This window comes from Lepidochelys kempii, chromosome 1 (genome assembly GCF_965140265.1).
Source record: "Lepidochelys kempii isolate rLepKem1 chromosome 1, rLepKem1.hap2, whole genome shotgun sequence".
NCBI lineage: Eukaryota > Metazoa > Chordata > Testudines > Cheloniidae > Lepidochelys > Lepidochelys kempii.
In genome coordinates, this window is record NC_133256.1 from 19,356,312 (window position 1) to 19,500,490 (window position 144,179).

Below are 144,179 nucleotides of genomic sequence, written 5' to 3' on the forward strand. Positions count from 1 at the left end.
TCCTGGCCGTAGTGAGTCTGGGTGAGATAATAGGCATTAAAGCACTTTGTGGAGGAGAAAGGGTAGTTTCAAGGTGTGCTGAGTGCCAAGGCATTGTAAAATTTGCTAAAATGTCTTGTCTAAAGAAACAAGAAATGGTTGGGGACAAATTTTAACCACTGGTTCCTGGCTCAGTGTTTGTTTCCTTAACAAACCAGGTGCTGTACACCAGTTCTCTTCTGAGATCCTAGAAAAAGAATATCGTCATATCCATTAACAAGATAGTATCTATGTTTAAAAAGGGGAACAAAAAGGACCCTGGGACATACAGACTAGTCAAGCCTCACTTTGATACCTTGAAGGATACCGGAACAAATCATTAAACAATCAGTTTGTAAGCACCTAGGGTTATAAGGACTAGTAAGATGGATTTGTCAAGAAGAAATCATTCCAAAACAACCCTATTTCCCTCTTTGTCAGGGTAACTGGTCTACTGGATGCGGGGAAGCAATAGACATGATATAGCTTGATGTTAATAAGGGTTTTGACACAGTCCCACGTGGCAGTCTCATAAACAAATTGGGGAAATGTGACCTAGATGAAATTATTATAATGTGGGTGCAGAACTGGATGAAAGATCATACTCAAAGAGTACGTTTACCAATGTTTGGCTGTCAAAATGAAAGAGTGTATCTAGTGGGGTTCTGCAGCTGTCAGTCTGGGTCCAGCACTATTTGATATTTTCATTAATGATTTAGATGATGGAGTGGACAGTATGTTTATCACATTTGTAGATGACACCAAGCACTTTGGAGCACAGGATTAGAATTCAATGCCCTTGACAAATTGGAGAATTGCGGTGAAATCAACAAGATTCAGTGATCATAGAGCTTTAGAAGGGGATTATTGCACCCAGGACAATGCTTGTATCCTGCAGGTCACAACTTGTCATTGTCTCTCTGTGATGAGAGATTTTTGCTCTGAATGTTCTGAAATACCTTGCAGCACCTTAATAAAGGCTTACAGAAAAACCTCACAAGGGGTTTATATATTGCAAATATTCACTTTCCCCAATTGACATACTTAGGGTGGTGACAGTATCAGGACACTTTGGTTTGCATAAAATAGTAAGTAGTTTTAAGATTGGGGCTTTAATTAAGTAGAAATTAATGATAGTTTAAATTTAGAAAATCCAACATGGCTGACCAAAATGGTGGTGACGAGGATGATGAAGTCTAAATTTTGGTAGTAGAAAATTCTAGAATCCAAGATGGTGTCAGGGGTGGGGCTCTCTTACCTAAAAATAAGGATGATGACATGGGGGAGGAGCACTCCTAGGAGTGACATATGCTAATAAACTGGGAAAGATCCAGAAATATGCTAATTTCTGCAAGCTGATTGGCTGACCCTGAGAGAGCAACCAGTATATAAGGCCAACAGCCAGCAGGCTGAACTTGTAGGGGTTTGGGGTTTTGTGGAAAACAGAAGTTGGAAGATACCTGCAAGAAGCAGCAGCTACCTGGAAAAGCAGCAGCAGCAGCAGGGGCAGAATTCTAAGGTTGCCGTAGCAATGAGCAACTGCCTGCCAGCAAGCTACCTTAGTAGCAGCAATGAACAAGCAGCTAAACACCTCAGATCTGGCAGATAATGGCTGCAGAAGCCACAACCCTCTGAGACAACACTGACACCAGCTTTTCTGTGACAGAGCAGAAGTATCCCTTTCTATAGAGGAATCAGAGGGATTGCGAAGAGAGTGTAAGCCTAATTTTTCCATCTCTTATTAAGAAATGCTTGGGTGTGTCTGTCAATAAAACTGGATGCCTGCGTCTTGAGTGAAATCTCTCCTACCCATCCTGCGACTGGCCGATCATTCACAGGATGTTAAATGTTAAATATTAGTGTTAAGTAAATGTTTTATTTTTAATTTGTGAACACAGTGATGATTTCTTATATGTGTCTATGGAGGCCACGTATACTAACTACATTGCATTAAGTATGGGGTTAAATTCTAACATTAAGACTAAAAGCCTTTGTACGTACGGAACCTCTATGTGCTTGTTACATTGAAACCACTGTATTTCTCGTATGTGTTAAGATATCCTATGTAGTCTGTGTCTTATTTTGCTGCACCACTTTAATTTATATGATACTTTCAAATTATAATTCTATTGCATTTTACTCTGTTCCCATGGGTCCGACTCACGGCGCTGGTCCCATAGCCCCGACCCTCGGAGCTGTTCCCGCTCGAGGTGGTCTTTGGCATATAGGTAGTGGTCCCGTTCGAGCTCCAGGTCCCGCTCTGTGACCTCACAGCACCGGTCCCAGCACCGACTTCAGCCCACGCACTGCTCAGCTTCCAGGCATCGCACGGTTGACCGCACCGCTCCTCACCGCAGCACCACTCTCACTCTTGGCACCATCCTACATTGCGGCACCGCTCCACACCCTGGCATCATTCCCCAATGTGGCACCGCTCTACATCACGGCACCGCTACTGTTCATGGCAATCAGACAGCCGTCACTCCCCCCTCAGGAGGATGTACCTCCAGTGCAGTCTCATGCCGCTCCCCCTTGGCCGTCCCGTTCAAGGTTGCCCTACTTTCATTCAGGCAGGTCATTGGGGGCATCTGAGACACCCAGATCAGGGCCGGGGAGTTTAAGGCAGGACACTCAGCACCCCAATGGCCACCAGAATGGCAGTTTTGGACACCATGTGCATACCATCAGTCCCAGGGTGCCCCATCGGGAATCCCTCCACCACCCCGATCAGGATCTCGCCTCCCAGAGGCAACTCTCAGCTGCCCACCCCAGACTTTTCGCAAAACCCAGCTCCAGCACCACATTCACCGACCAAGGCTACACCTGGTACCCATGAGGACCCAACCCCTAAGGAACAAGTGGTTATTATATAACTGATGCTACCAGTAGCTTCCTCGTCGTCCCCTGATGAGGTAGTGGCAGTCACCTCAACATCTGGGCCCCCACCCATGGATTATAGGATGCTGCAGGACCTCCTCCGTTGAGTAGCCCTAAATATGAACCTTCAGGTGGAGGAAGTGGTTGAACAGGAGGACCCAATGGTGGACATCTTGGCACCAGAGGGCCCCTGTAGGGTAGCCTTAACCATCATAAAGACCATCCAGTCCAATGCGAAGACCATATGGCAATCGCCTGCCTCCATCCCCACTATGGCCAAGGGTGCTGAATGTAAACACTTTGTTCCCACCAAGGGATATGAGTACCTTTTCACCCATTTCCCCTCCCTCCCCCACTCTCTTGTAGTAGAGGCAGTGACTGAAAAGGAAAGGCAAGGTCAACAGGCTCCCGCACCCAAATGAAGGGATGCAAAATGCCTTGATTTGTTTGGCAGGAAGATTTATTCCACAGGGATCTTTCTCTCAGGATCACAAACCAGCTCACAATTCTGAGTAGGTACAATTATAATGCCTGGTCCTCAATCCTTAAATTCAAGGAGCTCCTTTCATCCGAGTTGTGATTGGAGTTTGGAGCCATTGCAGAAGAGGGTAAAGCAGTCATCTGGACTTCCCTCCAAGGCTCCCTTGATGCCGTGGACTCTGCACCATGTACTCTGGCGTCGGGGATAGTGATGAGATGCAATGCTTAGCTCCAGTTCCCTGGCCTTTCCCTAGAGGTCCAGGAGACAGACCTTACAGGACCTCCCCTTTGATGGGCAGGGTCTGTTTGCCGAACAGACAAATTATAGGCTGCATAGCCTAAAGGACTCCCGGAATACAGTGAAGTCCCTCAGCATGCACACTCCAGCGACTCAAAGAAAGCCCTTTAAACCGCAGACCACTCAGCAGTGGTCCTTCCTGCCTTAGCCCAGACAGGACTTCTCGCGTAGGAGAAGCAGATACAGCCTGCGCAAGCCATCTCGCCCTCCATCTGGGCAGAGCCAAGGGCAGCCCAAGCCCCCGTTGGGCCCCAAACACCCGTTTTGAAGGTGCACCCAAGGATGGAATACCAGTCGACTCCCTGGTTGCCTCTTCTCCGTTTTTGAATGGTCTATCCCACTTCTACCATGGTGGTCCCTTATTATGTCAGACCGATGGGTGCTCCACATGGTAGAGGCAGGATATTCTATCCAATTCTGTTCTTCCCCACCTTCCCACCCCCTTTCCTGTCTCTCTTCAGGGACCCCTCTCATGAGCAACTCCTCATCCAGAAGGTTCAGGTTCTTCTCGCCCTAGGAGCGGTGGAGACGGTCCCTCAGGTATCATAGAATATCAGGGTTGGAAGGGACCCCAGAAGGTCATCTAGTCCAACCCCCTGCTCGAAGCAGGACCAATTCCCAGTTAAATCATCCCAGCCAGGGCTTTGTCAAGCCTGACCTTAAAAACCTCTAAGGAAGGAGATTCAACCACCTCCCTAGGTAACGCATTCCAGTGTTTCACCACCCTCATAGTGAAAAAGTTTTTCCTAATATCCAATCTAAACCTCCCCCACTGCAACTTGAGACCATTACTCCTCGTTCTGTCATCTGTTACCATTGAGAACAGTCTAGAGCCATCCTCTTTGGAACCCCCTTTCAGGTAGTTGAAAGCAGCTATCAAATCCCCCCTCATTCTTCTCTTCTGCAGGCTAAACAATCCCAGCTCCCTCAGCCTCTCCTCATAACTCATGTGTTCCAGTCCCCTAATCATTTTTGTTGCCCTTCGCTGGACTCTCTCCAATTTATCCACATCCTTCTTGAAGTGTGGGGCCCAAAACTGGACACAGTACTCCAGATGAGGCCTCACCAATGTCGAATAGAGGGGAATGATCAAGTCCCTCGATCTGCTCGCTGTGCCCCTACTTATACATCCCAAAATGCCATTGGCCTTCTTGGCAACAAGGGCACACTGCTGACTCATATCCAGCTTCTCGTCCACTGTCACCCCTAGGTCCTTTTCCGCAGAACTGCTGCCTAGCCATTCGGTCCCTAGTCTGTAGCTGTGCATTGGTTCTTCCGTCCTAAGTGCAGGACCATGCACTTATCCTTATTGAACCTCATCAGATTTCTTTTGGCCCAATCCTCCAATTTGTCTAGGTCTTTCTGTATCCTATCCCTCCCCTCCAGCGTATCTACCACTCCTCCCAGTTTAGTATCATCCGCAAATTTGCTGAGAGTGCAATCCACACCATCCTCCAGATCATTTATGAAGATATTGAACAAAACTGGCCTCAGGACCGACCCTTGGGGTACTCCACTTGATACCGGCTGCCAACTAGATATGGAGCCATTGATCACTACCCGTTGAGCCCGACAATCTAGCCAGCTTTCTACCCACCTTGTAGTGCATTCATCCAGCCCATACTTCCTTAACTTGCTGACAAGAATACTGTGGGAGACCGTGTCAAAAGCTCTGCTAAAGTCAAGAAACAATACATCCACTGCTTTCCCTTCATCCACAGAACCAGTAATCTCATCATAAAAGGCGATTAGATTAGTCAGGCATGACCTTCCCTTGGTGAATCCATGCTGGCTGTTCCTGATCACTTTCCTCTCATGCAAGTGCTTCAGGATTGATTCTTTGAGGACCTGCTCCATGATTTTTCCAGGGACTGAAGTGAGTAGGCTTGCGTCTGTGTATCACCTGGGCTGTGACAGGATGGACACAGTGCTAACTATCCCTTGGCACATCCTCGATTCGCTACAGTGGTGGCTGATTCTTCACGCAGTAGGCACTGGAGTTCCTTTTCACCCACCCCAACCCGCCGAGACCTTAGTTACAGACACATCTGCGTTGGGCTAGGGAGCGCACCTCAGGAGACCAACAACTCAGGGCTTGTGGCAAGTAAAGGAACTGACCCTAGATACCTACATACCTGCTGGGCACTCAGAATGTGCTGGCGGACAGACTGAGCAGACGCTTCCTCACATACGAGTGGTCAATCCGCCCAGACATCAATCATTCCATCTTCCGCAGTTGGGGGTTTCCCCAAATCGACCTGTTCGCCAGGAGGACACCTTCAGGAGTCACAGTCCAGACTCAATTACAGACGCATTCATGATCCCATGGAACAGGCAGCTGCTATACGCCTTCCCGCCATTTCCACTGATCCACAAAGTGCTCCTCAAAATCCGCAGAGACAAGGCGGACATCAGTACTGGTTCCCTACCCTCATGGACTTATTGGTCCAGCTGCTGATACGGTACCTCTCCTTCCCAACCTCATTACGCAGGACCACGGTCACCTCCTTCACCCAGACCTTCAGTCTCTCCACCTCACGGCCTGGAGAATCCATGGCTAAATCAGGCAGAGCTTGCCTGCTCGGATCAGCTGAGGCAGATACTTCTGGAAAGCTGCAAATCATCTACTAGGGCCACATATGGGGCGAAATGGAAAAGATTCTCCAGCTGGTGCATCCAAAGGCAGGTGCTTCCATCCCAGGCCCCCATTCCTTGTATCCTGGACTACCTCCTGTATCTAAAGGACTAGCGTCTTGCGTTTGGTTCTCTCAAGGTCCACCTCGTGGCCATCTCGGCTTTTCATCCAGGCGATTCTGGTCATTCAGTGTTTGCTAATCCCATTGTGGGTCATTTCCTGAAAGGCCTGGAGAAGACACATCCCCCGATAAAGCACCCTATCCTGGCTTGGGACCTTAACCTAGTCCTCTTCTGCCTCATGGGCCCTCCCTTTGAGCCCATAGCTTCCTGTTAACTTCTTTACCTTTCTTGGAAAGTAGCTTTTCTGGTGGCTATTACCTTGGCACGACACGTGTCTGAGCTATGGGCCCTCACCTCAGAGCCCCCATACATGATTTTTCATAAAGACAAGGTGCACCTTAGACCTCATCCAGCCTTCGTTCCCAAGGTGGTGTCCCATTTTCATATTAGCCAGGACATCTTCCTGCCTGTCTTTTACCCAAAGCCACACAACAGCTCTTAAGAACAAAAGCTGCACTCGCTGGATTTCAGGAGAGCACTTGCTTTCTACATCGAGCGAACAAGGCCGTTCCAAAAGACAACTCAGTTGTTTGTTGCAATAGCAGGATGGATGAAGGGATTACCAGTCTCTTCCCAGTGGATCTCCTCCTGGATCACCGCTTGTATCTGCACCTGTTATGACCTGGTGAAAGTTCCTCTGCCTGCTATTACAGCTCACTCCACGAGGGCACAGGCCTCGTTGGCAGCCTTTCTAGCCCAAGGAAATCTGCAGGGCCATGACGTGGTCTTCTGTGCATACTTTCACGTCATACTACGCCATCATCCACCAATCCAGAAATGATGCGGCCTTTGGTAGAGTGGTACTATGCTCAGCAATACCTTGACTCCGACCCCACCTCCTAGGTAAGGCTTGGGAGTCACCTCACTGGAATTGATTATGAGCAAGCTCTCGAAGAAGAAAAGATGGTTACTCACCTTTTGTAACTGTTGTTCTTCGAGACGTGTTGCTCATGTCTATTCCATTCCCCCCACCTTCCCCTCTGTCAGAGTAGCTGGCAAGAAGGAACTGAAGGGGGGTTGGGCCGGCAGGGTCGTATATAGAGCACCATACCAGCGCCACTCCAGGGGCCTCCACAGCCAGCCCGACTGGTAGCTGCTAAGAAAAAAGCTTCCGACAGCCATGCATGCAGCACACACACACACCTAACTGGAATAGATATGAGCAGCACATCTCGAAGAACAACAGTTACAAAAGGTGAGTAACTGTTTTATTCAACCGAAGAAGAAAGGCTTGTTTTCAGAAGAACCAAGCAAAAAGAAGAAAAAGCAAGCTGCTTTGCAGGGGTTAGAGCTTGTGACTCTAGATTTTAGCCCTCCTTGTTATGAAGAGTGTCCTAAGTAGCCCTTCCCAGGATTTTATTGCTTACCAACGGAAGAACCATCTCCGATGGCCCCAATTATTACTTCCACAGTAACAAAAACTATTGCACAAGGAAACTGAGGAGGTATAGAAGAAATGGTAGAGGAAAGACCATATACCCCTGAACAGGTTAGGGCTCTAGGGAAATCTATGGTTCTTTAAATAGAAATACAGTAGTTGGATGACTGGCAAAAACATCAGGAATGCCTGGATTAACAGGAAGTGCTCTCTCAGCATTAATAAAAGAATGTGTGAATTCAGATTATTTTTCTGGACTCCCCTATAAAATACAGGATGGAGGAAAGAGATATAGATAGAATAGAGGAAGAAATTCTGAAGTTTTTCTTTCCTGGAGAAGATACAGTGGTATGGTTCCATAAGGAAAAGCAACAACAAAAGGAAAGGCCAGAACCAGACATAGCTAGGAAAAGATTATTATATAAACATTCAGGAATCCCTCAAGGAGGTAGAGTAATATTATATGATGTCTCGTAATTCAAAAAAGCATTATTGTTAGGATTTAATATCTTATCCAACAATAAGAAGGGCTACAATCTCTGATGATCCTATCCAGACTCCTCTGTGTGACATAGAAGAAAAGGGAAAAAGACTATATGAAATAGGAGGCAAACTTGTTTCCCTTTGTAAGGGGAAGAATGAAGGAGTATCAGTAATAACTTTCTCTAATAATGGTCCAGGAAGACAGGGAAATCAACAAAATAAAAGAGGACTGTAGCGGGGAAACTACCCTGCTCCTGCCCTGAAGGAGTTAAAGCAGCCCGGGAGAGGGCTGTGAATGGGAAAAGCAGGCTGATTGGGAAAGCAGCCACAGCTGTGGCCAGCTTAATCAGGGTCCAGCTGGCCCTTATAAGAGGGCTGTGGGCCAGAAGCAAAGAGACATACTCTCTCTAGCTTCTTAGAGAGAGAAGGACCTGGCTGCCTGGGAAGCTAAGGGCATCTAGGGTGGAGCAGTGCTGGGGAAGGGCAGAGGGAGCTGGGGAGCTCCAGCCGAGCAAACCCCTAGGCTGCAGGCCTAGTTAAGGACACACAAAAGGTACCAGCAGGGTACCTGAAGTGGAGCAGTACTGGGGAGGGGCAGAGGGAGCTGGGGAGCTCCAGCCTAGCAAAGCCCCAGGCTGTAGGCCTAGTGAAAGGCCTATGAAAGGATACTGGGGCTGCAGAAGGGCAGCCCAGAGATAGGCAGAGGAAGCTGGTCCAACCCTCCCTTGCCAACGATGAGTGGTTCATAGACTGCAGTCTGCCCCAGGGAGCGGGGGCTAGATGGTGACTGGCAGTAGCCACCGAGGCAAGGTAGGGGTAGAGGGTTGGGGGATCCCCTGGATGGGGAGACTTGGATTGTGGGTTACTGCTGGGGCCCAACCCTGATGAGGAGTGCACTGGGGTCTGGGAGGGACATGGGGGCCAGCGTCAGGCGAGACACCGGCCTGCAGAGGGCGCTCCTGGCCGGAAGAGCTAATTCCCAGGACGACTGACAGGAGGCGTTGCACCAGGGAGTCGTCGCCCCGTGACAAGGACTAAGAAAAGAGAAAGATAAAAATAAAAAGTTTGTTTCTTATGAACAAAGAATCAATGATCCAGGAAGAAATTGGCTATGGAAAAGATTGCTGCAGCACGAATTTAAAGAACAAATTAATGGGTACTTACAGAAGAACTGCTTCAAAGATTAGCAAATCATGAAAAAAAGCATACCTATGGTCCCAACCAGTAGAGATCAGGTATAGGGAAGCCAAGTGCCTCCTATCTCCCCAATATCAGCAAGAGATCATGCTGATTTAGTGGCACATTTACAAACAGACGATTGGGGGAGACCCACTGTTCATGTGGAGTTTAATAAGGGAGCGTTTGAACAAAATATGTTGATAGATACAGGTGTTACATCTTCTTTAGTAAATACAAGGAATAAGAATTTATTTGGATCTCCTGTAATAATCAAGAAGCTCCAGTGATTTAATGAAGCAATGTGTAAGGTACCGTTTAGTGTTCCAGTTTCTTTTCAATTAGGAACAAGACAAGGAAGAGAACAGTTTGGTTTAATGAATCTGGATGGCGATAGAATAATTGGGGTTGATGTATTAAGCAAGCTCGGAGTGACAGTAGATTTGGTAAATAAGGTATTATGGGAAATGCCTTCCAATAGGACCAGTATAGTAGATCAACCAATTGTTATTGAAGCAGGGTATAGATTAGTTACTATTAAGGCAACAGAAGAAATGAAATGGTCAAATTGGCCAATAGAAGTTTTAAAAATTGCACAAAAATATAAATCGGTCTGGACTACTAATAAGGCAGAGTCTGGAAAGATAGAAGCATAGGTACTAATTAATTGGACTGATCCCTCACCGCAAAGACAGTATAACTATCCCAAGGAAGCAGAACCTAGCTTGATGAAGACTATCCAAGGACTCTTGGAGCAGGGTGTCATAGTAGAACAACAAAGCATAAATAATGTTGCTATTTGGACAGTTTTAAAAGCAGATGGTAAAACCTGCAGGTTAACCATCGATCTAAGACCCCTTAATAAAGTAACCTCAATGACTGCCCCAGTAGTTGCAAAATATCCTGAAGTGATTGCTTCCATTATGGGAGGAGCATGGTCGTTCACCGTCTTGGATCTGGCAAATGCGTTCTTTGCCATACCGTTACATCCAGACTCCTGGTATAAATTTGCCTTTACATTCTTGGGAAAACAGTTCTGTTTTACCAGAACCCTCCCAGGATTTCATAATAGCCCCGCCATTTGCATGTAAAGAAAATATGGGATAAAATGCCTAATAAGGATAATATCATATCATATATGTAGATGATATCATTATTAGCACAAAAACAAAAGAGGAGAATTTGGAAATACTAGGTCAAGTATTACAAAAAATAAAAGAAACGGGGTTCAAGGTTAGTCCAGAGAAAGCTCAGATATGTCAGCAACAAGTTAATTATCTAGGAATAACGTTGGGACAAGAAGGGCGGACACCAGATAGGCAAAGGGTAGAATTTTTGCAAAAATTACCAGCTCAAACAGATATATCAATTTAAAGGTCATTCTTAGGGATGACTAATTTCTTGAGGGAGTTTATAGAAAACTATGCAGAAAAGGCCAGTCCGTTGTATCAATTGTTAAGAAAAGGTCACAAATGGAAAAGGGGTTTAGAACAACAGGAAGCATTTACTCATCTTAAAAGGGCATTAGCACAAGCCCCAGCTTTAGCATATCCAAAAGTAGGACAGCCTTTTGTATTGCAATTGGCTACTACAAATACTGGAATAAGTGCTATTTTAAGCCAAGACCATGGTACAGGCCTTCGACTGGTGGCATATGCATCTAAAATCTTAGATGGAGAAGAACAAGGATTTACTCCTTTTAAGAAGGAGGTATTGGCATTAGTTTGGGCTTTACAACACTGTGAATATCGATAAGACTATCCCCAATGCTTTTGAAAACATCCCATTCACCTGTGAAATATGTGCTGACAGGGAAAATTAATGATGGGCATATTTCCAGTCCCAGATTAGCAAAATGGACATTAGCCTTGTTAAATAAGAATATAGCCACAGAAAAGATTCCAAGTTTATCTCCTATTCCTTATGATCTTCTGATAGAAGGAGAACAGCATGAGTGTCCTTTGCCAGAAACTCCTCCTGAGGGACCTGCCATGTTCCAAGGTGGAGCAATCTCAAGTGTGGTCATAGATACCGTAAAAGTTACTTGGTTTGTGGATTGGTCTAGTTTTTATGAGAGAGGCAAGGCGTATATGGGCTATGCGGCCGTAAGGATATCAGATGAGAAGGTTTCTGAAGGACAACGTTTACCACGCTTGGCACAAGCTGCTGAAATTGTAGCAGTAATAAGGGCACTGGAGAATACACCAATAGATGTGACTGTGGCTATTTTCACAGACTGGGTATTAAGAGCTATAATAGGTTAGACGCCTCAATGGCAAAAGAGGGGTATGAAATCAGCAGATGGTAAACCTATAAGTCATGCTGAAAAATTGAAATTTATTTATGGGAATTGACACAAGAAAGAACACAACCTGTGTTAATGGGAAAAGTAAAGGCCCACAAGAAGAATGTTGAAGGGGCTCAGTGGAATAGGAAGGCAGATGAACAAACTAAGAAGGATGCCAATGAAGGGACGATATGGAAACCAAAGTTCCAGTTAGCACCTATAACAAAAATAGAATGAGAAAAGATAGAACAAACTAATCTAGTAGCCTTACAAAGGAAAGATTCTGAGATACAAAAATTGGTGTCAAAAGAGGAAACACCAAGGATGGAAAATTTGGCAGCATGAAACAGGATTAGTATTAACTACTAAAACAGATAATATGTCTGTATGGGTAGTCCCAATGAAATAATCTCCTTAGTACATAATAATGGGCATATGGGAATAGATAAAACCCTTGATAAACTGCAAATGGCAGGTTGGTAGCCAAGTATGAGGGCGGATGTAGAGCAATATGTGAACAATTGTTTACCCTGTTTAGCTAATAATGCAGATACCAAAGTAGTAAAAGGACCATTCCATCAGAGAACAGAAGGCCCATGGGCAAGGTACAAATCAATTTTATTACACCACTTGCAAAAACTGCAAGAGAAAATCAATATTGCCTTGTGATAATTGATCCTTTCACTAAATGGGTTCAAGCAATCCCTTCGAAAAATAATACAGCATTAACTACAGCTAGGGTTCTAGTGGATCAAGTTATTATAAGACGGGGGATCCCTATAGAAATAGTTTCTGATCAGGGACTTCATTTTATAGGAGAAATTACAAAGGGATTGTGTCAAGCTTTCAGTGTTAAACAGAGGCTACATATAGCTGGCCATCCTCAAAGCTCCAGGCAGGTAGAAAGAACGAACAGGACAATAAAAACTGCCCTAAGAAAAGTGGTAAACCAGCAAGGAAAAGATTGGGACCAAAAACTGCCTTTGATATTAATGGCTATGTGATAAAAGAAGTGGGCGGGGGGGGGGGGAGGAGGGAGAAGTTTCCTTTTATGGACAGCCAGTTAGCTACAAAATCCCTGTTAGTAGCTGTTCTCTACTTGCTTTACCTGTAAAGGGTTAAAAAAGCCCATAGATAAAAGGAAGGGAGTGGGCACCTGACCAAAAGAGCCAATGGGAGGGCTAGAACTTTTTAAAATTGGGAAAAACTTTCCCTTTGTCTGTCTGTCTGTCTGTTGTTAAGATAATGATAGCTAGATGGCTGGGTGTCCCTGCAGTGGCTGCATACTGGAGACTGGACAAGATCCTGCTACTTATTTTTAGCTCATAGACTTCCTTGTTCAGCCCAGTGGAAGAGGATGGCATTAAAGGTCCTGGGTTGGAGCATTGCTAATGGTAGTGGTTTCATGTGTTCCATGGATCCATTGCTACGTCGCATGAAAAGAATCCTGAGTGAGTTACTGCAAGATTGTGTCTTTGGGAATCCAGTTCCTGTCCCTGTCTCCCTGGCTGACACATGAGTTTCTGAGAGGGGAGCCACTGGGTTGGTGAGTGGGCAGGATACACCAAGCTATTGCCTGACCAGATCCTTGTTGGAATCCCAGAAAATGGATGGGGTTTGCCATCATAAGTCAGGAAGCAGAACACCCACCCACCCCCACCAGGGAACTATTGTCTTTGTGGTGAGGTCACATTGTCTTTGTCATGCTGCAGTTTAGATTCTCCTTGGAACAAACCCGTGCGCTTCAGTCGCCAGACCCAGTTACTAGAGAAATCATTAAGGGGAGGGGACTAGACCTTTGGTCTGTCAGCTCCAAAAGTCCCATGCCTCAAGCAACTACTTTCAGGAAGTTTCTCTGTTGGAGGCAGTCGAGGGGCCCCATTGTCACTGAGAGCTGCATTCCAGAGCATGCCTGCTCACCCACACAGATACATTCCCAGCACATCATGGCCCCTGCTGTGATTCCCCCTCCAGAAAGAGCCACTAGGCTTTTGATCCGTCAGTGCCTGCAACTGAGTCACCAGACAGAAATACCATTCCAGCCCAGGATTTGGAGCCTGGCTCTGGGCAGTCATCTAAAGACTCATGTTCTGTTGGTTTCAGGTCTTCGGAAATATCTTCTCGGAGGTACAGAGAAGATCATTCCTCAAAACAGCAACTCTGGCCATCTGCAACCCTCTGCTCCAGATCAGCCAGGCTGGGCTGGTCCTAGCCTACTCCATTCTGGGGGAAGCCGATCAGCTGATGGGTGATGAGGTAAGCAGCTGGGTTAGGCTCAGGAGTTTGGGGGTGGGACCCACTGCCTTTCACCTTTAGGCTATGGAAAATCATTCCCATCCTAATGCCATTCAGTGGCTGGGCAGCAACAAGCTTGGCGGGGAATGAGTCGGAGCTGGTGCCATTGGGATGGGAGATGAATTCACCTCCACAAGCAGGATGGAGACAGCTTGTCCCTGAGCAGTTCAGAACCAGCTCTTTAGCAAGTCTATTTAATTACAAGAGTTACACCACCAGGAGAAGCTGCCATTGCTCATGGTATGGGCAAGAGAATCCCCTAGAGATGTCTATGAGCCTTTCCTGCCCCATAGGGCCTCAGCCCAGTTCCCAGTGGTCTAGTGTCCATGTCACCAGATACGCCATTTAGAGTTGCCCCTATCACTGGCAGCTTTGGGGGGCCAGGATGGTGCAGAGCTGGTACATTACCTTGGCCATGGCAAACTGACCGGGCAGGGGTGAGGCATGTGAGCTGGGGGAAATTGCTTTGCTGTTGCCCAGGCTGGACCTGCTCTGGGGAGAATTGGATGATTCCATCCACAGGGACTGTTGATCAGCCTCATTCACTAGGGCTGCCAACCTGCAGCTTCACCATTAGTCACTGAGGGTCACTTGGGGAAAGAGCTCAGCCTCCCCCATCCCATATTACTGCTGCCAGAAACCCTCCCACCCACGCTGCTAGAGCCCCATCCCTGCCATGACTTGGCTGAGTGGATGGTGGAGGAGAGATTCTGATAACATGAGCTGAGTCCCCAGGTGGGTTTGGAGATGGAACACCTATCAGAGGGAGGCTGAGGAAATGGAAGCTGACGCTCACCCTACAATGAGGGGATGGGGGGAGGTTGTTTAGCACTGGAGGTCACTAGAGAGAAAGGCAAGAGTCCATCCCAGCAGTCAGGAGAGTATACCTGCCCCGGAGACCCGGGCAGATGATGGGTGGAAATGCTGCTGGTTTCTATTGCCATTAATCCCTCCTGATTCCTAAGGGCATCCAAGTCTCTGACAGGTTCTTGTTCTCTTGCAGCAGGAAGATGTCACGGACAAGGTAATGTGCCAACTCCACACCATCCATTCTTTTTGCCAGATGCCTGAGGCGCTGCAAGGGCTGTGCCTCTTAGGACGCCTATGATGGGGTGTATAAACCCCACACTGGGCCAGGAGGGTTAGATAGCAGTCCTGGGCCGCTGTGATCTCACCCCATTGAACTACAGAACCTCCTCTAGCTGGACGAGGAGTGTGGTGAAGCAGAGAAACCACCCGTTAGCACAGAAGGGGTTAAGGAGAGCCTTTGGGCCCAGCTAGCCCCCTCTGTGATACCTGCAGCTAATGCCAGGCCTGGAGGGGAGAGAAAAAAAGAGAACCTGACTCAGTTTGGGGCTGACTGGTGAAGAGAGAGGAGCTAGCCTGCCAGCCAAGGCATCCACCAGGAACCCAGCACTGTCTTCCAGGTCAAAGGACATGGAGAAAGAGACTTAGGAGCACCCATCCTTAGAGGAACCTGGGTGACAGAAGCGCAGAGACCTGGTGGGTGTTGCCCCACCTGGAGGAACCTGGAACCTCAGCAGGATGCTGCACAGGGTCTATGAGGGATCATTCTAGAGACAAGCCACCACAGGTACTTGGACTATAGGGGCCATGCCCCAAACCGAAGGAGCAACAGCAGGAAGTAGCCCAGGGCAGCAAATGTAGACTTCCCCTTGGAAGGTCCCCTATTCCGGGGTTAATTTACACAGGGCCCTGGGCTGGGACATGCTGGAGTGCAAGGGCCCGGGTCCCCCTACTGCTACCTGCCTTAAAGACTGATTATACACAGAAACAGGAGGTCAAGCAGGAAGCCAAATATTGCAACCACTGGGTCAACTGGCTTTCCAAGGTCCCTGTTTACAAGGAGTTTAGAAGGGAGCCAGACAACTCAGAAGGGAGCGAGACAGCAGAGAACGAGAGGCTTTACCTTGAGAGCTCCTGAATAAGGATGCAGCAGAAGTCCTGGCTACAAGAAAGATTCTGCAAGCAGCAGCTACCCCAGGCCTGAGAGAAGGGACTAGCCCTTCCCTAAGACTAGGGAGCCCTGGGCTCTAACTTCTGGAGGATCACTGATGAGGCATTTGACCATATGCCAATTGGAGAGGGAGGGCCTGGGCTCCCCTATGAACCACCCTTTTTCGTGGAGGGGGGATAAAACCCTTTCCCCTCCTTTGGAGAGGAAGTGAGGATAGAGATGTTGTAAGCCCTGAGTCTACGGTGTGCCACTCACAGGCAACATGTGGGTTGAAGACTCTTTGGTGGGGATGTTGGACTGTATACACTGTACTGGACTCTTAACTCAGAAGGGGGTGAACTTCAATTCGTGAAGTGGCCCTGTGGGTCAAGTCACTGCCTATCAAAAGGTGGACTGCCACTGGAGTGATGGCTAGCAAGGGAGGCCAGAGACAGGACAGTTGATACCCAGTGATGTACCTACTAGGTGGTACCACACATAAACCCGGCCCTCATCACAGTTGGCAAAGAAAGCAGGCAACATCCCAGACCTGCTGATAGGCCTAAAAAAGAGAAAAAGGCTAGATATGGTAAAAGTATTGAAGTGGCTGTTAGATAGTCAACAGTAACCTGCAGCCCAATTGCAGCAACAACAGTACCAGCTGCTCCAACAAATGGCCAACCAGGAGCAACAACAGGAGATATTACAGCAGCAGCTCATTCAGGAATTGGCAGAGCAGCAATAAGAACAGCAACAATGCCTCATGCAACAAATAGTCACCCTCTGTGATGGGGTGTACTCTCCCCACACTGAACAGGGAAGGGTTAACCCCTCACTGTGGGCTGAGGAAGCCATGCCCTCTCACCCCTGCTGCGCATGCTCCAGTTGGAGCACTAGTATAAAAGGGAGCAGCTCAGCTCAGTCAGGGCTGAACATCAAGGGGGGTGGACACACATCGTTGACTCCAGCCCAGGAGCTGCAGAAGCCCGATTGCAGAAGCCAGGCCTGCTGAGATCCAGGCAGATACCTGGCTACCTGAAGATGCCCAAGAGAGGACGGAGCTGCTGAGAGCTGCACAGGCGGAGGAACCCAGAGTCCCCGGAAACTCCCGGACTGCTGTATCGGAAGTAGACCAGAGGGACTATACATGGAAATGGTTATAGAACCAAAAGCTAAGTCAGCATGTTTTGGTAGGATCCCCGCTGACCCAGTGACGAGCTGCAGTGTGGAAGTAAGGCTGGCAATACCATACCCTGCCACCCTTACTTCTGTGCTGCTGCTGCTGGTGATGCTACCTTCAGAGCTGGGTGGCCAGCCAATGGCCACCGCGATCTGGCCACCAGCTCTAAGGCAACTCTGCCATCTGCAGCAGCCCGGAAGTAAAGATGGCAATACCATAGCATGCCACCTTTACTTCTGAGCACAGAAGTAATGGGAGTAATATCATACCCTGACACCCTTATGTCTGCGCTGTTACCAATGGCAGCGCTGTCTTCAGAGCTGGGTGACCTGGCAGCGGCCACCACTATCTGGCCACCCAGCATGGAAGGCAGTTCTGCCATGAGCAGCAGCATGGAAGTAAAGGTGGCAATATATACTATGCCACTCTTACTTCCATGTTGCTGGTGGCGGTGGCTCTGCCTTCAGAGCTGAGCAGCCATCCAGCTGTCACCACTCTCCAGTCATCCAGCTCTGAAGGCACCGCACAAGTAAGGGTGGCATGGCCCACCCTTACTTCTGTGCTGTTGCTGGCAGTGGTGCTGTCTTCAGAGCTAGGTGGCTGGAGAGCAGCAGCTGCTGGCTGGGACGTTTATGTCATTTGTCCATCTTACGAAGAGAGGGAAGAGCATCTTCGCAAGCAGGTTGGCTAACCTAGTGAGGAGGGCTTTAAACTAGGTTCACCGGGGGAAGGAGACCAAAGCCCTGAGGTAAGTGGGAAAGCGGGATACTGGGTGGAAGCACAGGCAGGAACGTCTGGGAGGGGAGGGCTCCTGCCTCATACTGAGAATGAGGGGCGATCAGCAGGTTATCTCAAGTGCTTATATACGAATGCACAAAGCCTTGGAAACAAGCAGGGAGAACTGGAGGTCCTGGTGATGTCAAGGAATTATGACGTGATTGGAATAACAGAGACTTGGTGGGATAACTCCCATGACTGGAGTACTGTCATGGATGGTTATAAACTGTTCAGGAAGGACAGGCAGGGCAGAAAAGGTGGGGGAGTAGCCCTGTATGTAAGGGAGCAGTATGACTGCTCAGAGCTCCGGTACGAAACTGCAGAAAAACCTGAGTATCTCTGGATTAAGTTTAGAAGTGTGAGCAATAAGAGTGATGTAGTGGTGGGAGTCTGCTATAGACCACCGGACCAGGGGGATGAGGTGGATGAGGCTTTCTTCCGGCAACTCGCAGAAGCTGCTAGATCGCACGCCCTGGTTCTCATGGGTGACTTTAATCTTCCGGATATCTGCTGGGAGAGCAATACAGCGGTGCATAGACAATCCAGGAAGTTTTTGGAAAGCATAGGAGACAATTTCCTGGTGCAAGTGCTAGAGGAGCCAACTGGGGGGGAGCTTTTCTTGACCTGCTGCTCACAAACAGGGAAGAATTAGTGGGGGAAGCAAAAGTGGACGGGAATCTGGGAGGCAGTGACCATGAGTTGGTTGAGTTCAGGATCCTAACACAGGGAAGAAAGGTAAGCAGCAGGATACGGACCCTGGACTTCAGGAAAGCAGACTTCGACTCCCTCAGGGAATGGATGGGTAGGATCCCCTGGGGGACTAACATGAAGGGGAAAGGAGTCCAGGAGAGCTGGCTGTATTTCAAGGAATCCCTGTTGAGGTTACAGGGACAAACCATCCCGATGAGTCGAAAGAATAGTAAATATGGCAGGCGACCAGCTTGGCTTAACGGTGAAATCCTAGCGGATCTTAAATATAAAAAAGAAGCTCACAAGAAGTGGAAGGTTGGACATATGACCAGGGAAGAGTATAAAAATATTGCTCGGGCATGTAGGAATGAAATCAGGAGGGCCAAATCGCACCTGGAGCTGCAGCTAGCAAGAGATGTCAAGAGTAACAAGAAGGGTTTCTTCAGGTATGTTGGCAACAAGAAGAAAGCCAAGGAAAGTGTGGGCCCCTTACTGAATGAGGGAGGCAACCTAGTGACAGAGGATGTGGAAAAAGCTAATGTGCTCAATGCTTTTTTTGCCTCTGTCTTCACTAACAAGGACAGCTCCCAGACTGCTGTGCTGGGCATCACAACATGGGGAGTAGATGGCCAGCCCTCTGTGGAGAAAGAGGTGGTTAGGGACTATTTAGAAAAGCTGGATGTGCACAAGTCCATGGGGCCGGACAAGTTGCATCTGAGAGTGCTAAAGGAATTGGTGGCTGTGATTGCAGAGCCATTGGCCATTATCTTTGAAAACTCGTGGCGAACGGGGGAAGTCCCAGATGACTGGAAAAAGGCTAATGTAGTGCCAATCTTTAAAAAAGGGAAGAAGGAGGATCCTGGGAAATACAGGCCAGTCAGCCTCACCTCAGTCCCCGGAAAAATCATGGAGCAGGTCCTCAAGGAATCAATCCTGAAGCACTTGCATGAGAGGAAAGTGATCAGGAACAGCCAGCATGGATTCACCAAGGGAAGGTCATGCCTGACTAATCTAATCACCTTCTATGATGAGATTACTGGTTCTGTGGATGAAGGGAAAGCAGTGGATGTATTGTTTCTTGACTTTAGCAAAGCTTTTGACACAGTCTCCCACAGTATTCTTGTCAGCAAGTTAAAGAAGTATGGGCTGGATGAATGCACTATAAGGTGGGTAGAAAGTTGGCTAGATTGTCGGGCTCAACGGGTAGTGATCAATGGCTCCATGTCTAGTTGGCAGCCGGTGTCAAGTGGAGTGCCCGAGGGGTCGGTCCTGGGGCTGGTTTTGTTCAATATCTTCATAAATGATCTGGAGGATGGTGTGGATTGCACTCTCAGCAAATTTGCGGATGATACTAAACTGGGAGGAGTGGTTGATACGCTGGAGGGCAGGAATAGGATACAGAGGGACCTAGACAAATTGGAGGATTGGGCCAAAAGAAATCTGATGAGGTTCAATAAGGATAAGTGCATGGTCCTGCACTTAGGACGGAAGAACCCAATGCACAGCTACAGACTAGGGACCGAATGGCTAGGCAGCAGTTCTGCGGAAAAGGACCTAGGGGTGACAGTGGACGAGAAGCTGGATATGAGTCAGCAGTGTGCCCTTGTTGCCAAGAAGGCCAATGGCATTTTGGGATGTATAAGTAGGGGCATAACGAGCAGATCGAGGGACGTGATCGTCCCCCTCTATTCGACATTGGTGAGGCCTCATCTGGAGTACTGTGTCAGTTTTGGGCCCCGCACTACAAAAAGGATGTGGATAAATTGGAGAGAGTCCAGCGAAGGGCAACAAAAATGATTAGGGGTCTGGAACACATGACTTATGAGGAGAGGCTGAGGGAACTGGGATTGTTTAGTCTGCAGAAGAGAAGAATGAGAGGGGATTTGATAGCTGCTTTCAACTACCTGAGAGGTAGTTCCAGAGAGGATGGTTCTAGACTATTCTCAGTGGTAGAAGAGGACAGGACAAGGAGTAATGGTCTCAAGTTGCAGTGGGGGAGGTTTAGGTTGGATATTAGGAAAAACTTCTTTACTAGGAGGGTGGTGAAACACTGGAATGCATTACCTAGGGAGGTGGTAGAATCTCCTTCCTTAGAAGTTTTTAAGGTCAGGCTTGACAAAGCCCTGGCTGGGATGATTTAATTGGGGATTGGTCCTGCTTTGAGCAGGGGGTTGGACTAGATGAGCTCCTGAGGTCCCTTCCAACCCTGATATTCTATGATTCTATGATTTGTGGGGTGGGAAGACTATTCTTTTAATTCCATTACGTTCCAATGGGGTGGCATGGTGGGATTAAATAAATAGTCCCAGGCAAGGCTCTAGTTGGGGAGCAAATATGCTTGCTTGTCCTGGGTGCTAAAATGTTTGGTTCCACACTGTTAGCACCCTCCCTGATGGGGCTGGCAAAAGCCCCATATCATGGTCTTGGTGCCATGGCCAGGCCTGACTATGCATCAGTCAAGGTGGCCATTTTAGACATCTTTGACATCACAGCCAAAACCCAAGAGTGCTTTCACTGTGAGAAAGATCCACTGAGGTTCTGATCTTGAGCAGTGGCCCAGACCCTTTAGAAATGTTGATGACTCTGACTCGAACCTGAAAGGTGATCTGAGTGGATAAACCTCTTTTCTCTCCCTTAGACAGGAGGAGAGGATAGAGACGTTGTAAACCCTGAGTGAAGGGTGTGGCACTCATAGGCGACATGTGGGTTGAAGACCCTTTCTTTTGTGGGGATGTTGGACTGTATACATTTCATTAACCCAGAAGTGGGCATACTTCAATTGGTGAAGTGGCCCTGTGGGTCAAGTCATTACCTACCAAAAGCTGAACCACCACAGCACTGGAATGATTGCTGGCGAGGAAGGCCAGAGATGGGGAGAGTTGATACCCAGTGATGTAACTACTAGGTGGCACTACACATAAGCCCAGCCCCCATCATAGTTTGGCAGAGAAAGCAGGCAACATCCTAGACCTGCTGTGAGACCTAAAAAGAGGTAAGGTTAAATTATTGAAGTGTCTATTGGGCAGCCAACAACACCAGGTAGCCCAACTGCAGCAACAACAGTACCAGGTGTTTCAAAAAATGGCCACCTAGGAGCAACAACAGGAGATACAACAACAGCAGCAACTCATTCAGGAGTTGGCAGTGCAGCAATAAGAACAGCAACAATGCCTTGTCCAACAAATAGTGACCCTCTTACAACTTCAAGAGTCAAATGCAAATCCTGCAGCAAGACCTTCAAACACTGCTCCAGCTCCAAGCATTCAAATAAAACTCACAAAGAAGAGGACTGAAGATGACCCAGAAGCCATCCTCATCACTAGGTTATCTTAACCATCCTCATCACTTTGACTAGGTTGCCATAGCAGCACTGTCCATGTAAATTGGCCAAACCGGACAATAACTAAATGGACACAAATCAGACATCAGGAATAGTAACATACAAAAGCCAGTAGGAGAACACTTCAATCTCCCTGGACATTCTATAACAGATTTAAAAGTAGCCATCCATCAACAAAAAAACTTCAAAAACAGACTTCAAAGAGAAACTGCAGAACTAAAATTCATTTGCAAATTTAACACCATTAATTTGGGCTTGTATAGGGACTGGGAGTGGCTGGCTGGACATTCCATAACAGATTTAAAAGTTTTATATTTGTCAGAGTGAAATAAACTGATCTCATTTACATGCACCTCTCTGAGGAACTCTGCACAGGAACCAACCTGACACTATGTCATGCTCCTGTACCAGACATGGGAGGGTCACAGAGCTTCTTTCAGAGCAAAATACTCACCAGGGCTGAGCTTAGTTTAAATAAGGTTTGTTACACACAGCACCACCCAGTGGTTCAACAGTATAATATAGTTTAGCATTCTATTACACAGCCCGCTCTACTCAAAATGGGAGACACACACAAACATCTCTCCACATAGGGACTTCCCTACAGAGATCCCATGCCATATTGCTTCCCTAGTCATCCACTTACATACACCTCACTCACTTTACAGAGATCCATCAGACAAACAGGTTTCAGAGTAGCAGCGGTGTTAGTCTGTATTCGCAAAAAGAAAAGGAGTACTTGTGGCACCTTAGAGACTAAGCAATTTATTTGAACATAAGCTTTCGTGAGCTACAGCTCACATCATGCCAGACAGGCATGGATGCATCCAATGAAGTGAGCTGTAACTCACGAAAGCTTATGCTCAAATAAATTGGTTAGTCTCTAAGGTGCCACAAGTACTCCTTTTCTTTTTATCAAACAGGTCACCTTTAAAGAGACCTCCAACCACCTTTTCCCTGAGACACACCTGATATGTCTCTTTAGAGAGACCCACATCCATCCCCACAGTTACGACCCCCCCCACTCAAAGACACCTGTTACACACACAACTGACACTTCCCTCCTCCCCCACTCCCAGACCTCTAAGACCTACACCCTTCACAGACACCCTGACACTGCCCTACTTCTCCCACAGACCCAATACCTAGACCCCCCCAGACACTACCCTCTATTCCCACTCACAGAGACCCCTGATAATTACACCCGTCATAGACACACTGACAATGCCCTTCTCCCCACTTACAGACTCCCCACAGACACCATAAAACTGTGTTCCTTCCCAACTCACAGACCTGAGATCTAGACACCCCAGACACCCTGACACTGCTCTCCTCCCCACACTCACAGATCCCCCCCTGAGATCTAGACACCCAGACACTGCCTTCATCCCCCACTCACAGACCCCTGGTACCTACAGCCTCACAAACACCCTGACACTGCCCTACTCCGTCCCTCACAACCCTCTGGTACCTACACCCCTCACAGACACCCTGACACTGCCCTCCTCCCCCGCTCACAGACCCCTGGTACCTACACCCCTCACAGACACCCTGACACTGCCCTCCTCCCCCGCTCACAGACCCCTGGTACCAACACCCCTCTACACACCCTGACACTGCCCTCCTCCCCCGCTCACAACCCCCTGGTACCTACACCCCTCAACACCCCCTGACACTGCCCTCCTCCCCTGCTCACAGACCCCTGGTACCAACACCCCTCAACACACCCTGACACTGCCCTCCTCCCCCGCTCACAACCCCCTGGTACCAACACCCCTCAACACCCCCTGACACTGCCCTCCTCCCCTGCTCACAGACCCCTGGTACCTACACCCCTCACACACCCCCTGACACTGCCTTCATCCCCCACTCACAGACCCCTGGTACCTACAACCCTCACAAACACCCTGACACTGCCCTACTCCGTCCCTCACAACCCACTGGTACCTACACCCCTCACAGACAACCTGACACTGCCCTCCTCCCCCGCTCACAGACCCCTGGTACCTACACCCCTCACACACCCCCTGACATTGCCCTCCTCCCCCGCTCACAGACCCCTGGTACCTACACCCCTCACACACCCCCTGACACTGCCTTCATCCCCCACTCACAGACCCCTGGTACCTACAGCCCTCACAAACACCCTGACACTGCCCTACTCCGTCCCTCACAACCCTCTGGTACCTACACCCCTCACACACCCCCTGACATTGCCCTCCTCCCCCGCTCACAACCCCCTGGTACCTACACCCCTCACAGACACCCTGACACTGCCCTCTTCTCCCGCTCACAGATTCCTAATACCCCCCCAGAAGACACTGTCTTCCTCCCACACTGACAGACCTTAGACCTGCCCCACACCACTACCCTCCTCTCCCAGCCATGCCCAGCCCAGCCCGACATTTCCCTTTCCCGTGTGACATTGGCCCTAGCCCCCCCCTCCCCAGCCATGCTGCAGGGACACCCAGCCAAGGGGAGGAAGTGATCAGCACAGGAAGTGTACACTGTTTCTATAGCAACCCCTCTGCAGCAGCCGCCAGGGCAGGCACAGAGAGGAGGAGGATGTGAGTGAGGAAGGCTCCCTCCTGGCTGAGTGACCAACATGCCTACGAACGCGGCTGCTGCTTCTGCCACTCCAGCTGGTGAGCCTGGCTCAGCTCCTGCCCCTTCCCAGCACCTATGAAGCTGCTTCCTCAAGGGCTGGAGCCACAGGGTTCATGACTTTGCGGGGAGGCATGCAGGGGGGAGGCATGCAGCTTATTCTGAATGCTCCTTCCTCCCCACCCTGATCTGTGTAGACTGGAAGCCCTACTCCAGCATCGGGTAATGGCATGTCACAGCACAGGGATGTGACTGCATTGCGTTTATCCTGCTTGACAAACTGTTAAAAAGATGAGGAGTACTTGTGGCACCTTAGAGACTAACCCATTTATTAGAGCATAAGCTTTCGTGAGCTACAGCTCACTTCATCAGATGCATATCGTGGAAACTGCAGCAGACTTTATATATACACAGAGAATATGAACCAATACCTCCTCCCACCGCACTGTCCTGTTCATACTGGTTCATATTCTCTGTGTATATATAGAGGAGGTATTGGTTCATATTCTCTGTGTATATATAAAGTCTGCTGCAGTTTCCACGATATGCATCTGATGAAGTGAGCTGTAGCTCACGAAAGCTTATGCTCAAATAAATTGGTTAGTCTCTAAGGTGCCACAAGTACTCCTTTTCTTTTTGCGAATACAGACTAACACGGCTGTTACTCTGAAACCTGTTAAAAAGATGGTTAAGCATGGCCCTGGGGCGTCAGGACACCTGGGTTTTATTCCTGGCTGTACCATTGATGACTCACTAATAAATGAGGCTCACTGAGGTTCCTGATTAAAGTCTGCAAGTGGCTCAGACAGAGAGGTTATGATTGCTATTATCATAACATCTTTCCTTCTGTGTGCACTGTGAAATACCCCCTTAGAGGTTCAGTGTGTAGCTGATTCATATTTATTTTACTAATTAACAACAACAAAAAATCAAAGTCTCAACGTTGTTTCTCCTTCACGGGGTTCAGAATGAAACTATTGTTCATATTTTGAAATTTTTTCCAGATTTTTTTACCTCAAAAATGGTATTGAAATTTTCACCAAATTGGTTATTGATGTTTTTGTTTGCTGAAAACTGGGCTTTCTGTTAATGAACAATCTCTATAACCACTTTGATAATAGTTTCAATAAAAAGTTCAATACAATGTGACAAATTGGGAGGTTAGCTGGGAAGTAGTACAGAGGTATTGGGCATCTGGATTACCTTTACCCTTTCAGGTTGCAGATCTCAGTATATCTGCAGTTTTAGGGGGCCACTGTCCATTCAATAGAAAATGGGGAGTGCAAACTTCTCCCTCTTTACCAATTAGGTGTTTCCAAGGACATGGCACAAGTCAAAATTCACCATGTTTGCCAGCCCTTCTGTGTGTTTGTGTTATGGAAAAGATTATTTAACCCAAACTCATTGCATTAACATTGTCAAAATGCCCACATGTTCTTCTCATTGAATACAGTAGGTCAGATTCTCAGCTGATGTAAATCAGTATAGTTCCACTGAGGGCTGTTGGGTTACTGTCCTAATGATACTGCTGACACTGTTTCTGAAAATAAACAAACAAAAACAAATAACTCCTCTCCAAAAGAAAACAAAAAAACCCCCAAAACCACCAGCCAAAAGTAAGCCCCCAAGATTGTTGAGGCCTGGACCATCTCTTTGTTCTGTGCTTATACAGCACCTAACACAGTGGAGCTCTGGGTTCACAACTGAGGCTTCTCAGTGCCATTGCAATACAAATAAATAAATAGCAATAATATGTGGAGATAGAGAGAGAACACTTGTTAGGGACATTCATGCACTTTTTACATAAATCGTGTGGTGATTTCCTAATAATACTTAGCATGTATATGCTTTAGCATCTAAAATTGTTCTACAGTGTTGAGTAACCATTATTATTCCTACTTTGCACAGGGAGAAATTGAGGCACAAATAGGTTAAGCCCCACATTCTGAAACTTGTATGATCTGTAGCATTGGATCCTGTATCTGTGAGGATCCTCATCACCTTGGCAAACCTAATGAAATAACACAATAGTGCACTCTGATACCACTGCTGTGGAAGGTGGTTCTTTGCTGACATCTTATTAGCCATTTTGGGTTACTTTTAAACTTAGCTGTCTGAAGTTAACTGTCTAGAACCATACATGGGCTCATACCAAGCCATTTATTTAGGTTTGCAAATTTTGGCCCTAAGTGACTTGCCCAAGGTCACACAACTAGTTTATGGAAAAGCCCAGAAGAGAACTGATGTCACCTGATTCCCACTCCAGTGCCAGATTCTCTGGATGATACTGTCTGTAAATTTACAGCCTGATCCTGCATCACCAAAGTCATTGAGACTGTTTGCCAGAAGTTGGGAATGGGCAACAGGGGATGGGTCACTTGATGATTACCTGTTCGGTTCATTTCCTATGAAGCACCTGGCACTGGCCACTGTCGGAAGACAGGATACTGGGCTAGTTGGACCTTTGGTATGACCCAGTATGGTCGTTCTTATGTTCTTGTCACAGACGTCAATGGGAGCAGGATTGCAGGCCATAATAACAAGCTGATGGCTACCGTAGAAATGCCATAGCTATTAGTAATACCAAGCAACACAGGATGATTAATAGAGTAAGTGTAGCCTAATGGATTGTGCACTGGACTGGGATCTATTCCTGGCTCCCCTGCTGGGTGACCTTGGGCTTGTCTCTCTGTGTCTCAGCTTCTGTAAAATTGGGATAATGATGCTTACCTCCTTTGCAATGTGCTTGGAGAGCTGCTAATGACAAACACTATGTAAGAGCTAAGCGTTTTTACTGGACAAAGAATCACTCTCTACAGTAGTTGTCATTCTGGTATCAAAATATGCTAAATGATAACTTGATGTTTCAGTAGGTTTGACCGTGTGATAAAGGTTCTCACAGACATAGCATCCAGTCCTACAGCCCTCATTCTGAAAAAGTTTATATTGGCTACTAGGGATGGGGAGTTTTGTCAGAGTAAAGATCAGGTTCATTATATTGCTGATGAGCATCTTCAAAACTAATAAACATTTCCATGTCATCATCTGCTGATTCATTCCATGTTTCATGTCCCCACAATGTCATCCAAGTGGTTAATGACCCTTTGTTATTCTTCAACAGCTGTCAAGAAGAAGCCAAATTATGCTAACCTACATGAGGCAGTGAAAGCCGGTGATGTAGAACAACTTGCATCAATGGTAAAAAGCGGAGCCAGTATTAATGAGGTGGATTTAGTCCATAAATTTACACCTTTGCACTGTGCAGCGCACTCTGGAAGCCTGGAGGTAAAACATTTTTTTAGATCTAGGACACAACAAGGTTCTTATGGATCAATGCTTTCCTTCTCAGGATAGGAGAGACTGAACACAGGCTTGCAAGCTCATGCTGATCTGGCTGAATCAATAATCTCTTTGTCTATTTATTGCTTAGTAAATCCATTCAGCACTAGTAAAGCAGGAACTTATGATGCATATACACTTTAAATATGATGCAAAAATTAATATATTATTTTTCAGTTTTCTAGACTTATTGTGCCTTTTCCATGCCCTAGGCATGTTATATGTATTCAGCGTCACAGGATTTCATAGTACATTACAGAAAAACCCAGAGGAGACTTTCCCAGTCCTAACATAGGCTCCATTTATAGTCTTCCTTACAGACTCATGCCTTCCTCCATCCCTCAAGCAACCTGTTCCGTCCTCCTCCCCTTCACTTCAGGGAAAGCCCAGGGAAATATGTAACATTTACAGAAAATCCTAAAAGTAACCAAATCTGGGCTCTGGCCAACTAGATGAAAAGCGAATTTAAGAGCCATTGATTTCAACTGAGAAGTGTGCCACCAGCCCAGTTCCCTCTTATACCAATGGAATCTTAGTTTGAGTACATCAGGTGACTGAAGAAGGACTTGACAGGACTGTAACCATTTAGAGTTTTACAGATCAAAATCAACACCGTGACTATTTACCCGTAAATCAGTTGACAACCGCTGCACAAGTGTTATGAGCTTCCAGAGATTAAAAACTGGGCTACCACATTCTGAACTAGCAGCTGTGTCATGTTGTAACCTCATGTGGAATGCACCGTAGCAATCTAACCTTGAAGCGACAAATGCATGTGTAACTCTGGTAAGATCCATATACCAAAGGAAACTGCTTGCTAAATGCAAGTAATAAGAAATACATTGCTGCTTTCCACATGTCCAGAAACCACCAGGGAGCTAACAAGACCCCCAGGTTTTTGGTCTTTAGAAACAAACTGTGCTCATATCCCATCAGTCTGGGCTGTTTCTATAGTTTCTGCCATTTTTCCAATGATTCCCCCACCCTGTAAGTCAAGTCGTGGTCTTGTTTGGGTTGAGTCTCATCTAGCCAACCTTCTCCAATGCCCCAGTTAGAGAGACAATAGAGGAACCAGTGATGGAGCCTGGCTTAAACTGCTGCTGGAGAAAATGTTGTACACCTAACAAATAAAGTTTTATTTCATGCTCTGGAGGGCACCTAGAGTTGCTGGAAGTGACCATTAGAGCACAAAATAATACCTCTGAAAGTGAGGCTTGGTCATGGGAAGATGGGAGGAGAGAAAGGGTACCACAAGTCCAGGAATTTAAACAGAAAAATGTAGGAAGGCAAAAGGTTGATATTTTTCTTTGTTTGCAATAAACATAATCAGAATTGTAGAGAGGTATGTTTGTGCCCATTTCTCGAATTTTTAAATGTATCCTTTCACTTTCATAGTGGAAAGAAACATTACACAAATAGCCCTATAGGTTACATCTTAAATCTTTTAAAATTGAAATGTAAAATTACATAAGCCATACTGTAAGATCAGTAAGGCATGCTTGGGTCCGCTTTAGTACGCGATTGGTACATTTCTTGGATGGATGAAGGAATGAAGCTGTAGCTTTCTAATGCAGCAACAACTTACTAATGCGTGCTCTGTTGTGATTTATTGTAATAATGGAGAATTCCGATAATGCTTTGAAACATAATATCAACTGATAATTTGCAGTGAATTCCCTATTAGAACTGTATACTGGATCCATGATAATAACCTATATTTAAAACAAATGAATGTCTTTGTCTTTGTTTTGATTGGTAGTGTCTTCACTGGCTGCTCTGGCATGGGGCTGATATAACAGCTTTAGCTATAAGAGACTGGACAGCAGCTCACCTCGCTGCTATCAGAGGTCATGATACTTGTATGCAGGTAAGTGTAAATATTGACATCAAAAGTAAATAGGGCCGATCCTCACTCGTTGTGGAACTGTGACAGTTCACACCAGCTGAGGATTTACTCCAGGGTTCTGAAAAGAAGTGGTAACAAGATTCATACTGTACACCATGGTGGGGTTTTCAAAGCTGCATAGGATATTTAGATGCCAACTGGACATCTGTATCCCTTAGATCAGTGGTTCTCAACCAGGGGTCCGGGGCATCCTGGGGGGGCCGTGAGCAGGTTTCAGGGCGTCCGCCAAACAGGGCCAGCATTAGACTTGCTGGGGCCCAGGTCAGAAAGCTAAAGCCCCGCCGCATGGGGCTGAAGCCTGAGGCCTTGAGCCCCACCACCTGGGACTGAAGCCAATGCCTGAGCAGCTTAGCTTCATGGGGGCTGCTGTGGCATAGGGCCCCAGGCAAATTGCCCTGCTTGCTACCCCCTAATGCAGGCCCTGGCTTTTATATGCAGAAAACCAGTTGTTGTGCCATAGTTGGGCCATGGCGTTTTTATAGCATGTTGGGGGGACCTCAGAAAGAAAAAAGTTGAGAACCCCTACCTTAGATAGCTTTGGAAACTTCAGCTAGATATTTTCAGAATTAGAAACATTTCTGATTATAAATAATACACAAGATAGATCTACCTATACATTATTATTATGTTCTTTATTGTTTGTACAGTGACAGTGCCTAGAAGCCCCAGTCAGGGACCAGGACCCCATTATATTAGCTGCTGTACAAACCCAGAATGCAAAGATGGTCTCTACCCCGAAGAGCTTATGATCTATGTGTAAGGCAAGAGACAACAGATGGATATAAGACAGAGAGATGGGACAGCACAATATACTGCATTCATTGCTATGAGAGAAGACAACATCCATGTACTTATTTAATACTCCTTCCTACTTCACCCAGAAGTTACCCTGCTGACAGTATAAAGTAATCCTCCCAGGCGACATTTGCTATTTAATTTTGTAAACTGAATTTCTGCTTTGTATTTATTTAGGCCCTTGTAATGAATGGAGTAAACTTAACAGCTCAAGATGACCGAGGATGCACTCCATCACACCTAGCTGCAGCCCATGGACAATCATACACTTTACAAACCATACTCCGGAGTGGAATGGTGAGGAAATTTTATCTTCTGCGGGGATTTTTTTTTCTTTTTTTGAGAAATGGTACACTTGCATTATACCATTACAACTCCCTACAGGAGGGCCAAATCATGGTATACTGTTGCAAACAAAAACGTCCATTGATTTGATGGGACTTAGGACTGTAGGATTTGACCTGTAGTTTAGTTATTGTGTGTGTGCTATTGGTGAGAGCATACTAGTTTAAATTAATGTTAGTTATTTATTATGAGGCACATAAGGAAAATGATCCAAGAATTTAGAGAGAATGAATACTTTGGAAAAGTAGAACATTTCATTAGCTGATAGTGACTTAGTTAAATAGAGATCAGAAGCTTTTATTATCATGATCTTTTTCAATCATAATATTTTTTAGCTTTAAAAAGCAAATTTATATCTAACATATAGTGAGCAGCAACATGGCCAGAGTATGTCAAAAATGTTATATATATAATGTGTGTGTATGTGTTTTAATTTTTTAAATAAAACCAAAAAACGTAGGGGAAAGTATGTATCTATATGCCTATAAATGGGAATCATTTGTTCATAGCATCTTTATTTAAAGTAACTTAAAAGTAATATAGGTTTTTATAACTGATTTGGTTACCTACTATAAATTCCTGATTTCTGTTTACAAATGTAATCTCTGATGTACATGTTGTTTCCAATGAAACATATAGGAACTAAATAAATGAACCTGCTGCTTTCATTCTAGGATGCAAATGTTTCAGATAAGAATGACTGGAAACCAGTTCATTATGCTGCTTTTCATGGCCGCTTGGGTTGTTTGCAGCTTCTTATTAGATGGGGAGCTACTATAAATGACGTGGATAACAATGGAAATCTTCCAGGTACCTTGGGGAAAAAGAAGTCTACAGCTCTAACTTTTGGCTTTTAGTTGCTCTGTTATGTGAATATTTAGCAAATGACAAGTCATATACACGGGCAATATTTGCTAACAGATTTCACAAAGTTGCCACAGTTATCTTCCAAGAATTGGGGGAATTTATGTTATCCATAACGCTGATGCATGGTAACTGTTAGCTAATGCTGACTTCTTTTTATGGCAATCAGTGATGAGTTTCATCAGATACATTCTATGGCACTTTCTCATTCCTGTATCCCAAGTTGCAACTATTGGGCCATATTCTGAACTTGGTGGCACTGGAATAAGTCTGGAGTACTCCAGTGTTTTATTTGGAGTTATTTCAGATTTACATTTGACTGAGATCAGATTCTGGATCATCTGATTTTGTCCTAATTCTGTCTCTTCCCCATCCCTGCCTCTTCATCCAAGTCCCATTCTCATCACATACAAAGTTTCAGTCTCCATTTCTCAGTTGTCTCATCCTAGTCCCAGTCTCCTTGCCCAGCAGGTCCTAGGACTTGTCCAGATGAACATTTAATGCACAGCATGCTGGGGTGTAAATCTGCATCGCACTAGCATGTTGCATACTAACTTCCCATATGGACTCTGCTGCTGCGCACTAAAAATTCCTGAGTGCACTATGAGCTACTCTGCTTTGAAACAGAAGTAGATCAAAGTGCACTAGGAACTTTTAGTGCATGGTGGCAGGGTCCACATGGACAGTTAGTGCATGGCAGGCAAGTGTGAGGTAGATTTACGCTCCATCTTGTCACGCACTATTTGTCTAAAAAAGCCCCTAGTCTCACTCCTCCAGAATACCTGTCCCAGTCTCCCCACAATGTCCAGTCCCCTTGTCCAGCTGGTCCCAGTCTTCCATCACCTGGTCTTCCCCTGATCTGTCTCTCTCTCCACCCAAACCTCCACTCACTACTCCACACACATTCCCACTGGCTCCTTGCTCCTAGCCCCAGTCTCCCTCCCCAGGCTTCTCATCAAATATCAGTGTCATCCCCTGCCAGCTCCTTTTCCCAGTCTCTTGGCCCAGCCAATCTTTGTCTCCCCTCCCAGGCTCCTTGTCCCAGTCTACTCCTCCTGCCTTTCTCCACATCTGGTTCTTGTCCCCTCTGCATTGAATCAGGCAGCTTCTTCCTGTATATTGCCTTGGCCCAATGATGGGGAGTCACTGAGACCACAGGAGAAACAGTCTTTCAGTTCTCAGTTCACGTATCTGGACCCAGAATCAGCATGACCTGCAGCAGATGCAGGGAAAGTCCTGCTCAGTCCTGGATTGGAGCATGCCCAGTACGGACAGAATCTTCAGGGAATTTAGCTTCTAAAATCTAAGAAGTCTCTACTGAGCATGTGCAAATTGCGATTTTTTTAAAGGCTTATAACTTGGCCAAATTCGGGGGGGGGGAGAAGGGGCTAGAACAAGGTAAGGATGGCAAAAGGCATATCCCTGACACAAAGGCCACGGGCCTGCCTAATTTCAAATCCCTGCTCCAAAGTGTGCGAGTTATAGACCTTTTCAAAGAAAACCTTAACAGACTTTTTTAAATGGGCAAAACAACATAATTTGGCTGAAATTAAATGACAACAACAAAAAGTCAGCCTGAGGCAGATGCCTGGCATGGAAAATTTCAGCCTAAATGGTTAAAGTTTGGCAAAGTTATAAGCAACTGAAAACAGGATCTTATAATAAGAAGTATCGGGCCACCTTGATAATAGGGAATCGGCAGTGCTACCAGCCCTACCTACAATATAATGGCTCCTTTGAATTCACCTCTTCCTGGGAAACTCTGCATCTGCTTGGGTGAAATCCTGACTCCACTGAAGCCAATGGCAAAATTCTCATTGACTTCAACGGAGCCATGATTTCACCCCTTGAATTCTGGCCTTATGCAGCAGGCTTTTTTACTGCAGAGCCTCATAGAATTTGCATGGAGTGGAAGGCTGTGCATAGTTTGTTAGATAGTTCCTTTAGTTTACACATGGCAAGAATTTACTTATATGAAATACATTAGTGGTGCTTGAACTGGATATAATGTTTTAGCTATTACAAGGGTAATAGAATTCTTAATTGAAGAGAAACCATTTTTCTTTACAATAATGGACTTTACAGTGAAATATTCCATCTTTCTGTCAGTAGCATATCAACCATATTATACAGAATGTTTTCATGCAGTGACATTAGGTAACTAGTAAGTTTTTATTTGACATTCAGTTCCTCCTTCCCCTTTCCCACTGATGGGAATGGAAAACATGACAGTTTATAATGCAATGAGCATATTTTTTGCACTTCCATAGCTCATTTCATTATGGCTGCCAGCGCTCTTTATAAACATTAAATATTTAAGCCGTACAGTACCCTGTAACATCAGCAAGGTAACATGTAACCCACCATTACAAAGGAGCCACCTTTGGGGTAGAATGTAGCAGCTGCTGTACACAGCAATACTATACAACAATCCAGGACAGAAAAGGAAGAGGAATTCTGTATAGAAATGAAATTATAGGGGAATTTATGATTTTGTATTTAAAAAAAAGATATGAAATTAGATTAATCTTCTGCTTGTTGTAAATAACTGCACTATGTATGTCAAATATAAATAAGGTGAATTAAGCTCACACTTTGGAGCAGGTTTGAAGCTGCTGAGAAGCTGCTTTCTGGACTGGTGAGATATTAATCCTCACATTTATGTATTGTGCTGTTTTGTCTTTGCCTAATAAAACCTGAATAACCCTTGGTTATCTGACATCTGATCAATAGTCTAAATCAGACTCTAACAGTGGGCTGAACAGTAACAACAATTTAGCTAAGTAGCTCTTCATTTGGCAGGTGGCTGTGCTCAGGTTTAATATTGCCATGTTCTTCCTTTGTGCAATAGCTCATCTGGCAGCAATGGAGGGCCACCTGCATTGTTTTAAGTTCTTGGTTAGTAAAATGGCCAGTGTGTCTCACACCTTGAAAGCCAGGAATGACCATGGGGAGACCCCAAAGGACTTGGCACAGAGATTCTATAAGGATAATATTGTACAGTACATCGACAGCGTGGAACATGAGAGAGATCATCCAGAAGAACAGGAAAGTGAGTAGGTGCCTGAAAAGCTTCTGAGATACTAGCTTGTAAAACAGAAAATGCCACAATGCAACAATAACTCTGTAGAAATGAGGGATACAAATGACCTGGGCAGCAGGTGATTCTAACTTTCAAGTGGAACTGTGTATAAGCAGTGTGAGAAACAGCTGAAGCTTCCGATAGTTGTTAACTTTATTTACATGTGTGTCATGTCTCCGATTTTCTCATAATGAAAACAAAACAGCAACACTATACTATGCAGTCCTTTTGCTTTAGTTATACAAAGCTGTTCATATTCCTTTTACAATCTGACACATATTCCAATGTCCACAAATTTCCAGGCAGTTACATATTTAGGACAAGATTTTGGTTCCCTTATTCATTTTGAGTTATACCTTACTCTGGCAATAGTCCCACTGAAATCAATAGGACTACTTGATAAGTAAGTATTATTCAAGAGAAAGGATAGCAGAAGCTTGCCCATTATGATTATTCTGAAGGGAAGACTTGCTCGATTTTTCAAGCACTCATTCCATATCTATTAGTCTTTTCTTAGTATTAATCATATCAACTAACAAGAAAAATCAAAGTGCCTCAATGGATAATTTTTCCACCAAGAAAAATTAATACATTGTATATCCTACCTAGGACCATTGACTTGAAAATAAGGAGACAGCTTCAGTTCCCAGCATTATTAGTCCATTAACTTTCAACCAAAGGTATATTTATTACTACAGAAATATGAAGTGAATCTCCTCTCTGTAAAATTATATAAGATGCCTGTAGCCAGTAGCCAAGACATGCTTAATGAAGCCTGTGATGATAATGCTATGTTCTGCAGCCGTGTTTCAACCAATTAAGGGTGCATTAACCTCACTAACAAGTATGACATTTCCATGTTTAAATTATTATTTAGAGAGAGAAACTATGAAAGGTGAGGTGAAAAAATAGCTTGTTTGCCTACTTATTGGAGTTACCGGCATTTACTTGGATTCATGTCTGTTCCATTTTTCAGATTTAGCATTTCCAGGTCATGTTGCTGCCTTCAAAGGGGACTTGGTGACACTTAGAAGATTAGCGGAAAGTGGAATCATCAATATTAATGAGCGGGATGATAAGGGATCCACTCTCATGCACAAAGGTCAGTAATTAGGAACTGTGTTGCAGCTCATTACTGTTTGTTATTGACTTTTCACTTACTTATTTAAGTGGCTGCTCATCAGGTAAGCTCATGAACTACAGCATCTCATTTTCCCAAGAGCTCCAAAGGGCAGCCAGCAGAGATTATGCAGACAAAAATACATATTTGGTGGTTGTCATCCTTTGTATGCATCACAAGTTGAAGTCTAGATTGTTACTGCTGCATCACCAAGGGTAGCAAGATGGTGCAGTGCACTCTCCAATTTCCTAATCATGCATTTCCCCACCATATTTGACCATCTTCATCACTGCCCTTCAGTCACCTTGTAAAGATTGAAGTAAGCCAAATTTCTGCATTGTGGCAGCCACTCTGGCCATTTCAGTCAGCAGCCTGTTAAGCCTAGTCCAGAATCTGCATCCCAGGTTGCAAACAGCTGGATGTAAGTGTGATATATCTGGGTACAATCTAAACTATATGAGCAGCTGTGCCACCCTTGCCCTGCAACCTGGGGTGCCTTACAACGCCTGGATGAAGAAGTTCCCACATGAGCTGCTCACAAAGCCTTCCAGCATGCAAGCCACACCTGAGTGTTCGTGTGTAACTGTGGCCTGCCAGCCACATATGGCTTTCACCAGCCTGGGTTATATTGCAGGGTGACCCCAACACGCTCCCAGTTTTGATTTCCACCCAGGAAATTTCCACCCTCTCCTGGGCAATACAAGTTTATATAAAGTCTGTTATTTCTTTAATATATATACAACTTGCCACTCCAAACGGAGTTTCCCAAAAACTTCAATTTAAACACACTGGATTAGATGAAACAACAGAACAAATGTATTAACTACAAAGAGAGAAATTTTAAGTGAGTACAAGTAATGAGGCATGAAAGTCAGAAATGATTACAAGAAACAAAGTTAAAATGCTGATGCCTAAATTAACAAACTATGTTAAATTCAAAGCACTGTTTTCTCACCACATGCTTTCATCAGTCTCACTGACCAAATTTCTTAGGTTAGGACCCCTTCTCCCTGTATCCAGTGAATGCTTCCTTTGTCGCTTCAGGTGCTGTCAATGAGACATGCAGGGAGAGAGAGTTGGGGTCCTTGAGATATTTGTCCCTCCTTTTTATAGTTTCTGTCCCCCTCTTAAAAAACATTTCCAGCTGAGTACCAGGAGACAAAAAGTCTATGGGAAAGGATGTTCCCTGCTGCTTTTTCCTCACCTGTTTGAGCTTCCTTTGTTTCCCTTCTGGCTTCAGGACTCTGTTTGCCGCTTCAATGCAAATTAAACAGAGCACACATTCCTTTGTTTGAGACAGACCTATTTGCCAACCTCAGTATGGAACTTGTTAACACCATATAGTGGAATCTTATAACTTCACATACAATGTGGACATACACATTTTATCAGGACAATAATGAGCAGCAAATTATGAGTTTTCAAATGATACCTCATAAGGCATACGTTGTACAAAGATTATTACAGTAGTGTGTAGGGTGTGAATATATGGGTACATTCTCCCACAGTAAGTTATATCCATTTTTGGTGGTGCATGCATGCATAGGTGGGAATTGCTAAAAAATGAGAATAATCAAGTTGAAGTCCAAAAAAAATTTAAAATTTTTAAAAAATTCAACAGCTCTAATCTGTTTAGATGTAACTTTTAGAAATATTGTGTATGTAGCTATGGAACTGTACTGTACTGTGAACTGCATCTTTACTTTCTAAGCACTTGAACACTATGGTGATGTGCAATGTACAAAACCACATGATAGACATACGGTAGTACACTGTGGAGGACTATGATGCTGTATGTACAGGGCTATCTAACACATTGCTTTGCAGCAGAGTGATGCAGAAGGTGTGAGCTATTTTTTGCAGTTTGCCTTTAAAGCTCATCCCTCCCCTGTGCAGGGCTGGCCCACGCTGTTTGCTGGAGCCCGGTCCTCCGTGCCCACGCGGGGCTGGCGTCGCTGCTCACTCAAGCCCTACCTGCCCCCCACTCGAGCCCTGCCTCTCCCAATGTGCGGGGCTGGCATCACCACTCCCCCCGCCCTGACATTTTTCTCCACACACCACTTTTTTGGCAAAAGTGGGCATTTGTCCCATTTGCTGCAAGTTGGCAGGAGCAAACGGGGAAAATGCCCACTTTTGCCAAAAAAGTCAGGGTAGCTGGGACAGGGCTTAAAAAAGGGACTGTCCTGGCCAAAACGGAACCCTGTGCTTAGGTCATAGCTGTCTAGGAGGAGCTGCCTATATACTTGTGGAGCTAGAGGGAGGCACAGAGTGGGTTCTGGCTCTAAAAGAGACAGACACCCCAACCAGTACAGTCTACACAAACAAACTTCCATTACACATTTTCCCTTGCAGACCCTGATTCAACAAAGCACTTGGTCTGTTGACTTCCAATGAGACTATTCATGTGCTTAAAGATAAACAAGTGTTTAAGTGGTTTGCTGAATCAGGGTCCTACTCTGTTTGTGTTTTCCTTTCTGTGTCCCCTAGGATTATATTATTGTAAATTGTTCTATATCAATCATAAAATCTGTCACTTTCTTTTAAAAACATATTTAATCTTTTCCAGGAATAATTCTCCAGTCCTACAATGTTTGTTTGTAACTCCTCAGATTGATGCTATCCCTAAGGCAAATGTTTTTCTTCTAATATATACTAAAAAATTACCACTTGCTTGATTCAGATCCATCCCTTTTGCAGCACTGTTAATTATGAGTCAGATGCCCTACTTCTGACATCATATGCTATGTGGGAAGCTAAAAGAGATGGATTTTCCCTTTGATAACTGTCAATGCTGTAGTTCTCAAAGGGAACCAAGCAAAGCTCTCCTCCCCGCACCCTGATGCCAACGTGTTACTTCATAAACAGGAGCAAGAGAAAGTTGTAAATGGTGTTAACATTTCAGGTCAAGTGTTTGTACCAGCTCTAGATGGGTGAAGGAAAGCCAGTATAAGGAGCAAACAGATGGTATCCCATGACATTGATGGCTAGAAAAACTGTGAAAAGAGAGAAATATTGTAGGGATACAAAGCTATGGTTGGGGAGGACCAAAAAGAATGGAACTGCTTGACATTTCACACTCTCTCTCCAAAAGCCTGCCACCCAGATAAAATAAACATGCACGTGGCAGCTATCATTTGGTGCTTTCTCAGAGGTTGTATTGACATTTGAGAAAAGCATTTGCCCAGATCCTGAAAACAATTTAGGTGCCTAACTTATTGAAATTAATGGGAGTTAGGCACCTAAATGCCTTTGAGGATCTGGGCCTAATCATAACCAGGAGGCATAGTAGATAAATAAGGAACCCGTAAGTAGCATAAAATACCGCACCATAGTTTTAGAACATATGGTAGATCTGCAGCTTCATATTATGCTGCATTGCAAGAGCCATGAGCCAGTAACAGAATTCTCTCCCAGGCAATCAAAGCTCTTGTCCATTCAACACTCATCCTTAGGATACTGTATGGAACCTTTAATGGATGCCCAGTGTTACAGAAGCCATAATACTTCACACAGCTGAGAACATACTTGGGGACACCAGATAATAAGGACCAAACTGACCAGCCTGTAGTGGATGAGCTTAGGTAGTGTACCTTCTGGAGTCATCCTAAGATCAAACTCCAGGCTGATAGCTATGGGGCCAGAACTTTCTCCTGACTTCAGTACCGTTGCACCACTTACAGAACTGAGGATCAGCCAATAACATTTACTTTACATAAAAGAGGAAATGAAAATAAAAACAGGCTTATACTCCGGGGTAGCATTTGGCCCATTATAAACTAATATTTCCATCATAGGTTGCTAGTGACATGTATAAACTATACATACTTTAGAGGGTGTCAAGTCATGTTAGGGAAAAGGCATTTTTGAATAAAAGTGTGTATAATTGACTTTAGTACAGTGCTAATAAACAATGGCCACATAAACACCACCCTATACCGTAAACCTACTGACCGCTATTCCTACCTGCATGCCTCCAGCTTTCACCCTGACCACACCACACGATCCATCGTCTACAGCCAAGCTCTGCGATACAACCGCATTTGCTCCAACCCCTCAGACAGAGACAAACACCTACAAGATCTCTGTCAAGCTTTCTTACAACTACAATACCCACCTGCAGAAGTAAAGAAACAGATTGATAGAGCCAGAAGAGTTCCCAGAAGTTACCTACTACAGGACAGGCCTAACAAAGAAAATAACAGAACGCCACTAGCCGTCACCTTCAGCCCCCAACTAAAACCCCTCCAACGCATTATTAAGGATCTACAACCTATCCTAAAGGATGACCCAACACTCTCACAAGTCTTGGGAGACAGGCCAGTCCTTGCCTACAGACAGCCCCGCAACCTGAAGCAAATACTCACCAACAACCACATACCACACAACAGAACCACTAACCCAGGAACTTATCCTTGCAACAAAGCCCGTTGCCAATTGTGCCCACATATCTATTCAGGGGACACCATCACAGGGCCTAATAACATCAGCCACACTATCAGAGGCTCGTTCACCTGCACATCCACCAATGTGATCTATGCCATCATGTGCCAGCAATGCCCCTCTGCCATGTACATTGGTCAAACTGGACAGTCTCTACGTAAAAGAATAAATGGACACAAATCAGATGTCAAGAATTATAACATTCATAAACCAGTCGGAGAACACTTCAATCTCTCTGGTCACGCAATCACAGACATGAAGGTCGCTATCTTAAAACAAAAAAACTTCAAATCCAGACTCCAGCGAGAAACTGCTGAATTGGAATTCATTTGCAAATTGGATACTATTAATTTAGGCTTAAATAGAGACTGGGAGTGGCTAAGTCATTATGCAAGGTAGCCTGTTTCCTCTTGTTTTTTCCTACCCCCCCCCCCCAGATGTTCTGGTTTAACTTGGATTTAAACCTGGAGAATGGTCAGTTTAGATGAGCTATTACCAGCAGGAGAGTGAGTTTGTGTGTGTATGGGGGTGGGGGGGATGTGAGAAAACCTTGATCTATGCAGGAAATAGCCCGACTTGATTATGTAAAGAGTTGTCACTTTGGATGGGCTAGCACCAGCAGGAGAGTGAATTTGTGTGGGGGGGTGGAGGGTGAGAAAACCTGGATTTGTGCTGGAAATGGCCCACCTGTTGATCACTTTAGATAAGCTATTACCAGCAGGACAGTGGGGTGGGAGGAGGTATTGTTTCATGATTTCTGTGTGTATATAAAGTCTGCTGCAGTTTCCACGGTAAACATCTGATGAAGTGAGCTGTAGCTCACGAAAGCTCATGCTCAAATAAATTGGTTAGTCTCTAAGGTGCCACAAGTACTCCTTTTCTTTTTGCGAATACAGACTAACACGGCTGTTCCTCTGAAACCATTCTTTTTCCTTAGCTGCTGGACAAGGACACATAAGCTGCTTGCAATGGTTGATTGATATAGGAGCTGATTGTGACATTACGAATGAAGCTGGAGAGACTCCAAAAGACGTAGCCAAAAGGTAGCAGTTCAGATCTCTGAGCTATAATTTATTTGTATAGGGGCTGATTCTGCACTCACTGCTTTTATACGACTGTAACTCTGTTGAGTTCAGGTAATGTTACTCCTGATATACATTGGTGTAGGTGAGAGCAGAATCAAGCCCATGAATTTCAACTTTGGGTTAACAGCCTTTTGGCTCTATTGGTGTTGCAAAGGGTTTTATTGAGGGTATTTATATTGTAACTAGAGATGGGTCAAATTCTGTATAAGGCGAGGTGAGACCTGTTTAGTTTAGAAAAGAGAAGATTGAGAGGAGACATGATAGAGGTATACAAAATAATGAACACTGCAGAAGACCAGCTGGCCACTCCTGTTTACCTTTAAATATAATACAGGTGCTTATTTGATTCAAATAAAAGGCAAAATAAATCTAAAATAACTAAAAGGAAATACATTTTTGCACAACTTATTAAACTGTGCAATTAACTGCCACCGGATATTACTGAGGCAGAAGTGTAGCCTCATCAAAATGGTGCAAAACCCATTTTAGCTGGCTGCAGCTTGTGCGCTAGAGGTATAGGCTCCCCTGTGTACCTTAAAGTCCCACATCAACTACCACTGAAGTAAATGGGAGTGTGAAGAATGCACGGGAGCTGCTGCTATTTGACATATATTCAAGTGCGTGTGTTCTAATCAGCAGTGGATCTTGGGCTGCTTTTTCAGAGGTGCGTGTGTTTTTCACTGGCTATGAACTATTGACTGTGTTGTGCAGATTCGCCCAGTTGGCAGCTGCGGAGCTTTTGAGACGGGCAATGGGAGACGATTCTGATGAAGAAATAGATGACAATGATGAAAGGTTTTTCGACAGACATGGTGTGGAAGGGAGCACAGACACCACGGAAGATTTCATTCCAGATGAAGCAAAAAAAAGAGACGCCCGCAGTAAGTTCTCTCTCTCTTTACTGATTCTTCTCTTGAATAGGTGGGAAGGAATGAGAATCCTAGAACAAAATACTTTTAGTTGCAGAGTTTCTCCCTACTGCTGCAGAATCTTTTGTCAGTACCAATGAGCTTTAAAATAAATTGTGGAAATCAAGAAAAATATTTTAATCATGGAAGGATCTGGTCCAAGAGGTAACTATAACAGGACCGCTTGGAAATAGTGACCATAATATGATAACATTTAACATTCCTGTGGTGGGAAGAACACCTCAGCAGTCCAACACTGTGGCATTTAATTTCAGAACGGGGAACTATGCAAAAATGAGGAGGTTAGAAATTAAAAGGTACAGTGACTAGAGTGAAATCCCTGCAAGCTGCGTGGACACTTTTCAAAGACACCATAATAGAGGCTCAACTTAAATGTATACCCCACATTAAAAAACACAGTAAAAGAGCTAAAAAAGAGCAACCATGGCTTAACAGTGAGAGATAAAAAGGCATCTTTTTAAAAAGTGGAAGTCAAATCCTAGTGAGGTAAATAGAAAGGAGCATAAACACTGCCAAATTACATGTAAAAATGTAATAAGAAAAGCCAAAAAGGAGTTTGAAGAACAGATAGCCAAAACCTCAGAAGGTAATAACAAAATGTTTTTTAAGTACATCAGAAGCAGGAAGCCTGCTAAATAACCAGTGGGGCCCCTGGACGATTGAGGTACAGAAGGAGCACTTAAAGATGATAAAGTCATTGTGGAGAAACTAAAAGAATTCTTTGCTTCAGTCTTCACAGCTGAGGATGTTAGGGAGATTCCCAAACCTGAGCTGTCTTTTGTAGGTGACAAATCTGAGGAATTGTCACAAATTGAAGTGTCACTTGAGGACGTTTTGGAATTAATTGAGAAACTTAACAATAACAAGACACTGGGACCAGATGGCATTCACCCAAGAGTTCTGAAAGAATTCAAACGTGAAATTGCGGAACTATTAACTATGGTTTGTAACCTGTCCTTTAAATCAGCTTCTGTACCCAGTGACTGGAAGATAGTTAATGTAGCGCCAATATTTAAAAAGGTCTCTAGAGGTGATCCTGGCAATTACAGATCGGTAAGTCTAACGTCAGTACCGGGCAAATTAGTTGAAACAATAGTAAAGAATAAAATTGTCAGACACATAGAAGAACATAAATTGTTGGGCAAAAGTCAACATGGTTTATGTAAAGGGAAATCATGTCTTACTAATCTATTAGAGTTCCTTGAGGGGGTCAACAAACATGTGGACAAGGGAGATCCAGTGGACATAGTGTACTTAGATTTCCAGAAAGCCTTTGACAAGGTCCCTCACCAAAGGCTCTTACTTAAATTAAGTTGTCATGGGATAAGAGGGAAGATCCTTTCATGGACTGAGAACTGGTTAAAAGACAGGGAGCAAAGGGTAGGAATAAATGGTACATTTTCAGAATGGAGAGGGGTAACTAGTGGTGTTCCCCAAGGGTCAGTCCTAGGACCAATCCTATTCAACTTATTCATAAATGATCTGTAGACAGGGATAAACAGTGAGGTGGCAAAGTTTGCAGCTGATACTAAACTGCTCAAGATAGTTGAGAACAAAGCAGACTGTGAGGAACTTCAAAAAGATCTCCCAAAACTAAGTGATTGGGCAACAAAATGGCAAATGAAATTTAATGTGGATAAATGTAAAGTAATGCACACTGGAAAAAAATAACCCCAACTATATATACAATATGATGGGGGCTAATTTAGCTGCAACTAATCAGGAGAAAGATCTTGGAGTCGTCATTGATAGTTCTCTGAAGACGTCCATGCAGTGTGCAGTGGCAGTCGAAAAAGCAAATGGGATGTTAGGAATCATTAAAAAAGGGATAGAGAATAAGGTGGAGAATATCTTATTGCCCTTATATATATCCATGGTAGGCCCACATCTTGAATATTGTGTACAGATGTGGTCCCCTCATCTCAAAAAAGATATACTGGCATTAGAAAAGGTTCAGAAAAGGGCAACTAAAATGATTAGGGGTTTGGAATGAGTCCCATATGAGGAGAGATTAAAGAGGCTAGGACTTTTCGGCTCGGAAAGGAGGAGACTAAGGGGGGGATATGATAGAGGTATATAAAATCATGAGTGATGTGGAGAAAGTGAATAAGGAAAAGTTATTTACTTTTGTTCCCATAATATAAGAACTAGGGGCCACCAAATGAAATTAATGGGCAGCAGGTTTAAAACAAATAAAAGGAAGTTCTTCTTCACACAGTGCACAGTCAACCTGTGGAACTCCTTGCCTGAGGAGGTTGTGAAGGCTAGGACTATAACAGGGTTTAAAAGAGAATTGGATAAATTCATGGAGGTTAAGTCCATTAATGGCTATTAGCCAGGATGGGTAAGGAATGGTGTCCCTAGCCTCTGTTTGTCAGAGGGTGGAGATGGATGGCAGGAGAGAGATCACTAGATCATTACCTGTTAGGTTCACTCCCTCTGGGGCACCTGGCATTGGCCACTGTCGGCTGACAGGATACTGGGCTGGATGGACCTCTGGTCTGACCCAGTATGGCCATTCTTATGTTCTTAAGTTAGAACAGAAGATAATTTAGGTCAATCTAGTCCATCTCTGGAAAGCCAGCACAGGATTGTTCCTTACAGTATTTTTTTGAGTGATGTGTCTGATGTAGTTTTAAATCTATTCAGTAATGGTGATTCTGCTACTTTCTTTGGGAGATTGTTCCACAGTCTAATAGAGCCCACTGCGAAAAAACATCTCCCAACCTTCAGAAAACCCAGCTTCTTCACGCACATCCTCATGTTAGCTACCCAGTCTGCTACCCAGTTAGCTGTCTGTCTTGCAGTCAGAGCCTACCAAAAGATTGAAAAACTTCGGCAACTTCTAGAAATTGCCTACAGCAACTACAAACAGCTGGGAGGAATAACTGTAGAGGAGAGGAAGAAGAAGAAAGAAGAAAGGGAGGCTGAAAAGTAAGATTCAATTAACTCTGTAATGTTTGTAAAATCTGTGGGGATCCATGGATGCAAGGAGCTAGATGAATGCAATGTATTAGTGTTACTTAATATTGTATTTATTTATTATGTTTCAAATGCAGAACCTATGGTTAAGAACTTAGATGGCTACTAGGTCTAAAAAACCTCAGCAAAGGCATACTTGGGCTTCTAGCCACTTCCATAATGTTTACCTGATTCCCCGGTGTCTCATTACTATACAGAAGTGTTCCGTTAAATGGTTTAAAGGAAGTGCAATATTGTCTTGCTATGATTTTGGAATATTAAATGGCGGTGTCACTTTTTGTAGGTTATTTCAACTTCCTCCTGGACACCTGGCTACTTACCGTTGTCCAAGGCCCAGAGTCTTAAAGGTAGTTACGTATGGCTCCACTCAGTGTCATTGTCAAAAGTGATGTGGGCACTTAGGATCCTATGTCCCAGGTGAAAAGCAGTACCTAAATACCTTTAAAATCTGGGCCTGAATCCCTGCAGATCCACTGTCCCACTCTCTCTCTCTCTGTTACAGTCTGTTGGCATCCCCGAACCAATGCCTCTTGTTAGTCACTGATAAAAGGTGCGTGTTTGGGAAAGAACTGACTTACAGCGGGATAGCAGATGGACAGCAGGGCTGGCAGAGACTCTGTTGCTTTGGGGGGAGCAAAAGATGTCACCAGTGGGATTAAAAGTATTAACTTAAAACTTTAAAGGATATGACTCAACGGACTGCTAACAGGGTCCCTTTCAGCTCTAAGTCAGTGTTCAAATCCATCCATCCCAGATTGGTAGTGAGCGAAAAGGCATGACTATCTTGTTTGGCTTGTGAAAAATGAATTTGTATTTTCAGTCCAGTTGCATCCACATCACAAAAGCCGCCATTACAACTGGCACTGATTGGCTCCTTTACTGACAATATCTGCAGAGTAACCAAGGACTGAATGGGCATATGGAGACTATACTGTCTCCATACAAAGGATTCCTCCATGGATATTTCAAGACATGCTGGCCGAGCAGTGCGGTGAAAGCTTGCCCTTGCTATTGCCTCCATGGCCAGTGACCTTTATTCTCGAGGGCTGTTAATTCCTGGCTTTTCTAAATTCACTCCAATGGCTTTTCAGTGCCCACTCGCACATTTTAAAATGTTTTGTTTTATAAATAGTTGGGGTGAAATAGACAAGCAAAGGAGCCACTCAGGACATATTTCAGGACATAGTTCCCCCTTGTCAGCATATAGACTTGGCAACAATCTGGCTCCTTCTGTTCAACACTTGTCAGCAAGGCACTTGGCATCAGGATACCTGCCCCAAGTTCCCAGCCCCAAATATCATAGTGGCAGAGCAAGTCACTTATGGCCTGATTTTCAGACATGCTGAGTATCTGCACTTCACTTGATTTCAGTGGGAACTGTGGATGCTCAGCATACCTGACAGGCAGGCAAACTCTCAGTGCTTTCTTCTGTAAAATGGGGATAATACTTACTATATTTCTTCCCTGTTTAAATTTACAGAGCCTGTGTGTTTCTAACGTACACCAGTGTGATTGTGTTGATTCATGGTTGCGTGAGGGAGAACAGACTCAGACCGGATGTTTCAGTTTGACATTAGACAGCTGGTCACAGTAAGAATGACAGGATATGAAATGTGAATGTCTAAACTGAAAAAGGGATTGCTTAGTAGCTCTTGCTGCAGCTTCACCCATAGTAAACCACATGCACATTTTGGTTCATCTTTGAATCTCTTCCTTCATTTGGGATTTAGCTTTAGACTTGGAAACAGTTTAAGGGAACCATCTACTGCCATGCAAGGTCTGCCACCTGAGCGCCCATTGTTTAAGGAACCTGTTTGGAAGAACCTTCACCATTTTGTATGAACCTTTTGGTTCTGCAGTTATTTTTCTTGTCCTGTTAGTTGTGGCCAGGAGCTGAGCATGTAGCCTGGCAGGTACTTCTAAGGCTCCCAAACTTTTTACTAAGACAACCCATCAACGGCATTTTGTCCCTTTTGGGGACCCATCATTACCCGTTTCTCTCCCACCACAGCCTAGCCTCCAAGGCCTCTGCTCGACTTCCCCCAGGCCCACCTGTTTCTGCAGTCCCCCTCTCCCTGCAGCTGGGCTGTGATTGCTACCAGGCTGCTGACTATCCACTCGCTTCCTCCCTGCTGTTGCTGCTCAGGGGAAGTGAGAGCAGTGGGATGCGGGCAGCTGTGCAGAGGAAGTGGCCAAAGCCAATGATAGGACAGTCAACAGCCTATCCCTGCCTGTGCGTGCCTTGGAGGCACTTCCTCCACGCTCCTGCTGCCCAGTCCCACTCCCCACGCAAAATGAGAGCACACGGGGAGAGCAACACCTAGACCAGGGGTGGCCAAACTGTGGCTCTTTTACTGTTAAAGTGTGGCTCACAGAGCCACCCCATGCACCCCCAATTCTCCACCTACCAGACCTGGGGGGCGGGGGGAGCTTGGGACCTTTGCCTTGCAGTGGGGTGGTGGGGTAGGGGCTTCTGCTGAGTGGAGAGGTGGGGCTCGGGCTTCTGCCCCATGGGGTGCACGTGCTGGGGCTTGGTACTTCAGCTGCTGCGGGGCTGAGGTCCCAAACCCCGGCAGGCACACCCCAGCTCTCGAACTTCTGAAGATTTGTTGTATGCAGCTCCGAGGGTCAGGAAGTTTGGCCACTCCTGACCTAGACCCTTCCTGCAACCTACTGTTTGGGTAACACTGCTTTACAGGCTGTCAGGTCTGCTCCAGTGTGTGGGATGATGTTGCCCTCTAGTGGTTGGTCTATGTTGAGTATAAACTTTAGTACTAGTCTGCTGCCAACGAAGGGTTATTGTCCTTCTGCTCGGGCCTGTGATGACAGCCGATGGTTCTGAGTGACTTATCACCCATGAACGTGATTTAGTCTTTACGTATGTAACCCTTCTGTCAGGTGGTGTTGATAGCAACAAGGGCCAGGTTCAATGCCAAGGCATTTCTCCTAACAACAGAAAATAGAACCGGCTTGAGCCCCCACCCAGCAATCTGGAAAACCAACCAGAACCCCCAGCTGCCTCTAAGCGTCAGTACTTCCCCTCTCACAAGCACTGAGTCTGTGTATCGCAAAGAAAATTTTTAATAAAAAGGGAAAAGGAACCCAGCATTACTTTGAGAAAACCCCACAGCCACGATTCAAAACCCCAGGACCATGGGCAAACACCCACCCCAGACTACGTTGGGCAGTGTCCTTTGCTTCAGTCTCTCACCTTGTGGTGTGAAAGTCTGACATCCAAATGTTCCTCTAACATGCCACTGTCCTCTCCCTCCACTGCACCCCACTCACAGTTGCTGTCCTTGGTCAGCAAAGATCCAGAGTTCAGGGGTGTGTTCATGTGAGTTCACCTCCCATCCCGAGATGGGGCGAGGGGAAGATATGGAGCGATGTCTCTGTGCTGACATCGCCGCGGTTCACTCTGCTGTCATTGCTGGCTGCTGTTGGCTGCTCTCTGACCCCACTGTCAATCTCTGCCTCTGCTGGCCGCTGTTCTTCTGCCTCTTCACGTTCTGAAGTTCCACCACTTAACCCAGCTCTCCATGATGTCAGCAGGTAGCGGGGAATCTCACTGCTAGAGCAGGCTGTCCAGTCTCTTTCACCACACCATTGTCCCACACCAGATCTAAGGCTATGTCTAGACTATCACTTGTATTGGCAAAACTTATGTCGCTCAAGGGTGTGGAAAAAACATCCCTTGAGCAACATAAGTTTCGCCAGCATAAGTGGTACTATACACAGCGCTGTGTTGGTAGGAGAGCTTCTCCTGCTGACGTAGCTACCATGGGGGTGGTTTTATTATGTCAACAGGAGAGCTCTTTCTCGTTGGCACAGAGCAGCTACAGGAGAGATCTGACAGCGGTGCACCTGCATCAGCACAGCTGTGATGCTGTAGGCTCTCTAGCATAGACATAGCCTAAGTGATTTCAGCTCCAGTGATTACAGAACAAAACAAGGTTCTCAACTGAGTCTAATCAGTTCTGTCTTTAAACAGTGGAGAGATGAGAGGAGGGTCAACTGGTGTCTAAAACTCCTGAGGCAGAGCCAACACCGCCAGGTAGAAACACCTCTCCCTACTCTCTCTCCACTTCACTGGGGTTTATCCCTACCCCCTGCTTAACGAGTGAGGTTCAATTTAGGGTGACCCCCTCAATCAGGGGCAGGTTAAGTACAGTTCTGATGCCCTTTACTCGTACAATAAGAATAACAACATTTCATTACTCCTGGTTTCAATACGTCAATGCTTTAACAGAGGCAATATCGTATTGCCTCTATGTAAATCCATGGTACGCTCACATCTTGAATACTGCGTGCAGATGTGGTCATCCCACCTCAAAAAAGATATATTGGAATTGGAAAAGGTTCAGGAAAGGGCAACAAAAATGATTAGGGGTATGGAATAGCTTTCATCTGAGAGATTAATAAGACTGGGACTTCTTAGCTTGCAAAAGAGACAACTAAGGGGGGATATGATACAGGTCTATAAAATCATGACTGGTGTGGAGAAAGTAAATAAGGAAGTGTTATTTACTCCATCTCATAACACAAGAACCAGGGGTCACCAAATGAAATTAAGAGGCAGGAGGTTTAAAACAAACAAAAGGAAGTATTTTTTCACACAATGCACAGTCAACCTGTGGAACTCTTTGCCAGAGGCTGTTGTGAAGGCCAAGACTATAACAGGATTCAAAAAACCAACAAACCAGCCAACCTAGATAAGTTCCTAGAGGATAGGTCCATCAATGGCTATTAGCCAGGATGGGTAGAGATGCAAAACCATGCTCTGAAATGTCCCTAGTCTCTGTTTGCCAGAAGCTGGGAATTGGAACAGGGGATGGATCACTTGATGACTACCTGTTCTGTTCATACCCTCAGAAGCACCTGGAATTGGCCACCGTCAGAAGACAGGAAACTGGGCTAGATGGACCGCTGGTCTGACCCAGTATGGCCGATCTTATGTAAAGTGATTTGTAACTCATCACCAGTTAAAATTGATCACTTTGGCAAAGCAGCTCCATCGGCTGCATTCCTAGTTGGAATAGGTGTGTTTACGTAAATACGGTCCGTTCCTCAAGTCTTCTCCCCACAGCTCATCACTAGATGTCAGGGAAGAGTTCATTCAGACCCTGCTTACATCTATGTAGACCGGGCTTGTTACAGCAGCAAAGAGCTTCTCTCTCTTCTCCCCACCTAGTGCAGTAGCTGAGCAGGATTCCAATTTAGAGTTCTCCAGGGTGCGAGGTCATGCACTGGCTAATTGTGTAGTTTTTCCTCCATAGTCCCAAAGAGATTTCACACTCATTGGAGCAGGGAGCATGTCTCCATTAAACTCTTTTACAACACAGAACACACTATTAGTGCTTAAATAATCATCTTAGCTGATAAAAGGCCACCAAAGTTTGGAATATGGCCTTCCTGTACTTATGCTAGTGTTAGCAGCAGGTGCTGGGGACCCAGTACTCCTTTCTGGAGCAGCAGGAAGGGCAGTTCCAGGTGTATCACCCCCAGGCCTCCATAAGCTATCTTGCCTTGTAGCATCAGGATAGTGCCTGGACCCTCCTTTTGGGCCACCACAGAGTAACAGAGACAGGAGCTGACATGGTTAACAGCATTTCATCAGAGTTGGCTTGCCTGATTTTTGCGTTTGGCAGGATGGTTAGAGAACTGGAGGCCCAGCTGGAATACGAGCGAGTCCGTCGAGAGAAGCTGGAGCGTCAGCTAGATGAATACCGAGCAGAGACAAGCCACCTTAAAGAGTGTCTGGAGAAACTGCAGCTCACACCCACCATCTCAGGGATGAGTGTCTGCCCTCAGGTGACTGCTTTGGGGAACGTGTGAAAAACAACATGAAAAGGTATAAGGTTCATTAGCAACATATAGCTCCGTTGCTGCAAAGACACCAGCAGCATCTGTTGTGTCCACCTGGGTCAGCATCTCCGAAGAGCAAAGAGGATGCTCAGACAGAAAGGATTGCTCTTCCTTACAGCCACCACTTGTAGCCGGACAAGTGCACAGCTGACTTCCTTGATGTTAGTATTGGCCATAGGCCTGGACCCAACCCCCTAGATATGAACAACATTGAACTCTGGTACATGATAATTGCCCCACAGGCTGCTTCAGAAAATGCGGGGAAAAAAGCCAACTCCCCTCGTCCCCAACAACAACAGACAATTATGTAGGAGCCCTGGCATATAGCACAGAATCCACCCCTTGCGACAGAACTCTTGTCCACAGTCCTTGCTTTCTGCCCCCTTTCCCCCATAGTTTCTAGCCCTGCAGGCAAAGAAAACCTTTCCCACAAAAACAGAGTTATAAATCTTTGTGGTTTTGTATTCTGGAGCACATAGACAGCCTGCCACACCAGCTAAGTCAGGTGTGAACTGCTTCAATGTCTTAACTCTGAAGCCAGTGGTGGCAATTTAAATTTCAACATTAACTATTTCAGTAGTGGTTAGTGTAACAGAAAAACAAAGATAATGTGTTTACTGCATAATCCCAAATCTGTCTTCTCAGGTAGCCAAAGCCCCAGCACTCCCCATTCAGGCAGCTTAAAGCTCCAGCTTCCTCCCACCAACTATAGAGGAGTTCGCAAAAAGAAAAGGAGTACTTGTGGCACCTTAGAGACTAACCAATTTATCTGAGCATAAGCTTTCGTGAGCTACAGCTCACTTCATCGGATGCATACTGTGGAAAGTGTAGAAGATCTTTTTATACACACAAAGCATGAAAAAATACCTCCCCTCACCCAACTCTCCTGCTGGTAATAGGAGAGTGGGGTGGGAGGAGATATTTTTTCATGCTTTGTGTGTATATAAAAAGATCTTCTAAACTTTCCACAGTATGCATCCGATGAAGTGAGCTGTAGCTCACAAAAGCTTATGCTCAAATAAATTGGTTAGTCTCTAAGGTGCCACAAGTACTCCTTTTCTTTTTGCGAATACAGACTAACACGGCTGTTACTCTAAAACCTGTCATTATAGAGGAGTTATGCATTTTCAATACAACATTCTGCAAAGCAATGAGAACTGAAGGGTCAGGAATAGGGTAAACTAAATAGACTACAGCCACATTCCCAGCTGCCACCTCTCCTGTTTGCCTGCTAAGGAGGAATAAAGTACTCTCATCCCCAGGGACCGAAGGGCTAAGTACTACCCCTCTGTAGCTTCACTACTGTTTTGTGTGCACATATCCTTGCCTGAAACTTGCCAGCAGAGTTCCACATATATAAATGAACCCCTAGTTTAAATCTTCCACTGCCATCTGCTGGCCAGAGACTAATATTACATCACAATTGCAGTTAGGAATATTCAGTTATTTTCTGTAAATCACATTTAATTCATTGGTGTCAGAGTAGCAGCCGTGTTAGTCTGTATTCGCAAAAAGAAAAGGAGTACTTGGCACCTTAGAGACTAACCAATTTATTTGACCATGAGCTTTCACTTCTATAATATTATTGGTATATTATAGCACCTAGGATTCTGAGGCATGGATCAGGACCCCATGGTGCTAGGCGCTGCACAGACACAGAACAAAAGACAGTCCCTGCCCCAAAGAGCCTATAATCTATCTATAAGAAAGAGACAACAACAGGGGGATACAGACAGATGGGGGAATCACACGGAAACAATGAGACAGTTTTTCTCCGCATGATAGCTAGTGGTCTCAACTCACCAGCACCCCAATCTTTGTCAAGCGTCAATACGCAATTTCATGCTGGTGCCTGATTAACAGCATCAGAGACAGAGTTCTTCATTTACCCACAAGGCAGCTATTGCACAGACTGCAGCAGCAGAAACTTTCCCACAGTGCTCTGTCCCAGCCTCAGCCCTAACTTGGAGCTGCCCACTGTTTCTTGTGGTGAGACGTTAGCTCAGTCTCCATGGGTCTCTGTCTATGGCCTCTGGTGAGACTGGCAGCAAGACTGGGCAATTAAAAAGGAGTGGGTTTTATGTGGAAATGCCACTCATGTCATAGCCACTGAGGGCTATAAAATTGCTCCATGTCTGTGCCCAACCCTAATCTCTGTCTCCTTCAATCTCACGATGCCACAGGCCCCATTCATAACTGCATTCAGCCAACTGCATAACCTGCAATCATAACTGTCCCATTTCTCACTAACCCCCAGGCTTTCTATCTCATAGCTAATCCCACATCTATTCAACTAGCTTCTCTCAACACTACTCTCTTTATGAGTGCTTCTACTCCCCTCACGCCCTCCCCCCGTCTCCTGCTTCATGGCTGCTTCCCCCCTTCTCTCCCTCACCCATGGCTGCTCCCACACAACTGCCCCTGACCTTTGCATCCCATCTAAGCTCCTCTCCTTGCCTGCTGCCCCCTCCCCCCAGTGCTGCTGAAAAGCCATCACTTTCTGCTTCCATGACCCAACCCCGGGGCATTGGCTAGGACATCAGCTCACCAGGGAGTTTTGGAAAACCTGGGGCTACTCTAGCAGCTGCATCAGTCCATTTCACTCAGTACAGCTACATGAGGGGTATATTTTACTCCCTTATATCAGTTCTCTGAAAGGGCACAATTGGGCTGCAGTTTAACAGTGGTAGCCACTTCAATAGCTTCTCAGACAGGGGAGCGGAAACTTCTTTCACTGAGGCAGATTCATTTTCAAATCCACCTCTGCATCAGGCAGAGGGGTCCTTTCTGGTTTCACACTGCTATGCTCCACAAGAGGACTCTGCCACCTCTAACCCACATCAGAGGTGAGCGATTGAGCTTTCATCTTTGGAATTTCCCATCTCCTCCTGCTTGGTTTCAGAATTAAAACCAATGTAGATGGCAATGGAGACAATCCCAAGTACTGCAGTAAACCAGGGCAGCATTGCTAGCATCTTGTCCGACCCCGTAAATGTCGGCATGCTGTACCTTGACTAAAGTACCACATTTGTATTCTTTGTATTATCCATAGCCTCATGAATCAAAATGTCACAATGCTACCTGTGAAATCGATATTCTTGCTATTATTTCCTTTTGATATACACCTGACTCAACTTTCAGGGGTATTTCCGGCTCCACTAACATTGAGGGATTGGGTGCTTGCGCTGGTTTAATAGAGACTGCTTAAGGCCCCAGTTCTCTTTCAGTCTCTGGGATACGCAGAGTTAATGCAATCTCTGAGTGCCACACAAACCTCCCTGTTGTCCCCACTCAGCAATTGACCTTCTCACTTAAAAGATGCACAAAAAAAAAGAAAGCAGGTAATTTTTCAGAAAGTTCCCAAATGTCTACAGTATTTTAAGTGCATCTAATGAAAAGAACAAGCTTGGGTTTGAAATTGAGACTTGGTTGTTAACAACAAACACCAACGTATTAATGACTGTTCAGAAAAAAGTGTTATATCTGTGGCACTTACAGAATACTCTGCAAGCTTCTTGGTGCCCTGCAGCCAGCACTGAACCACACCACAGCTGAAATAAAAGTTCTGTTCAGTTTGCACCACTACACTTTTTCAAGTCTTCACCCCTCTCTTAAAACAAATGACAGGAGCATGAAGCTGAACATCTGTGAGCTGTAGATGTATCTATCCCAGAAAGGGAGTGTTGTCTAATAGGGAGGTGGCACCTCCATCTGCTTCATGCCTCACCTTAGGCAAATAGTGGGGGGGCAGGCAGATCAGATCAGCTAGTTAGGGGTGAAGACATTGCTGGCAGGGGTGGTAAGGGTGGCTGGAGGGGAAGAAGGAAAGAAAAGTGAGATATAAGAAAACGGTCATTCCAGTGGCTTGTTTTCCAAACTACAGGCTCAATAACTGAGTGTTAGAATAAGCCATGATCCTGGCTATTACTATATATCTTATCCTGTAAGACAGCATTTTGTGACTGTTCAAAGGAGTTTATGTGGTTTAAAATCCTCCCTTGCTAAGGAAGCAGGTGTAGGTGAGTGACTGAAGTTTAATGGCTTTTATATTCTCTTTTTAGGAAGGCGAGGCTGCCTCTAATTTAGGCAAAGAGAAAAAGAAAATGAAGAAAAAGCCACCAGGCAGCCCCGGCGGAGTGTTTGTAAGACGATACTGAGGTGCGAATTGAGAGTTGCTGTTTTGTATCCATCTTGTCAGACTGACAGAGTTAGAGAAGGGTGTTCACACAGGAAATGCAACGCTAAGAGTGACAGGACAGGGCCACATCAGACAATATTGCCATGAGCTAAACTCATGCCAAACAAGGGTTAACTTTCAGAGAGGTATCTGTGTAAGTCACATTTTGATATTTCACAGGAGGGAGTGGAAATGTTATGTAATAGCACTACCTTGACACTTGTAGAAGACAACCCTCAAGGTACTACAGAAGTGTGCATATAGTATATTTACAGCTTAATGCTGTACATCACGTATGGTTTCCGATCTTTGTGGTTTTAACTAGCTATGTACCAGTTTCTTTGCTTAAAGATAAATCTTATTGAGGAAAGAGACACTGTTTTCTGCAATGGTGATTTTTTTTTTTCCTTTTTATACTGGCACAGGGTAGTGACTAATTAGCAAATCATATAGGGTAAAATTTTCAAGAGCACTTAATTTTTCAGAAGTGAGCTAGGCTCCTAAGGCCCCTGGACTTTCAATGAAAATTAGGAGCTTTTGAAAATTTTATCCATAATAAGTGGTTTTCATCATATACTCAGAAGAGATAAATGCGTTAAGTACTTCTGCAGAGACTTGCTCTAACTGAACCTCCAGACCAAGTATTCTTGTTTATCCAAATTCTTCCATGTCTTTCACTAAGACATGGACATTGACATCTTTCATATGTCACTTATATGAAAAAGTAATTCAAATGACAGAAGGAAAAGAGACAGGGCAACTTATGGGGCAACTATATAATGACCGTATATACACCCTACAAATACCTGCTTGTGTAAATAATCCGGCTGTGCCAACTCCTCACGTGGTCATCACTTAACAGCAAACTCCCTTACGCTGATTTCATGCTTAAGGAATACGTTTTCAGTTAAAGGGGACAAAGGAGTTGAGTTTTACTATCCAGACCCCTGAGACACACTCAGGACCAAATTACAGTTGTGTAAAAAACATTGAAACCAACAAGAAGTAGAAGAATTTGGCCCTTGGTCGTGACTGTGCGGCATTTGCAATACTTTATAATCCAAAGCATCACATAAAGTAGTTATACTTCTGAATAAATTAAAACGTTTATAGAACAATCCTGACTTTTGGCTGATCTGTACAGAGGTATTAAATATAAGCTCAGATTTCACACTACAAATGAATTAAATGTAGCAGGGATATGCTCAGAGGTTTTTCCTCTCAATCTCTTGTGAAAATCCTGCGATCAAACTGAAGGGAAGGTTAGGGTGATTTCTCTGCATTTGAGGGAGTTCCCTTTTCTGACTCATCACCCCAGGCTGACGGTATTTTTCCTCAGGGGTCATCAAAATACCTTCAGAGAGAAAAATCTTTTGCCCTTTGAACACATCATATTACATCAAAGGGCAGGTATTTTCCAAAATATTTTCTGCAGTCCTCCCACAACTCTACAACCTACAGCCCCCTAACCCAAACTTAGTATAAGAACCCAAAAACTGGACACTATTACCAATATACTTAGAATAGTTTTCAGGAACAAATATAAAGAAACCACACACACACAAACTTCCAGCAAATGCATTTAATATAGCGGTGTTGCCTCCTCCCATGGTTAGTTAGGAGAAATCAGCTTTGTTTGAATGGGAAAACAAACGTATGGGCTCCCAGTGCCTAATGGCCGAGGATATACTTGCCCTGGATGCAAGGTTCATCACAGGCTAAGGGGAAGTTTTGGGGAGAGGCCCTTGTAGCACATAGCAGCAGCAGGTCAGGAAGATGCAACATAAAACATAGGCTCCAAGCATACGACTAGCTGCCCAATGACTCACATTGATGTCAACACTTTGCTGGAATGGCCATTTATTTTGCAAAAGTAGGATGAGCAGTGGAGAAAGACCTTTTAAATTTAACTCAAGCCCTCCATATACAAAAATACTGCAGAATCAAGAAAGAAAGAAGCCAAGAAAACACAACTCTGAAAGCTGAGGGAAGCTGGTGAATAAAATAAAAAGTTCTATGACTGAAAACATACAATAATCAGACAGAAAATTCCGAACAACTAATGCTCCCTAGATCCCAATTTACCCCTGCAGCCATTAAGCCTAAGCCTACCATCAAGCTGTTCTCAGAACTTACATTGGTTTTAATGAGCCTGCTGCACATGCAATGAGACACATTCCATTCAACAAAACACATACATCCACAGTAGAAATTTACTCAATTCCATGCAATTAGGGAAGACTAAAATGATTACGAAGGGGGAACAAAGAATAAAAGTGTTGCCTTTCACGTGAGAAACAGTCACGTAATGGGGAGGGATATTTAAGGAACAGGAGGTGATGATTCCTCTATTTTGAGGATTCTTTGGGTAATAAAGATTATAGGTCAATTTCAGAGGAGAATCTAACTTGGAGTAACTTGCCCTTTCTTCCAGATGCCTTAAATTCAGATTCCTTTATGCCCAATTCAGACATGTAACTATCCTTCCTTACAGTATGTCAGTTTGGCAGATACCAAATCTTAAAACTGATTAGCCATTACTGAGGAGCAGGTAATGACAGGGGGAAATGCAACTCCTGGGTTCTACCTATTGAGAGCAAATGAATCATGATCTGTGGAAGAGAACTGCAGATGTGATTACCAGTCATTTTTGGTGTCAAATATTTGTGTAGTATTCATCACTGCAAAGAGCCCTTTGTGGATCAGTTAGAAGTGGATGCTGCAAACGGAAATGGTTGAGGTACACTGGAAGATGAATAAATAGGGGTCTACCAAATTCACGGCCATGAAAATCAAGTCATGTACCATGAAAATCTGGTCTCTGGCTGCCCAGTCTGAAGGGAGAGTGGAGAGCAGTGGCTGCTGGCCGGGCACCCAGCTCTGAAGGCAGTGCCGCCACCAGGAGCAGCAGCACAGAAGTAAGGCCGGCAATGCCATGTCACCCTTATTTCTCTGCTGCTGGTGGTGGGGGAGCTGCCTTCAGAACTGGGCACCCAGCCAGTAGCTGCCACTCTCCTGCCGCCCAGCTTCAGGCGGCACGGCTGCTGGAGTAAGGGTGACAGTACCATAAGCGCCCTGCAACAGGCCTGCAACCCTCTTTTGGGTTGGGGCCCCCAGTTTGAGAAACGCTGTGGAGAAATCCGCTGTAGGTTGGTCACCGCATAAACATCTGCGAATTTGCTATTTATGCCATGACCAACCTGCAAAAAATGTGTGATTGTTCTGTGATTTAAGTAGACCCTTAACTATAAATATGGTGTTTAGAATAGGCTCAAGTGATTCTCTAAAACCTTTACTTGTAACACACCTAAATCTATCATACAAAGGGATGAAAAAATAATTAATTCTCTAGGTACAGAGCACATACAAGGAAAATACATAAATAGAGTACAGGTTTCAGAGTAGCAGCCGTGTTAGTCTGTAACCGCAAAAAGAAAATTTAATTGGGGATTGGTCCTGCTTTGAGCAGGGGGTTGGACTAGATGACCTCCTGAGGTCCCTTCTAACCCTGATATTCTATGATTCTATGAAAAGGAGGACTTGTGGCACCTTAGAGAGTAACCAATTTATTTGAGCATAAGCTTTTGTGAGCTACAGCTCACTTCATCGGATGCATTCAGTGGAAAATACAGTGGGGAGATTTATATACACATATATAAATGGGTGTTACCATACACACTGTAAGGAGAGTGATCAGGTAAGGTGAGCTATTACCAGCAGGAGAGCGGGGGCGGGGGAACCTTTTGTAGTGATAATCAAGGTGGGCCATTTCCAGCAGTTGACAAGAACATCTGAGGAACAGTGGGGAGGTGGGGGAGAGGGGGGCGGGGAATAAACATGGGGAAATATAGTTTTACTTTGTGTAATGACCCATCCACTCCCAGTCTCTATTCAAGCCTAAGTTAATTGTATCCAGTTTGCAAATTAATTCCAATTCAGCAGTCTGTCAGAGTCTGTTTTTGAAGTTTTTTTGTTGAAGAATTGCGACTTTTCGGTCTGTAATCGAGTGACCAAAGAGATTGAAGTGTTCTCCGACTGGTTTTTGAATGTTATAATTCTTGACATCTGATTTGTGTCTATTTATTCTTTTATGTAGAGACTGTCCAGTTTGGCCAATGTAGGCAGAGGGGCATTGCTGGCACATGATGGCATATATCACATTGGTAGACCTATTCATGATGACGACAGCACCTCCTTTGTCAGCCTTTTTGATTATGATGTCAGAGTTGTTTCTGAAGCTGTGGATGGCACTGTGTTCTGCACGGCTGAGGTTATGGGGCAAGGGATGCTGCTTTTCCACAATTTCAGCCCGTGCACATTGGCGGAAACACTCTATGCAGAAGTCCAGTCTGTTGTTTCGACCTTCAGGAGGAATCCACCCAGAATCCTTCTTTTTGTAGTCTTGGTACGAAGGTCTCTATGGGTTAGTATGTTGTTCAGAGTTGTGTTGGAAATATTCCTTGAGTTGGAGACATCGAAAATAGGATTCTAGGTCACCACAGAAATGTATACAAATAGAGTAGCCTCAGCTCTTAGGAGAATAACTATTCTTACTGTAAGATGTTATCTCAGTTTTACAAATTGGTAAATTGTACTCCATGTTCTTGGACAGCAATGTAACTTAATTTTATTATGCTACAAGGGAGTGTTTAAATACATAATTTCATACACAGAATATAAAATTCACAGGACACTAGCAAATTCAATTTGTAAACAGTAAACCAGAGTCACCTGAAAATGCCTCTATACAGTACTGTATACAAAACCTCTCCCCCCTGTACAGAGACTACGCAGAGTTAATATTTACTCAATAGGAACATAGTTACCTGTAAAGAATGGAACTAAGCATTGGCACTGTTGTTGGATCATATTAAAGACGTTCTGTATTAAAATCACAAATGAGTTTGATTCCCCATAGTTTCAATTCCAGGGTATTACTAATGAAGAGGTCTCTTGGTTTTTGGTACTGTTTCTCTCCCTCTATGTGTGAAACTTGCAAGCTGCTAATTGCGTTAGTACATTCTAAGACAGAGTCTGTTCTCAAAGCAATTCACAGAGAGAGAGACTCAAAGCAATACTCTAACAACAGAAACAGCACCCAGAGACTCCCCGCCCTTTTCTGTATTAACAATTGTGATTAAAATAGAGATAGAGGATGTATGTGGATGGATGCTTGGTGTGGATAATAACTGAATGATCAGGGAGGTGCCAGCCTAAGAATCCAGTGTCCATTGGTTGAAGAAGGCATCAAGTGGAAATAACCAGAGGACCCCCCGGAGGGCAGACTGGAATCCACCCAACAGCCTCAAGAATGGGAGAACCAAAGAACAAGATAACATCTTGGAGCCGTCAGGAATGTGCTATCTGCTGATTGATTCAGCAACAGCATGATGAAGCAATTCCCATAGACTGGCATAGGAAGAAATTCCTATAAAAATAGACTCTAAAAAGTGAGAACTTTGGGGTCTGATTCTGCAAACCAACTTCCAGGAGCATCAGATGAGCATCTGACAAGGCCCTGCTCCCTCCTCATGTCCAGGCCACCGGCTTGGCATGAGCAACTCTAAGGCTGGTAACTATGGTAACAACCTTGCAGAACGTACACGTGTGTGTGTGTGTGTGTGAATGAATATGAGATTGAATGGAATGTTATAGCTATAACTAACTGCTTACTAGGATTCTTTCTGTATTCACAATAAATGTGGTATTTTGCCTTTTTCCCTTTAATAAGTTCCTGCTGGTTTTTATTTTATTGGTATAACATTTTGGTGGAGAAATGCGAAAGGGGGAATATTGGTAAAAAACCTCAGTTATTGTAAATATTGGTGTGCACACCGCCAGCTCTAGTGAGCTAGGCATTTCTATTAGGTTAACCAGACCTGCTGGCCTCTGAGAAGGTAGCAGGGGACCTACTGGCCTCTGAGAAGGTAGCAGGAAAAACAGATTACACCAGACCTGCTGGCCTCCGAGAAGGTAGCAGGGGACCTGCTGGCCTCCGAGAAGGTAGCAGGGAAAACAGATTAAACTAGACTTGCTGGCCTCCGGGAAGGTAGCAGGGGACCTGCTGGCCTCTGAGAAGGTAGCAGGGAAGAACAGGTTAACCGGACCTGCTGGCCTCCGAGAAGGTAGCAGGGAGAAATAGGTTAACTGGACCTGCTGGCCTCTGGGAAGGTAGCAGGGGAAAAACACATAGATTAAGCTATGATTTCAGAATCTAGGCTGTGTCACTTGCTAAGTAATACCAGCAGTGACAAAGAGATTGAAATATCCATGTTAAGATGTTTAAAAGAAAACAGGGTGAGCCAGTACCAGAGGGAGCAATGGAATCAGAAGGAACTCCAACCTCACCTTTTGTTAAAGAAATTACACCTTTTAAACAAATCCTTCAAAAATTTGGGCACAGTCCTTGGACTAAACAAGCCCTAGCTGATGTCTGCACTATTTCGGACCTAGAGGATAGATTGGCTCAGTATACCCTCATATACAAACCTTCTAGTGCTGCCAAAAGAGATGCAGCAGCAATTTGGTTGTTGTGGGAGGCATGTAAGGATTCTTCCCTCCGCTTGTCTTCATGTAAAGAGGAAAAGGCACAAACGGAAAAGGGAGCAGACAATTGGAAGGTGCTGGCTACAAATACCCAAAGCCAGCTGAAAATAGTGAAAGAGGCACTCCAGGAATACAAAAAGAGTGAAAAAGTTAACTCTGCAGAGGCTGGAGGGAGGCAGGTAAAGGGGGAGAAGGTCCTATGTACGGCCCCCCCAGGCATAATTACAAAGAGAAAAGAGAGTAAAAAAAAAAAAAAAAGTTAACTCTGCAGAGGCTGGAGGGAATTAAGCAGTTAAACTTTGTATTTCACCCAAACAACTTTTAACCGAAAATGTTAAAAAGGAAAAGTGTTAGAGAAAGAGCATTCTTGGTTTCTTTGCAGCCATTCTGAAAGAAAAATGGGCCCTTTTCCAAAGGAATGTCTGTAAATTAACCAGGCAAAAATAAACTTAAAATCATTTGACTGGACAATTTAGTCAAATTTGCTAAAAGAACATAAGAGGGTTCTATTGGAACTTAACTGCCTCAAATGTATAAAGGGAATGTAAGATGTAAAAAACAGAGCAGTGTGGAAGGGATGTTAAGGAAAAGAAAATGTGTATGTATCTGTCTGTGTGTGTGTAAATATGTAAAGTTCTAAGGACCAGTTAGTTTTGTTTTTGTTTTAAATAATGCCACTAAAAATCCATTTGACTCTTTAATTCAAAGTTGCAAAACTGACAGACCTTTTTACTAGACACAGGTAATTAGTGTTGTTTGGCTTTGGGATTTGGCATTTAACCCTTAAAAGGTAACTCAATGTTTTACAAAATTTAAAATGTTTTTAAGTTGTGGCTGCAGCAGGGCAGTCAAAATCAGGAGAATATAAAAAAGAAAAAATTTTGGATTCTTTTTGTTTGTTTGTTTTTTGTTTGTTTGTTTTTGTAACAAAATAGCAGATGAGAGTTGTAGTAAAAAAAATAAATAAAAAAAAGACAGTGCCTCTCTGAAGCAACAGCAGGGGTGAGGTGCACAAAACAAAAAGAAGCAATGTTAGAAACACTTAGTCTTAAAATGGCTCTGAGTAATCAGACTGTCACTTTGATAAAGGTACATGAAAACTCTGTAAGCAAAAAAAGAAATAGTGACACCTTATGTAAAAATGGATCTGGATAATGTTATAGAAGTTAAACTATGGAAGGAATGTGCATTTGCCCAAGAACATGTGCAGGGTATATTATAGAAGGGGCAAAAGAAATGCAAACATACCATGCTACTTAATTAAAATGCTATTAGGGCTCCAAAGGGAGCCACAATAGGTTGGGTTGTCTTTTTCAGATTGCTGTGTGTTTTGGAAGCAGAAGTTAAAAGTAATCAAAACTCTGGTGAAAGTTGATTGTGTCCCTTTTAAGATAGACTCTCTGAGCTGCTGATGGCTCTAAATCCAAAAGCAGGAAGTTTCTGTGAAAATGCAAATTACCTAAATGATAAAGGAAGGAAAGAACTAGCAGCACAAAGGAGCTGCAGATAAAGGACATACCTGGTCAGCAAACAAATTGTCTAAATAAAAGGCATGGGATAACAAGATAATTTTAATAAATTTAATGATAATAAGTATCTCTGTAACAACGTATAGTGTGTATGATTTTTGGAAAAATCCTTTAAGGTCGTATGGTAATGATGCTTCTCAGTTATTACCTGTAAATAAAACTTAAAGCTTAACACAGCAGGAAAAACATTATAAACTTGGTCTGCTGTATAAGAAGGAAAACTCAGGGATTTAATGACTAAACAGTGGGATAATTTCCCCATAACCCTTAAAAGATAAAAGCCATTGAAACCTGGCCTGCCTATAGAACAAAAACAGGAAAATGTGGGGGCAATTCCTCTGTTTTGCCTGCAATCAGCAAGGGTATTTGTAAAAGAAATATTTTAAGCAATAATCTGCCACCCCAAAAGGGGTAGAAACATGTTCTTTTTGTCTTTCAGAAAATCAGGAAAAGCTGATGCCAGCTGAAAAGCAACCCAATACCATGAATCTACTGTCACAATAGAAATTGTGTTCTGGGTTCTATGTTTTGTCTTGTTGCTAGCACTGTTGTGTGTTTAAAAAAAAAATACTGAAGACCTGCAGGAACTTAAAAATAAATTAAGCTTTCTCTCCCAGCTACAGGACAGCCTGATACAAAAACAAGTACATGCCAATGTAGACTTGGTCCAAATTGGTCTGCGTAACCTAAAAGGCCGATGGAATCTTTAGTAATGGCTTAATACTACCACATGGCTTATCCACAAGAAAAAAAAATATTAGAAATAGGAAACTACACAGCCATAGCTATGGGATGCACTGAAATGCAGATACTTGCACTAGCTACTTTGGAACACAAAATGTTCTGGGTCATATTGGGAAATATTAAGGGTTTGATGCATTTGTTAAAAAAGAGATCATTGTTTGACACTTATCAATATGAATGGATGCAATATGTTTCCAGTATTGTAAACCAGACTTGTTAATGGGAGAAACTGTTGTCAAAATTGCACACCAACAATCCCTGGAGGCAAAGGTATTGAAGGTTAACCCACTCCCCATATTACACATGGGATCCTTCTGGCTACCCTGGACCTTGAGCCAGTGGGCTGGGGAGGGAGGGAAGCTATTGGACACTAGAGGTTGTACTGAATGGACTCCTCAAATATGGGTGTGCCTCACCTTGCCTGTTGCCCCAGAACCTTATAGTAAAGATACATCACTAGGATCATGTATGTGGCATGAATTGGAATCACAAACTCAAATTGCCTCACAGTACTTTCTCTTGAATAGGCTACATAGAAAGTGACACTGACGATTATAAATCTTAGTGTCAAAAGGGGGATTATGTTGGATCATATTAAAGAAGTTCTGTATTAAAAATCACAAATGAGTTTGATTCCCCATAGTTTCAATTCCAGGGTATTACTAATGAAGAGGTCTCTTGGGTTTTGGTGCTGTTTCTCTCCCTCTATGTGTGAAACTTGCAAGCTGCTAATTGTGTTAGTACATTCTAAGATAGAGTCTGTTCTCAAAGCAATTCACACAGAGAGAGAGACTCAAAGCAATACTCTAACAACAGAAACAGCACCCAGAGACTCCCCGCCCTTTTGCTGTATTAACAATTGTGATTAAAATAGAGATAGAGGATGTATGTGGATGGATGCTTGGTGTGGATAATAACTGAATGATCAGGGAGGTGCCAGCCTAAGAATCCAGTGTCCATCGGCTGAAAAAGGCGTCAAGTGGAAATAACCAGAGGACCCCCCGGAGGGCAGACTGGAATCCACCCAACAGCCTCAAGAATGGGAGAACCAAAGAACAAGATAACATCTTGGAGCCGTCAGGAATGTGCTATCTGGGAATTGCTTCAGCAACAGCATGATGAAGCAATTCCCAGAGACTGGCATAGGAAGAAATTCCTATAAAAATAGACTCTAAAAAGTGAGAACTTTGGGGTCTGATTCTGCAAACCAACTTCCAGGAGCATCAGATGAGTATCTGACAAGGCCCTGCTCCCTCTTCATGTCCAGGCCACCTGGCCAGTGACTTGCATGAGCAAGTGACTTGCATGAGCAACTCTAAGGCTGGTAACTATGATAACAACCTTGCAGAACGTATGTACGTATGTGTGTGTGTGTGTGATGTTATAGCTATAACTAACTGCTTACTAGGATTCTTTCTGTATTCACAATAAATGTGGTATTTTGCCTTTTTCCCTTTAATAAGATCCTGCTGGTTTTTATTTTATTGGTATAACACTGTTACTTAATTACACTTGTGGTGAAAAATAATCTCCTGCGACAAGGACTTAACTAAAATACGATTGGTTGCTTAAACGTTGCAAAAATATCCTCCCATCCTGTCATGTCTTAATGTTGAAATTTATCAGCCATTGGCAGAAGGTAAAGAGATCAAGATTTAAGTTTGGTTTAGAACAGTCAGTGGGACCAATTTATTTCCCAAGGACTATGGTGCTCACCCGCTTTCTAGAGGGATCTGGAGGCAGGAGCATCAGCAGTTTCATGAAAGAAATGTAAGATTTCCACATTTCAAGCCAGATTCTGCTTTCAGGTAAAGGATATGGACCATATAGGCGAGTTCTGTATCTCCAGCAACAGAAAGGAGTCAAAAGCCAACCTTTGTCTTGCTCAGGGAGTTATACACACACATTGCCAAATGTGACATTTCCCCTCAGACAAGGGAGTTAAAAAATCGTTTGGCTGTATGGGTGGAGGAAACTGTCAAAGAAGGGGTGAGCATTTTAGTTATTTTTAATCTATAAGACTCAGCTTTATGCTGGGAAAGGGATCCTTTTGAAAAGGCTTTATTTTAACAATTTTATAAAGGTGGGGGACACATCTCACCCGGCAGGGGAGAGGAGAATCGGGATGGAACGTAAACTTGCAGCTCCAGTAGTTTAAGATGCACAGAAGTCTCAGAGTAGGATAGCTCCTTGCCTTTGGTCACATCAGATGGTAAACACTTTCCTTTGGCGGGGACGTGAGAGTGGGATAAATGTTCATGAGAACAGAACCTTTCCAAAATCAATCATAGGACATGTTCTTTGATTCTTATGCCAAAAAACATTCTGATTTTATATAAACACAGATTCAATGTTTCTTCTGTATGAGGTTTTTGAAAAAAGGGCCACTGAAGAATCAATTAGAAGTTAAGGAAAGGTTCCTATTATTGCCCCTAACTATTTTGACCTTTATTATTACAGAGAATATTTTTTAGTACACATTATCAATACAAGAACAAAGGCACTACGAATACCCGCAGTAGCGAACACAGTATGACCAAACAGATGTTCCATGATGTCGGTGGCCTTTTCTTCCTCTATCTGTAGTGCAGTAGTTCCACTGGGTCTATTTCCAAAACCTATAAAATCCCAGTGCTATTGCTAGGCAAGTGAAAACAGAAGCTATAAAAAGAAAGGAAATAATTAATATAACACTCAATATCGCCTTGTGTTACATGCAAGGAATTCATTTTTGCCACAGACAGAAGGATGTATAGAACTCTAGATGATACGAGACAATCTAAAACAGATTTTATTTTAAAAAAGTGCTTCTCTCTAAGTTTCAAACCTTTCTGTACAGAAACTATTTTAAGGGTTGGGGCAGTTATGACACGTTTTCAGTACACAAATCAAAAAGATGTTTCAACTAAGAGAGAACTCAGTTGACAATACACATAACTGGTACAATGTCGGGGTAGCTAAGAGCAGAGTGTGTGAAATCTCAACAACTGTCCTTCTATACTTATTGAACCAGCAGTTTAGCAAAGGTTAAGAGGGGGTTAACCATGTTCAGTTCTTATTGTTGGACTTGCTTTCTCAATTCCACAATTGTTTGGTTACTTCCCTTTCACCCACCTCCAATTCTGTGTAATTTTTACTGTCTACAGGCAGACTGGGAAATGAATCTCATCTGAGCTCAATTTGTTTTCTTTAAAGCTTACATAAATTACCAAATTTGAAAGCATGTTTCTTTGAAAACTTGACTGGGAAGTTTACTGCTACTTGTAGTTAAGGTACATTGATCAAGGTCGAGATCTCCCTACAGATCAGTAAGTGCATGCAACAGAAGTCATAAGCTTTTAAGACTTTTTTGAGCAAGCCAACTCAAACTACCACCACATCAGACCATATTGATATGTGAATATACCACTTCACTCCCTATAGACTAGCTTTAAGCCCCAGAACAATTCTTTGGTGGCTGAGGGGGCCCAGGATGGTTTTCACTGGGGCATCTCTGCAGCAGGGGCTTGCTGACTGCAGCAAGGATGAATGTCATGGGAAGCAGTTTTTATATCCTGTACTCATGTCCTTCTATCCCAATTTTGGGCCCAATCGTGATCCCACCGAAGTCCCTCTCAAGTTTTCTGCCTACCCATGGTCTTATGTCAAATAATCCTTTTATAAATTATGATAAAAGCTAAACAAGAGATGTTCACTAGCAGAACAAATGACCTCTTGACCTCCTTTTGCTTCAATATTTCCCATCATTTACTTGATCCCTTGCCACACCCAACTTGAGACTAAACTTTTCGGCCTAGAGACCATATCTTTAATTTGTCCTCTTGCGAGATACATCTACGGTCTTATTTTCATAATTATGTATATACACATGCTCATTTTGTTTGCTGCTCATGTTTTAATGTGAAAGAACTCAGGAACTATGACCAGGCTACCAAAGGAGCTTTCCAAGAACTGAGCTTCCTAAAATCTGCACTTTGAATCAAATTTTACATTTCTGAAACACACTACAGTATTAATGCCCCTCCCCACCAACATACCTGCCAAATAACGTATTGTCTCCAGTTTATTTGATTCCATGAGAGTTTTTAAGGAGGCTATTTGTGTATCAATTTTATTACTGATTTCTGCAATAGCACTGTTGGTATTTGAATCCTGAAATACATTACAAGACATGGCATATGTATGGGTCTCATCTCCTGCTCCCTCAACTTAAAAAAACAAAACAAAACAGACGGCAATGCTGTCAGCTATTCTACGTAAAGAGAAAACATCTATTAAAATGAAAAATCTCAAAACCCTTGTTGAATTAAGATGTGTAGCCTATAAGTGAGCTTACAAGATGAGCAGAGCAGTATGTAATGCAACTGAAGAGTGGTTTTCAAAGGGGAATAGCAAAGAAAAAGCTAAAATTGAGTTCAACATGATGTGTGTCAAATGCCCCAACTAATCTGTCTATGGGGAGCATTCAACATGGATGTATATTTTGATTAACTTTTAAAAAAATATTCCCCTCCCCTTCCATGAACTGCCTTATGAATTCAGACCCATGTTCCATTTTGTCTGCGTCCTGCCCCGACAATGGCCAGTAACAGATTCTTCAGAGAAAGGTACAAGAAACTCTACAGCTGACAGTTAAGAAATAATCTGTCCAAAAGGGGAAATTTCTTTCTAACCCCAGTCAGTTTGCAATTGGCTATGTCCAGAAGCTTGAGGGTTTATATTTTATGTTATACTGTCTACCTAGCAGTGACCTTGATTTAGCACATTACACCTCTTCTAACCTTCATTAAGGAGAGAGACCTGTTTCATCACTCAAACAGCATATTTAAGACCTTCCAAGAGCAGTTACTGGCTACAAAACATATACAACATGGCAGGAAGGGAAATAACAGCCAATTATTTTGTCTAGAGAGTTAAATTAATTAATTTCCATATATTTTACCATGGAAACATGGTACAGTAAGTTCTGTATCAGTTTAACTGCAATGCTGACCATGTTTAAGCACCTAATTAAAGTGGCCTTATTTTCTCTGAAGTGCCAAGTACCCACAAATTCCATTAGAAATATTATGGAAGAAGTGGGAAGTTAGATAGTACTGATGTGCAAGGCAAAAGAGTGAGGAGTCAAAGACCTGAGTGATATGGAGAAGGCTAGTGTTGTCAGCAGTTATAGAGAACTTAGAGAATGGGGAGGGTTTGAGAGGAAAGGTCAGGAGCAGTTTTGGCTGTGTGAAGTTTGATGATCAGACACCTGGGAAACAACTATAAAAACAGGCTAAAGATGAAGGATTGGGTGAAGGGAGACAGGTCAGGAGTGGAGAGGCAGACCCGTGAGCCACCGGTGTAGCGATGGGAGGTGCAACCGTGTGAGTGACTGAAGCATGAAGAGTGAGAAGGAGGGACGCCACGGACAGAACATCATAGAGAGCAGGTTTGAAAATTCTGACCAAGCGTAAAGGACCTAGGTTCCTGATGTTCTTTGAGAGTACAAGTCTTCATTAAAATAAATATAAACTGTATAGAGTTATTTGTGCTAGAAATGTTAATACAGAATACAGCTAAAATACAAGAGCACAACCACCAGCATTAAAAAGTCATGCATAATGTTTTAAAGTTTTATGCAAACAGTTATTTCAAAGGAAGCAGATTAGATGCATTAGAACATGATCCAGTTTGTGATATTCATACTTGTACATGTGTATATGAGTATTTTAATGCGTGCTTAAGAAACACAGGTTTAAGTCATGTGGTATCTTCCATTTCTTGTACACTCAAAATCCTGCTAACTCCAGTCAGAATTTTGGGTCCATGAAGGCAGGACTGAGTCCATAATATAAAATTGTCAATTATTATTACAGAACAGTGCTAACTCACTTTTTTATGAAACTCTGTAGTTGCTTCCATCAGATTCTTTTCCTGATCTGTGAACTACAGATTAAGAAGGGAGAAATTACAATCTCAGTAATGGAATATGGCAAACAATTGATAGAGACATCTTTTAAAAACAGCTTACCATATCTGTCACTCTGCTCCTTTCCAGATTTATGTCCAGCTTATTATCAGCTCTGATTTTACTAGTTTCATTCTTCAAAAGAAACAAAGATAAAATAAACTAATTACACACTTTCCTGAATATTAGACTCTATAGGTACTTGCTGTTTACCTACCATTAGCTGCTGTTTAACTTGATCCAACTCAATTTTCATTTTCTAGGTACAAAGGAAAAAAAAAGACCATTTTACAGAAGTCGTAAGTGACTAACCATTTTAGCTGGATAGTCAGACCATTGCCATCACATATTTGTTACACTGACTGAAGTGGATCACTGAAAATTATGGTATTTCAGGAATAAATCTTTTCGTGGATGGACCTGTCTGTCCCAGATTAGACATGTTAATAGTAGTCAAACTTCTAATATCAATTACGTCTGGTATCTAGAGCTATTTAAAATTTGGTTAAAACCAAGTGGGTGGATCAATGTCTATGGATAGTGCACCTAAGCATCTTGTCATTCTGAATGTTGGCTCATATATCCTAAGAATAGTGGAAACACATCCATGAATATACAAAATACTCTCAGGAAAAGGAAAGTGAAGTAAAAATATCTAAACCCTGGTCTACACTATGAGGTTAGGTCGATTTAAAAATGAATGCATCTACACAACCAACCCCATTCCATCGACCTAAAGGGCTCTTAAAATTGACTTCTGTACTCCTCCCCAGCAAGAGGAGTAGTGCTAAAATCGACCTTGCTGGGTCGAATTTGGGGTAGTGCAGATGCAATTTGATGGTATTGGCCTCTGGGAGCTATCCCAGAGTGCTCCAATGTGACTGCTCTGGACAGCACTTTGAACTCCGATGCACTAGCAAAGTACACAGGAAAAGCCCTGGGAAATTTTGAATTTCATTTCCTGTTTGGTCAATGTGGCAAGCTCAGCCGCACAGATGACCATGCAGTCCCCCCAGAATTGCAAACGAGCTCCAGCATGGACCGAAAGGGAGACACTGGATCTGACTGCTGTATGGGGAAGAAGAATCTGTGCAGACCGAACTCCGATCAAAAAGAAGAAATGCTAATATATATGCCAAAATTGCAGAGGGCATGGTGGAGAGAGGCTACAACAGGGACACGCAGCAGTACCATGTGAAAGTTAAGGAGCTCAGGCAAGCCTCCCAAAAGACAAAGGAGGCAAACGGTTGCTCTGGGGCAGAGGCCCATACATGCCGCTTTTATGATCAGCTGCATGGCATTCTAGGGGGGACCCTACCACTACCCCACAACTGTCTGTGGACACCTGCAAGGGGGGGGGGGGGGAAGAGTCTCACGCAACAGGGAGGAGGATTTTGTGGATGAGGAAGAGGAGGAGGAGAATGCGCAGCAGGCAAGCGGTGAATCCGTTCTCCCTGGCAGCAAGGAGCTTTTCATCGCCCTGGAGCCATTACCCTCCCAAGGCAGGATCCCCGATCCTGAAGCCGGAGGAGGAAGCTCTGGTGAGTGCACATTTGTAACTACAGTACAGGGTTTAAAAGCAATAGTGTTTAATGTTTGATTTGCCCTGAAGAATTGGGATGCATTCACAGCCAGTACAGCTACTGGAAAAGTCTGTTAACGTGTCTGGGGATGGAGCAGGAATTCTCAAGGGACATCTCCATGAAGCTCTCCTGGAGGAACTCTGAAAGCCTTTGCAGAAGGTTTCTGGGGAGGGCTGCCTTATTTCGTCCTCCACTGTAGGACACTTTACCACGCCAAGCCAGTAGCAAATAGTTTGGAATCATTGCAGCACAAAGCATGGCAGCAAATGGTCCTGGGTTTTGGTCGCATTCAAGCAACATTCTGTCTTTATCTTTCTGTGTTAGCCTCAGGAGAGTGATGTCATTCATGGTCACCTGATTGAAATAGGGGAATTTTTGTAAGGGAACAGTAAAAGGACCCCCGTTCATGCTGGGTTGTTTGCGCTTGGCTAAAGGGATCATCCCAGAGAATAGCTATGCGGTGGGGTGGGGAGAGGTGTGTGCTGCACATCCACCCGAAAACTGCAGCCCCTCCTTTTAAATGTGAAACCCAACTGCATTGCTTGCTATGGGAAAGGATGGCGCTGCAGTTTGAAACCATTCCCATATGTTATGAAGGCGTAAGAAGCCAACCCCGCATACCAAAAGGCTTGCCATGGCTGCCTGGAAACCGAATTCTGTTGCCCAGCCGTGTGTGATGTGTAACCACACCAGCAGGCACTCAATATAAAAGGCAAAATGCGACCTCGTACCTAAAGCACATGTGCTGTCTGCTGTGAATTACTTGATCCACTGTGAAAGAGTCTCCCTTTTGTTCTCAGAAATGTATCATCTTAAATTTTACTCTCCCTTTTTATCTCACCCCAGGTGCAAATGTTCCTATGCTCCCGCTATCATCTCCATCCCTGAGGTTATCGCAGATCAGAAGGCGAAAAAAATGCACTCGCAATGACATGTTTTCCGAGCTTGTGCAGTCCTCCCGCACTGATACGGCACAGCTTAATGCATGGAGACATTCAGTGGCAGAGGCCAGGAAAGCATTAAGTGAGCGCGAAGAGCAGAGGCAGGAGGCAATGCTGAGGCTAATGGGGGAGCAAACGAATTTGATGAAGCGTCTGTTGGAACTGCAGGAAAGCCAACAGGAGCACAGACCCCCGCTGCATCCATTGTATAACTGCCTGTCCTCCTCCCCAAGTTCCATATCCTCCTCACCCAGACACCCAAGAACGCAGGGAGGGAGGCTCCGGGCACCTAGCCACTCCACTCCAGAGGATGGCCCAAGCAACAGAAGGCTGTCATTCAAACAGTTTTGATTTGTAGCATGGCTACAATAAGCAATGTGGCCTTATCCTTCCCTCCTTCCTCACCCCACCCCACCCGGGCTACCTTGTCAGTTATCTCACTTTTTTTTTTTTATTAATAAAGAAAGAATACATGGTTTCAAAACAACAGTTACTTTATTTCCTTTGCCAGCTGTGATTGAAGGGGGGGAGGGTGGTTGGCTTACTGGGAATTAAAATCAACAAAGGGGGCGGGTTTGCATCAAGGAGAAACACACACAACTGTCACACCGTAGCCTGGCCAGCAATGAAACTGGTTTTCAAAGCCTCTCTGATGTGCAGCGCGCCCTGCTGTGCTCTTCTCAAAATGCTCAAATTCTTCTCTGCTCAAAATCAGCCACCTGGCAATTTGCCTCAACCTCCCATCCCGCCATAAACATCTCCCCCTTACTCTCTGATATTATGGAGCACACAGCAAGCAGCAATAACAATGGGAATGTTGGTTGCGCTGAGGTCTAACCTAGTCAGCAAACAGCACCAGTGAGCTTTTAAACGTCCAAAGGCACATTCTACCACCATTCTGCACTTGCTCAGCCTATAGTTGAACTGCTCCTTACTACTGTCCCGGCTGCCTGTGTATGGCTTCATGAGCCATGGGAGCAAGGGGTAGGCTGGGTCCCCAAGGATAACTATTGGCATTTCAACATCCCCAACGGTAATTTTCTGGTCTGGGAAGTAAGTCCCTTCTTGCAACTGCTCAAACAGCCTGGAGTTCCTAAAGATGCGAGCGTCATGCACCTTTCCCGGCCATCCCACGTTGATGCCAGTGAAACGTCCCTTGTGATCCACCAGTGCTTGCAGCACCTTGAGAAGTACCCCTTGCTGTTTACGTACTGGTTGGCAAGGTGGTCCGGTGCCAAAATAGGGATATGCGTTCCGTCTATTGCCACACCACAGTTAGGGAACCCCATTGCAGCAAAGCCATCCAGTATGACCTGCACGTTTCCCAGAGTCACTACCCTTGATAGCAGAACATCAGTGATTGCATTGGCTACTTGGATCACAGCAGTCCCCACAGTAGACTTGCCCACTCCAAATTGATTCCCGACTGACTGGTAGCAATCTGGCATTGCAGGCTTCCACAGGGCTATGGTCACTCGCTTCTCAACTGTCAGGGCAGCTCTCATCTTGGTATTCCGGCGCTTTAGGGCAGGGGAAAGCAACTCAAAGTTCAAGGAAAGTGGCTATACGCATGCGAAAGTTTCGCAGCCACTGTGAATCATCCTACTTGCAACACTATGCGGTCCCACCAGTCTGTGCTTGTTTGCTGGGCCCAGAATTGGCATTCCACTGTATCAACCAGCCCCACTGCCACCATGATGTCCCAACTGCCACAGCCCATGCTTTCAGGAACATCTGTGTCCATGTCCTCTTCACAATCGTCCTCATGCTGGCGTCTCTTAGCCCGGTTCTGCACATATTCCAGAATAATGCGCGAGGTGTTTACAATGCTCATAACAGCAGTGGTGAGCTGAGCGGGCTCCATGCTTGCCGTGGTATGGCATCTGCACGGGTATCCCAGGAAAAAAGGCGTGAAACAATTGTCTGCCGTTGCTTTCACAGAGGGAGGGGCGACTGATGACATGTACCCAAAACCACCTGTGATAATATTTTTGCCACATCAGGCATTGGGAGCTTAACCCAGAATTCCAATGGGCAGCGGAGACTGCGGGAACTGTGAGACAGCTACCCACAGTGCACCGCTCTGTAAGTTGATGCTAGCCACGGTATTGAGGACACACTCCGCCGACTTAATGCGCTTAGTGGGGACATACACAATCGACTGTCTAAAACTGATTTCTAAAAAGCGACTTCTATAAAATCGACCTAATTTCATGGTGTAGACATACCCTACGTCATAAAGTTTTGTTGAATTCTGTGTCTCAAAGAACTATACACTTTTCCAGCATTAAATAATGGTAATAGGCCTTAAAAGTACATTAGACCATTCAAGGATTTAAATATGGGTTTTTTTCTTCTGGGGAAATTGTATGAATCTGTATCCCAAATTTATGTTTATATGAACACCAAACATGCCACTTACAAGGCAGAAAGAGTCACAGACAGATTGTTAATTTTTACAGAACAAGAAAACTAAGCTTTCAGCACTGGTGAAAGTATCAGTGATTGCTTGTATCTAAACAGTTGGTTCCAAAAAGAATACTTCAACATATTTTGCAATTTATCTGTTCAGTTAGAAAGATTCAGTAGTACCTCATTCTCTGCTCTCAGGTTTGCAAATTCACTTTTCTCTAGGATGACCATATCTTTCCGAATAGAGTCTAAATGCGCCATTATCTGCTGCAGAGTTATTTCCTAGGAAATAATATAGTAATCACTCAGAACTGCTAAGAAATGCTAAGACCTTTTCAAGCATTGCATTGCAACAGGAAGAAAGAGACTTGCTTAGGTCACAGAAAGCAAAGTCTTGTTGTGCATGAAATCATTAACTGGTGACTGTCAGGCATAAAAAAAAACGTCACATAGTAACAGACAATGAAAAGCTGGAGTTTGTTCGAGGGATTCAGAACCTTTACTTTTGCTGTTTTATAAAACAATTCTAAAACTAAGGTAGAAAAGCCACAGGTATTTGGCCCACAAAGTTGGTCAATAAAATAGATCAGAATTCCCTGGTTGAACCTTCAGTCACCACTTACTTTTGATGCCCATATGAAATAAGCTAACGGTCTCAGTCCAGTTCCTAGTGGACATAATCATATTTAGCACTAATGAGTCCTCCTTGCTATAAGGGTTGGTGGAGAGGCCAAGGACTGAATGGTTATGGATACCAAACTACTCTCTCACCCCAATGTGATGAGGCACATTGGCAAGGCGTTGTAGGAAATCTCACTGACTTACCTATTGTGTGGACAGAGTTCAGTTTCCAGCACTGTCAAGCTGCCACTTGCACAAGCTCTAAATTCACTTCAACTTAGAATTTTAAAAAATAATACGAACCCTTGGATTTGAAATGAACAAAAAAACCTACCTGACCTCAGGATCTTGTAGTACTTACAGGTCCTAGACAGTTTCATTGTACTGTTCCTTTAAATATTAGTGACATGGAATTACGTGGGAGCCTGCTTTTGAGGCTATTGGGCTTAGTGAGAAGGAAAATGCCCAGCCCCAATTCAGGATTCAAGAGAGTTAGTACTCCTCAGTTCCAATTCAAAATTACAGAAGAACCTCAGAGTTACGAACACCAGAGTTACAAACTGACCAGTCAACCACACACCTCATTTGGAACTGGAAGTACGCAATTAGGCATCAGCAGAGACCCCACCAAAAAAACCCCAAAAAACGCAAATACAGTACTGTGTTAAATGTAAACTACTAAAAAAAATTAAGGGAAAGCAAAATTTTTCTTCTGCATAGTAAATTTCAAAGCTGTATTAAGTCAATGTTCAGTTGTAAACATGTGAAAGAATAGCCGTAATGTTTTGTTCAGAGTGCCGAACATTTCAGAGGTATGAACAACCTCCATCGGGTCTGATCCCTACTTTGTTGAACACACATTGTATTAATTTCCTACAATTCCTTACAGTACGTTGGCTGTGCTTATGTTTGGATCTATTATCTCCACACACCGAATTAAAAATTTCTGAGTCTGAATATAACATTCACTAAGCTACCCCACGTTATTAAAAGGAAGCTACCTTTGGGATCTAGGCAATGTACATTTATACTTCTTTAGACACAGCAGGGTCTCAAAGCCAGTAGGGTTTCCATATTAAAGGAAAAGATAAAAAAAAAAAAAACAGGAAAAAAACAAGTTCTTGGGTTCTCCTCTACTCCCATAATTCAGTTATTCATGGTAAAAGTTCTCAAAAATTAAAAAAATAACTAAGGGAAAAAAATCGGTTGGCTATAAAACTCCATGGCTTAATAATGGAGAAGTAATTTGTGCTATTTGTGCTTAATTGCATATTCTCACTGAACGTAAGTGGTATATAATTCTCAGTCTAGTGTCTTCTTGATTAATTATTTAAACTATTATTTTGTATCGGAGTCTAGTTACACTGGTCCAGTTGTCTACTTCGCAAAGAGTAAAATTCTTAGATCCTTTTAATTTCACACATTTGTGATGATGAAATTAATTATCCTCCCCCGTACACCCAGACATACCAAATTATTTTACTGGCTTACTACAATCACATAATTTTACAAGAACTAGCTTGAACCTACAAGTTAAATAAGACAATCAATAGGATTCTTTGCATGAAGCATCAGTGTATGTTTGAACTGTATAACAGGACCAGTTCCATGAGCCAAATATGCAGAAAGAGTCAAGATCATCATGAACCAGTTTTGGTGGTTTTTAATTTATCAACAAAAAACCAACCAAGGCCAATACCGTATACCTATGCTATTGTTAAATAAAAGACACAGGCTACTTTCCTCTACCTAAAGCATCCATTTCATGATTAACAATCAGAATAATCTTCCTTGAAATTCACTTCCTGTCCTAAACTGTTGTGCAGTGTTGCTGTGCGTTGTTAAACAGTTGCTATCTCACCCCACAGGCTGCCTTTCAGTAGCAGATGAAGCAATCCCTGCATAGCATTTGTAGATCATTCTTACTTTTGGAAAGAACTTTTGGTTTCTATGGGATGAAAGGTGCTATAGTAAATGCAAGATATCACTTATTCCTCTCTAATTTAAACTCAGCTAGGATTTTAGGACAATTTGCCTCAGTAAAGTATCCACTATACTAGTTCTCTTATATTTTAAAAGATAAAAATATAAACTACTATATGTTATAAAGCACCATTTGTGTATATGATGCTTCATGGACATATAAAATGACAAGGAAACAATAAATCACTGATTTACCACCTGCTGAGCTTGGGTCACCATATCCTTGTAGACTGTGTCTAGGCTGAGATTTGACAAAGTTGTTAATGCTGATACAATGGTCTCTGCTTGTTCTTTACCAAAACCTGGAAGACAGTTGAAGGATGACAGGTTAAGATGAAATCAAAAATTGTACGGAGAGGCAAGCAAAAGTTACACAAGCATAAAGTTCAGTATGCAAGTGCAAAGGTAAGTTACAAGTCACACTGCCAGTGACATGGATTCAACCACCAAGCTACCAAAACTTTTAAGATCACCAACTTTTCAAAATTCTGAACTTTTTCAGCTTTGAATCTGAAGTGCATCCATTATATTTTGAATTACAAAAACCAATGACCTTCTGCAGGTGCCGCATGCAACAGGAGCATAATCTGCAACCTGTTCAACTGCCACGGGCTATTTAGTTTTTCCTAATGTACAGTATTTTCTCACTGTCAAGGTTCCTTCCCCACTCTGAACTCTAGGGTACAGATGTGGGACCTACATGAAAGACCCCCTAAGCTTATTCTTACCACTTTAGGTTAAAAACTTCCCCAAGGTACAAACTTTGCCTTGTCCGTGAACCATATGCTACCACCACCAAACGTTTTAAACAAAGAACAGGGAAAGAGCCCACTTGGAGACGTCTTCCCCCAAAATATCCCCTCCAAGCCCTACACTCCCTTTCCTGGGGAAGGCTTGATAAGAATCCTCACCAATTTGTACAGGTGAACACAGACCAAACCCTTGGATCTTAAGAACAATGAAAAATCAATCAGGTTCTTAAAAGAAGAATTTTAATTAAAGAAAAGGTAAAAGAATCACCTCTGTAAAATCAGGATGGTAAATACCTTACAGGGTAATCGGATTCAAAACATAGAGAATCCCTCTAGGCAAAACCTTAAGTTACAAAAAGACATAAAAATAGGAATATACATTCCATCCAGCACAGCTTATTTTACCAGCCATTAAACAAAAGGAAATGAATGCATTTCTAGCTAGATTACTTACGAACTTAACAGCAGTTGTAAGGCTGCATTCCTGATCTGTTCCCAGCAAAAGCATCACACAGACAGACAAACCCTTTGTTCCCCCCCTCCAGATTTGAAAGTATCTTGTCCCCTCATTGGTCATTTTGGGTCAGGTGCCAGCGAGGTTATTTTAGCTTCTTAACCCTTTACAGGTGAGAGGGTTTTGCCTCTGGCCAGGAGGGATTGTATAGCACTGTATACAGAAAAGTGGTTACCCTTCCCTGTATATTTATGACACTCACAAATACTATTTAATAAACCAGGTTTATCCTTTGCTACAGAGTGTGCATCCTAGGGGAAAAAAAAAGAATGAAATTAATAAGGGAATCCTACATAGACTGAAATTGCTCCACATCCTTTGAGGCAAATTCAGACTGGGCATAAGCATGTGAAACATTGTTGACTTCAAGAGCACTGCACCTGTTTACACCAGGCCAAAATTTGGCCGTTAGGACTTTTACTTACCAGTGCTAACACTTTATGTGTAGTTTGGTCTGATTCTAAAGCTTTAGCTTCCCTGGAGTCTCAATTATTTTTTAAAAAAAACTAGCTCATTTTTCTAATTACCAGCCCAATCCACACCCAAGCTGCATGGAAGTTCGGAGAATGTCATAATATCTATTTGTACTGTAAATATTTTACACTGGAAGGAGATTGGACTCAATAGGTCTCTTCCCTCCTCTAATGCCTATAACCTCTATGTTTAGAGCTTGATCACTGTAATATCTGAGTTTTTTTTATCTAAGGCAAGACCATATCAAAGATGGGACAAACGAACTTGAGAAAGAAAATGTAAAGTTAAGTGTTCAGGTAAATCTTAGACTGCACCCAAGCAATGCAGCACAGGTGATATGCAAGATGAATCACTTTTGAGCCCAGTGGAGGGCTATATGAGATATGATACTAATGTATAAAAAGGCAAGTGAAGGATAGAATGCTACAATATATTTAGTCTCCCACCTCTGTCATTTTAAATCAAACCTTTTAAAGAAACATTGTTTTTACATAACCTAAATTTGGGGCCTAACCTGACGTATGCAAAATTTAACAAAACGTAAAATCAAAGTGTTTCTATGACATTTTCTTTTTAAAAAATTCCAATACAACCTGGATTTAAGCATTCCTCTGAAGTGTTTGAATCCCCAACACTGCACTATCATATTAGCGTATGAGAACTGGATATGGTTTGTTTTTTTTTATACAGTGTTTCTACATTGTCCAAGCTGAGTGAAATGAAAAAAATGTACACAAAAAGCAAGTGGGGGAAAAGCCAATTAGATTTTTTTAAAATTTCAATTTCAATAAATTAAGGGCTTATTAGGAACTGGAAGAAGGAATGTATATTTTAAAAGGTGATTTTAATACGACCATCACAGTTATTCTTTATATTTTAGTGATACTTTACACTTACAGAGTGCATTAAGTTTCTCTGACGGAAGGCACTACATATAAGCTTCCACAAACCTACAAGGTAAGTAAATGTTACCTTACTCAGTTTATTTTTATGGCTGTATAGACAACAATCTACATGCAACGCTTCCATTTACACTGTAGCAGCTAGTAACAGACATGCATGAGAAATAGGAACCCCTTAATACTTTTGGGAAAGTAGCAGTTTGATTTCACTTGAGTTACTTAATAGGTATTGCTCACCATGCACTTCCAGCTCTCGTACCAATGCATGGGTATCAAAGGTTAGCTTTCTCTGTTCCAGTGGGGTTATTTCAACTCTTCTCATGTCATACGACTTCACAGGGGCTGTGGCAGCAAAACCTGAAAATGGCAAGAAGCCATTAAGAAGTTGTTTACTCATTCACTTCCTTGTTAATTTTATCATGGAATGCAATAACATTAAAGAGTTTTTGCTGCATAATCTTTCATAGTGGAAAGGAGGACCCCAGTGCACGAATATGTGTACAACAAAGAGTGTTGGTCCTCCTTCAATGGCTTGATTATAAAGCAGAGGGAAGTAGTCAGTCTAGCCAGCATTTTCTCCTTCCCCTAAATGTTCTAAATCTCATAATTGTCCTCATTGTCTTTACAAAGGTTTGCTCCACCACTAGGACCCCAAACAACAATCCCAAATTCAGGTATCCAAGCCTCCGGGTATACCAAAGATCAAAACACTGTGATTGAATAATTTGATGATTATCCGATGAAGTGAGCTGTAGCTCACGAAAGCTTATGCTCAAATAAATTGGTTAGTCTCTAAGGTGCCACAAGTACTCCTGTTCTTTTTGATGATTATCGGTAATGTATTAACTATTAAAGGAAGGCATTTAAATTATGTTTCTACTTTTAAAAGTGTAACTGTTCTAATGTAGCCAACAAGAAATGGGTTGCACAATTAGCATCATTCAGCTGGCCCTGTCAGAAAACTACACACCCACCAGCTGCATTCTTCACATCAACTTCTTCCCCAGCACCCTATCAGCAAAGGGACTGCATCTGCTAGTGACACACAAAACAGTAGTGCTATGTAAATAAATCACCAATAATTATGCAGTGCCAGTGCTTGGGAAGAATTTACTGGTTTACCAACTAACCAATTAGGCAACAGACTTTGACACATGATTTTAACACCTAACATATCACAGATTTGTTGAGTTAGAGATAATTGATTTTACTGCATGAAAGATGACATCCCAGAGGATATAAAGAACTGTGATTTGAAGTTTTAACAGTTCTTGTGATTTACCCATGCCTGCATCTCCAATTTCCTAGAAGCTTTCACTCCTCTGTGCATCTCCTTCTCCAACCTGTTTCAAAGTGTCTCCTAATTGCTATCCAGCAAAACCTGTCTTTCACATCTAAATCCCTGCTGAAAACCCATTTCTTGTACAAATCCTTCCTTCCTACCACTAACTCTCTCCCTTCACTAAACTGTTGTCCTAGTCTTGTCATGGCTTTGATTAGGAAAAGAAATAGAGGTCAGATCAGCATTTGTTAACACATAGGGCCAACCTCCTCCAGCTAAATCAAAGTCAATGTTAATCTGCATCTACACTAGGGAACTAGTTGTGGTTAATTAATCCTGACCTCACTTCCTAATCTATACAAAGCCTATATTAAATTTAAGATGATTGGGATAGAGAAAAGGTACAGTTCTATTTAAGAAATGCATGTAAATTGCTTATGTGGCAATATACAATATTTAAGTTTAATAATTCCCAGCTGTCCAATGCTATAAAGTATTCACTTCTAACTAGTGCTGTCAAGCAATTAAAAAAATTAATCACGACCAATCGTGCTGTTAAACAATAATAGAATACCATTTATTTAAATATTTGGAAGTCTTCTACATTTTCAAATATATTGATTTGAATTACAACACAGAATATAAAGTGTACAGTGCTCACTTTATTTTTTATTACAAACATTTGCACGGTAAAAAAACCTTCAATTCACCTCATTGAAGTACTGTAGTGCAATCTCTTTATCATAAAAGTTGACTTATAAATGTAGAACTACGTAAAAAAGAATAACTGTACTTAACAATAAAACAATGTAAAAACTTTAGAGCCTACAAGTCCACTCAGGCCTACTTCTTGTTCTGCCCATCACTCAGACAAGCATTCAGTGTTCGGGGCGGACAGAGGAGGGGGGAAGTAAGCGATGACTTGTGCAGGAGGAGGGCCTGGAGGACAGGGGGCAACAATGGGGAGGAGCAAGCAGTAACTTGTGCAGGAGAAGGGTGAGGAAGGTATCTTACTGCTGCTTCTGGATGGGTGGTTTCTGGTACTGGGCTCGCCAGGCTCGCCTCCTTTTACTGAGCTAGGTGGGTTCCCTTCAGCTGAGTGAGCCCTTGTTCGCAAGGGAGGGTGGATTTTACCTCAGGGACTTACCATACTGCCAGAGAGGAGAGGCTGGTGCAGGGAGGCTGAGCCCACCAGGCCCATGTTTTCTATGGGGTACCCCAGAGAGAGCGGCCAGCTAGGGGCAATGGGGCACGATGCAGGGGGGTTGGTCCTCTGGGACCAAGGGGCCAACCAGGAACAACAGGGCCTGGGCTGGCTAGGGAGCCGATATATCCTATTTTGGCCAGGACAGTCTCCTTTTTCAGCTCTGTCCCGGCCGTCCCTACTTCTTCACCAAAACTGGGCATTTGTCCCAGCTGCAAGGCAGAGCATAGTGGCAGCTGCTGCCCAGGGAGCAGCTCTGAAGGCAGCACTGCCCGCCAGCAGGAAAGTGGAGAAATTTGCTGCTGGCGGACAGTGTTGGCTTCAGAGCTGACCCCTGGGCAGCCCAGGGTTGGGGGAAATCAGCCTCAGCCGGGGAGGCAGGGAGCTGGGGGGAAGGGAGATCAGCCTCAGCAGGGGTAAGCACAGAGCTCAGGTCGGGGGAGAGGGAGGATCAGCCCCAGTTTTGGGCAGCACAGGTCTGGGGGTGGGGGTCAGCCCTAGGCGGCATGGGGTTGGGAGGGGGAGACCCCACTGTGGGCAGTGAGGCACTCGGGGGTGGGGGTCAGCCCCCCAAGGTCAGGGGGTGGCACAGGGCTCGGGGTCAGCCCCAGGCAGCATGGGGCTCGGGATCAGCCCCAGTTGCGGGCATCACAGGACTTGGGGTCAGCCTATTAATTATACAGACCTACCTCACTCAGTCAGTCCCCTCTGGTCTTGCAGTGCTTTTTTTCTTGACCAGGACTGAACATATTATATTACATGCAAAAAAACTCCAAACCATTAAGAGAATGTTAAGATTGCAAAGTCAAGCACTCAAAAGTTAGGAAATGTCAGAATTAAGGTTGCCTGTGTGCATTCTGATAGTCTTTATTTATGTGATGGTATACTATTTTTTCCACAGGACCCCTGCACAAGCCCCCACTCTTTAGGTCCTGGCTCCACCGAAATCTTGCTAATTCTTTCTGCACAACAGCTCCAAGATACAGCCTTTCCTATCCACCCACACAGCTAAAAAGCTCGTCCAGGCTCTCATTTCACATCCTCTTTGCTGGCCTTGACATTCTTGCCCTGCTTATAGCCATTCAAAATGTTCCTATAAAGATCATCTTCCTAGCTCATCACACTGAGTACTTCACCCCTCTCTTTGCCTCCCTCCACTGGCTCCCCCTTCTCTAACATTTCAAATGTAAGCAATTTACTTTCACTTTAAAGGCCTTTCATGGGAATTCTAGAGCCTCCCTTAGGAGCCTATTCCAGAGCTTAATTATCCTCATAGTTGAAAAGTTTTTTTTCCTAACATCTAACCTGAATCTCTCTTGCTGCAGATCAAGCCCATTACTTCTTGTCCTGCCTGTATGGGTATACAAAATAATTGATCATCATCCTCTTTATAACAGTCTCTAACATATTTGAAATCTGTTATCTGGTATTCCATCTGTCTTCCTTTGTCAAGACTAAACATGCTCATTTTAACCTTTCCTCAAAGGTCTGGTTTCTAAATCTTATCATTTTTGTAGCTTTCTTCTGGACTCTCTATTTTGTCCACATCTTTCTTAAAGTGTGGCATCCAAAACTGGACAGAGTACTCCAGCTGGGACCTTACCAGTGCCAAATAGCAAGAGTCTTACAAACAACATTCCAGTTAATATGGCCCAGAATACTGACCTTTTTTGCAGCTGCATGACATTGCTGGTGCACATTCAGTTTGTGATTTTTCACTACAACTCACAGATCCTTTTTAGCGGTACTACCAATTAGACAGTTATAATCCGTTTTGTAGCTGATTTGTCCTTCTTAAGTGTAGTACTTTGCACTTATCTTTATGGAATTTCATCTTGTGGAATTCAGACCAATTTCCCAGTTTGTCAAAATAATTCTGAATTCTAACCCTGTCCTCCAACGTGCTTGCACATCACCCCACATGCTACTTATCGATTCTCATACACTACTGAGCTCGACTCCCACCTCTGCTCTGCCAGTAAGCCCAGTCTTCTCAGTCAACCACTTATATTTTCAAATGAGCACTTTCCTGCTTTCACTCTCACTGCTCCTCATGCCTACAAGGAAATTCCCATAAAAATCTGCAAATCCACCTCACTGTCCTCCTTCAAATCCCTTCTTTGCTGTGATGCCACCAAAAAACCAACACAAAACACCTAGACTGCAGTTTGACACAGAGTGAGCAGGGACTGCTGCCAATCATGCCCAGTATTATTTCAGAGTATGTCTTCACTACCAACCTTAAAGCGCTGCCACGGCAATGCTTTCACCTGGCTGCAAAAAAACCACCCCTAGGAGAGGAATAGCTACCCCGGTGCACGGTCTACACGGCCATTTTATAGCGCTGAAACCCACATCGCTCGGGGGTGTGTGTGTGTGTGTGTGTTTTCACACCCCTGAGCGAGAATGTTTCAGCGCTGTAAAGTGGCCGTGTAGACAAGGCCTCCCCCACCATACTCGCCCATTGTCTCTTGCCTTAGGCTTGGACTGCAAGCTCTCTGGGGCGGGGGCTGCGATTTTGTTCTTTTGTACAGCGCCTAGCACCCTGCTGGGGCCCTGGTCCGTGATGGGGGAGCCCCTCGGCACGGAGATACACAATGAGGCCAGGCCCCCGCACTTGCTGACAGGGCGACCCGCACTCATGCCTGTGGCACCGGGGGGGGGGAGGGGGCTACGAGCTCTCCCCGCTGGGTACTGACCGGGGCGGGGGGGGCTCACACCGGCCAGAGTGGGGCGGGGGGGGGGCTCACACCGGCCAGTGCCCACCGGGGAAACTCATCCCCCCCCCGCGGGGGCGCCTCTCACCTCTCCTGGGGGCCGGCAGCGCGGCGCCCCAGCCGCCCCCCGTGGCCAGGAGCCTCCGGCCCAGCCCGCCGCCGCCGCCGCCCCTCATCCGCCTCCTCCGCCGCGCGGGGCCCGCGAGCCGCAGAGCCACGGACAGCGCCCCGCCCCCCCGGCGGGTGCCCCAGGGCGCTCTGGGAATTGTAGTCTGGCGGGGCCGCCCGGCACCTCGGAGACGCCGCCTGCGGCCTGGGCGCGGCGCCCTGGTGCGGTCACCCGGGCACAGACTTCCACTCGTAATCCCCCCCCTCGCGTGCACACACCCGCACGTCTGCACACTCACTCCCTCGCACGCACACGTCCCCGCACGCCTCCACCAGTATGCACACCCCCTCGCGTGCACACAGCCGCACGAGCACACTTTCACTCATGCACACCCACACATGCATACACTTGTGCAAAGGGGCAATACCCACACAGATGCACTCATGCACCGGTAGATGCACAGCCACTTGCACACATTTAATTGTTCAGTTATGGGGCTACCTCCATTGTGAATCCTTACATGGTTTCCCAGACACCTAGTTCTGGAGCAGATAAGAATTTTAAATGGAGTCAAACAGAGCTCAGTACTTGGTACCTACCTGGATACTTATATGGGGATGGCTTTGCAGAGAGGGAATCAAATTTCCTGTGGTCTCCTAGAGGTCTTCCTACAGATCACATGAGAGGCTCATCTCTTATTTACAAACTGCTGTGATGTATGGAATCACAGATCATCTTAAACATGATAACTCTACAGACACTTAAGGAACAGGCATCCACACTGCTCTAGTTCCAGTAGGGTGACCAGACAGCAAATGTGAAAAATCAGGGCGGAGGGTGCGGGGTAATAGGAACCTGTATAAGAAAAAGACCCAATAATCAGGACTGTCCCTATAAAATCGGGACATCTGGTCCCCCTAAATTCCAGTTTCAGAGTAACAGCCGTGTTAGTCTGTATTCGCAAAAAGAAAAGGAGTACTTGTGGCACCTTAGAGACTAACCAATTTATTTGAGCATGATGAAGTGAGCTGTAGCTCACGAAAGCTCATGCTCAAATAAATTAGTTAGTCTCTAAAGTGCCACAAGTACTCCTTTTCTTTTTGCTAAATTCCAGTGTGATCTGGCTTTGTTTACCTTCAGGAGCCACACTGTGTCTGGAATGCTGTACAGCAGATAGAGACATCTAGTGGGTGAATTATTTAACTTCAAGCAACTATCATTTCATTAACTCGTTCAGTTTCTCAGCATTGCCCGTCTACTCTCCAACAGTCCCTGCTATAGCATCACTTCTGTTCCTGCCAGGTGGTTAGTCTCTAAGGTGCCACAAGTACTCCTTTTCTTTTTGCGAATACAGACTAACACGGCTGCTACTCTGAAACCAGACACACATTGCTACTTTGCATGAAATCTGTAGCTGTTTCTCAGCTTTCAGTCACGCAAATTGTGGTGTGAGGAGATGAAATCTTTGCCCCTTTAATGAATGCACATAACTCTCTCTGTCTCCACCAGTCATGGAGCTGCCCCATTTTAGCACATTAAGTTACAGCAACAATGAATATTAGAAGTATTTAAAAAAAAGGAGTGTTTACACTTTGTCTGCTCATATGCTCTCCATTCCTGGAGTTAGTCTCTTCCCTGATCACTTAGAAGCCATGACGATTGTCAACATGCTGTCTGCTTCTGACCCAGTAAAAGAGACTTGTGGCACCTTAGAGACTAACAAATGTATCCGAGCATAAGCTTTCGTGAGCTACAGCTCACTTCATCAGATGCATGCAGTGGAAAATAAAGTGGGGAGATTTATATACACAGAGAACATGAAACAATGGGTATTACCATACAGACTGTAACAAGAGTGATCAGGTAAGGTGAGCTATTACCAGCAGGAGAGCGTGGGGGACGGGGGACGGGGACGGACAGTGACATTTTGTAGTGATAATCAAGGTGGGCCATTTCCAGCAGTTGACAAGAATGTAGGGGGGGAAATAAACAAGGCGAAATAGTTTTACTTTGTGTAATGACACATCCACTCCCAGTCTTTATTCAAGCCTAAGTTAATTGTATCCAGTTTGCAAATTAATTCCAATTCACCAGTCTCTCGTTGAAGTCCGTTTTTGAAGATTTTTTGTTGAAGAATTGCCACTTGTAGGTCTGTAATCGAGTGACCAAAGAGATTGAAGTGTTCTCCGACTGGTTTTTTAATGTTATAATTCTTGACGTCTGATTTGTGTCCATTTATTCTTTTACGTAGAGACTGTCCAGTTTGGCCAATGTACATGGCAGAGGGGCATTGCTGGCACATGATGACATATATCACAGTAAAGAATCTCTTTTAGCTTGGCTAAGGTTTTCATATACCCAAGCAGCTGGATTTTGATCTCAGTTACTGTCATAAATATAAAGGGAAGGGTAAACCCCTTTGAAATCCCTCCTGGCCAGAGGAAAGCTCCTCTCACCTGTAAAGGGTTAAGAAGCTAAAGGTAACCTCGCTGGCACCTGACCAAAATGACCAATGAGGAGACAAGATACTTTCAAAAGCTGGGAGGAGGGAGAGAAACAAAGGGTCTGTCTGGCTGTCTATATACTGGTTTCTGCCGGGTATAGACCAGGAATGGAGTCTTAGAACTTTTAGTAAGTAATCTAGCTAGGTACGTGTTAGATTATGATTTCTTTAAATGGCTGAGAAAAGAATTGTGCTGAATAGAATAACTATTTCTGTCTGTGTATCTTTTTTGTAACTTAAGGTTTTGCCTAGAGGGGTTCTCTATGTTTTTGAATCTAATTACCCTGTAAGATGTCTACCATCCTGATTTTACAGGGGGGATTTCTTTATTTCTATTTACTTCTATTTTTATTAAAAGTCTTCTTGTAAGAAAACTGAATGCTTTTTCATTGTTCTCAGATCCAAGGGTTTGGGTCTGTGGTCACCTATGCAAATTGGTGAGGCTTTTTATCCAACATTTCCCAGGAAAGGGGGGGTGCAAGTGTTGGGAGGATTGTTCATTGTTCTTAAGATCCAAGGGTCTGGGTCTGTAGTCACCTAGGCAAATTGGTGAGGCTTTTTACCAAACCTTGTCCAGGAAGTGGGGTGCAAGGTTTTGGGAAGTATTTTGGGGGGAAGGACGCGTCCAAACAGCTCTTCCCCAGTAACCAGTATTAGTTTGGTGGTGGTAGCGGCCAGTCCAAGGACAACGGGTGGAATATTTTGTACCTTGGGGAAGTTTTGACCTAAGCTGGTAAAGATAAGCTTAGGAGGTTTTTCATGCAGGTCCCCACATCTGTACCCTAGAGTTCAGAGTGGGGGAGGAACCTTGACAGTTACAATAGAACAAATCTGGAGTAAATGCATTTAAATCAGTGGAGTTACTCCTGTTTTATGCTGATGCTACATGACTTTACAGTCTGTGTAAAATATCATCAGGTAACAATGGTTAAGAAATCAGTATAAACAATATCAATTGTGAGGAAAAGTGAGGAAAGCCTCATATGGTCCTCGCTTAGTATTAAACACATGGAAAAGAATATTCACATATTCTCCCACCTCAGTGAGTTTGTTCCATGAGCTCAGATATCAGCATTGCTATGAAAGAGCCATGAACTGGAAAACATTCTGGGTATCAGTTTGCTGCCGCATTGTAGTATCCAGCACTGCCATGTAGCCTTTGAACTGGATTTGGATCTCTCCTGAGCATGTGTGCAACCATGGCGTACCCTATGGAAGCTCATCAGAATGGTGATGGAACAATCTGGCTGGGAGCACCGATGTGCCTGTTCGGACTCACTGAGATGCACAGCAAATAGAAAAGAGTTAAGAGGTCAAATTCAGCTCTGCAGCAAATGGACGATAAAACTCTTTTGATGTCAGTGGAATTATACCCACCTACATCAGGGCTGAATATTAATCAATGTTTCAGCCTCACACATACCTACCAGACAGACCGTGGGAAAAAAGGCAGCGTTCTAATTTTACTAGCGATGGACTCAAATCCAAATACTGTATCGAAACATCCCCTGATGTTTGATAAGCAAACCCAGATCCGGCTCCAATCGTTATAATGGATGAAATCAAAACCCTGGGTCCTAGCACACTTGCATTTTGGAGCTTTCAGAACTTGGATCTGGATTTGAATTTTGTGGCTTATGATCTTGTGTTGAAGGCACTGGACTGCACCTCAGGAGATCTGGATTCAATTCCCCAATTTGCTACAGACCCCTTACGTGACTTTGGCCAAATCTTCTCTGTGCCTCAGCTTCCCATCTATAAAATGATCTATGCTTCTTTTCTCCCACTCTTTGTCTGTCTCGCTGTTTAGACTGTAAGCTCTTTGGGGAGGAACTGTTCTCTTACTATGTATCTGTACTGTGCCTAGCAGAATGGGGCCTCTAGGTGTTCCCATACTACTAAACTCTACATTTTACAGATTTAGCCCTGCTTTGTATGCAGAGGCTGCTCAACACAATCTGCCACCCTAGGCAACACTTCAGTGTGCCGTCCCTCACACCACTCAAATTTGGTCCAGCCACCCTTTCATCATGATGGGGAGGGGGGTGGGTAGCAGGGGCAAGTCTGAACAAGTGACATTGCAACCAGGACGAGGGATGGCAGGGCCAAATCTGCTGCCCCAGGCAAGTGCCTGGAAATCTGCCACCCTCAGTGCCTGGCTTGCCTATAGATAGAGCAGCCTGTTTGTATGTGATGACTTGTCATCTGACAAGACTGAGATGCAGTCACCAGTGTCAGTTTGAATACCATGGAGACTCATTCCTGTAGGTGCCTGACAATTTAGACAGCCTCTTAGAGAGATAATAAAAGGGAAAGCCAGTTTTTACTCTACAGATCCTGCCCAGAATGCCACTGTCATCTCTGAGCAGGCTGCCTGACTGAGTTGTACAATAGAGCAACAGGTGCTAACCAAATCTCCTTCACTTCTGTACCCGCTGAGTCAACAGATACAGGTTAGAACAGTTCCCTCTCACTTTGAACAGCCCAGCACATTGTTCCCTTCTGCACAGATACCTCATTACTTCCCCTCATTAAAGGTCTTTATAGCAATTGAAAGCTTTGCTCTCTAAGGAGGGCTAAAAATCAATCCTTTTCTGTGGCCACAGTGGTGACCATGCTGTATCCCATGTACAGATAAAGAGATCAGCTGTTAGCATTAGTAGATCTAGTTGCTTTGTCCAAAGCCAGTCATTTCCCTAAAATTGCTCCATAATGCAGGCTAGGTGCCTTGATAAGCAGGTGGTTTATTATTACGGCCCCAGCTGTGCAGTGAGCTTCTCAGACAGATAAATGACACAGGGCGACACTTTCTAACTTCAGAGTAGCAGCCGTGTAGGTCTGTATTCGCAAAAAGAAAAGGAGTATTTGTGGCGTCTTAGAGACTAACAAATTTATTTGAGAAAGTGTATTTTCTACTGAATGCTTCTACTTGCGCTATATTGATGACATCTTCATCATCTGGACCCATGGAAAAGAAGCCCTTGAGGAATTCCACCATGATTTCAACAATTTCCATCCCACCATCAACCTCAGCCTGGACCAGTCCACATAAGAGATCCACTTTCTGGACACTACAGTGCTAATAAACGATGGTCACATAAACACCACCCTATACCGGAAACCTACTGACCGCTATTCCTACCTACATGCCTCCAGCTTTCACCCTGACCACACCACACAATCCATCGTCTACAGCCAAGCTCTGCGATACAACCGCATTTGCTCCAACCCCTCAGACAGAGGCAAACACCTACAAGATCTCTATCAAGCATTCTTACAACTACAATACCCACCTGCGGAAGTGAAGAAACAGATTGATAGAGCCAGAAGAGTTCCCAGAAGTCACCTACTACAGGACAGGCCTAACAAAGAAAATAACAGAACGCCACTAGCCATCACCTTCAGCCCCCAACTAAAACCCCTCCAACGCATTATTAAGGATCTACAACCTATCCTGAAGGATGACCCAACACTCTCACAAATCTTGGGAGACAGGCCAGTCCTTGCCTACAGACAGCCCCCCAACCTGAAGCAAATACTCACCACCAACCACATACCACACAACAGAACCACTAACCCAGGAACCTATCCTTGCAACAAAGCCTGTTGCCAGCTGTGCCCACATATCTATTCAGGGGACACCATCATAGGGCCTAATCACATCAGCCACACTATCAGAGGCTCGTTCACCTGCACATCTACCAAAAGAGATTCTTTACTGTGATATATGTCATCATGTGCCAGCAATGCCCCTCTGCCATGTACATTGGTCAAACTAGACAGTCTCTAAGTAAAAGAATAAATTGACACAAATCAGATGTCAAGAATTATAACATTCATAAACCAGTCGGAGAACACTTCAATCTCTCTGGTCACGCGATTACAGACATGAAAGTTGTGATATTACAACAAAAAAACTTCAGATCCAGACTCCAGCTAGAAACTGTTGAATAGGAATTCGTTTGCAAATTTGATACAATTAACTTAGGCTTGAATAGAGACTGGGAGTGGCTAAGTCATTATGCAAGGTAACCTATTTCCCCTTGTTTTTTCCTACCGCCCCTTTCCCCCCCCCAGACGTTCTTGTTAAACCCTGGATTTGTGCTGGAAATGGCCTACCTTGATTATCATACACATTGTAAGGAGAGTGATCACTTTAGATAAGCTATTACCAGCAGGAGAGTGGGGTGGGAGGAGGTATTTTTTCATGCTTTGTGTGTATATAAAAAGATCTTCTACATTTTCCACAAAAAGAAAAGGAGTACTTGTGGCACCTTAGAGACTAACCAATTTATTTGAGCATGAGCTTTCGTGAGCTACAGCTCACTTCATCGGATGCATACCGTGGAAACTGCAGCAGACATTATATACACACAGAGATCATGAAACAATACCTCCTCCCACCCCACTGTCCTGCTGGTAATAGCTTATCTAAAGTGATCATCAAGTTGGGCCATTGCATCCTTTTCTTTTTGCGAATACAGACTAACACGGCTGTTACTCTGAAACCTGCCTAAGAGAGGTAATAGCTGAGGAGCCAGGAACCTCGGGTGGGTGCCCTCAAGTGACCACAGAGGGAGAATATAGGCACAGTTGCCCTGAACTGTTCCAACCTGTTTTTCAGAGGCCACAAGTGCTTCCAGCTTCCACTGGCTTCAGTTTGAAATTGCAGGTGTCAATATCTTTGAAAATCATGCCACGTTTTTTCAGAGTGTTTCTGTTGATTTAGGTGGCTGACTTTAGCAATCCAAGTTGGAAAATTTGGTTCCTGTCCCACTGCACCTACAGACTACAGGTGTCATCTTGAAACCCTTTGTCATAAAGTAGCCCCACCTGGAGCACCCTCCTGTGGCAGGCTGTAGCATGACAGGCATGCCTGCCTCAGTTTTCCCTCTCAGGTGACCCAATAACTTCACTTCAGGCTTTCTTGTCTTAATAGTACCCCTCTTTGAGGCTGGTTTATTATAAGTAGCATAGTTCAAATAGCCTACAACAAAAGTCCCAAACATGATGTTCATTTCTCACCCCAGTGCAGCCATTAAAACTCAAGACATGTCCCCTGTTGATGCTCCATATACCACACACTAGCACCTGTGACCATGCCCAGCCTCCTTGTCAAGGCTCTCCTGTCCTTGTCCTTGTCCCATGACAGCTACCTTACTTCTGCGGTGCAACTCCACTTTTTCCTTCAGGAACCCCCACAGTCTCTTTGCTGGGAGCATCCTTGTCAGGGGAGCATCCCTCACTCCCCCTGGCCTTCTCATGGTTCCTCTGGGTCCAGCTCTGGAGATGTCAGCTGGTAAAGCCCTCCTCTGCTCCCTAGCCTTCAGCCCTCGGGTCCAACTCTTCAGCTTAGAGCCAGCAGGCAGTGCCCTCTGCTGCTTCCTGGCCTTCAGCCCTCAAGCCCTCTCTGGCTTGGGGATACTAGCCAACATATTCCTCTTGTTGTTCTCCTACCTTGAGTCTTCCCCCAGGACCCACTTTCTGCCTCCCTCCAAGATTCCTTCAGTCCCCCTGGTCTCTGGCAGCTCTCACCTGCCCTTCCTGACTGAACCAACCTGCTCTGACTCACCAAGCCTCCCTTCACTGATCTTTTGTAGCGCCCAGGTGCTGTCCCTGCCTCTGAATTGGCCAAATGAGAGCACCTGTTCTGGCACCGGGTGCTGGATGACTTCATTTACTGGGGCCAGTCACCCTGTGACACCCTTATTCACATAAATAATTCTTAACCATGCGAGAAGTCAATAAGATGATTAAGTTAAGCAAAGTTTACTTGCCTCAGCAAGAGTTTCAGGATCAGGTCCTAGGATAGACACCCGAATGACTGGAGCGTTTGGTCGCCATATTACCACCTCCCACACAGGAATGGTGCTGCATGTATACGGCGTTGGACGTGAAGGGCTGTGAGCTCTTTCTGAATGAAAAGAGCGATGTCAGCATAAGCTATTGACTAACAACAAAGGTCACAATTTTCAAAAGTGACTTGCGATTTTGGATTGCTTGAATTTTTAGGTGCCCAACTTGAGATGTTTTAAAGGGGCCTGATTTTCCGAAAGTGGAAGTTCAGCTCTGGCCTGAATGTCAGGCCCTGTGAAGATGTCTCAAGTTGGGCACCTAAAAATTCAAGCAATCCAAAATCACTAGTCAAGTTTGAGAATCTTGGCCATTACTGTCTTTGCAGGGGAAGGGGACTGAAGGCCTTTTAAAATTGAAAAATCTTTATTCCCAGTCACTCCAAAGGGCACTTATAATGCCAACCTGAATCTGTCCTTGCTGAAACACTGATCTCCATTCAGCGAAAGAAGGAATTATGATCGTGAAATAGGGTGACCGGATGTCCTGATTTTATAGGGACAGTCCCAATTTTGGGGTCTTTTTCTTATATAGGCTCCTATTACCCCCCACCCCCTGTCCTGATTTTTCCCACTTCCTGTCTGGTCACCCTATCATGGAAGGACTACGAGACTAACTTTCAGTACCATGGTCCTGCTTTGCATCCTCATACCAAGAGCTACTTATGTGTAAGCAGAGTCAGGATGAGCTCCACCCTGACATCTGGTGGTGAGGTGTGGCAAGTTGTGGAAAAAAACTTCAGGGGCTGATCTCATTTGCATAGGCACACCCACCCCGCCTAGAATGAGGCCATAGCTGCCCAAATGGTCACTTTGGCTGCTGTGGGATCCCCAGTGTCTCTGTTATTGGGGCAGGAAGAATAAATTGTTATTACCCTGATTATGGGAACTGTGCTTGGAACTGTACGTGGCCTTTTGTTATGATGGAGGGACTCACCGTCAAGTAAGTAGCACTCGCTAGGCAAGGGTCATGGGTTCCAAAACTCTGTGAATGGAGAGAGGCTGGGGACAAGTATTAATACTTGATGGCATGGGCTCCTGGGTGAGGGCCTTACATGCTAATTGCACTTCCTCCTCTCTCCACTGTGGAATATCAGAGCTAATTTTGATTCCATTAGGAGTCTAGTCACAGGCTGCTGAGCTCACTTTGGGCTAATAGTGCACCAGCACTGAGGCTTCCATCCTACAAGCTGACTTCACCAAAGAGCTGAACTGACTAAGAGCTGAAATCACTGAGCGTTGTGTTAAGTAGTGGGGGAGCCTGAAGGTATATTGTGGAGCAGTTTGTGGGATGGCTGGAGTGCCTAGTGGGCAGGCTGGTGGAGCAGGTCATAGGACGGCGGGAGCTGCTTGTGAGACGTGGAGCAGAGCAGAATGGAGTGGAGCCCTACGGAGCTGTGGGGCAGTCAGCTTCAGATCATGTAAGGTGCCCCTTACCTCTCTTCCCCCCTCCTCCGATCTCCACCCAGGTTGGGAGTAAAAACTCTGCAGATAAACTTTCGAACTCTGGGGCTGCCCTGACTAGGGATAGAGACTTTTGGGTCATTGGACTTTTGGGACTTTGGGTGATTTGGGGTTGCTGGACTCAAGAACCAAAGGGAAAGGACACGACCCAATTTGCTTGGGGTGGGGTTTTGCTCATGGGTTGTGTTACGAATCCCGTTGGTGGTGTTTCCCCAACATAATGCCACATTGTTTCTCTCTGTTATTAAAAGGCTTTTTGCCACACTCAGACTCTGTGCTTGCGAGAGGGGAAGTATTGCCTCTTGGAGGCGCCCAGCGGGGGTGGTAGATATTTGTCCCAAGTCACTGGGTGGGGGCTCCAGCCGGTTTTGCGTTGTGTTATTGGAATGGATCCCCTAGATATTGAACCCGGCCCTTGTTGCTGCCAACTCCGATGGGCAGAAGGGTTACATATGCGTGGAGTCGCAGCGTGCCTCTCCAGGGCATGAAGATAGTTCTGGGGAGAGAGGAGTGGAGGGATACTGCCAGAGACTTCAGAATGGCAGGCAGTAAAGGAGCACACAGGAAAAATGCTGATAATAGAAGCAAGCACATGGTACTTGCCCTAAGGGTTAGCTTCCCAGTCCTACCATGGTAACAGATGCAAGATTCAGCAGAGTTGCTGAAATGAATGTAGCCTTATTTTAAACAGTGAGCTTCCAAGTCAACAATCCTATGTTGCCAAGATACAAGCTCTTGAAAAAACCCTCTGTCATTAGGGAGAGGAGGAGCACTGGAGCCAACTGTATAGCCCGGAGAAGTTACCGTTCAACAATAACAACGGCACACGCAACCTGAGAATGACAATCGCTCTTTCAGTTGTGCACAGTCCCTTTGCGCGAAAGAAATGCTCCCTCGCAGAACAGAGATGATTCATGCCTCAGGGTGCTGATTTTCGAAGGAACCGTTGTTTTTATCTTCACATAGTGAACTAGCACGTTGAGTTTTAGAGGCTATCATTTTAACAGCAGGTATCGCAGCCAAACCTTGGCTCATCATCTCAGAAACGCAGTGTGCTCCTTCCAGAGATGCTGGCTGAGAATGAAGAGGATGCCATTGTGACTTGCCATAGGAGGGCAGCAGCCTACAGGCAGACGCTGCCAAGCACATGCGGTGTATGAGCCGCTCTCCATCACTTTCTTTTTTATGTATTTAGATTTATGCAAACATTGAAGAGGGCACCTATCCATATGCTCTAGGCCTCCATGACATAACTTTAAAATAACCACAAGTAATGTGTCTATATTTCATCACCTGCAGAGAGAAATTGTTGCTTGGACTAATTCAGGCAATAAGAATCTCCAAGATGTCAGGATCTGGTGGAAGTTATTGAGTGGTTGACTTTTTAAAATCTTCTAGAAATGTAATCTATAAATTTTCATTCGTTTCCCAAGCTCCAAGAGGTTTCTTTGTGCACTACCCCGGCTGCAGGACACAATTCAAGGCCTAATAGTTGTTTGTTTTCTAGACCCTAAGTAATACCAGTATGGATGCTTTATACTCCTATGCTCTATATGTAGATATCCAAGAGCTTTAGAGACACTTATCAAACAGCCCTCTCAACACTCCTGTGAGGTTAGGAAGCATTGTGTTCCCCATTTTACAGATGGAAAAACAGAGGTGCAGAGAGGTTAGGAAGTTGGCTAAGACCACACAGTAAATCGGTGGACAAAGTAGGCCCTGAACCCAGATCTCCTGGTTTGTCATTGGGTGCTTTAACCAGGCAGGGGTGTGTGCAGGAATGTGACCGATTTTGGAGGGCCAGGATCTGTGCCCCCCGCAGCAGCCCCGGGGCCGGAGGAGCTCTGTGCCCCCCGCCGCAGCCCTGGGGCCGGAGGAGCTCTGTGCCCCCCGCCGCAGCCCCGGGCCCGGAGGAGCTCTGTGCCCCCCGCAGCAGCCCCCGGGCCGGAGGAGCTCTGTGCCCCGCGCCGCAGCCCCGGGCCCGGAGGAGCTCTGTGCCCCCCGCCGCAGCCCCCGGGCCCGGAGGAGCTCTGTGCCCCCCGCCGCAGCCCCGGGCCCGGAGGAGCTCTGTGCCCCCCGCCGCAGCCCCGGGCCCGGAGGAGCTCTGTGCCCCCCGCCGCAGCCCCGGGCCCGGAGGAGCTCTGTGCCCCCCGCCGCAGCCCCGGGCCCGGAGGAGCTCTGTGCCCCCTGCAGCAGCCCCGGGGCCGGAGGAGCTCTGTGCCCCCGGCAGCAGCCCCGGGGCCGGAGGAGCTCTGTGCCCCCCGCAGCAGCCCCGGGCCTGGAGGAGCTCTGTGCCCCCCGCAGCAGCCCGGGGCCGGAGGAGCGTTGTGTCCCCCGCAGCGGCCCCGGGGCCGGAGGAGCTCTGTGCCCCCTGCCACAGCCCCGGGGCCGGAGGAGCTCTGTGCCCCCCGCAGCAGCCCCGGGCCCGGAGGAGCTCTGTGCCCCCCCGGCAGCAGCCCCGGGCCCGGAGGAGCTCTGTGCCCCCCGCAGCAGCCCCGGGCCCGGAGGAGCTCTGTGCCCCCCGCAGCAGCCCCGGGCCCGGAGGACCTCTGTGCCCCCCGCAGCAGCCCCGGGCCCGGAGGAGCTCTGTGCCCCCCGCAGCAGCCCCGGGGCCGGAGGAGCTCTGTGCCCCCCGCCGCAGCCCCGGGGCCGGAGGAGCTCTGTGCCCCCTGCCGCAGCCCCGGGCCCGGAGGAGCTCTGTGCCCCCCCGGCAGCAGCCCTGGGCCCGGAGGAGCTCTGTGCCCCCCGCAGCAGCCCCGGGGCCGGAGGAGCTCTGTGCCCCCCGCAGCAGCCCCGGGGCCGGAGGAGCTCTGTGCCCCCCGCAGCAGCCCCGGGGCCGGAGGAGCTCTGTGCCCCCCGCCGCAGCCCCGGGGCCGGAGGAGCTCTGTGCCCCCCGCCGCAGCCCCGGGGTCGGAGGAGCTCTGTGCCCCCCGCAGCAGCCCCGGGGCCGGAGGAGTTCTGTGCCCTACCAATTACTGGGGGCCCGTGCCCCTGCTTATCCCCCTTGTGCACGCCCCTGTAACCAGGAGATAACGCTCCAGCTGAACCGCACTTTAGCTGAGAGACCATCTCCACTGTGCTTACAACGAGGTTGTTTATCTGGAGCCATTGTCTTGCCTTCCTCCTAGTTTCCTCACAGTCTTGCCATTAAACTAATCCAAACGAGCATACCATAAACATGTGTGGGGACTATCCCAGTAATCCTGTCACATGCAGTATTCGTAAATCATCACAGGTCAGCCCCACATCCTTCACACTGAGCAGCTGCCTCTCCCAGTGCAGACACTTGCTTCAGTGTGTAAATGTGGATTTAGGTGCCTAACTTGAAGTACTTAGCTTTGCAAACATTAGTCTTGGTCGATTGGTCCTTTGATGTTAAAGGGGAAAATGTTTTAATAATGCCTTAGGAACACAAGGGTCATTGACTTTGTGGCATTTATGCTCCCAAACTCCTTAGGTGCTTTTAAACTCTCCCTCTAAAGTTTTGGACTTTGGCTTTGTTGTCTGGCCCTTTGATGTTTTGTGAAAGTTGCCCAATACATGGGTGTGACAGGGTGCTGGCTAGGAAACCCTGAGCCAGACCTCTGTCATGCCAGCTCCAGTCAGGAAAGGGGAATTGGAGCTGGCTGAGTAAGCCCAGGCCTAAGTGGCAAACAGGGAACAACTGCCAGCCTCGTTAGCCAGGAGCTGCATAAAGGCTGCCAGGAAGGAAGCCAGGGAGAGAGGAAAGAGAGGAGACATGCTCCTCCTTAGAGGCCATGCTCTATTGCTGGCTACAGAAGCTAGCAGTCCCTGAGACTGTGAGCCTGAAGCTGTCTGTAGCTACAAGGTGGTGGGAATTTGTACTGTAAATAAAGAGCAGGGGTGATTGCACCAAAGCAGAGGTCTCTGGCTGGTTTGTGGCACAGAAGTGGCTGAAGATAGAGTGGCCCACCTGTGCCCTGTTACAATGCATTAAAATCTCTGCTCTCTCCTCTTTACTAGCAGTAGTTCTTCTAAGAGGATGTTCTCAAAAAAGAGGATGTCCATGTACCAAAAATGTGCACCCCCATTTGCACACGTAATGCAATGCCTCTGGCTATGTCATGGGACATTTGTAATACCAGTATGGATGCTTTGTACTTCTATGCTCCAGTAGATGGGATGGGACCCATGACTCTGTGTGATGCTCTGTCTCCGACTAGTGGCTGAGCCACACATAGAAGTTGATGATTCCACTACTAACTTTGAGATAATACAGCTTAGGTTTATTTAGTTTAGGCAATAGATGTTTATGCCTTTAGATCCAGAAGTCCTGTGTCTGATCTCCATTACCAGTGGCCTATCCAAAGATGTTGTATTACACACACATAACTACTGCATTTGTGACCATAAATAGCCAAGGTTAAGGCATCAGTGGGTAGGATCATGCACCCAGTGACCCATTTGTGTGTGCAAAATAACAGTCTCTGTGTACCAATGCTGTAACTGTGCACTCAGTGAAGGTGCATGCGTACTTGGACATCTTTTGCAAGTGCAAAATATGGTGTCCAGCTGCAGTGGTTTCCCAAGTGCTATTCTGGCAGCCAGAAATTACTTTAGGGCAATGAAACTTCTTCAAGGGAAGCCCTATGTCATCCCAAACTGGAGCATCTCCAAGCAGCCTTGGGAGGTACCAGAGTCCTTTCTCACCTACCCATAGAACTCCACCTGAGTTGTCACTGAGTGACAACACACAGCTAGCAAAACATTAGACAGCAGAATTACATTATTGGAACACGGTCATTCACTGAACATACCACAAACCCAGGTCATTGTTACCTAGCAACTCCTGAGAGCTGCTTAACCCTTTACTGGGTATCACATAAGGATGGGCAGATAGATATTTCATCCAGTTGAACCATTGTGGGTTGGAAGTTCAACTCTAAGGCTCTGATAAGAGGACAATGTGAAACAAAGAGCAGAGGTTGGAGTGGGGGTGGGGACAAAGGGAGAGAAAGAAAAATTCTAGTGGAAAGATAAATACCGTCCATGTTCTGAAAAGAAAGGCACCCATTTAAAGCAGCCTTTTGGAGAGTTTTCTTCTTTCTAACATATATCACAGGCCACACCTTGGCTAGACAAGAATATTTTAAACAAATAAAATCAAACATGCAGCCATGGACCACACAGCGAGTATACTGGGGTGTAACCTAGGGGTAGGAAAGACTGGTCCTCAAACATCCCCAACCTAACAGCACGAGCTAGACGTGCTGCACCTTGGCTCAGATTAGTGCTATTCCTTTCAGACTTAATCTGAGTGGCGAGCTATCAATGGGCTATGGCTGGTCAGACTATGAGGGGGCACTGTTTGCTATTCATGAAAATCATATTAGTTTGAAAAGCCCTAACTCCGCCTTTCGTTGTATCAATAATTACATTAGCTGAGGCCCCAGCTGGGAGCAAACCGGATGCATCTATTTTTGCATCATTCCACTCCATGCAGTGACACCATGAGCCACTCATGTTCACTAGAACACGACGGGTTATGACACTGAAATAATACCCGATCACAGGCAGGATTAGAAAGAAGGTAAAACACAATGGTGTTATATAATCTATACTGTCAGAGCTTCAGGGGGTGTAAATAATCGTAGGTCCATTGAAGACAATGGAGTCACTGTAGTCAATGAAGCTAAGCTGATTTGCATCAGCTGAAGAGATACTCCAGAGTTGATATGATAGGCGGCTCAGAAGGCAGGGCAGCCTACTGCTTAGTGCACCCAACTTCCAGCCCCTTGCCCTCTGTTAGGGAGGTAGTGAAATATGTTCCTGAGTTTAAGCTGAGAATCTTTGGCTTTCCACCAGCATCTGGCTGTCAGTCCTTAAGGGGGTGTGGTAAGGGGACCCGGGCCCTCTGTCTCTACTAGGCCCTAGTCCATGGCCCTGTGGGAAGCAATACTGGCAGGGTTCTTCCTGTAGTAAATCCAAGTTTTCTTCACCAATGGGTTCCTTCAGTCTGGGGCGTGGCCCCTATAGTCAGTGCTTAATTTGTAATGAAAGAGGTGCCAGGGCTCAAGCAATTTTTTAACTTTCATAACTGATGCAGCAACTCCAGAGGTGCCAGAGCTATGAACCGCCAACCTTAGAGGTGCCATGGCTCAGCTCTGGCAAGCCCTGGTACAAATTAAGCAATGCCTATAGTCCAGTCAGCCTCTCAACACAAAAAAAGAGTCCAAATGAGCAGGGCCTTGCAGGACCTGCTGGTTCTCAAAGTGGGTGGTGGTTGGAGAAGGCTCTGCCTGTGGCCTTATCCACCTCTGTGGTCCCCTCTGAGGCTCAACCTTCTGTCTGGCTTCTCAGGGCAGGTCTAACCTACACACTCTCTCCCGTCGACTTAGTTACTCCACCTCCGTGAGAGGTGATAGCTATGTCAGTGGGAGAAGTTCTCCCGTCGACATAGTGCTATCTACAAGGGTGGGGTGGAGTGTCAGATTAGGGTGATCAGATGTCCTGATTTTATAGGGACAGTCCTGATATTTGGGGCTTTGTGTATATGTAGGCGCCTATTAACCCCCACCCACTGTCCTGTTTTTTCACACTTGCTGTCTGGTCACAGCAAGGTTAGGTTAGGTATAACTACATCATTCAGGGGTGTGGATTTTTCACACCCCTGAGCAACACAGTTATACCAAAGGAAGTATAGACCTAGCCTCAGAGAAGGATTCTTCTTTCCTGCAGCCTGTCCACCACCCTTTACCTGGGCTTCTGAGCTCCTTTTAACCTGCTCCTCCAGTTAGAACATGCTTGGCAGGTCCAGAGTGACGGACCTACCTGGGCCAGTATTGCCTTTTAACTCCTCCAGGCCCAGCATGGGGTTTGTATACCCCATCACAGTCTGGTTGAAGGTGACAAAATTATGAGGAGGAAAACTAGTTGTGAAAAGAACACTCCCTGTTTGAGCTGCACAATGTGATGGCATATGTTCTGGCAGAATTACACATCTGTACTCCTTCCTGTCTCTCTGAATCAATCCCCATCTGTTCCCCAGTGACCAGCCGTTGCCCTCACTCTGCATCCCGACATTAGCACTTTTGGCAGGCTTTCACAGCACATTGCAGCCCCTGCCTAGCCAGGCTCTCGAAGGAGCAAGGACGAGAGGAGAATCTGGCATCACTTCATAAATGAGCATATAAAAGTCAGTTATATAGCGCACTCTGACCTTGTTTACAAGTCATCATGGAAATAGTTCCCAGCTCCCAGTGTTTCCAGGGGAAGTCGTTTTCAAGGGCTCCAGAAGTCACTAGTAAATGCTAATAAAGTCCAAAATACTTTGCCTTCAGTTCAATACGCGCTGCACTCACACTGCTTCTAAACTCTCCTGGAATACATAAACCCTGATGCATTTTAATGCAGGCGCAGACAGCATCCACCTACACTACAGTGCTGTGTATCATGGGAACAGCTTGCATGCCATTATTTTCCCAGATCGTTGCTTGAATAGATTATAACAGGATTAAGAGCTCTTCTCATACCGGTCAAGTATTTATGAGCTTGGAAATGCAGAGAAAGTATTTCTTTACGAGTTCATGCAAATGCCACTGAGGTCCTTTAAAATTTAAAAGGCAAACTTCAAAAAGGTAACGCCTTTGTTTCAAACCCAATTTGGAGCAGACATCAACATGCTGGGGTACTGCACTATGGAGTGGTTAGATGTCAGGGAGGCATATCTTTATAGCCGCTGCTCAGGTCTAGATGCTCATCACAGTTGTATGTCCTGCAACCCACTGGGCTATTAACTACGCTCTGGAGCATTTGCTTGTAAGGAGATTTGTCTTCTCATCAATGCCTTGATGGCTAGATCCGCTAATGCCTGTTGCAAGATGCCACAGTCTTTCAGCAATGACAGTAGCAAGTCATATGTGTCGTTGCATAACAGAGCTAAAAGAGGTCATTGTTCTCCTCTGTGTCAGGTACAGAAATTTACGTGGAACATTTCTGTCATCTTACACAAAAGTTAATTAAATATGCAAGGGTGTAAAATTCCAAAATAAGGAACCTGAAACTGACCTTCAGTTCACATCTTACTAAACTGGTAACTACATCGCTATAACCCAGAAGTTGATTTCATCACAAAAATACACAGAGAGAGAGAGAGGCAAATTCTGTTCTCATTCACACTGGTAAATGGGGAGCAATTCCACTGATTTCAGTGGATTTTCACTAGTATAACAAAGCAGTATTTGATTTATTTGTTGAAAAATCTGAGGATCTCAAAATGCTTTACAGTTTAGGGTCAAATTCTCAGTTGATGTAAATGAAAAAAACTCCACTGAAATCAATCCAGTTGTGACCATTTTATACCAGCAGAAAATTTGGCCCTCATTTTGTTAAATCTCACAATATATCTCCCAGGTGGACAGACAGACTTTCACTTACCACTGGCCGCAGGAGGCACCGGGGATCAGAGCTTCAGCTGCAGGGCCCCGGGGCCCCCTTGAAAGGGCTCGCGAACCCCCTGGGCTCGCGAACCCCCTTGAACCCCAGTTGAGACCCTTCTTAGACTTCATCAGCAAAAGTTGGCATGCTCCACGCCCTGGCTGAGGAAGACTTTCCCTGCAATATCTCTCAGTTCAGGTCCCCAGAGCCAGCGAGGTCTGCAGTAGCCCAGAACAACAGTGACTTCCCTGCTGGGCACAGACAGTAGGAAGCTGCCTGATTCAATGAAGACAGGAGAAGAGGTGAACCTGGGTGGAGAGCAAAGGGAGGCATGGGAAGGGATTGGGACAAGGAAGTTGGGGTGTGTGTATGCGGAAAATGGGATGGGAGGTTGGCAAGGGGAGAGGGGAACTGGGAGTGGGAGTTGGGATGCGTAGGAGAGGCTGGGAACCGGTGCAGAGATGGGGAGCCAGGGGACAGGGAAGGGGACTGGGATCCAGTTGATGGGGGAGACTGAGATTGGATGAACAGCCACAGGGAGACTAGGACTGGTTGGCCAAGGAGATCGGGACTAATAATGAATGGGGTGGGAGATTGAAAGTGAGGGGAGAAGGAAGAGAGATCTGACGAAGAGCTGAGGTGCAGGGGGAAATCTGGGACTGGCTGGGCAAAAAGGCAGGGACAAGGAGCTAGGGGTAGGTGGAGATGACAATACTGAGATTGGACAAGGACCCTGAGGAGGGAAATTGGGACTAGGGGCCATTCGGGCTGGACACAGGCAACCTTAATTCTGGCACTTTCTAACTTTTGAGTGCTTGACTTTGCACCCTGAATAATTTTCTTTTAACACAGGTGTTGTGTGTGTATGTGTACGTGTACAAGGCCAACTTGTGCTTCTGTAGCAGACCAGAGACAAATCTTATACAGAGTATTGAACAAAGGCTTCAGAAAGAAGGATCCTGAAATACTATTTATATTGTGATCCCTCCCCACCCTCACCCCCTTGCTTTTGACAAAAATTGTATCTTGGAACTTAAGAAGTCCATTGGGAATTGCTGGCGTACCTAGGCAATTTCCAAAGAAGCAATTTTGTTTGACTTTACCACGACTGTAAATGCTCTGTGCTAGGGAATCTACATAGCTAAGCCTCATTAGTCCCATTAGCTGACATAGGTAAACCAGCATTTGTGGGAAAACCAACCCCAAGAGTATGCATCATCTAGCCATGGTAAAATTCCCGCAAAGTTGGGACTTTAAGTTTACCTGTTTTGAAGAAGCTCTTGGTCCTAGTACTTCGGCAAAGAGGAATAGAGAGGGCATAACTCATGGTGCTAGTAGTAATGAGATAAAATTAAAGTAAGGTCTTAATAAGAAGTTTCTTGGAAGACTCAAAGAACCTGACAAGAAAAGTCATGGAAGCTCCCTCAGGACAGAGAATTAAAAAATACACTGTAGGAAAAAGCTGGGCATTGATAAGGGGGTGGATTAAATTATTTTATAGGTTTTTTTCCATCTCTAACTTTTAATTACTCCTGACAGCCAGCCTTGCTTGGGTGAAGAACACTAACTAAAAGTACCAAACAGCATTACAAGATTGCACTCCTAAAGCATCCTTCTGGGAAGCAGGCTGGGTTGTTCATATTGAAAAGTCTAAACTGAACGACTATGACTCAGAATAGAGGACGGAGTGAAGTTTGCAGAAGTCACTAAAGTAGATCACAGCTGATGGCTTTACAAGTCACTGGGTTTAAATCCCTGTAGAATTACAGGCAAACCTATTTCTTCCCCCAGAAGAGACTGAGATATTCTTTGAATATAGAGAATCTCATTGTCCTTTGTTTATCTGTTTTTAGTCTGCATAGGAGCCCCTGTGATGGGGAAAGAAGGCAATACTTTCTTCAAATGATTCTGACACATTGTTTGTTGCTGTTGATCTTGTCCTTTGGCAATAAATACAACTGCACAACCAATGTATTAATATAGAGCTAGCCCACTACTATTATTTATCTGTATTACCATAGCACCTAGAAGCCCCAGCCTTAATCAGAATCCTTACTGTGATAGACACTACATTTAGAGACAGACCTGGCCCTGAAGAGTTTATATTCTAAATGGGCAAGACAAAGAGTGAGTGGGGAAACAGAGGCACAGAGAAATGTAGTGACTTGTTAAAGGTCACACCACAGGTCAATGGCAGAGCCAGGAATGGAACTCAGGTCTCCTGACTCATCGTCATCATTATGGTAAAAGATTGGTGAGTAGATTCTGAACATGGGCAGGTAAAATTTCATCTCTTTTTTGCAAGCCTGGGGTGATCTCCATCTTCCAATAAATAACTGGTTGGAGCCACTTGAATATATTCCAATAGTCTCATATTTTTTTCCGTAGAACTCTTTACTCAGAGGTAGGATCACCCGGTGTGTAAATGAGGACCTGCATCCCTTGCAGAAAATGACCTATATTTTAACTATATTTACAGTAAAAAGTAGGACACTTGCATGTCCAACACAAGAGCTTTATAGCCAGGTTCTGCCTTCTGGAAGACACAGAAGCTTTGTTTACAGCAATTCATATGGCTTCCTCAAATATACTCACCAATGAGATTTAGTTTTGCAGTATTTTCAGGAACTTTTTAAAAAAAGTCAAATAGACACCCCTGGCCAAATTCAGATGTTATTACTTAAATTACACCAAGATTCAGGCCCTAATGTGCTAGGTGCTGTACAAACACAAAGTAAGAAACAGTTTCTGCCCTGGTGATTCTAACAGACAATACTTCTCCCGCCCCATTCCATCTCTGTCTGATCATCTTCATTTTACAGATGGGGAACAGAGGCACAGAAAGATTAACTGATTTATCCAAGGTCAAATGGGAAGATTGACAAAGATGTTAACTGAACCCAGATCTCCTGAATCCCAGACCAGTGCCTTAAAGGCAAGACCAGTCTTCCTCCATTTGCTTCAGTGGAGTTGCATGTGTGTACATCGGGGTGAGGTTATCCAATAATATTTATATCAACAGGCCCTATAACGCTTTTGACTCTTTGGAGACAGTGACCCTATCCTTTCCTGGCATGGAGATGTGCTTGGGATAGGAGAGATTTTATCCCTCTGACTCTGATCATGATATTTGATTCAATTTTAGCCTCCTCCTTCCCTTATTTTTTTTCTTCCTAGTCCTGTTATTTTTGTGGATGTCTTCCATTTCCCCAGCCAGAATCACTGTTGTGTCCAGCTGGTTCCTGGGAGCTTTTATACAAATACTCAGAGACACATCAGGGCTCCATCACTGATGTTTCCAAAAAGCCAGACATCTGAAATAAACAAGGGACCTGATGGAATAACCAGAGCCTGGTCTGCAGACAGATCAACCGTAAATCTAATCATAGGAGCAAGAGGGCAGCTGTATGAGAGAGAAGAGCAATGCAGTTAAATAGATGTGATGAGCTTCCTAACGCGGCCCTACAGCCAAACTTCACAGTCTCTTTTAGTATGGGCAGATCATTGTTTTTAAATAACTGACCCTTCATGGCCAACTTGGCTCATAAATTATGTTTCCCCATGGCTTGCTCAGGAAATGCATTCCAAACTGTGTTTCCAACTTAAAATAAACTAAAATCAGCTACTCTCTGAGTATGGCACAGCAGTAAATCCACTGTAGGAGATGGTGCATGACAAATGGACCCAGAGCAGTTTCAATTTATAGCAACTGGAGGCCAGATATGTTAGTTCCAGCTTTGCAGGTAAAGAGTAGGTTAAACAGCTCAGCTCAGGAGCCTGCCTGTGCGGTAATTCTAAGTTGCTATGCCATAAAAACATTTCCTAAGCTGCCTGTGGCAGAAACGTTTTGCTGATGTTTGAACAATGCATTTACACTGCAGAGCCAAGCTTGATTGTAACAAGAGTGTTTTAAGTTTTAGAAGGGTTACATGAAAAAATAGCAGAGCAAAGGAAAGTCAATACTCATGCCCCTCTTGTAGGAGATCAATAAACCGGAGTACAAAACTCGGTGGGCAATTCCTTCCAGAGCCAGGAGGGGAGGCTGCTCTCACTGCCCTCTCTCAGGGGTTCCACCAGGTATCTACTCCAGCCATAAACTAGGTAGTTCCCAGTCCTAATTAATCTTTTACTAGTCTTTCATCTCTGTAGTTTTACTGGGGCTTTTATGATGTTACTGGGTTATATCTTTCAGTTAGAAGCTAAGTTTTGGCGAGGGGGTTTTAACTGACTGGTTATGACCTGTGGATGCAAAAGCATGACCTCCTCCTGCCTGGAGCTAAGAGACCCAACTTTGATAGCTCACAGCAAATAGCAGTCATAATCTCTAGGTGGTCCCAGCCACCAGAGTGGGACAGAGAGCTGTACTCTTACACATCACTGAGGTGCCTTCACCTTTGGAGCCCTGAGCTACTATCTAAAGCTTTCCGACTACTTGGCGGGTGGTCAGTTAATGCATGTATGTATGTATGTATGTACCTGGTGCAAGCCACTCATGGCCCTCAGAGCCCAAATGCAGCATCCTGAGGCCAGAGTTGCTGAACTGGTGGAGCAGAAACAGCATATAGCAGACACTGTGGAGCAGGCCCACCTGGGAACTGGTAGGTCCAATCCTCATATTTAAGAAAGCTGATAGGAGGCAACCCAGCTCGAATGGGGGTGGGAGCAGGGCAGAGGACAATCTTCCTTAGATAAAAGCCACCTTCCAACAGAGGTAGAGGAGACTAGTCACTCTTGAGACACCGAGAAGGTCACTCCAGGAGAGGGGGTCATGGTTCTGAGACATAAGCTGTAGTGATAGAGGACTGGATCCTAAGAACCATAGATAGTTGGGTATATAGTAACTGTGAGAACTAGTCAGTGACTTGGCTACCTGGTGCACTGGCAGATCTCACAAGAGTAGAGTACTGGGGAATGTCTTGGTACATATTAAATTTGGAAGAAATTTCTTCTGTTCTTCTCCATAGCTGTCCTCTGTAGGGTTTCTTGAACTTTCCTCTGAAGCGTTATGTAGTGTCCACTGTTGGAGACAGCATACCAGAGTAGAGATCCCACTGGTCGGATCCAGTAGGGCAATTCCTCTGCTCCTGTCTATGCCTCAGGTTTTTCTACAGTACTGATCATTTTGGGATCCAGGCACTGCAATAAAGAAGTCCAAAGTGAGTAAGCTGCTGCAAGTCCCTCACCCTGACTGGTGGGGGCAGCTAGCATATTATTCTAAAGATAACAGCGTTTTCATTCTCCAATTTGCAGATCACGTACAATTGCCATTTTTTATTTGCTCTGGGAAATAAAGAGCCCTTGCAGACTAATGTGATTCACAGAGGTTTCTACTGATCCTGTTTTAGGAGACATTTGTCATTTATCTGTGTCATGAATATCAAATGCGAGCTGGGATCAGTTAATTTACAATGAGATCTAAAACTGGGAATAAAAGCTTTAAAAAAAACCACCAGGTAAAGGAAAGGAGTTAGTTTGACACAATGCTAAATACAGAACAATAAACTCTTATTTAATGAATTAAAAGCTGTCAGTTAGTTTCATTCTGGTTTTGCATGCAATGGGGTCTATGCACAAGTGGCACGTCTGCTAATAGGGAAGGGAGTGACATGTGCCACTTTTCATCCAGAACCATTCATTATTTGTTTCAGAAGTGCATAGAGACCCCATCCAAAACTCCCATTGACTTCAGTGGTGCAAGATAGGGCCCTAAATGAGACAAAGTTCAAACACAAAGTGCCAATTCCTTCCTGATGCAACTCCACTGGTTTAAATGGCATGACCACCAGGGATGGGCTCGCCACTGAATTATCACCAGAGGACATTCAAGTCTCCAGGCCCATGTATTTGTGACGTTTTCATCACTGTATCTAAGCAGATTGTCACAGTGGAGGGAAATTCACCTGTATTACCCCTCCATGGTCCAGCAGGGGCCTCACCCTTAGGCTTCTGGCTCTCCAGCTATCACCTGTCTTGGGTGGAGATTTGTGTCTCTCTCCCTCCTGACTTGGGTATTTACAGGCCGCACAGTTCCCTGACTACACTGTGAATTCCCAGCAGACCAGACTCCCTGAGCAGGCCTGATTCTGTTCTTTGCTTTCTCCTCAGAGGCTGTGGACAGTTGTAACTGCACACACAGCTCATTCCAAGCAAGCACATTTATTCTTAATGTAAACAGATTACAGAGAAAACACATTAAAAACAATAAAAGAACCAATATGGATGCTAAAAAAGCTTACCAGCTGACCCCCCGCACCTTCCATCTCCACAAGAACTCTGGCTCTGGTCCCTAAGGATTATGGTGCTCTCCTTCGTCCGTTTGGGTGGATCTGAGAGGCCACTGGTAAGCTTATTAGCATTAGCATTTGGGTAGATCTGAGAGAAGGCCCCAAGTCAGTTTTAACTCAGGCTATTTAACCAAAAGCCCTTTCTTTGTTGGTCCCTAGAGGATCCAGTTTGAATCAGTGTACGTGAGCTTCTCTCCAGGTGTGGTACCTCTTTGGAGGTGTTACAACCTGAGTGAATTTGCCTAACCGCTACCCACTGTTCTTAGTGCTTTGAAGCCTGTAGTCCCCTCACCCACGGGATTACATAAAATGCGTGGCTCACAGTGATATATAAACTTAATTCAATAAGGCTTGTCCAGGATATTGCCGGAAATTGCTATATCTGTCACCCAGCTTATCATAATTATTAATTAATGTCACACTTTGTGGAAGTGCCCCAACGGGTGCTGTTCAAACACAGAGGAAGACACAGATCCTGCCCCAAACAGGCTACAGGCGGGAGGAAAGGAATGCAACATAGAAGCAGAATGGTTGGGGTTGGGGTGGGCTGTTGACTGGCACAAGTTCCTTCTACATTATGTAATTTATGAATCTGTGTATTTTGTTGGTGGCACTTGGAGCTGAAGTTGGGGAGAGGAATGGCAGGAAGGGAAGGGATTGTGGGAGTAAAAGGAGGAGTGGGAAAAGGGTGTGGGCACAAACTGAAGTGGCGGGAGGTAGAAGGGGGAATGAAAGAAGAGGAGGAGTGCAATCAACAGAGAGAGGGAGGCTGGCTTAGGGAAGGAGATGTGAGGGGCTAGGGCTTTCTAAAGTCTATGCAGTACAAGCTCCCTTCAGCTGCTGCTCCCCATGTGAGGAGGCTCCCTTTGGAGCTTGAGGGTGAGAGGCGCTGGAAGGCCCTGACATATCCCCTGAGCTCTTAGCTGCAGCTGGTGCTGGCTACTTTGGGCAAAGAGCTCTCCAAAGTCCACCCCATCCAAGGTCTTCCTAGCAGTTGTTGCTGTTCCCAGCATGAAGAGAGGGTATGAGGGAGGCCACTGGGCCCAGTGTCCTGGGCACTGGTGAGGTCAGCACTGAAAGGCTTTGCAGCTGATGGATATTCTAAGGTGAATGAAGGGAGGAAAGATATTTGGTGAACAACAGGGTGAGGCAGCGAGTCTGAACTGTTCTGCTGTGGAAAATAAAGTACTTTCTCACTCCTCTACATCTGTAAAGTCTGGGGCTCCTTGGTGAAGGAGCTCCTTAGCACAGCTGCTGTCCCTGTTCTCAGGATAAGCAGAGGATTTGGGGCTCTAGAACTGTCAGGCCAGTATCTTCCACCAGCACTAAAATTCATAGAAAAAAAAAGTAATAACCTAACTAACAAAAGTGGGGCAGTTCTCACTATTGACTGGGCTCCCCTTTGCATCCAATTTGGTTCTTCCCCACTCGCTTCTACCAGGAATAATCAGCAAAATTGTCCATCTGGCTTTTCTAGTCAGTTGTGAAAAGCCTATGAAATTATATTTTCATCACAACTGACCTGTGAAATTTGTCATCTTTGTTTGTGATTAACACAAGGGCTTTCTTAATTGCTGAATTTAGTTTCAGTTACAGAGAGATTAGAAGAGATGACTTTCTCTGTAGAGAACTTGAGTGAGGTATTGAAACATATGAGCCATTCACTGGGTTCTGTTGCACAAGGCATCAAAAAGTATCAAAGGTATCAAAAAGTATCAAAAAGTGGTGGCTTCAGCACACCACATCTGGAATTGGAGAAAAAAGGTGTTCATTCAGCAAAGAGATTTCTGCAGCAGGGGATAACTAGAAGGGGTGGAAAATTATCACGAGGCTTCACTCGAATATGCAGCTAAGCTACAGGAGTCCAAATGCTGGGTTTGCAACACTGTAAAGGGAATTTAGAATTCGGAAAAGTAAAGTTTTCAATGAAATTAAAAAAGAAAAAAAAAGAAAAAAATTTCTAATAGGTTTTGTAAAACACTAAAAAATGTAACAAAAATAAAATAAAATAAAGAAGCAGCTACATTTGAGGCCTAAAGAAACGGAGTTTCCCTTTGAATAGTAACAGAGCTCAATGACATGTACAAGCAATGCAATGAACTACACTTACTTGAGATACTGTTATGCTACAGGTTTCAGAATAGCAGCCGTGTTAGTCTGTATCCGCAAAAGGAACAGGAGGACTTGTGGCACCTTAGAGACTAACCAATTTATTTGAGCATAAGCTTTCGTGAGCTACAGCTCACTTCATCGGATGCATTCAGTGGAAAAATAAATCTGTTAGCCACAAGTCCTCCTTTTCTGTTACGTTACACTTACTGCCGTTAAGGCAGATATTGTAATGCCAGAAGTTTTAGGCCAGCTAACTTAAGCAGTCGGAAACCAGCCAGTTTAGTTGCACTTCCATTAAGATGTGCTTGTGCGTGCTATTCATCCCATTTCCACAGACTTTGCAATTCAATCTGCAGGTTTTCCATGCTAAATCCAAAGGGGGGGGCCATGCATAATGAATGAGCTCAGTGGTGGTTAGTATCACAACTGACAAGATAATTTATGGCATGACAATGTTCAGCTCCTGAAATGTAAAAAATTAAGATCATGCAGTGCGGCAAGGCCAAGTGCTACATCTTTCTTCCAGCACTATAATCTGGGAACAAATGCATTTTGCATGCCCACAAGTCAATAAGTGAGGAAGCCAGTCCAAAAATAGTTGAACTAACTTCTCCATGTGTAGCCAGTGAGACATATAGACAGCATTAGAAAATGCCCTGCACCAGTGCTAAGCGGACGTAAAATTCTACCAAATCAGAATTCCCAACTCACTCCCACTGATGATAGTTTTTCCACTTTCATTTCGCACGGGTGTAAATAGCTGCACAAAAGGTGCACAGCAAGGGAGAACCAGGCCCTGGGACTTTGTTTCTGGATCCTGTCACAGCTCCTGAGCAGTCAGGAAGATTTGGACTCATGAAGCTGATGCTTCAGCAGGATGTAGCTGTTTTTCACCACAATGCTGGCTGGTCCTGACTATAGAACCATCTGGCCTTGAGAGGCTCACCCCATTGTAGGTGACGTAGTCAGTTTAACACTTGTTATGCCACATCCCTTCCTGCTGCATTGGGGGCTTGGCTGAAGTCTAGGGACCATGTCGGGGCTTCCTTACCTCCCAGAAATACTCTGAGTGCCACTTCAGTTTCGTGGAGCCATTGGATGGTGTAATTCAGAGGAGCCTTCAAGCTGCTGTAAATTTTGCCAGGGGGCCTGGATTGTAGAAGTGCAAAGGAAAGCTTTATATTATGTTTGCACCTGAGCCCTGCAGTTGGGCTGTGTGGGCCAAAGATCTGGTCCAAGGTGTGGGTTTGTTTCCTTTTCGGAGAGAGAAATGAGGGTAGAGAGACACTGATACAACATACACTGTCTAGGCTGCTTCATATAAAATGTGTTCCTGCACAACAAAGCTGTGAGCAGGGCTAGATATTAAAGAGCAAAACCACAGCATAAGCCCCAGGAGCGCCAGAACCTCAATAGAAATGGGGGGCCACAAGGCTCTGCCCCTCCTCTGCCGTTACTCCTCTTCCCCTGAGGCTCTGCCTCCTCTGTGGTCCTGCCCACTGCTCCTCCTCTTCCCTGAGGCCCTGCCCCCTGGCCAGGACAGAAGCTGGAGACAGGCCATGATAAGAGCTGCCCAGGGAGCTTGGGCCACTGTGGGGGCTCCAGGCCCTTCTTTTGCGCTGGGCAGCATGCCCCAGAGGGTGGGAACACAGGCTGGGGGCTGCTTTTGGGTCCCCTGGCCCCCCACTCAGGGCAGGTGGATGGTCTGGGGCTCCACAGAGCAGCCCAGGGTCCCTGTTTGGCTGTTACCATGGCCCAGCTCCAGCTTCTGGTCTGGTCAGGGGGTGGGGCCTAGGGGGAAGAAGAGGAACGGGTTGGGGCCATGGAGAGGGGAAGGTCCTCAGGGCAAGGGGGGGCTATACAGGGGCTCAGTAGGTTCCCAGTATAGGGTTGTGTTTATGTGACCATCGCTTATTAGCACAGTAGTGTCCAAGAAATGGACCGCTTGTGTGGATTGGTCTAGGCTGAGGTTGATGGTGGGATGGAAATTGTTGAAATCCTGGTGGAATTCCTCAAGGGCTTCTTTTCCATGGGTCCAGATGATGAAGATGTCATCAATGTAGCGTAAGTAGAGTAGCGGTGTTAGGGGACGAGAGCTAAGGAAGTGTTGTTCTAAGTCAGCCATAAAAATGTTGGCATACTGTGGGGCCATGCAGGTACCCATAGCAGTGCCGCTGACTTGAAGGTATACATTGTCCCCAAATGTGAAATAGTTGTGGGTGAGGACAAAGTCACAAAGGTCAGCCACCAGGTTTGCCGTGACATTATTGGGGATACTGTTCCTGACGGCTTGTAGTCCATCTTTGTGTGGAATGTTGGTGTAGAGGGCTTCTACATCTATAGTGGCCAGGAGGGTGTTTTCAGGAAGATCACCGATGGATTGTAGTTTCCTCAGGAAGTCAGTCGTGTCTCGAAGATAGCTGGAAGTGCTGGTAGCATAGGGCCTGAGGAGAGAGTCCACATAGCCAGACAATCCTGCTGTCAGGTGCCAATGCCTGAGATGATGGGGGGTCCAGAATTCCCAGGTTTATGGATCTTGTGTAGCAGATAGAATACACCTGGTCGGGGTTCTAGGCATGTGTCTGCACAGATCTATTCCTGTGCTTTTTCAGGATGTTTCTTGAGCAGATGGTGTAGTTTCTTTTGGTAATCCTCAGTGGGATCATAGGATAATGGCCTATAGAAAAGCTTCAAAAACAGACTCCAACGAGAAACTGCTGAGCTTGAATTAATATGCAAACTAGATACCATTAACTTGGGTTTGAAGAGAGACTGGGAGTGGCTGGGTCATTACACATATTGAATCTATTTCCTTAAGTTAAGTATCTTCACACCTTCTTGTCAACTGTCTAAATGGGCCATCTTGATTATCACTACAAAAGTTTTTTTCTCTTGCTGATAATAGCTCATCTTAACAAATTAGCCTCTCGCAGTTTGTATGGTAACTTCCAACTTATCTATCTATCTATCTATCTATCTATCTATCTATCTATCTATCTATCTATCTATGCATCCGATGAAGTGGGCTGTAGCCCACAAAAGCTTATGCTCTAATAAATTTGTTAGTCTCTAAGGTGCCACAAGTACTCCTGTTCTTTTTGCGGATACAGACTAACACGGCTGCTACTCTGAAACCTGAGATAATAAAGTGGCATACTAGTCCCTTTAAGAAATAATGGACTTAAAATATTTTGTACTGTCCAGGAGTGGGCTAGGCAGTACAAGACATACATTTCTGGGGGTAAAGCTGAGACTGGGGGTGTGTTGGGATCACCCTTGCAGTATAACCCAGGCTGATGAGAAACGGAGTGTAACCCAAGTGTGAGTGGCAGGCTGCAGTTACATACAAGGACTCAGGGTGTGGCTTGCATGGTGAAAGGCTGTTTGTGAACGGCCCAAGTGGGAGCTACTTCAACAAAGCATTGTAAGGCTGCAGGCAGGGGTGACACAGCTCCCCACGGTCTGAATTGTATCCTGATATGTCACACCTCCCCCCAAGTTCACTGTTAATACAGTGTTATATTGTGAATTCTAATGCAAGTTTTGTTATGATTCACCCAGCAACTGTAACTTGTCCCCCTGTGCATGTATTAAGACATAAACTTAACAGTATATGTACACTGAAAAGTACAGTACTATTAAAATAATGTCAATACATGTGCACAAAGGGGACAAATTACAGTTGCTCAGTGAACCATAACTGGAATTCTTACATTAAAATTGGCAATCATAACATCACATTCTGGCTTACACAACCATTACTTGTTCCCTGGTGCATATGTATTAAGGCATGAATTTAACAGCAAATACTGTACTTATTAGTATTTCTACACACACTTGTAAATACTGTTAAATTTATGTCTTAATATAGATGCACATGGAAGAAAGCTACAGATGCTGCACAAATTAACTTTCTCGCTTGGGGGGAATTTAAATGGATATTGCCAACTCATTAAGCCATTTTGAAACAAACAACAACATATAGTGTTAGGGAGAGAAGCAATCTGTGTGTGTACGTACAAGACATTACAGTATTTATCACTGTTGGGCATGATTCTCCATCACTCTACTCCTGGGTGTGGGGTAGGGATGGAGGTGGAGGGCAAAGACGGCTTTAAGACATCTTTTGCTTCTTATATTCTGGGGTCATGCAGGGACCTGTATGATTCTGGTGTAAATTAGAGGGAGCTTGGGACTGCTCTAACTTATATTGTGCTTCCCATTGACTCCTGTGGGCCCAGGGAAGCACAGAATGACCATAGGGCAGTGCACTCCAACCATGCCCCCAATCTACCTGCTAACACCAGGAACTGGGGGCAGGGCTAGCAAAGAGTCTTTAAACCAGCTCCACACCTGCCAGGGAGGGCCTGGTGTAGGGCACATTCTCTAGGGTTTGCTTCTGCCCCCTCTATTCTGCCAGAGTAGCATAAATGGGCATTAATTAGGCTCTTATATTGAACATAGTACATAGCACCATAGATATGTGGTCAGGGCCAGCTCCTCAGCTGGGATCATAGAATCATAGAATATCAGGGTTGGAAGGGACCTTAGGAGGTCATCTAGTCCAACCCCCTGCTCAAAGCAGGACCAATTCCCAATTTTTGCCCCAGATCCCTAAATGGCCCCTCAAGGATTGAACTCCCAACCCTGGGTTTAGCAGGCCAATGCTCAAACCACTGAGCTATCCCTCCCCCCAATCTTTCACTGACTGCAGTGGTGCCACACTGATTTAGCCAAGGATCTGAGCTGTTGGCTCTGCCACAAGGAGCTTACAATCAAGGGCCTGAGCTCTGCAACTGGATCTGGGTGGACCCTTGCTCCTGTATAGACCCCCATTGCCATCAGTGGGACTTAGTCCACATGCAGTGGCCTGCCCACACAGTTCCAATTGCGTGACCAAGGCTTCAGTTGTCTAAGACTTGGCACAATAGCATCAGGCATGGGAGATGGGAGGGAGGAATACAAGGATCCACCTATCTGTGCGCTTATAGAGATCAGCGTAGCATCTGTGCACTTCATTATCAGGTGGCTTGTTTTGCACGGAGTGCATCAAGTTAGTTCCTCTATTTGACTTATTAAAGGAGTGGTTGGAAGGTTGGCAGAATAACTGTGACACCTTCTATACACAGAAATATTTCCATGATTTTAAAAGAAAGTTTCTGCTAATTGATTCTATCAATATATAGAAATCAGAACGGATCAATTGGGAACAAAATTTTACCATAGTGTAGAAATGTTCAGGTTTGAGAAAAGAGAGGACTGAGGCTAATTCTAATATAGTTCTGACTTTAGTTTTGCAGTAAGGATACTCATTGAAAGTTATTGCCCATTATTTTACATTCACGGAAATGGAGTCTGAATTGAGCATCTTGCCACAGAAAGAAAACTAACAATGTCTTTTGCATTTTCACGAACACAGTAAATAATGGTATCACGGAACACTAGCAAGCTCATTTCCACTAGCATGGGGTCTGAGCTTTCATGGCTGTGTGCTGAAAGTTTCCAATGAAGTCAATGGGAGTTTTGGGTGTGCAAGAACTTGAGGGAAACTGGTCCTGACCCTGCAATCATTCTTTGCACTAAATTCTTATTGAAGACAGTGGGTCAGATTTTGGCCTCTGCTCTGGGACACTCCAGTAACACAAAGCAGTCAAATCCAGCCTCCTGAGCATTCTCCCTGTGTAGGGAAATCCTCAGACTGCATAGGGCAATCATCGCTTCTTCTGTACCATCTTCTCCCCAGCAATAGGGCATGTACAGGAGAAAAGGGGCTTGGCCTCCATAATCCCATTTGTCAGAATGGCCCTTTAAATTGGGGCTGTGGCAGCCCCTGTAAATTAGAGCAGCCATATGGCTGCTATAGTTATGCCAGAGAATGGTTCATTGGCCAGCTGGACATAGGATGGGGGTGCATGTAAAGGTAGTTGACAGCTAACTTTATGCACACATCCCAGAGCTGGTTGAGCCCAGCTCAGCCGTCCAAGGTCCAGCCCAATAGGGGTTTTGGAGTAAAATCCTATAACTTGTGCACAGACCAATGTGCAGAACAGATCTGCTGGGAGTGAGTGATGAAAGGTTTTATAGCTGCTCCAAGCCCGCTACATCAGCTAAATTCCCACTTGCCATTGTCTGTGGCTGCCAAGTCATCACGACTTTCCACTCAAATATCAGCGGTGAGTCAATGGAAGAGTAAGAAAATCCTCAGAGATGCCTGGAACCCAGTGGGGCTCAGGAGTCTTCTAGGGCAGACTGTTCCAGGTCCTCCACACCCACCGCAGTGAGGATAGGCCTTCGTTCAGAGTGGCGGTAAGGATGATCTGACCTTGACAAACATGTTATTTTCACACATATGGATTACACTCTCATTCCATGGGTAAAATCAAACATGTGCCCTCTGATATGAGCTGAGCCAGAAGCCACCCAAGAGGATCTCATGGAGGACACGAATGGTTTTTACAAGGACAGTTGGCCAGCATGGGCACTGGAGTCATCCAGAACAAGTTTTGATGACGCCAAGGCCTGAAAGAACTCACTCAGCTTCGGAAAGAATCTACAGGAGTTACAAGGTGATTCTTACGTTAACTCAACCCTGAGACTCCAACTTCTGGTGGATGCAGTCTAAGTCCATTATTGGGTAAAGGCACCTTCTAAAGGTCAAGGCAAATACAACAAAAACAGGGTCACATCCCCTCTTTGACCCTATCTTAGGTTCATGCTGAATCAAGCACTCCTTTTCACAAATGGGAGTTAAAACAGGACCAATAGCACCAACTAGCCAGGTGGCTGTAAAATAGGCGAGGTAAGGTGTTTTACAGGATTAAGGGAGAGGTTCCAAAGTCACCAATGGCAGTTAGGTACTAATTCCCATTGAGAATCAATGGGAGGCACCTAACTGCCAGTTATGCCTTTGAAAAATCTCTCTAAGCTCTAGCTAAATAGAAGAAGGGAATTAGTTTATGTATTCCTCAGGCATACATAATGTATCCACATTTTTTCTTAAAATGCAGAGTTATTTAGACAGCAGCTTATTCAATAATTAACATTGTTTATTGTTCTTTAAAGTGAAGCTGTGATAAAAAAAGTGATTTATGTAAAAACCAGACACTCAACCCTCTCCGTGCTCTGTTTTAAATAAGTGAAGGAAGCACATACGTTTTAACCCCTGTTAGCACTGCAGCATTCATCCAGCTACAAGAAAGTGAACTGCATTCTATTCTGGCTTGTTTATCATCAACAGATGAGTTAACTAAGTTCCATTTGCAGAATCTTTATTACTGGTGATGATGGATGAATGAAAAAAAACAAACGAAATCCACACAGTTTGACTTCCCGATCCCAGTCTGACGTTGCAATGCTCGCAGTTTACAAGTAAAACATTTTTTTTCTAAGTGGGCAAATTTAATATAGAATCATTCAGCAACAGACATGGAAGCCATGGGTCATTTATTTAGAGCAGAACTGTACTTTGAGGTAGGTTCTCTTTTAAAGTTTGCATTATTCATTGCATTGTAATGATATATTTAAAAGATTACATTACCTGGGAATTTGCTCTGTCATATTTTTAAAGGAAACAAAATTAAAATGATTTAAAACAAACAAAGATCTGGTGTCCCAGCATGTGTTATGTCTTGAACAGTACATATAGACCTCCACCCATCCACCATGGGGTTTAGGTACAGAAAGGACTATGTCATTGCTGCAAGCACATTCTCTGCTAATCTGGCTTCCAGGCTGTCGCTGGCAGAGTTCCTTCACTTTGTTTTGTGAGCTGTTAGCTTAAGAAGCTGATCTCACTGAAAAACAATGTTGCTCATCTGTATCTCAGACCTCAGGGGCTCTTACCAGTATCGCGCTCATTGCTGCCAGCACAAGAAGAGTTACATTAATGAGGTTTAATAGCACATCAGAGTGTAATAAAAACCAAAGCTGTCTCGAGGCATCCCTGATCTGTCCTTTGTATGAAACTTGTGCTTTCAAGACATTTTTAAAGAATTTAAGATACAAATATCTTACAATTCCCCCCCAAAGTCCTTCACAAATTATTTATTTGTACTATCATAGAGCCTAGGAGCTTTATTCATGGCGCAGGAGCCCATATTTATTCACTAGAACTGCTTTATCCATCACTGGGGTAGCCACAGGTGCTGGGCAAGCAATTCATAATGAGTAATTTACGCAATGGATTTTACAACTTTTATTTGTCAATTGGTTGCAATTTTCTCAAAATTTATACCTTAGTTAAAATCATTTGCTGCATAATTTTAGAGAATAGATTTTGCTCTGTAAATTGTTTTCAAACAGTTCACTGAGACTGTTGGATTTCAAATTGGTTTGACTGGACATGTAGGTCATGTGGTATGCTTGTTCTCAGATCAGATGCATGTAACTCTCAGAATTATGTTTCCACTGTGAAAACTTGTACTTATGAATTTAACTAATTTTTTTGTGAATATTAGCTATTTTGACAAACATTCCTTATAGCTTGCTTGTTTGCAAGATATGCAGAAGTTGTTCTATGACTCACTTGGGCATGATTACATTTTGACTGGCCAACAGCCAAGGAGATCCTGGTCACATCAAATACTGAACTCATGGTAAATAGAACTAATTTTTTTTGTGATGAACAATCAATAGGTTCACTTTAATTTTTATAACTTTCTAAACAGGGAGTTGGGGATGTTGCAGTACTTCACTACAGCAGTACCTTCAGGGTCTTGTCCAACTCTGAAGTCAGTGGAAAGACAACAGTTGATTTCATGGGGATCTGGATTGGCTCCAACCTGCAAACACACATGTGCTTAACTTTACATTCATGTGCATAGTCCCATTGAAGTCAAGCACATGTGTTTGCAGGATCAGGGCCTTTGTGTGTCATCAGTTTACAATTCAGGTTGGAATGCACTTGGCAGTCTTGGGAGCATAGGGAATCCAAAGCTATGTCTACATTACAAATTACTTTGGTATAATTTATTTCACTCCTGGGGTGTGAATAATCCACACCCCTGAACAACGTAAAGTTATACAGTCCCAAGCACCAGTGTAGACAGCTCTATGTTGGCCAGAGCTTCTCTCTTCGTTTGGAAGCTGTTCCATAGCCCAATAATTTTTGTTGTCTCTTTCTGTACCTTTCCCAATTCTAATGTCTTTTTCTGAGATGGGGTGACCAGAACTGCACACAGTATTCAAGGTGTGGGTGAACCATGGACTTATATAGTAGTGTTATGATATCTTCTGTCTTATCTTCTATCCCTTTCCTAATGGTTTCGAACATTCTGGTCACTTTTTTGACCAATGCTGCACATTGAGAAGATGTTTTCAGAGAACTATCCACAATGACTCCAAGATCCCTTTCTTGAGCTATAACAGCTAACTTAGAACCAATTTGCCTGGTACTGAAGTTAGGCTTACTGGTCTGTAATTGTCAGGATCACATCTGGAACCTTTTAAAAAAATCAGTTACATTATCTATCCTCCAGTCACCTGGTACAGAGGTTGTTTTAAGTGGTAGGTTACATACCACAGTTAGTAGTTCTGTAATTTCATATTCGTGTTCTTTCAGAACTCTTGGGTGAATACCATCTGGTCCTGGGGAATTATTGTTTATTTTATCAATTTATTCCAAAACCTCCTCGACTGACACCTCCATCTGGGACAGTGTTAGTATATAGGCTTGTTTGTCAGACTGAGATAGAACTTTTCTTAAGCCATGGTCAAGAAACCAGTTAGGAGGGGCAAGGGGGTTTGGGGGGAGGCATAAGAAGCACTAACAGCCAAAGAAAAGCCTGGCCTTGCCCAGAACACAGCCTCACTCCTTACCCCTCCCATGGGATACAAAAGACATGAGACAAAGATCCCAACTCATGACCCTCCAAAATGGAACATGATAAGTTGTAGGTGGTGTGACTAGGGGCATGCACTGCAGGTATATTTGGGCCTGCTAAGAGGAGGAGGGGGGAATGGGGAATAGGGAAATGGGAATGGGGAACGGGGACACAGGCAAGGTTCTGCGGTGTCAGAGCTGGGAAAGGGGACATGGGGTATATGCTCTGCGGTGTCAGAGTTGGGAATGAAACACTGGGAAACAGACTCTGCTGGCATGTAGAGCTATGAATATGTTTGCTTAGAACTAACCTCAATAAACATGACATTGTCTGCACTTCAGACTTCTGGTCTTCTGCTTTCTGTCTGTGTGACAAGAACCAGGGGATGATCTGTCACTAAAAAAGATAGCTCAAGTGTGGGAATCTCCTTCACATGCTCTGCAGTGAAGACTGGTGCAAAGAATTCGTTGAGCTTCTTTGCAATGGCTGTGTCTTCCTTGAGTGCTCCTTTAGCATTAAATGAGTGACTCACAGAGTCATGAGCTGTTCTTGTTCAGAGCAAAGGGGTATGATGAACTTGAAAACCCCTTGGTGGAGGCTAAAGAAATACTCCTGCCAGAGTCCTTGGTGGAATGAGGGGGTGATCGTTGGTAAGGTTATTAGCAGGCATGTAGGTTCTTTATTGTTTTTAATAATTTTTCTCTGTAGTGCTTTCACCTTAAGAATAAAATATGCGTGTTTAGAAAGAACTGTGTTGTAACTTATAACTGTAGGCAAATACACTGTTATTAGTCTCTGAGGAGAAGTGAAAAGAATTGTGCTTAGGCAGACTGTCTTTTTCTGGGAATAACACAGTGAAAGCAGGGACCTGTTCAACCTGGAGATACCAGGAAGGCTGAAAGAGAGGAATACAGGTGCAGCTGAACACCTTCCACAATCTCAGTTCTGTGATGATGTGAGTTGGACCTGGGCTTCTTTCTTTATGGATAGTCTGGCTGTCAGCCTCAGCCGTATGGAGTGGAAATCTATCAACTGCATGAAAAAACTGGTACAGATATAGACAGACATCATCTTCCTTTAGAGTGATCACTTTAGATAAGCTATTACCAGCAGGAGAGTGGGGTGGGGGGAGGTATTTTTTCATGCTTTGTGTGTATAAAAAGATCTTCTACACTTTCCATAGTATGCATCCGATGAAGTGAGCTATAGCTACAAAAGCTTATGCTCAAATAAATTGGTTAGTCTCTAAGGTGCCACAAGTCCTCCTTTTCTTTTTGCGAATACAGACTAACACGGCTGTTACTCTGAAAGCGGTAGGATGAGTTCTCTACCTCTGCTGGGGCATCTCTGTGTTCCCATGTAATTTTGGGGGCAGGGAATATCTTTTTTCTCTGTATTTGTAGAGCACCTGGTGCAGTGTGTTCCTGGTCCATGACTGGTGCATAGGTGCTATTATCATACAAATAATAATGGCAGACTTCAAAGCCTCTGGTTTCAAATCCTGCCCATCTTGGGACAGGCTCATCCCTGTCAAGGACAGACATAACCAATCCCTCTTCTCCTAGTGGAGGGAAGACCCTCATCCCAGACATGCTCTGTGTACAAGCTCTTTTCTTCCTTGCCCTGCAAAACCAGAGGCACTCAGTTCAAGCTATACCTGCTAGAACAGTCCATGCCAGTCACTTTGGACCCTGAGGTGACAGTCTCTCTACCAGAGTGAGGCTGGATAAGCCAGCTCTAGTCAGCACTGCCTCAAGTACACATCATACCCTGGGATTGGGAAATGGAAAGAAGACTAACAGAGCACCAGCAGAACCAGCACAGGTGATTTCAACACTGACCATGTCAGCATTGGAAAAGTCTTCAGCGCGGAAAACCACAGCACCAACAGCCTTGGCACCGACAGATCCGATATTTGTCCAAGCTAGCCCAGCACAGATACTCCAGGTGGTAAAGCCAGCACCTGTGCCTGTACATAAGGGTGATGTTCAATCACAGATCCAGACGAATCCCGAGTAGGGCTTCAAACCAGGAAGAAAAGTCACAGAAGGAAGACATGATACCTCACTCCTTAAAGGACGGAGCTCTGAGTTCTCAATCAGATCAGGAACAGCACAAAGAACAAGAGCCTTGGCACTAACTTTGGTACCAGTATCCATGATGGAGCCCTTAGTCCATGGGGAGCCCTTAGTCAGAGCTCTGTCCCAGATGGGGCATGAGTTGCACTGGGATGGTCAGTGCCAACCAAGCCAGTACCCATGTGGCATGTTATTTTGGCCATATTGGCCTTATTGGGGACTGTCATCTCACATGTCCAGGAGCAGATCCTCCTCATATGTGTCCAGAAAGAAAAGGAGAACCTTTTCCCCTGTGGCATCATTAGCCAGGTTGTCCACACTAGAAGCAGACATGGGAGGCATGAGCAAGAAACAACAGAGAGACTACAGTAACCTTACTCCCATCTCCACCCAAAGAGTTGTCCTTATTGCCAGATGAGGCAGTGACACCGGCCCCCACACCAGTGTTCAACGACTTTAAAGCTTTTTTAAGCTTTCCCATATTGCAGAGACCCTGGATACTGAGACTACATTTAGACAAGAGAAGTCAAACTTTTTGGCATGTTGAGTGCCACGATGCCAGCTAGCATCACCCTCTCTATTAACGAAGGGAGCCTGGAACTGGCCAAAGGACTATGGCAAACCCGGGCCACTCTTTCTCCCACTTCTAAATGACTGGAGAAGAGATACAGGTACTCCCAAAGTGCTCTGATCACTTCTATGCCCAACCAACCCCAGGGTCCCTGGTGGTTTTAGCAGTGCAGGAAAAATCAAAGTCTACAAAAGGCATTCCTAAGGACAAAGTATTGTCCTTCCCCACTATCCAAAAATATTGGACATTTTTGGGCAATGGGGGGAGGAGAGGTACAGCACACAGGCAGCCATGTCATGTTAGTTCCACCGTTTATATTTTGGGAGGGAGGGCTCACTGGGGAGGGTATCAGCTAAACGGAAAGAAAAGGAAGGGGACGAGGAGGACAGGGCAGGGGAGGAGAGTGTAGGAGGGGCAGGTGAGAAGTGAAGCTGCGATGAAGAGATTGCAAAGGAGGCGTGATGGTTGGAACACACAGTGTGAAGGGAGTGTGAAGATGATAGACACAAAGTTGTGAAAAAACAGTTTTAAAGTAGCAGGTTGGACATTTGCTGAGTTCTGCCTCATGGCCATGAGCCGTAAGAGGGAACTGAGGGAGAATGATGGCTCCTCCATGCTTTCTGCCCTGACATGGGTGCATGAGGAGGCATGGGGCATGGGCACAACCTCAGTGGGCGCTGCCATTCAAAAGAATCCATTCTCATGTACAAGGCACATGTATGTCTAGGGTGAGATCCCCACTTTCACTTACTCGCAGAAGAATTACTGGTAGAAACTTCATTTCAGAGATTTAATAAAAAGGAATTTTAAACTGGATTTTGATCCCGTATTTCTAGACCTCACCCCAGGTAACTCGCTCGGCTACTGAAACATGAGTGAGTCCATGGCATGAAGCAGAAATTCCTCCTTTGAGAACACGCAGGTTGTGGCAATTGTTTCTGAAACATTCAATTACGATCCAGACTCGATTCCTCCTGCTTCTCTCCCTGGGCTGTTATTTTACATCCTGTAGCATTTCTGCAGTGAAAACGCAGAAGCCACTAGGCTGGAAGAAATGAAAATGGCAGCTTTTCAATGAACAGGAAAAAGATGGAAAAATTACAAATCTTCTCTTAAGGTGACAGGAGGGGGACCCAATCCTGCTGTCCTTACTCAGCTGACAGCGTCATTGGAGCCAGACTATTCATACCGGTTAAGATGTACTGAGCCTTTACTTTCTTCTTGAAAAAGTCTCTTGAGTGGAAAACGCTGGATGTCAAGCACCATCCGGCCCCTTTGTGTGTGAATTTAGTGCTGGTCAATGGTGCCAGAGTGACAGGCCTGACCATTCATCCCGGGACAGCACAACGCATTTAAAACATTATTTTGAGGACATAAGAGATGTATAGGCTTTGTGCTATCTCTCTGAATGCCACCGCTACAGGAGAAGTACAGCATGAACAATGGTACAAGCTTAACCCCCTGGAGCTAAAGAGGCTGTTTTTACAGAGTGAGATGATATTCTCCACACCCATTCAGTCTTCGGCTTTCCTGCTGAGAGTGCTAGCAAAGGTCCCAAATTCTTCTCAGTTACACATGTGAATCTGAAGTCACTCCAGTGGACAGTTTGGTCCATTCGTATTGGGACAGTGCGTGCACCAGGACTTTTAATGTTCTTTTTAAAAATGAAGGAAGGAAGGCTGTGAGGGAACCCCAGTGAAAGGCACATCTCACTGTGGAATCACCCTTCAGAAAGTGCTGCTCAACTGTAGATGCAGAGCCATGAAATGCAGTCCTTCTGCTCCTGGTGTAAGCCACCTAGCTAAAGAGTTTCCTGCTATCAGAGAAAGTCTAGCTGCTCTTGCCAAAGTTTATTTTCAAAAGTTATAATTTGCTTACTCATTCTTCCATACTAAGTGTTGCATTATTTGCAGTTTGTGTTCTGATTGTATAACAGATAATAGTTTGTTAATATAACTCTGTATCTATGAAGGGTCATATGAATTGTGTTATGATATAGCCTGCAGAAAGTTGGTCACCCTGAGCTGATAGACAGTGGGTTGTGGCTATACAAGGAATGCAAGTTCAACAACCGGGCCTGAGGGACTCTGTCCAGAGGTTCTCTTCTGATAGGGTTTGAGGCTGGACTGTCGGCAAAACAAAACAAAAACATAAGAACAAATTCCACATAGCATCTGCCATCTTAAAATGTTACATGAAAAACAAGAAAGAGTAGAATGAATGGGGGGTAAATATCAGCCAGATTTTTAAGGTATTTATGTGCCTTAAAATGAAGACCAGCACATAGGTGCTCTTGAAAAGCCTGCTTACTTCCATCTTAGGTGCTTCTGGAAATCCCAGTAGACACACATCTGCATCTTTGTGTATCCAAATACCTTTCAAAAATCTGGCCTTGTGTGATTCCAATGGAGTTGGACCCACTTAGGCCACGGTTGAATTTGACTCAGTGCCTTTAGGTAAGCTTTCCTCCAGCTAGCCTGTGTGACTGAAAACATTCAGCCCAACATGGCACAGGTTTGGGTTGCCTAATAACCGACTATAAGATTTACGAAGATGTTTTCAACATCATGATTCTTCAGCTATCAACAAGGAGTCAGAGAAGATGAGCACATCAAAGATGTGCTGTCATCTAGCACCAGGCAAGGAGCTTTACATGAAGGAGCACATCACTCTTTTTCTGTTTCAGCGGTGATGCGTGCAGTTGTGTGGCACCAGCTTGATGGGAACCAGGAAGGCTCCTGACCTGTAACCCCCAATCAGTTCTGGCAAATGTAGCCAAGCAGTCTGTGTACAAGATGGACAGTCTCTTTATGCAGTAAGTTATGCACATAAAAGCCCTGTCCAAATGGCTTAATTTGGCCAACACAGATATAGGGCTTCCTGCACTGCCATCTATTCATACCGTCACTTGGCATTTGTTACGCAACGTGTAGCCACCCTTCTAATTTCCTCTCTTTGCTTCTCTCCACTGGCCCTCGTCAGTGCTCCTTGGTGCATCTCTGTGTCTCACAGGGGTCTGTGAGCTAAGCCACAGCAAGGCTCCTTCACCTGCTGATCTCCTAATTAAACTGTGCAAGTGCAATGAAGTCTGAGGTATTGTGATGGGGTAGCCTGGCCTAGAGCTGGCCAGCCCCATCCAATTAGCCTGGCCTGCAGCACCTAGGATGGGGTCTGAGGTTAATTAGTAGAAACTGCTGGGTGTGGTGGAGCTGAGGGTGCTCTAGAGAGCAGCAGGAAGCTACAGCGCAGAGGGAATGCTCAGGAAGTCAGGGAGACTGAAAAAGTTTCCTGCAGGGAGCAGCTTGAGACTTCCTGCCCCAGTGCGGAAGGCCTGGGAGTGACCTGCTCAGGCAGGAAGGGCTCTTGTCAGGCCAAGGACGTTTGAGCTGTGCCCAGCTGGAGGGAAGACATGTGTGTTTAGTTTTAAACTTTAAGTTAATAAGCTAGACCCTAAGGAGGGCTGTTGTCACTGGACTCATGAAAGCCTGTGTGGAGTTTAAGACTCCCTTGAGTGAGGGGTGGGTGTGAACTGAGGAAGGTCACCCTTGAGCCATGGACTGGCACTGGTGGCGTGGTGGGCACGGTGACCGGCATTCTGTTCTGTCATTTGGGACACCCCATAATGCCTGCACTACAGATGCAATTGAGTTCGGAGGCAGACTGCCTGCACATGATATGGGTCCAGGAACCTGAGATTAATTTGAGGTAGAAGACAGTACTGGAGGCAGGGATCACAGAGACCTGTTTTGTGGGGAGTGATGAGTGTGGCTCTGGGAGGGAGGAAGCACGCAGTAGCATGGATGCAGGAATGGAGGCACTGAATGCAGCAGGCAAGCCAAGGCTGGAGGTAGAGGGAGAGATGGAGTGGTGTGAGAGAGGAAAAAAGGGTCAAGTGTAATGCTGAAGGTGAAGGCTCTGGAGTTGAAAGTGGAGTGAAGTCAAGGAGGAAAGGAGAAAGCAGAGCACTTCATGGACTGAAGCTCACCGAATCAGTGATGAATAGGAGGGAGAGGTGTTGGAAGACTGCCACTGGAGATTAGAGGGTGGGAAATCAGAGACAGACACCCCATCTAACTAAGGCGCAAGGTTGGGTTTAGATAGGCTCTGTATAACTACCCATATTGGAAGGAGGCTAATCTGTAAACTGTCCTGGCAGAGAATGCCATGGGAATTTCTGTTATACCAATAAAATAAAAACCAGCAGGATCTTATTAAAGGGAAAAAGGCAAAATACCACATTTATTGTGAATACAGAAAGAATCATAGTAAGCAGTTAGTTATAGCTATAACATTCCATTCAATCTCATATTTATTAACACATTCATTCATACAAACACACACACACAGGTTCTGCAAGGTAGTTATCATAGTTACCAGCCTTAGAGTTGCTCATGCCAAGCCACTGGCCAGGTGGCCTGGACATGAGGAGGGAGCAAGGCTTTGTCAGATGCTCATCTGATGCTCCTGGAAGTTGGTTTGCAGAATCAGACCCCAAAGTTCTCACTTTTTAGAGTCTATTTTTATAGGAATTTCTATGGGAATTGCTTCATCATGCTGTTGCTGAATCAATCAGCAGATAGCACATTCCTGACAGCTCCCTGCTGCTAGATGTTATCTTGTTCTTTGGTTCTCCCATTCTTGAGGCTGTTGGCTGAATTCCAGTCTGCCCTCCGGGGGTCCTCTGGTTACTTCCACTTGACGCCTTCTTCAGCCGATGGACACTGGATTCTTAGGCTGGCACCTCCCTGATCATTCAGTTATTATCCACACCAAGCATCCATCCACATACACCCTCTATCTCTATTTTAATCACAATTGTTAATACAACAAAAGGGTGGGGAGTCTCTGGGTGCTGTTTCTGTTGTTAGAGTATTGCTCTGAGTCTCTCTCGCTGTGAATTGCTTTGAGAACAGACTCTGTCTTAGAATGTACTAACACAATTAGCAGCTTGCAAGTTTCACACATAGAGGGAGAGAAACAGCACCAAAAACCAAGAGACCTCTTCATTAGTAATACCCTGGAATTGAAACTATGGGGAATCAAACTCATTTGTGATTTTAATACAGAACTTCTTTAATATGATCCAACACTTCAATAACTGGGGATCAAGACTGCAGTTTTACACAAGGCATTTCCATAAAGTACAGCACCCCCCAACGCTGTGCTGGGGCATTACCAACTCTGAGGAAACAGAGCCACTCCTTAATCAGCACTGCTTCCAAGAAACCCTGGCTTTCCTTTGATCTTCCACCCAGTTGCTGACTAGGCACTATGGTCTGACCTTGCTTAGCTTATGAGCTATGATAAGATCACAGCCGAAGGGGGTATGTACAGCTGCACCTTCAAGAGGGTAATTTGACTTGCTTCTTGATCAACAGCCGTGCCTGGAGAAGACCCCCTAGAGAGGGCCAAAGTGACTAAAAAGCATTTTTTTTAGACTTCTTTCCTGTTCTTGGGAATCAAATTCATCAGCTGTTTTCCCTCTACACTCATGAAGGTCTATCCCTATTTAACTTCATTGCCACTCAGGCCGTCTTCCAGACTTATTCTGTTTCTGAGACAATAAAAAAGAGACACATCACATTTCAATGTTAGGCCATGTTGTGACACTTAATTATTTTCCCTTTTAGGCTCTTTGTGGCAGCTCATGTGTCAACCAATACACATTTTCCAGCTTTGATGGCAATGCTTGGTCTATGACAGCTCATACTTCATCAGTCAAGATACATTTAAAAAAAGATATTGAATTTGGATCCAGGAACTACCCTGCTGTGTGTGCTTGTTTAAATGAACAATGCAAGTAAATAGTGTAGTGGTTTGAGCGTCTACAAATATCAGAACCATAAATTGCAGTTAGCCCTCGGCAAGTTTGTCTTATGCAACAACCTTCCATGCAACACTTCATTTGCTTTCATGGTCTAATGAGTATACCCTGATACCCTGTTCCAGAGCCTTTCTGTGGGTGAAATTTTCAGGGAACTGGAATTCTCCTTCTCATGCAATTTCAGTTAACCTCAGCTGAAAAAAAGCACTTTTGGGGCCCATTGCTCATCTCAAACTAATTTTACTCTTGTGTAACTCCACTGATGCCGGAGGAGTTACTCCCTAGTGTAAGTGAGAGGTGAATCACCCCCATTATTCCTACTAAAGAGAGAATGCATGAAAGTGTCCATGGTAAAACCGTTGTACAGGCTCTTCTTAGGAATGGTTGCATTACTTGAGCGGTGAAGCTAGGATGGAAAGATGCAGGGTGCCCCAAACACATGCCAATAAAGCCTTTTTCCTATACAAGCCTGTATTCTGTATATGCCATGCATTTAACAGAAGAACTGTTATAGAACGCTTCTAAGAGTTTTATGGGTCGGATTTCTCATATCGCTCTGCCTGTAAAGCTAGGTGCCTTAACTGCCATGAGTCCGACTGTAAGAAATTATAACTAGCACATTTTAGAAACCTGTAAAAAATAAACCTAAATTAGATCTTCCATCCAGAATAATGTCACAGTTTTAGGATCGGAAATGCTGCTTCCCCTCTTGGGAATCTCCCATTCCGGTGCCAGGAATATAATTTTTCCAGGCTCGTGGGGACATGTAATATCAAACCTTAAATCTGTCACTGGCCCAGGACTGACTACTGCCTGTCCTCCTCTTTGAGCCAGTATAGCAGTAGATCAATGGCAGCTGTCTGGAGCTGCTCAGAAGTTTGTCAAATCCCAGGGGAGATGATTAATGAGCAGATGTGGGGTCAAAGGTGCATGACAAATATCACATAACACCTGGTTCTGACTCACCGATTGATGCATTTCTATACAGTTTTAGGATTTTTAATACTCTGAGCCAGATTTTCCCAGGTAGTTGCATGCAGTTGAGGTGGGCACAAGAAATGTCACTTCACCCTCTAGGCCAGGGCTGGGAACACTTCAATTCCTCAAACTCAAAGAGAAAGCACCTGCACTGCATGCCCTTGAGGTGGTCTGTGGGAAGAGAGGTAGGCATGTCTGGGTAGGCCAGGCTGTGCCCCCCAAACTCCCTAGATCTGTGCTGGGAGGCGCCAAGATTGATTGTGCACAATCCTTGCCAATGATCCTCCTGGGGCAGAACCACCCAGACTGCTCCCAATACAGATCAGTACCTGCCACAATCTGGCTCATTTACTCCAAATTCATCACCATGTTTCCCTTTTGCAATGCTTCCCAAATGAATGATAACCGAGAGCAGTGGTTTTCAAACTTTTTTCCGGGGACCCAGTTGAAGAAAATTGTTGATGCCTGTGACCCAACTGAGCTGGGGATGAGGGGTTTGGAGTGTGAGAGGGACTCAGGGCTGGGGCAGAAGCTTGGGGTGAGGGCTGCAGGGTGGGGCTGGGAATGAGGGTTCAGGGTGTGGGAGGGGGCTCTGGGCTGGGGCAGGGGGTTGGGGTGTGGGAGGGGATCAGGGCTCTGGGCTGGGGCAGGGGATGAGGGGTATGGGGTGCAGGAGGGACTCTGGGTTGGGGGGGCCTCAGGGCTGGGGCAGGGAGTTGGGATGTGGGAGGGGGTTGGGCTTTGGGCTGGGGGTGCAAGTTCTGGGGTGGGGCCACGGATGAGGGGTTTGGTGTGCAGGAAGGGGTTCCAGGTTAGGAGGGAGGCTCAGGGCTGGGGCAGGGGATTGTGCTGCAGGGTTGGGATGCTGCTGGTTCCCAGTCAGCGGCACAGCCGGGGGTTAAGGCAGGCTTCCCACCTGTCCTGACACCATGGCCCGTGCTGCGCCCCAAAAGCGTCCAGCAGCAGGTTCGGCTCCTAGGCGGAGGCACGGAAGTGGCTCTGAATGGCCCTCAAGCACAGGCGCTGTCCCCCCAGCTCCCATTGGCTCGGAACCAAAGTGCGGAGCTGCTCGGGGTGGGGGCAGTGCACAGAGCCCAGTGGCCCCCCGGCCTAGAAGCCGGACCCGCTGCTGGCTGCTTCTGGGGCACAGCGCGATGTCAGAACAGGTAGGCACTAGCCTGACTTAGCTGGGCAGCACTGCTGATGGGACTTTTAGTGTCCTGGTCAGTGGTGCTGACCAGAGCCACTAGGGTCTTTGGGTGCTGAGCAAGGCGACCCAGTGCCCTACATGCCACGACCCAGTACTGGGTCGCAATCCAAACTTTGAAAAACACTGATCTAGAGCCTATCCTGGCAGCATCATCTGAGCTCGGGTTACCAACTTCCTAATTCCAGAAGGCCAAACACCCTTGCCCCACCCCTTCTTCGCCCCTTCCCCTGCTCACTCCATCCCCCCTCCCTCCGTCGCTTGCTCTCCTCAACCCTGGCTCACTTACTCATTTTCACTGCAAGGCCCAAACAGGCACCAGGAGAAGGCCAGGAGCTGCAACAGTTTGAGTGTGGGAGATGGAATGTGTGATTCAGATACCCTTCACCTCACCAGGGAGAGATTTTAAACACGACTGTACACTTAAACTTTTTAAACTTCTTCTGAAGTGTAAAGAAGATACAAACAATATAAAACAAAAACAGTTTTAATGAGAGTGGCAATTGAAACTTCCCACTTCCCATGGTAATTTGTTCCAATTGTTAATCACTCTCGCTGATAAAAATGTGTGCCTTATTTCTAATTTGAATTTTTTTCTGGCTTCAGCTTCCAGACATTTGTTATGCCTTTCTCTGCTAAATTAAGGAGCCCTATAGTATCTGATATTATTGCCCCATGAAGATACTTCTACACCGTACTCAGGTCCCCTCTCAGTCTTCTTTTTGATAAACTAAACATATTGAGCTCTTTTAGCCTCTCATGGTAAAGCATTTTCTCTAGTCCTCAAATTATCTTTGTGGCTTTATTCTATACCCTCCAATTTTTCAACATCCTATTTAAAATGTAGACACCAGAAACTGATACAGTATTCCAGTATTTGTTTCATCAATGCCATATACATACACTCCTACATGCTGGTGTTGCTCTCCAAAATGAATGAATGATAAAAGGGTGAATAGGTCAAAGTGAATTTAAGCTTCAAATGCAGGGGAGTACGACAGCTAGTAAGAGTATAACTTGTAAAACAGAAACTGAGGATCTATTTTACTTTCTCAGGGGATAATGGGTAATCCAAAAGGGAAACTAAGAAGCTGCTCCACCCTTAACTCTATTTTCTTAATGACTTGTCAAAAATTGTTCTTGACAAGTATAAAACCTGATCTGTTCATGTCACATCATCCAGATAAATGTTTTGCATAATGCAACATTAGTGCACCAATTGTGTTCCATCGATGAGAAAGTGGACTACAGTTCACATTTGTCAATGGTGGTAAGTTGTGGAAATGATAGACCAATAAATATATTTTTATTTCATAAATGCCTATATTGTAATTTTATATGTGGAATTAGGACCACACATTATTATAGCTGCAATGGATCCATTAAAGGCCAACTCCTGAAGCCCAAATACATATCCATAGAGCACAACCACAGAAATGCACACCTGTCCAGATACCTATATAAATAAATCTGTAGAAACTGACTCCCACACCTACATGCAGATACACACGTGTATTCATGTATACACATCTAGCACGCACTAACACATATACTTCCGCATTATTTATTATTACAATTGTTGTTTAGTGCCTAGAGGCCCCAACTAAGATCAGGGCTCCAGGGTGGTAGGTGCTGGACATACACATAAAAAGAGAGAGTCTGCAGGAAAGAGTTCATTATGAACTCTTAATGAAATCATAATGTAGCGTGGGGAGAAATGTACGATACATTGGCTCTTCTGCAATTACTAGTCAACAACATTCACTTTTTAAGAAATAATACATTTCTTTTAGAGTTTCCTTCTCTTTTAAAAATTTGTTATGAAATGAATACACACATATTTTATTTCATCAATTTTTGTGTGCACAAGCCAGCAAAAGGAATAAAAGTCAAAGAGTTAGGCTGCAAATTTTATTCACATAGGTATACACACATGCGGCATTACACACACCTCCCTTACACACTTGCACACAAACTTATACAATGCTTGCATGCACACACTTGCCTACACAGAGACACTTTTTCATACACTTTCTCAGGGCCCTACGGGGGAGGCAGTGCAGGAGTCCCAACAGGCCACAGGGTTCCGAGAGGGGCGATCTCATTCTCCTCCCTCCCCTCCAGCAGCCCCATTTCCCAGCACTCAGAGATGGGGATACATACCTCGAACTCCTGGATGCTGGCGATGGGGCGTCAGACCGTGGGTCGCTGCAGGGGCACGCGCTGCAGTTTAAGCCCAGGAGTGTGAGGAGGAGAAGAGGGCTGGCAGCAGCAGGAAAGGTGCACACCACGACTCCTGAACAGTACCTGCTGAGTGCTCACGAGTCATGCTAATTCGTCCCCTGCCCTGCCCTGGTCAATGGAAGCTGCACCTGCGGGCACGGTGCAGGGGCAGCACGCAGAGCCCCCTGACTGCCCCTAAATCTAGGAACAGGACATGCTGGCTGCTTCCTGGGAGCTGCGCGGTGCGGAGGCTAGCAAGGAGCCTGCCAGTCCTACTGCGTGGCGCCATCAACCAGACATTCAATGGCCCTGTCAGCAGTGCTGACCAGAGCTGCCAGGATCCCTTTTTGGCCGGGTGTTCCTGTCGAAAACCAGACAACTGGCAACCCTAATCTGAGCTCTGCAGCTTTCTGAAGTACTTAAACTGAGTTATGTGCAGTTTACTTTTGGACAAGACCTTACAAATGGAGATCTTATCTGCTCTGTAAGGTCTTTAGAGATTGCACGACAGTTTTCATAAGAGTATGGAGTTTGCCAAAATGTCTTTGGCCAAAATATATCCTTTTTTTTTTTAGCTTTTTTGCTCAGCCTATTGTCTGGTAATTGCCCTATACCATGGAGATGACTGCACTGCAGGAGTGTGTGTGGCATATTTCCCCAAAGCTAATAGTTAAGGAATTTTTTGGCCTGAAAGTTGCTATAATGCAAGCACATTATTATTTTATTAGCAGCATAGGATAGGTGAAAGTCAGTAAAAGTCTGATTTTGGTCATGGTTATAATTTTTCAAAGAGAGAAATTTTAACCTTCACAATGTTTAGTTTCAGTAACATTTACTGTACTAATGGCAGTGAATGCAAGAGAGGCAGCACCTGCTAATAAGCATCTGTAGCCTCATTCCCTTTACCCTTTTATCTGTGCATTAGCAATCTACTCAAAATAATGTGTTGGGTTCATGAGGTGACATTCTCTTTATAATTTACATAACCCTGGGCTAGATTCTGATCTCACTTGTACCAGAGAAATACGGAGTAACTGCAATGAAGTCAATGGAGGGACACCAATGTAAAACTGACCTGAGTGAGAGAAAAATCAGCCCTTTTATATTTTTTTCTACACTGAGCGTGTCCCTGTTAGGTAAGCTCCCTTGGAGTAGGATAGTGTGAGCTGTATTGAGCAGTTGCTAATTTACCCAGCAATATTCTTTCCATCATTTGTTACTTCTCAGGCATCTGAAAGACATTACAGCTAATTAGGACACCTTGCTGCATTTTCCATAATTTTCCCTCACTCCTTTATTTTTTTTAAAAAATGTTTCTTACTCTGAAATGATCAGTGGATAGTAATGTTCAACAGCTAAGCTGCATACAAAGAGAGTTACTATAATAGAAACTGCATTATGCAAATTGGGAACCAAATATTATACATGGGACAGTCTTTGTAGGTTTTATTTACATTACAGTAGCACCTACAGTTTCTAATCAACAGTGGCAGCCTGTTGCATTCAGCACTCTACATGGGCCTGGTGAGAGACTGTCTCTGCCCCAAAGAGCTTAGGAGCCAAAGAGACAAGGCTGGGAGGAGAAATTGACGTATAGAGAGGTGAAGTGACTTGCCTAAGAACACACAGCAGCTCCATAGCGGAGCTTGGAAAAGAACACAGGTCTGACTCCCAGGCCAGTCCTCAATTCATTATTTGGTGCAGAAGGACTTTGCGAGAGTCACCTGCAGGGATCCAAAATGAAAAAGAGAGAAATGGTTCAAACATCAGAGGAAATGGAATACAACAGCAAATATTCATACATAATTGTTATGATACTCTTGGGTTAATTGGAAAAAACAACCCTGTCACTATTTATCCTACTAAGCTAAACAGCTAGTTTACAGGCAAGTTCTATGAGTAGCTGCTTTAAAAATTAATTGAACATATCACTGTTCAAACTAAATCTGTGCTGTCAAACAGTTACATGAAATCTGCAATTGTATTTCACTGTACGAACAACAAGAATAAGTCCCTAAAGCACTCTTAAGCCTTATCCCAAATCTAATGCATTCAAAGCATAGAGAATAGAAATACAAAGCAATATATTGTGGTAACATGTTGATCATACAAATCTCACAATACAGAAGAGTTATTTGTATGACAGTAGCACCCAAGGGACCCCATCAGGACTGGAGCCCCATTGTGCTAGGGTGCTGTAGAAACACAGGAAGACAGTCCCTGCTTCAAACAGTTTAAGTCTAAGATCCTGATCTTGCACATGCTTAAGCATATGTGTAATTTGACTGACATGAGTAAGGAATAGGGACAATTCACACTTCACAATGCTATTGTTTCCAATTGTCAGGCAGGTAGCACTGCTTTGGTTTACATCTGAAGATTTTCTTTGAGTCATAAGACCTGGAGACTGATTCAGTGCAGCAGAGAAGGGGGCTATTAGACTGCTACAGTTCCCCAATTCTGAGGGCATTCTGTGCCAACAGGCCCCTGTCATCAGCTGGTTGGTAATGGAACTAACAAATTTATTAGAGCATAAGCTTTCGTGGGCTACAGCCCACTTCATCGGATGCATAGAATGGAACAAAAAGTAAGAAGATATATATAAATATACATACAGATAAGTTGGAAGTTGCCATACAAACTGTAAGAGACTAATTAGTTAAGATGAGCTATTATCAGCAAGAGAAAAAACTTTTGTAGTGATAATTAAGATGGCTCATTTAGACAGTTGACAAGAAGGTGTGAGGATACTTAACTTAGGGAAATAGATTCAATATGTGTAATGACCCAGCCTCTCCCAGTCTCTATTCAAACCCAAGTTAATGGGATCTAGTTTGCATATTAATTCAAGCTCAGCAGTTTCTCGCTGGAGTCTGTTTTTGAAGCTTTTCTGTTGCAAAGTTGCCACCCTTAAATCTTTTACTGAGTGGCCACAGAGGTTGAAGTGTTCTCCTACCGGTTTTTGAATGTTAGGATTCCTGATGTCAGATTTGTGTCCATTTATTCTTTTGTGTAGAGACTGTCCGGGTTGGCCAATGTACATGGCAGAGGGGCACTGCTGGCACATGATGGCATATATCACATTGGTAGATGTGCAGGTGAACGAGCCCCTGATGGCATGGCTAATGTGATTAGGTCCTATGATGGTGTCACTTGAATAAATATGTGGACAGAGTTGGCATTGGGCTTTGTTGCAAGGATAGGTTCCTGCGTTAGTGTTTTTGTTGTGTGGTGTGTGGTTGCTGGAGAGTATTTGCTTCAGGTTGAGGGGCTGTCTGTAAGCGAGGACTGGTCTGTCTCCTAAGATCTGTGAGAGTGAGGGATCATTTTTCAGGATAGGTTGTAAATCTTTGATGATGCGCTGGAGAGATTTTAGTTGGGGGCTGAAGGTGATGGCTAGTGGCGTTCTGTTATTTTCTTTGTTGGGCCTGTCCTGTAGTAGGTGACTTCTGGGTACTCTTCTGGCTCTGTCAATATGTTTTTTCCCTTCAGCAGGTGGGTATTTTAGTCAGGGGTGAAAGTAAGTCGAGTGATTTACCGGTACTCTGGGGCCAGCTCTGGCCCTCGGAAGGGCCGGGGCCTAGGGCGGAAGGGGTGGGGTTGAGGGGGGGTCAGAGCCAGCCCCAGCCTATCCTGTAAGGTAATTGTCCCCCCCACCGAGGTAGCAGCAGCAGCCCGGGGCTCTGGGGGCTATTTAAAGGGCCCGGGGCTCCCCTCTTCTACTGCCCTGGCCCTTTAAATAGCCGTCGGAGCCCTGGGGAAGTGGTGGGGCTCCAGCGGCTATTTAAAGGACCAGGGTGGCAGAGGCAGCTGGAGCCCCGGCCCTTTAAATAGCCCCTGGAGCCCCCGCTATCCCAGGGCTCCGGGGGCTATTTAAAGGGCCCGCAGCTCCCCTGCTTCTACCGCCCCAGTCCTTTACATAGCCGCCGGAGCCCTGGAGTAGTGGCAGCGGGGCTCCAGTGGCATTTAAAGGGCCCGGGCGGTAGAAGCAGGGGAGCCCCAGGCCCTTTAAATAGCTGCCGAAGCCCTGCAGCCGCTACCCTAGGGCTCCAGCAGTGGGGCTCTGGAGGCAATTTAAAGATCCTGGGGCTCCAGCCACTGCTGGGAGCCCCAGGCCCTTTAAATCGCCCCCTGGGGAAGCTGGGCTGCCCCAGTACAGTGCAGTGGCTCTTGCCGGTATGCCGTACCGGGACGTACCGGCTTACTTTCACCTCTGATTGTAGTTTTAAGAATGCTTGATAGAGATCTTGTAGGTGTTTGTCTCTGTTGGAGGGATTGGAGCAAATGTGGTTGTATCTTAGAGCTTGGCTGTAGACAATGGATCGTGTGGTGTGTCCTGGATGGAAGCTGGAGGCATGTTGGTAAGTATAGCGGTCAGTAGGTTTCCGGTATAGGGTTGTGTTTATGTGACCATCGCTTATTATCACAGTAGTGTCCAGAAAATGGACTGCTTGTTTGGATTGGTCTAGGATGAGGTTGATGAGCTCATCTTAACTAATTAGCCTCTCACAGTTTGTATGGCAACTTCCAACTTATCTGTATGTATATATATCTCTTCTTACTATATGTTCCATTCTATGCATCTGATGAAGTTAGCTGTAGCCCACGAAAGCTTATGCTCTAATAAATTGGTTAGTCTCTAAGGTGCCACAAGTACTCCTGTTCTTTTTGCGGATACAGACTAACACAGCTGCTACTCTGAAACCTGGTAATGGAACTATCCACCAGCTGGGAATAAATAGTTATAGTTGTCAAAGTTTGACTCAGACTCACAATTTATCAGACCGCTCTGTTTTATTAGCAAAGCTGCTCTGCTAATACATTTAGAAGTGAGCCCCCCGAGTGGGGCTTGTGTCTCTTAATTTATACAGCTTGCTGGAGAACAAGTTACAGAGAAGTTACAGACAAAAGAAGAAAAAGATTTTAGTCACCACCCTTCGAGATCCCTGAGATCAGTCACGTATCTTCAATTACCTGCCACCCTTAACAATCTCCTTTAACAGCTTCCAGTTAACTAATTGCCCTTCACACCTTCCATTCTGATGCCTGCTTGTTAAACGTGCTGGCTCTATCTTAATTGCTTCTCCATTCAAAAGCTAACTGTCCCTACCTGTGCTCCCTCAGATACTTTGTAACATGTTTTGGCATGCCCTCTCATATACAATGTATCCAGCATGTCCCCTTATACAACGTTATACTTATACAATGTTATACTTCCACAGCGTTCAGTGTGCTCTGGCCACACCCACTCTCTGCCTCCTTCTAGACGGCTGCAGAAGAGGTTGCATATGAGCTGGCTAGTTCCAGAGAACAACACAGAGAGGTGAATGGAAGTGTTAACCTACCGACTATTGATAACACCCCGCCTGAGATTTTTTAAAACAAAATATTATCCCCATTGGGGGAAAAGGAAAATCTGGATTCTGCTGAAACTCAGAAATGCAAAACTGCAGCAGGATATGCCAGTGTCAAACAGGGAAGCACAAAGGGTCATCAACGAGCAATTAAAAGCATTCATCAGGTTTACTCTAGAGTTTACTTCTAGTTCATTCAATTTATTCATATATCTGACCAACAGAAGAAGATGCCTAACCAATCCCTGCACCTAAAAAGGAGTTCTTCCAGAGAGGGAAGGTATAACAACTTACTGGGGAAGATTTTCAAAAGGCACTTTTCAATTGCCATGAAAGTCAATGGGAGTTGGGTGCCTAACTGCCCTTTACGGCATTAAAAATCTCCCCCACTGTTTCTGGTTCCATGTAGACTTTAAATTAGGCCCATACTGCCTAACACATGATGCTTTACATTTCAGCCAAAGTCTGTCGGTTCCTGTTTTGATTTGCCGACGAGGAACTAGAACCAGGGCCGGCTCCAGACACCAGCGTTCCAAGCAGGTGCTTGGGGCGGCAGTCTGCAAGGGGCGGCAGTCCGTGTGCCGGTAGGGCGTTTCCGCGGTGGCGGAAATTCAGTGGCAGCCTCTCTCTTCAGCCACCCGCGGCAGCAAATCGGTGGCAGCTTCTATCTCTTCAGCCGCTTGTGGTGGCGGCAATTCGGTGTGCTGCTTGGGGCGGCAAAAACGGTAGAGCCGGCCCTGACTAGAACTCTGAAACCCAGGGAGCCCTGGTAATATTTCCCTAACCTATATTGTAAGACAATCTATTGAATAATTGAATACCATAGAAAGCAGAGACACATGCTCTCAGACCTCTCTTGCCAGGTAAAACAGGTCAAGTTCACCAATCGCAGAAGTAGATTCACCTCCATTAATCTCAACGCGCCAGTAATAAAGTAAAAATCCAGATACTTCCCCCTTCTCTTGCGAAATAGCCTGGTCAATTTCAATCTTCATCTACTGCAAAGGAGAGGATCACATTCTTAAGGGTCCTCTTTCCACTGGAGAAAATTGGCAAAACTGCTATTGACATCAGTAGGAGCCGCACTGGATTTTAAGCCCCTGAGAGAGACATGAGTACAAAAGAAAAATCCAATGTATTTCTCCTTGATTTTTCTGTCTCCCTGTCCCTGCCACGCAGTCTATTTATTACAGGAGTCACAAACCACTGGAGCTTAGCAACTAGAAACATCCAGACACATGCTTGTGATAGATTCTGCTATCCTTTATACAATTTACAGACACAACAATGCCAGTTAAATCCCTTTGTTGTTTAAATGACAACATTAGTTTGCTCATTTATAAAGGTTTCATCTGAGGAATTCAAAACAAACATTAATGAACTAATTTCACAATACATGTGTATGGAAGGTAAATATTAGTCCTGTTTTACAGATGGAGCCTTGACTACCATTTCCCTTTCTTTACTCACTATGTAACACTCTCTTCAGAAGAGATGACAGAAGTCTGCTAGACGCATAATTCTGTGAAGAAGTATGTCTAATTACTACAGCAGGGGAATCAAGACTCCTATGTTCTCTGCTTGGCTCTGCTGCCCACTCATTGCATGTCCTTATACAGTCATTTTAACCTGCCTGTGCCTTAACTTCCCCATCTTTGAAATGGAGATAAGACTTACATACTTTTCAGGAAAGGTACAAGGCTTAATTCATTAATGTCTGTAAAACATTTGAGATTTTCCCATGCAGTGGGCTCTATAAATGGAAATTATTATTCTGTGTTGAATGTAGCATTCCTTACCAGTAAGTGGGTGGCAATGTACTTTTTATTATCCTGTCATAATATTTGCAGGTAAATGAGTTTTCTTCTGTAAAAATATATATCAAATATATCTCTACACACAAAGAAAGACAGCCAAGAGTTAAAAAGACCCAAATGGTTATAAATAAAGCCACCAGGAATAGAAACAGGTCAAGAGTAGAAATTTAAAAACAGGTAAGAGGTAAAGAGTAAAAACTATGAAGCACCTACCACACTTTTGGGTCCTAATTGAATAAATATAATTAACCTAAGATTAAACTCTACATACTCCTGTTTGTCCTAAATTCCATCCTCAGTTATGTAAACTTATGGGATGATTTTTAAATCCATCCCCTAATGATGGATCTGCAGCTCTCAGAATGTGCCCATGGCTGAACTCTACCTCCTTCACATATCTTGATACTGGAGAAAATGTACTTAACAGATGGAATAATAGCTTGAAGGTCTGTCTTTCTTACTCTCTTCTGCAGCAGAGAGAATTCCTCCAGTAATGCAGTTTTTTCCCCTTGTCTGATCAACTCCCTGCCCATTATCCATGGCCTCCACCCATTAATCTCCTAGCTAGTAAATCAATTTGCTTTTTGATATTCTCTACCATTTGAGCACAATACTGAGCAGGATAGAATACTCAGAGTCCCTGTCTCTGATTTTGGAGATCTAGTTAAATAGATGGATTTCTTTACCTTCTTAACATTTTATTAAAAGCCAATCTCTCTGCTGACCACACATCCCTTCCTGTGGCCGGGAATTGTTTACACTTACTGTGGCGTACCGGCGTGTAATCCAGCCTGTTTTACAGTCAGCCCCACCTGCTGGACTCTTGGTACAGGCAATTCCTAACACAGACCTCATATCAGTCTGTAGCTTTGGGCAAACTGTTTTGTTTGTTTGTTTAAACATTTCTGCTCTCATTCACTGCCGGCAGCATCGAGTGGTCTCTCTCTAGTGTACATGCACTAATCTTAACACTTCACACAAATATACACAGCACCTTCCAGCCAAGTTTCCCAAACTGCTTACCAAGTAGATGTTACTCCATTAAGCCTCAACACACCTGCTGAGTAAGGAAGGGTTCAATACTAGGAGTGCTTTTCTGGTGCATTCATTATGGAAGCATCTGGGCACAAGATTATCCCTATTTTGAAAATAGAGTCACAGAGAGTTCCAAGGTCACCCAGGAAGTCCATGGCAAAACTGGGAAGAGAACCCACTTTTCCCAATGCTTATTACTGTGTTGTACCCACAAGACCATTCTTCCAGTCCATGATTGCATGTGCACATATCACGTATCAGTCAGTATCACGTATCACGTATCAGCTCCAGCATAGTTGAATGAATGAGCACAGGATCAGGAACTCTCAAGCGCTAATCTTGGCCCTTGATTCTGATTTACTTTGTGGCCTAAGGCAGGACATTTACCCTCTCTGTGTCTAAAACACCCCCCATTTACAGCATAATGTGAAGTAATACTTACCATCCTCTAAGGTGCAAGATGAGGATTAGTTAGTTCATATTTGCCCATGTTAGCACACAGGAAAGGAGACAGAACCTAGCATTTTTGCTCCAAAATACAACACAATTTCTACTACTTGACTTAAAGGAAGACTGCCCCTTAGTTGTCAACAGTGTGATACTGGGACCTCTTAGTGCCAGTTGGCAGAGGGCACAGGGTTTTACCAGGATCCCCGGGTCAGATACATGAAGAATAGTTCATTGAAGGGTGGCATGTGAGCTCTCTACTGAGAACCAACAACCCACTGGTTGTCATAATCATTGTGAAAGGTATGTATGGATAATATTTAAGGTATTATGTATCTATACAAAAATTTGTGTTCTTAAGATCTGGGAATTAAGGCTGGTCAGCAGGAGGTGACATATTTCAGACTTGTTCCTTTCAGGCAG

At 44.7% G+C, this 144,179-nt stretch overlaps 2 protein-coding genes across 9 annotated transcripts; one reads left to right on the forward strand and one right to left on the reverse strand.

Moving 5' to 3' along the window:
* The first annotated feature begins 13,898 nt into the window (after positions 1-13,898).
* Positions 13,899-55,766, forward strand: ANKRD42 (ankyrin repeat domain 42). 2 transcript variants are annotated; one of them, XM_073317214.1, is made up of 13 exons: positions 13,899-14,010; positions 15,053-15,073; positions 27,719-27,882; positions 29,696-29,803; positions 30,815-30,934; positions 31,657-31,792; positions 34,698-34,898; positions 35,905-36,030; positions 41,426-41,531; positions 42,285-42,454; positions 45,310-45,436; positions 51,133-51,295; positions 55,411-55,766. In XM_073317214.1, exons 3-13 carry the CDS (start codon positions 27,793-27,795, stop codon positions 55,504-55,506), a joined length of 1,443 nt encoding a protein of 480 aa, XP_073173315.1. In that variant the 5' UTR covers positions 13,899-14,010; positions 15,053-15,073; positions 27,719-27,792; the 3' UTR covers positions 55,507-55,766. The 2 variants fall into 2 exon arrangements, with proteins under 2 accessions (XP_073173315.1, XP_073173222.1); XM_073317121.1 differs by lacking the exons at positions 13,899-14,010; positions 15,053-15,073 and adding an exon at positions 24,550-24,638.
* Positions 55,767-57,093: 1,327 nt separating this feature from the next.
* CCDC90B (coiled-coil domain containing 90B) lies at positions 57,094-86,048 on the reverse strand. 7 transcript variants are annotated; one of them, XR_012157916.1, is made up of 10 exons: positions 85,769-85,904; positions 80,715-80,834; positions 78,031-78,137; positions 75,412-75,513; positions 70,513-70,554; positions 70,359-70,430; positions 70,220-70,273; positions 68,383-68,497; positions 66,859-67,006; positions 57,094-59,985 (listed from the first exon to the last, which is right to left on the reverse strand). XR_012157916.1 is itself a non-coding variant. In XM_073335963.1 (10 exons), the coding sequence occupies exons 2-10, from the start codon at positions 84,648-84,650 to the stop codon at positions 66,951-66,953; spliced, it is 690 nt and encodes a 229-aa protein (XP_073192064.1). In that variant the 5' UTR covers positions 84,651-84,710; positions 85,769-85,857; the 3' UTR covers positions 64,157-66,950. The 7 variants fall into 7 exon arrangements, 6 of the variants coding, with proteins under 6 accessions (XP_073192064.1, XP_073192054.1, XP_073192101.1 ...); XM_073335963.1 differs by lacking the exon at positions 57,094-59,985 and adding an exon at positions 84,629-84,710 and having other exon boundaries at positions 64,157-67,006; positions 85,769-85,857; XM_073335953.1 differs by lacking the exon at positions 57,094-59,985 and having other exon boundaries at positions 64,157-67,006; positions 78,034-78,137; positions 85,769-86,048.
* Between the last annotated feature and the right edge of the window lie 58,131 nt (positions 86,049-144,179).

Excerpts from the sequence above, each read along its gene's own strand:
- ANKRD42 (XM_073317121.1), top strand. The coding sequence starts at position 24,599 with ATGCCTACGAACGCGGCTGCTGCTTCTGCCACTCCAGCTG. Across the intron at positions 31,793-34,697 it reads TAACAATGGAAATCTTCCAG|CTCATCTGGCAGCAATGGAG; the intron begins GTACCTTGGGGA and ends TTTGTGCAATAG. Across the intron at positions 45,437-51,132 it reads GAAGAAAGGGAGGCTGAAAA|GATGGTTAGAGAACTGGAGG; the intron begins GTAAGATTCAAT and ends TGCGTTTGGCAG.
- CCDC90B (XM_073336000.1), bottom strand. The coding sequence starts at position 85,856 with ATGAGGGGCGGCGGCGGCGGCGGGCTGGGCCGGAGGCTCCTGGCCACG. Across the intron at positions 80,835-85,768 it reads GCTGCCGGCCCCCAGGAGAG|GTTTTGCTGCCACAGCCCCT; the intron begins GTGAGAGGCGCC and ends TGCCATTTTCAG. Across the intron at positions 70,555-75,411 it reads ACCTGAGAGCAGAGAATGAG|AAAATGAAAATTGAGTTGGA; the intron begins GTACTACTGAAT and ends CTTTGTACCTAG.